Here is a 142,578-nt window from a genome sequence, read left to right as displayed (position 1 = left end):
AATTTCAAAAGCGAACAACTAAGAAAAACTAATTGTGACTTAATATATTCCTTCAATTGTACATAATTTTGATTGGTATAATAACAAATTTAGTTTTAGATGTTTATATATTTTATCATTTTAACCTTGTTTCTAAAAAATTCAGCAAATTTAGCCTCAACGTTTACACAAATGTTGTAGACTAAATTTGTTAAATTAGGAGCAAATTGACGAAATATGTAAGCTTTAAGGTCTAAATTTATTATTATACCAATCAAACTTTGAGCAAAGTGATAGAAAACAATGCTGTGATTAAACTCTAGAAATCGAAGGGATTAAATTGTTCCGAATTTTTTAGTGGACCAATTTGTTCAAATTCAAAATTGAGAGGGACTAGTGATGTCTTTTTACCTTTTATTTGTTATTCGTGTTTTCGTTTGGGTTGTTTTTCAAGAGCTTAAACTCCATGAACAAGGCTTTTTCAGAATCTCAAATCAAATAATTGGATGTCTTTGTCTGCCTGCATCAATCATCATCAACCCAATGGAAAAAACCAAAAAGAAAAAAATATATAATAATTCCAGTATGCATGGAAGAGCGCTTGCTTTCTTCCCACTACCACTCATTCAAAAAAAGAAAAAAAAGAAAAAAAAGCTAAAGTCGAAGTCATGAAAAACAAGACAACGAGGAAACCGAGGGAAGACAAAGACACCCAATAAAGCAAGAAGAGCGTTTAAATTTGGTTAAAATTATACTATTAGTCCCTATACCCTTCACAAATTTAAAATTTAATTTTGTACCTTTATTTTCAAGAATTTTATCCCTCTACTTTTCGATTTCAAATTTTAGTTCTAATTGTTAGCTTTGTTTTTTTTTTGTTAAATTGGTTTATATTATATTTTGAGATTAAAAAAATCATTTAGTAGCAATATAATTAAAAAAAACTGACATGTAACGAATGTGAATTTAATGAATAATTTTACAGTGGTAACAAAAATGTAAGAATTAAATTCTAAATTTGTGAAAACGATATGTACTTAAAGACATATTTTAACCTTTAAATTTTGGTCGGTGTATAGGCTTTCCTTAATTTTATTTTTGTACACTTTAGGTTTAGCCATTTATGTTTACTTAAAATTATGATTAGGTTGTTGAATTTTTAAAATTACTACATGATTATCAATATTATCTATTATTCTATATAAAAGAAGTAATTTTAGGATTAATTTCACTAATAGTTCATAAACCATTGTTTATATTTCGATTTAATCTTTAAACTTCAAAATGTTATAATTGAGTCCTTTTACCTTCCTATCAATCAAGTCTTTCCATCAATCATTCAACAATTTAAGCGCTAAATCCCGATATAAACCTTATGTGAAACCTATTTAAAGCATGTAAATCAAACACTAAACATGTATAAGCCTACCACATCAACAATATAAATAGTGTCGATACTAATTACAAGGATTATTCCTTTTCTTTTAACACGTTGAGTCCGAAGTGTCTAAATTATAATATCTTGAAATTCAGAAACCAGTTTAGAATTTGGGTCATAATTTAAAGACATTAGGTGAAATTAACCCTAATTTTTATGGCTATTTTATAAGCTAAAAAGCAGTTTTTAATTATACACAAACCCTAATGTATAAACCAGATACGAGGAGAGAGGGGGAACCTACATCCTGATAATTACTTACAACCAAACACATATAAACATTGTGATAAAAAGGTTTTTCAAACCCAGTTACTGTCAACTCAACCATTATCAACTCACGAGGCATGGTTAAAAGCGATAACCGGCTTCGGTCTTCGACTAAAAACGCTATGTTTATGTACCGTTTTCTCGTCACCTCCGACGCCGTTTTGTATCCACCTGAAACACAGTATTCCATGTTACAGTTGTGACACAACCTGGCACATATATAATAGATAGGGCACTGAAATCTTCTCAACTCAAAAACCTAAACCATGAAAACGGGCATAAATATAACAGATAAAACGCTGCAAATGAATGACCGAGTTGGTGATTATAGGAAATAAGGCAAGGGAAGTGAAGTGAAGTGAGGCGAGACCATATAGCCTGTGAATTTGGAGCAAGTTTGAAATTGGAAGGTTTGCCTACTTTCTGAAAGAAGCTGGATTTTTAATGCGAGTAATCTTGTAATCAGGGTTGTTTGAACCGAACCAGACCGGCCGGAATACCGATCTGGAAAAGGACATTGGACCGGTTGACCCTGGGAACCAGTATGGACCAGTTGAACTTGTTGGACCAATGAACTAGTAGCTTGATTGGTTCAACTATTGATCCGGTTTTGAAAACCTTGTTTGTAATTCATCAATGCATAATGAACTGACGATTTATCAAGAATAATATACCGTTTGAACCACATTCTTCCCAAAGGCCAAATGATTGTGCATTGATCAACCAAGATGTATATATTTTGAATGAACCTAAAAGTTTTTCTTATGAGGGTATGACAGATGCATTTCGATACCACCTCAATCTCCGATAACAGATGCATGTCTGAATAATAACTTGTAAAATGACTACCGAAAGAAGGATGAAGGACAACAATGAAGCAGAAATACCTTTGTATCCGAGTGTCTGGAAGCGGCATGAGAATTCTGCAACTTCTTCTGACCTTCAGACGAGCAACTTTCGCAAAAGAAGTGATCGAGCCTTTTAGCTTCCTCTGCCGTCATTTCTATACAAGCAGGATGAAACCTGAATCAAAAGTAGCGTGCTGAATATGGCAACTGCTTTTACAGCATACCGGATAAATTGAATACGTTTTATCTACAGAATTCATACACTAAATATATATAAAGGACCTTCAAGATTAGACACAGCTGCTATAACTCTGGAAAACTAAATAAAATTGATCATAGCCGTCTCGTAAAAAATTAGGTGTCCCAAATTTAACATTTATCACACCTGTACAAGAGCTTCTTCATAGGCCTAAAAAGAGGTTTTTAAGAGCTACTTTTTTTTATTGATAATTAAACCATAGCCATAATACTACTAGCATTGTGCAAACTGATTCCTGCTCCTATTTCATGTAACAGCCAAATTGATACCATTCTTATCCAACAAACTAATAAATCGCTTTTACCAGAACTGATAAAGTTGAAACACAGCTAGAAAAAGCATTAAGTGGAGAACCGTTTCGGCATATTCCGAAACGGCTTCATACAATATAATCATCCATAATATCCGACTTATAAAACAATATAAACTAAGGCTTGACCGAAATAGCTACCTCCCCGAGTATCCCAACTTACCAGTCACTGCAACCTTCGCATTGAACCATTAGGTCGTCGGGATTATATGGCATCTCGCATTTGCAGTAACTGAAACAGTACAACAACAAAAGTTGCAGAACACTTTAGCTTCATTGATAAACAAAAATTTCCAGTTCTTTTTTCAAGAAATCTGTCATTTTGATCAATAATGTTTCAATAATTTAAGGAACCTACATGCATTTACACTGAAAAAGTAGTGTATTAAGCAAAGAAACCCTATAAAAAATTGAAATTAATTGATTCTATATATGCAACGCCCAGCTATGAGCAAAATCAACTTCAACAATTTCGCCCCTAAACATAAATTATTCAAAGTATCAATTGAAAAGATCAACTAAAAATTCAACCTAAATACTCAAAATTAACCCAAAAAAAAGGCCCATATGACCTAATTACTCAAAATTATTCACAGAAATTAGCAAAAAATTAACATACACGGCAACGCGATCGGGATTGAAAGAACCGGTGGAAGAATTATATTCAAAACGACAGAAGAAGTCGTCGTTTCCGACGGCGTCAAGCTTGGTATAGCTCTTGAAACTGTGTACCGTACACTTCCCTTCGATGGTATCGGCGCTTTGCACATCGTAATGATCGGATAAAAAAAGCTCCTTAGATCCATGGAACTGTCTTCTCCCTCCGATCGACTCCTCCGGCCGGTAATACCACCTCACGTGCACCTTCACGTTTCCACCACGTGCGTCCGCCTCGATCCGCTCGATTCTCGACACGTACTGCGGTTTTGATTGATCCGCCGGTCGCATCAACACGCAATCCCCCGCTGCCAATCACCAACACAACTCTTAAAGAAGAAAAAAAGAAAGAAAGAAAGAAAAAAAGCACCATAATTTTGGTTCTTTAAGCTTTACCTTTAATGATTTTGTTGATGTGTTTGACTGCATAAGAGTCTAGAGTTCTCCTTGGAGCTTTGGCTTTCACCATGGAAGAACAAAATAAAAAGGCTACTTATTTTCAGAGAAATGCAATACAAAGGCATGCACAAGGACAACAGAGAGATTGTGGACTGACATAAATAAATTAATTTAAAATATATATAAACCTCATTAATTATTTTTGGTTAAATTCTATAACAAGTCCTCGTACTATAATTTGTTTGTGAATTTAGTACCCTTGAAAAATTAATGGATAGTCTAACTTGATATACTTTAGTTGGCGGTATTCTTTGGAAGTCTCTTTAGTTATTGTCGAGGGCAAGTTGGGTCTCGGATCTTTAACGAAAAATATTGTTCCATTTGGGAGTTCTGTATCTTACTCCGAAGAGCATTTCTGTCAATGGTTAGTGTAGATATTACAAACTCACAAGAGAAGTATTAATATTTTAAAAAATTAATTATGCAAAGTGTTCCAGGGTCGAACCATCAACCAAGGTCTCATAAATTATCATCTCTTCTCAATTATTTTTTAAATTCTTCCATCTTTAATTCCTAAGTTTGACTTTTTGGATTGTTTTACTAGTTTTTGACATGGGTAATGGAAAAACTAAAAATACATATTTCGAAAAATAAAAAGATAAAAAATAATCGAATGAGTATAGAGGGACTCAATTTTCCAAAAATGCATAATACAAGGATCTTTTATGAAATTTGACCTTAATATCTTTTCCTTTTGTTGTACTCCATTTATTTATTTTTTTGGCGGGGAGGTGAGGTTCGGTGTTACGCGGGGATTATAGTGAAGTTGTGCTTTGAGGGCTTTTAATCACCGTTGATCTCATTTGAAACAAGGATAAGATTGGGATAATGGTGAAAGTTGGGGGGTTTTTACGGGAAGTAAAAAGGACGGATAATCGAGTGTCCACGTCAGCGGGTGATTGGATTTGGTTTCGCTTCAACTTCTCTTACAAGGTGTTGGAGCTTGCTGTGGTGTGGGAACGAAACGTTTTATGTTACGGGGAACTGAGAGTTCAGATTCGCTGCAACCAGGTCCATTTTTAGTTTTACAAAAGCTGAGTTCCTGCATTCTGTTGTTGCCACGTATACGATTCTAGAAAGATAATTGTTTATGATGCTGCCACGTAAGCTTTGCTTGGAAGCTTGCTGTCTTAAAATGTCAAAACTTATCCGTTCTATTTTCATTTTTCAAGAAAAAAATATTAAAAATTTGGCATCAATAATCCTTTTAATTTTAATAATTTAATCCTTGAACTATATCATTTTTCTATTTTGGAATTTAAAATTTTCATTGTCCCATTTTCATATTCAAGTTATTATTACGAAAGTGAATAGGAGCAATTAAAGATAACTAATCATGGTTTTAATGTTTTTCGTCAACTGTACATAATTTTAATTGATATAATCATAAACTTAGCATTTGATATCTATATATTTTGTGTAAATGTTACGAGTTAAATTTATTAAATCAAGATCAAATTGATAAAATATATAAATATTGAGGACTAAATTTGTTATTATGCCATTAAAATGTATAATTGACAAAAAAATTGACATTATAATTAATTATCTTTAATTTACCCATTTCTTAAATTAGCACAAACTAAATTGCTTTGATATTTTTTTAGAGATTAATTAGCTCAATATTGAAATTAAAAGGAATGAAAGACTTCTTTTACTGAATTTTTTTATAACGAAAATTTGAATCCAATTCCGTTAATCAATTTGAATCAATTTTTATAACCGATTGAATGATTTAATAGAGTTAATCGGTCAATGGTCGAATTTAGCTCGGTCTAAGATCAATTAATGATTTTTTGGAATTTTGGTTATCAGTTACTTCAGTTTAAAATCAGGTAATTAATCAATTAACCGAAATATTTGTTGTTTTCAGGACTTATGTAGTGTTTGATTGTTAACTTTCAAGACTTACGTAATATTTCTAATGTCTTATCTATTGTTTTCACCTCCATTTAAAGTTTTTTTTGAACTATTAAATAAAATAAAATGATCATTAGCAATGTATTTTTATGTGTTTTTATATTAATTTTAACTAAAAAACAAAAATATATAAATTTTGATTAATTCGATTAACCGACCGAATCAATCGAAATACTTCAATTCGATTAACAGTTAAAGATTTTTACATTTCGAGTAATTCGGGCTTGTGCTTGTTCAACCATTTAGAAATCTATTCAAATTCAACTTAAAATCGAGAATTTACTAATTTTACAATTGAAATCATGGTTTTTAATTCGAAACATAATCTTTTAAATACTAATTAAATCATTCAAAATTCATAAAAATAAAATTAATATAGTTAGGTATAGTAAATCAACTACTAATGACAAGCTTGAATATATGGTTTATCAAGTTGTCAACTTAAGTTTCCTGATCCGAAATTCACATAACTTTCGACTTGGTTAACTATTTTTTATTCCGTTTTCACCAGAATACTCATTGTTTCACAAGCTATCATTTGACATATTTTTAAACAAAGTGGCTAAGGTTTTCTTCCTCCCTTTCACTTTGCCCGAAACTTACCATATCTAACTATTTTTGCTTCGTTTTTACACTTCTAACAATTTAAAAACCGACCGTTTGAACACCCCTACTTATCAAACATATTCCAGTATGTTACATCAAGCAAATTATTCAATTGATCAATAAAATTATATTTTAAGAATTTAATTACAGTACATTAAAATTAATATATGAGCATTTAAAAAAAAGATTTAATTTAAACGTTTTAGCTCTTAAGTTGAAATTATGGACAAGATCGTTAAATAAAAATAAATATTATTCATTCAGTGAAGGCCGAAATAAATGAAGGGAGTAATTGTGATTTTAATTTCAAACAAATCAATAAATGAGCAAACCCTAAAAGTCAAATTACACTTTTAATTTCAGTCAAATTAATAAAAATCAATTTTGAGCCGAAAGCGAAAACTAAAACACCGAATGCATCACGCTATTAATTTTCACTTATAAAAGTTTGTTTTTAAGTTAAATTAATCGAAAATAATTAAAACTCAAAATAATTCAAATTTAAAACAAGTAAAAATAAAATGACATGAACATAAAAATTTTAAAATCTAAAATGATTCGAGAAATTAACTTAACCTAAATTAATCTCATCTAAAATCCACTTAAAAATCCTTTGATTTTTAAAATAGATTATTTTTCCATTTTTTTATATGAAAATGACAATTTGGACGTTAATGAAGTAAATACTTTTGGTCATTTTGCATAAAGACAAGTAATATTAAGTATCTGAATTTGGGTTTTTTTTTTTTTTAATTTGGTGTTTGAACGCATTAGTTTTGGAATTTGACGATTTTTTTCAATTTGTTCATTGAATTTAATAAAATTCAAAATGACTAAATTTCGAGACTACTGTGAACCAAATTCAGAGACGAAAGCACTGTCAAAGGGACCTTCTAAAATGAGAAAATTGTAGTTTGTATCCTCGAAAATACATAAAATTGTAAGTTAATACATAGTAAAATTACATTTCTTTCTCCTCAAAATGATAAAATATTAATTTAATCCTTTAAAAATTATAAATATATTAACTAATATAATAGTAAAATTATATTTTAGCTCTTATGAAAATATAAAATTCAATTCTGGCCCTACAAAAAAATATTTCAAGTTTTATCCATGTTCAACGACTAAAGTGGAAAAATTTGTCAAATTAAAAACATTGGATGTATGCAAACTTAAATAATAAACAGAGGACTAGATTGTTTAACATGAAACTATATTATTGAATTTGATAATTAAAGTTTCTAAATATTGCAAGACAATAATAATCAAAACATAGAAACTAGGGATTAAAAAATAAACATTTTCTTGGGATGAATCAAACAAACCCTATACAGAGCCCTAAGTTTAAAGGTACCTTCTTCTTTACCAGGCAAAAATGTGGGCCATAAACCTTTGGCAGCCATTGAAATTCTAACCTCACACAGAAACTAGAAAGGTTAAAATATATCATAAGTCCTTATATTTTTCGTAATTTATAATTTAGTGTCTGTATTTTTATTTCTAAGAATTTAATCTCTTTACTTTTCAGATTTCAAAATCAGATCCAATTGGTAACACTATTAAAATTATTTTGTTAAATTCATATTCATTGTAATGTCATTTTTTTAGTTACATGATTGCCCAAGTGAGAATTTTTTTTATTTGACAAAAGAATATAACAATTTTAACAATTGAACCTGAAATTACAGAGACTAAATTCTAAATTTGTGAAGAGTATAGGGACTTATGGCATATTTTAACCAAACTAGAAAAGTAATGAGGAGACCCCTAATAAAAGTTGCCTAAAAAACTGGTACAAAAGAAAAAAAGAATCCAAACACTAAACAAGCATGAATTCCATATGTAATTTTCAGCAACCCCACAAAAGAAACACACACAAGTAGCATGGTACGTCACACCATGTCACCATCATCATCATCATCCTTGTTTTGCCTTTGATTTGGGATAAATATGTCAATGGCATTGCATCATTCAAAGCTTATATAGGCACTTTTGATGGAGGAGAAGGCTAAGTTATACCAAATGTTGTATAGTTTCATTATTTGTCAGTTGCCGTCAATCGTTTTACGATCGAAATCTTCGAAGCATCTCCGCCGATTTCTTCGAAAACTACTAATGAATTTCGGGTTGGTTTCAACCAGGACCTTGGAACATGGTACCTGAAAAAATAACACATTTTGGAACAGAAGTTTAACATCAATATTTCAAGGGTAAATTACACTATTAGTCACTAAATTATAAGTAAGTTTTCATTTTGATCACCTAAAAAGTTACAAATTGGTCACTAAAGTTTTTTAAATTGTTTTTTAAAAGTTAAAAGTTAGTCACTAAGGACTAAAATCATTATTATGCCAACTAAAAAAGTGCCACTTAATAATCGAGTGACCAAAAAAATAATTTCGAAAACTTTAGTGACCAAATTGTAACTTTTTTAGTTAAGTGACCAAAATGAAAACTTACCCATAGTTTAGTGACTAATGGTGTAGTTTACCCATATTTCAAGATGTTGAATTTTTTAGGGCTTTTACCATTGTTGAGTCGGACCGCCACAACCAAAATGACATTTCGTTTGACGAAATGCGCCGACGTAACTGCATCCACTGCAATTACCATTAACTGATATAGTCCAATATCGGCCTATGCTCTCGCCGTTGATCCATACTTGACCTTTTCCCATGCCACTCATGTCCAATGCTAAGGGATCGTCTCCACCCGGGGCATTGAAAAACGCCTGAAGGTCGAGTTCATAGTTTCTTGCTTGTCAAGGAACATATATATACACACACATACATTCACACGTACACATTTTGCTTACCTTGTACCATGTTAATGGACGTTGTTTCAGAGTTGCCAAGGATCCTCGAGTCCAATCGTTCGACGGGATAGAATTCGGAGAACCGAGATTATCGGCTTCTCCTTTAAGGCCAACCTTGTATGACCATTTCTGCCAAGTTAAGTCCTTTTTTCCTTCATCTAGCCCATGTAAAACAACTGGTCCTTGGACACCTATGTTCCTTGTCTCAAAATGTGGACCGATATTCTATAAACAACAGAACAAACCTGAACATGAAATCGGCAAAACGAAAAAAAGAAAATCAATGAATATATGTTTTTTTATCAGAGAACAAACCGGTAAACCAACTGCTATACTGAGAATAGAAATTTTGTTCTCTCCAGGGTGTAGGTTGATGTTTTTGGTAAAAGAAAACTTCCTTTTTTGTTGAGTCCCAAAAGCCGATCCTGTAAGTTTTCGACAATTTTAGAAGTTTTTAAGCTAATCAGCACCTGAATTCGAAATAATGTACCTGAAAGTTGTCCATTGATGAATACATGAATGCCATGCCCTGCTGTTTGTATACTGAGGGTCAAAGGTGTGCCTTTACGAGGAAACGATTCGGATGAACTTATTCGGACACTGGGAAAATCAACCTAATCAGTAACCGAAATGAACTCGATTCTATTTCAATACATGAGCTACAATACGAACAATCATTCATATACCTGGTTGTATACCAGAGATAATCACTGGTATCTCTTGTGATGTTTAACTGTTCCAATAGACCCTTTACAGTCATCGACGATTCGTCATCCACCGAATGTACATCTTCGTTGAATGTCTCCCACGATTCTATCTTCACATTCGTTGGCACCATTTGGACTCGAGATGCTTCAGTTCCGACCTGCAAAAAGAGAGATCGTATCTAGCTTTATCATCTCATTACATTAACCAAAAACCAAACAATGCAAGACCGAGACACTTACTTTGGCAGTGTTGAAAACAACATTTCGGCAATCTGGAAGGATACTAATGGACCAACGCGGAAGGTTGTAATGTATGTTATTGAATGTCACCTTTGCATTTGACCTCAAATTATAGTTCGAGAGAAATGCAGCACAGCCACCTGACTCGGAAGAGAAAACATGTGCCTAACACATACCAACGAGCTGATTTTCTTGTAAGACTGTAACAAATCATAACATTCAACCAAAGAAGCATAAAACACAGATTTCCGAGCACCTTTTCGTAGCTTCCTAAAATGACGATGTTAGGATCAGAATTAAGCAATGCTTTTTCACACAACTTGATAGCCTTATGGAGTTCTTTCAGATGATCATACTTAGGTTGCCTTATCAAGCCTGTTAAAATTACAATATACCATTAATTACAAATTCGAAACTCCAGGTACACATGTTGTAACGGTGATACTTTCGGGTTAGAACTTTTTACCGTATTCATCGATCGGAGCATCATAGTCATAGCTCGTAGTAATAAAAGGTCCTCCAGCTGTTCTTCCAAAGTTGGTACCTCCATGGTACTACAAAAAAACACATGTTACTCGGATTCGAATGTTAATATAATATATAGACATGTTCTAAAGAATTATATCGTCGTAACTATGTTTGAATATGCGTTAAACACGGTCAAAAGTCCGAGCAATTAATAAATATACCATGTAGTAATTGACAAAGGAGCCACCCTTTTGAATGAATCTGGCAACTGCAAATGCTAAATCCTCCACTGGCCTTTGGTAATTCGGGCCACCAAAATCTGAAAACCTGTACATAAGAAAAAGGGGGACAGCTTGTAAGTGTATGTATGTATGTATGTATGTATGTATGTGTGTGAAATATTACCAGCCAGTCCAAGCCTCAGTCCATAATGTGGGTTTATAAGGTTTGTTTGGAGAGAAATAATCACAATAAAAACCATTGCATGTGTTTATCTGTAACCAAGGATTAAAAAAGAATGAAGCTTTCAAAATACAACATCAATGGCTGATCTGATATGTGTGTGTGTGTGTGTGTGTATGCTTACCACAGGATCTGGGGCATCATATTCCTTGCACATAACCCATGGAACCCCAGTGTTTAGCCCAACAGCCATTTTTGCAGCCCATTTCACATAAGCTTTACCAGCAGGTCCATATAACTTGCTTTCTGGTTCATATTCATTTTCAATCTGCAAACAAACAGTACATGTTGATCAATATCATTCATTCATACATACATACGTACATACATACATACATACATACATACATGCACACATACACACAGACAGATATACACTGACACACACACACACACACACACACACACACACACGCATACATACATATATACATACATACATACATACCTGAGAGAGGATGATGGGGCCACCTTGAGACTCAAACAAGTTTTCATCCTTCATCATTTGAACTATTTTCTGGGTGAATTTTGCCATTGCTTTCTGAAAAAAATTATAAAAATGGACCATAAGAAAATTTGCATTGTTTCATACATACATACATACATACATACATACATACATACATACATACATACATACATACATATTAGCCTTTTACCTTAAAAGGCTCATTATCTGTTCTGAAACTAATTCCAGGAACATATTTCAACCAAACAGGAAAACCCTGGAAAAAAAAATCAATGAGAATATATAGTAAATGAACATTTCATATATAAGATTGAAAATTTAAAAAGAAAAGAAAGTGTGTTCATTTATAAATTACCCAAAGTTCCATTCTCCACAAATATAAGGTCCAATGCGAAGATGAACATATAAACCAGCTTTTTTAACCAATTTGATGAACTGAACCAAATCATATCTCCCTTCAAAATTATACTAAAAACCAAAAAAAAAAATGGAAATTCTTAAGGAAAAAAATAAAAACAGGGACCAGAATAGAAAATTAACTTTTAAAAGAAACAAAAGCTAACATTGCCAGGAGAAGGTTCATGAAGGTTCCAAAAGACATAAGTATCAATAACATCCAAGCCACCATTTTTAGCTTTTTGTATAAGACCTTCCCACATCTACATTAACAAGAAGTTGTTACCAATATCAATATTTTTCCCGAGAAAAATGTGGGATTTTGAGATGAAAATTTTCCGGGAAAATTTTGTTTTTACCTCGGGGGTGCTTCTAGGATAATGTATAGAACCTGAAAAGAGAATTCTTTTTTGACCATCAATTGCAATTGCTTTTCTATCATAAGTAACATTACAATGAACCAGCAGAAGATAAAGAAATAAAATTGTAATGCTTAGAGAAAAACAGTGGGAAATTGAGTTAGCTGCCATTAGAGAAAAACGCTAAGAAATTTTTTTTGAGAGTGATAAAAGAAAAATGAGGTGAAGTGTGGGAAAAGAAATGAATGTGACAAAGGAGGAATTTTTTGTTTATATATATATTATATATAATACAGTGTACTGTCATCACTGCAATACTACACAACAAAAGCCCATTTTTTCTGTTTTTTCAGCTTTGTTCAGGAGATGAAATCAAAAAGATTTTGGGGTTTGAGGATTTTTTTTTCATATATATATTGTATATGTTGAAAACCAATTAGCATATAGCTGGCTCATGAGGTGCCCCATTGACAGAAAAATGGTATTCATGTGGAGGCCATGTTCTAACTTCTACACACCATTTCGGTCAAAATTTTATCAAGAGTCCCTGTTTCTCTATGAAAAATTCTTTAATTTAGTCCTTATATATTAAAAATTTATTCAAATCATCATGTGGTTAAAATTTATTCAAAATCTCAATTTATATAATTACTAAATTATTATTTTTTCTTTCAAAATAATAATTTTATTTTGGTAAACAAAAATAATAATTATTTATTAACTTTATGTCCTTTTCTATAGTTTGAGAAGTCAACATTTATGGTACACAAGCTGTTATCAATTTCTTTTAACTGTTTGTACAGGTATAAATTACCATGAATCACCAAGCAGGGACTTAAATGAATCACTCTTTTTAATAATTTTTTGATAGATGCATTGAAATCTAATTAAATTTAGAATTGAATACTAGACTTTATTTAAAAGATATCGAGAATAAATGATGACAAGGCGGGATGGTTTTCGCCTCACCCCGACCCCAATTCCAATGGCGAAATTAGAAAATTTGTTTAGGGAGAGCCGAAATTAAATTGTATATTTTTATAATAGTAAAAATACAATTTTACTATTTTAATAGTCTATATCTTTATAATTTTTAAAAAATTAAATCAAAATTTTATCATTTTGGGGCAAAATACAATTTTATCATTACTAATTTAAAATTTTATAAATCATAAAGGGTCTGAATAAAAAAATTCATTTTAGGGGGGTCAGAGCCCCTGCTAACCCCCTCGGCTCTACCACTACCCGATCCAACCCTCATTAAATATTATTTTATCTGCCTTTATTCTAGCCTATAAAATCAAAGTTATACCCAATTCCGATCCGACCTAACTAATTAAATAATTAGACTCATCCGACCTACCCAAAACTCGATTTTGCAAAAAGCTCGACCTTATGAAGTCTGAATTTATTTATCATCCTTAATATCAAGATTCTTATTGCTCAATTTCACCAAACCTAATCTTTTCGATATTAGCATTCGTCACCCCAATAAAACTAGCTTTTTACAATTTTTTCCCTCTTGTTATTAATCATGAGATTAAATAAAAGTGGTAAAAAACTATTTTGGTCTCTCTCAATTTCGAAATTGAGCAAATTGATCACTCTAAAAAATAGTAGCAATTTAATTACTTTCAATTTGAAAATGAGCAATTAAGAACAATTAATCACGACATTAATATCTTGAATAATTGTAAATAAATTTGATCGGTATAACAATAAATCTAGATTCTAAACAATTCAACAAATTTAACCTAAATAGTTACACATTCACATAAATGTTGCAAGATAAATTTGTTAGATCATATTACCAAATTGATGAATGTGTCAACTTTGAGGACTAGATTTATTATTATACCAATCAAAATGATATACAATTGACAAAAATATTAACATCGTAATTAATTATTTTAAAATTGACAAGGACTAAATTAAAAGAAATTAGAGAATTCTTTTTACCAATAAAATTCCAATGAATATGTTAAAAAGAAAACTAATAATGGACAGAGAAAAAATGGGGATTTTAGTGCTAATTTAAGGTGGCTTTTTGAAAGAATGGAGTGTTTGGGTGACCCACTTAGAAGTAGCCCCCATGTGGGTGACAATATTACATACCTTCTTGACCTTTATATTTATTTATGCTTTATATGGAATATATTTGGGTTCCATAATTTGTAACTTCAATATTATTTCAAGCCGCCAATCAAGCATTGGCTTGATACAGATAATTTGATAAAAAAAATATTTTAATTTCTTTCAATTTCGATATTGAGTGAATTGATTATTTTTAAAAATAAAATAATTTAATCACCGTCAGTTTGAATGTATTTTTGAAAGTAAGCAACTAATATCATAACGTTAATGTTTTGTCGTTAATTTTATATAAATTTGATTGGTACAATAGAAATTTTAGCTCTCGTAATTTATGCATTACATCAAATTAGGTCATGATTTAACAAATTTAACCCAAAATATTTTTGTAAATGTGTAAATGTTGAGGCTAAATTTGTTGAATTTTTTAAAATTAAGACCAAATTAACAAAATATGTAAACATCGAGGGCTAAATTTGTTATTATACCAATCAAAATTATGCATGATTGATTGAAGATATTATCGTTGTGGTCAATTGACTTTAATAGCTCATTTTCAAATTTGATAGAGATTAAATTACTCCAAAATTTTAGAGAGACTAATTTACTCAATTTTGAAATTGAAAGGGATTGAAGAGGTCTTTTACCCAAATAATTTTGGAATCTTATGTTCGAGTTTCACATTGTATAAATGTATGGATTTTCTTTCAAATTTATTATGGTTATAGTTAATTTGAGTTTAGTCAATTATTGAATTGGTTTTGGGTTTTCTATCAAATTTATTCTGGTTATTTGAGTTTGTTTTACCTTAATTAAATGTATGAGATTTCATCTAATTGGAACAGTTAATACAATTGCAGATTAACAAAAGAGATAAAATAACATTTAGTCCTTAAATTTGACAATTTTTCTCAATTATGTCGGTTAACCTTTTCTTGTCCTTGTTAATCTTGGAATTTGACAAATTTTTTCAATTTGGTCACTAAACTTGAATCCCATCAATGTATGATGATGTAGCACAGAAAATTTTTAATATATATATAATCGTGAAATGTTAAAAATATTATAAATTATAAACAAATTATATTTTTATCAATTTTTAAGCAATAACATAATATATTCTTAAAAGTACCATATCATTACACTTTAACAGAATCTAAATTTCTGGGCGAAATTTTGCTTCATAAAAACATTATCTAAAGCATTGACCACCAGCTTTTAGCTCTATATGATTAAATCAAATTGTGGGTATTTTAATGAAGTATTATTGGTTTGTAAAGCATCTTTCCTTAATATATACATGTATGAATGTATGTATATAAAAGCTCATATATACACCGACTTTTTCTTTTCTAATTCATAAAAATAAAACATTTTTTAGAATTATTCATGTTTTTAAATTAATATATATTAATTAAATTCAACTAATTAAAATAATTCCTCACTAGTTGAAACATTGAAGAGAGAACATTTAAATGGTTACATTACTTTCTAACTACCTGTTAGTTGGGAAATAATAAAAATGAGAGCATATAATTAATTATTTTTTTCATGTAGCTGAGTGAGTTGTAAGTGGAGAACTTTTTCCCACTATTGAAAGGAGTAGGTTGTGATCAAGTCGAGCCGAATTATTTGAATAGTGATAAACTCGAGTCCAAACATCAATTTTTAGGCTTGAACTTAAATCAAGACATAATCAAGTTATTACTTAAGTTCAAGTTCATTCGTAATTAAGCTTTGTTTGTAAGGGTAAAAATATAATTTTATAATATAAAATATATTAAAATAAAAAGCTCGATTAGGTTTGAGTTGAACTCAGTTGATAGCTTGAGCTTGACTAGAAAATTAATGAATCAAATCTGATATTTTTATCGAGATGAATTCAAACAGCTTGCGAACACCAACATTTCATTTTAAATTCCTAAAAAAGAAGAAAATTAATATAGGTCACCTTCAATCTTACATTAATTTGCTAATCAATCGAGTTTTTTGACTCCATAAACCGGATTAACAAAACGACAAACTCTTAATTTCACTTTCCAGAATAATAAAAATTCCACCACCAATAAAAGTGCATCAAATGCAAGCTCGATTATAAAATGGTGATTGATGAACATGGGAGCCATGATCCATATTTCATGATCTCAAAGTCTCAACCACCATAATCCAAAAATTGTAATTGTGTTAATTGACTTCTGTGTGGCTTTTCTACTTTTTCGGGGGGGCCCTCTGAGTTGCCCTTAGCTATACCGTACTGCACAAACATGCAAGTTGTGGGGCTATATTGCAAAAAATAGAAATCTAGGAAAAGAAAAAAGGACATCAATATGTTTTGCCCTTTGAAGATAAAAGTGTCAGATTCCTAAAAGTGTGGGTTGGAAATGGTACCCTGTCGATATTGCCGGTTTTATTTCCATCTCTTGGTGTCGAACTCCACCGTGAACATTTCAATGGAGGATAAGACTTGATGTTCTTTTCTTGATCCTCAAGCAATGTCTGCACCAGATGTACAAAGAGATATTAAAACAAAAAGCGAGTCAAATTCTGGAGAAGCACCGTTGATAACAACTGCGTTTTAACTCGATAACATGTGTTCAGCTTTCTACGAAAGTTTGTCACAAAATGTCGAAAACTTGTAGTAATTGCAAGACATCGATGAATATTCTCGGTCTTTCTAAAGATGGGGTCGGTTTAAGTTATGATACGAACCTGGCTATATAACCTGGTAAAACAAAATTAAGCTTGAAAGCACCTTCTGAGCTTTTTAGAACTTTGCTTTCCGGCATCAGGTGCTTCGGATTTTGGCTGTGAGAATTCTATATTGTTTGATTAGCATATCGAGTTTGTCTATCACGTCTAGCCCTGCCGTGTCCTCTCTTTTGGTTTCAAAACTGCTTCCACCTTCTTGGACTTCAATTTGTGGGTATCGTTGACATTTGTTTCAACATTATCTGAACTTCCAACAACAGGTTTCGGGTCAGTTTTGCAATTCTTGGATTTACGATTTGATCCTTTTGAATTCCTATTGGAGCCTTCCGAGTTTTCTTTCGAAGGAGATGGTTTTGTCTTTTCACCGGCTGGATTTAGCTTTGGCTTCTTATTAGCTTTTCCTTCACCAACTGTGTTTTCCATCTTGGATTTTTTAAACTCTGAATGCTTTCTTGTCCTTTTGTCATCTCTAGATTTCCGTTTTCTGGATTTGTTAGGGAGATCAGATGTGACTTGGCATTTGGTGTGCATTATTCGAATCATCACTAGCATCCTGCTGCTGAGCTTGTAACTTAGCTTTCCTTAGTTTCAACGTCTGCACATTATCTACGGTAAACTCCACAATGGGACGATGCTCGGGGCCAAACATTTCTGCAAACAACCAATGACAATTTAAGATTAGAAACAGAAAAGAAACAATGCCCTTGAGTAAACTTTTTCCCCTTCAATGTTATCGATAAACTGCCCTTCGATGCAGAATGCATGTAATCTAAAAGCAACGGGACATTACCAGGGTTATTGTTAAGAACCCTCAGGGCCCCAAGTGCATGCTGATGCTCCAAAAACTGATCAAAGGCAACCCCACGTGACTGATTTTTAATAACGACTTTTCCCTTCTTCACGGTTTCAAGAACTTAATCTGCACGAGTAATATCAGGGTTATGAAAGTACTCTAAATATGCATAAAATTATTACAAAGAATTATGAGAAATAAACATTTATATTAACAGATTAATAACTTTATCTAACCTGTCATATAACAGGCTTTTGCTTTGTAGCTTGTGAGGTAACTGCATCAATACAAAACTGTTTCAATTCTTTTTTGGTCATGGACTTTAGCAATTTGTATATAACGAATCTGGTCTTCGAAACATGGAAATTTGGAGACTGAAGCTTTGTCATTTTTTTTATCAATGCTACTATTATCACTTCCCTTCTCTCTTTCATTTAGCTGCCCTGCAAAACCACTAGAAATGAGATAGATACCCCATCTGCAAACATAAATATATGTATACTAATGATTACATAAATTGCCACTACAGAAAGGCACCAACTTCACCATATTTCAGGAATATCACTACATATTTGATATATAAAAGTCAACGATAAAAATTTCTACTATGTATCATGTATATAAATATGCATGTGTGTGTCTGTACTCTGTATGTGTACGATACACAGGCAAACACAGACATCACTTGAATATCCAATCAGAGAATTAATCATCATTCAGAAGGTCAATAACTAACACACTATAAGAAAACCATGCATGGCAGAAGAAACTTATTGCATATATGCGATTAACTTGCTAAAACCACTTCAATACTTTTCAAGAAATCTCTAATCTCGTGTCATTATCTTCTGCACTTTGATAACCATAAGAAATATTAGCTTCTTTATTTGATAATCAATATGTTTGATTGATCAATAAAGTTAAGCCAACTCATTTATCTCTAGATAATAATGCCAAAGACTCGGAGGAAAGAAGTTAATAAGCATCCTTGACAAGTAGATGAAATTCAGTTAAGGACAACAAACCATCATCTGAAGCAACAGCAGCATTAGTGCCACCACTGTAAAGTCTCTTTGGTACAGCCCAGTGAACAGCTATGGGTCTTTTGCCAAACATTTTCCCATTGAACTTTTGAATGGCCTGAAAATGAAAAACAACGTAAAAACAGGTAGCCAAAAAAAATCTCTAAATCTTCACCATTTTGGACTAAAGGATAAAAAACAGCAGTACATTTTCTGCATCCTGTTTACATGTGAATTTGACAATAGCAAAACCCTTAGATAACCTGGAAAATAAAGAGGAAAAACCATAACATAAATGAAAAGAAAACAAAAAATTGACAATTTTAAATGATTTTGTATGAAGAGAAGATAACCTTTTTCAGAATTATGCGGAAAAAATACATCCCAGACAAACCCTGCCACTGAAAACATATCCTTTATCTCATTTAATTTAGCCTGCAACAATGTTCAGCAACTACTTTAGATGTCAGTAATAGGGATAATCATATTAGTACACCATTAGCACCAACCAACCTTGAAAGGCAGATTTCTAATAATTAGTTTCCACTTTTGAGTCTTCGCACCCTGGGCCACAAGCACCAGATAAAAATAATTAGATAAAGTATGAAGTTAAAGAATTTCATCACTCATTCATTCATATACAAATAAGTACCGGTTGAATCATGACTGCTTTATCATGTTTACTTTACCTCACCACCCAGCTGGCGTGCCCAAACAATGCCTCCCTGTATCTCTTTTTGGTGTATCTTTGCCACAGCAACATGAGCTGATTTAACACTTGTGAAAAGTACAGCTGAAGCATCCATTTTGCATCCATCTTGTGCAAGACCTAGTAAATTTTGCATTTTATGGTTTGGTATTAATCCTCAGAAAAAGCCTTGGTTTATCAATCAAGTTTCAATCCAATCACCGTGTGTGATATATGTTATAATAAAATACAATGATCGACAACATTGGTAGCACCTAAATAGTGAAACTCAACAGATTTTTGGTCAATGGATAACCAGGTGTGTGTGGAAAGCCATTACGGCAGTGGTGAATACACATGCAAAAGACAAGCACATAATGCATTAGAAGCTACATCAAATACCGCACATCACAACCAGATAGCTTATATCATAAGTTATTTTTCAACTGATAAATATGTCTATAAAGAATATGGAACTATCATTAGAGCTCTTCAAATCTAACATTACTCTATTAATAAGCTTTCATTTTTCTTGTTTCTCATAGGGTAAAAAAGAAGAATTCAGTTAAACGGTACCAAAGAACAACATTTTGACTTACCATGTTGGTCAAGCTCTTCTTTTGGAAGAGGATAAGTTACAGCACAGACCATGCCACTTTCCTTTGCACATCGATGAACAGCTTCGGCCATCTCAGTATTACGAAGACCACCAAATATAACTGTCCTAGTAACCCTTCATAATATTGACAGTAGAATAGAAACGTCATGCCTTAATGTGTCAGAAAGTGAATACTATAATTTTCGATAAAAAACTAAACGTGCATAAAATAACATGTTTCTAATATAATGTGGAAAAATATATGTTTCAAAGATTCATTTCATGAGTAAAATCGGCTGCCAGGAACTAGACAATGGTGTTAGAGGTCCATATCTAATTACAATATTTGATACTACAAAGAATTCAGTACCTCTGCTTTTCTGAACAATTCTCTTTATCCGCTAAATCAGCACAAAGTGCTGCCACTTTTCTAGGTTGCACAGGTTTCTCTGGATTCGCATTCAAAGTATCAAACAAAAAGCAGGAAAGAAAACAAGTAGTTAACAAGAATAACAGAAAAAACTTCGTAAGATGTAACCTAGTTTTGGCATTCTCGAACCATGCCCGTCCACAGTTGAGGTAAAACCATCTGTATCATTCTTTGTCTCCACGGCATCATCTGCGACAGCATATATTAAAGTTAGTAGAACACATACATACAAATCTATAAGCTAGAACTATATAAAAGTATACAAACCTTGGGTTGCTTTCGACCGCATGTTTAACTCCAATTTTCCGACCTCCAACCGATGAACCATTTTTCAGCTCAATAGCTCGCGTGGCATCTTCAGTAGCAGCACTAAAGAAAAAAAATACACCAACCAATACAACGGATAAACACGAAAATTCATCACCGAACCAAGCAAGGCAACCACAACAACAACAACAAATCTAAAATGAACCCCAATTTAACTTAGAACTGAACGAAACCGAAACATGTTCAGTTGACCCTATGAACAGATATTAAAAGAACATATATTATCAGTGTTCTTCCGAGCAAACAATTAATGAAAAAATCTAAATGCTGTGCTTTAAAGTAGTATATATCCTTTCTTTGTAACCATAAAGCAACGCCTGATTGGACCAACATCGCTAAATGTTTCTTCAAGCTAGAATAATATTAAAATTTAAATTTAAAAAAAAAAAAGAACAATAGTATTGAAGCTAATTTTTTCGCAGTATAAGAAAATTTACCTGAGAATTGGTGAAAGAGTACAACAAGTTCGAGACGAAGGCAGTGGAAGGTGAGTGTTCGGATTCGGGCCTCTTTTCGGATCTCAGTTTTCCCCATTGATGACTGCTGAGGAAACGGAGCGAAAATTTGAAACCGGGAACTAAAATCCCCCAAACCTCAGAGCACTTAGATGAAGCGTAGCGGGGTTTAGAAATTGGGTCGGGTCGAATCGGGAAATGAAAATTGGATTTTGTGGACTGGGGCTCCGGTTGGATGGAAAATGGACCCAAAACACACGGCCTGAATTTGGATCATCTAACTGCTTGAAATTTGAATCTTGAACTACTATTAGGATTGTTGAGGATGATGGTCTGCTTCACGATAAGTTTTCGAAGTGTCATTTATTAGGTAGTTGAGTGAATTCTCAATAATCAAAAGTATTGTTCCTTAAAGAAGAATTTTGTTTCCTACGTTCTGTGAAGAGTCATTATACCATGAGCGGTTACCTTGAGAACATGGTTCACAAAGTCGAGAATACCAAAAAATTGACATAATAACATCTTTAACTCTTAATATTTATAGATCGTGTCAATATAGTCATGTTCCTAAAAAAAGTTAGCCCTCAACATTTACACATTGTATAATTCGGTCTTTTTTGTAGTTTTATTTTTATTTATGACATCGAGGATTAATTTTAAAAGATTCATAAAAGATGAAGGTTACTATCTTGGGTTTTGGGTATTTCTATTTTTGTATATTTTCCATCAAATTTAGCTAATTAATTTGTTTTATTTTTAGCTCTTTAAGTGAAAAGATTACAAAGAAAAGCAAAATTAAAAAAAGATCAAATTGCAAAATGTGTAAATGTTGGGGACTAATTTTTTATAATCGAAGCTAAATTGACACAACATATAGATGTTTCTATCAATTTTAAAAACTACCACGTCATCTTCTATTAGCTATTCAACGGTTGGTGACCAATAAAGATAAAGTTGAATAATTAAGTTACTCTTTTATAACTTTTTTATAATTTAATGACTAAAAAATAAATTTAACAAAAGTTAGATGACTAACCAGGCAGTTTACCCATAGAAAAAGTACCAAAATGAAAAGAAGTTACCAAATTAAAGTAATAACTGTTGTTTTATCCAATCATTGATTGACTATACGAAAAGCATACATGCATGGTCAAGTTGCTTGTCTCAGTCTAAGAATTTTGCAGACTTTTTTCTTTCGTGGTGATTAATGTTTTCATTTATTGTGGTTATTGGTTTTCACAAACTCTTTTTAAATATTTATTCTCACCTAACCATATATGGAATAAAAGGTCCCATCACTATGCTACCATGCCCCCCATAATCAAAGATGGGGCTAATTTATGAGTTAATTGCACTAATCATCCCTAAATTATAATCTTTATTTTAATTTAGTCTATAAATTTTAAGGCATTTTAATAATATTTTAAATTATTGATATTATATCGATTTGGTTTTTTATTATTAAAATTGTTATTTAACCGTTAAATAACACGTCAAATCTTATATGACATAATTTAAAATGAAAGTTTTAAAGAAGCAAAAATCTCAAAACTAATATTATTATAATATTCGATGTTCTTTAAAATTTTCATTTAAAATTATGCCACATAAGATATGGTATCTCATTTAACAGTTAAAATAATAATTTTAGTAATGGAAGGACCTTAACATCGATAGTTTAAAGATGTAATTAGAATACTTTGAAGTTTTGAGACCAATTTAAAATAAGGGTCATAGCTTGGGGATATCTGATGCAATTAACTCTAATTTATCAAACATCTTCAGACTCGATCAAAATGTTTTCAAGTTTAAAGATTGATTTAAAATTTAATCATAATTCGGGACATTTGATGTAATTAATCCAAAATTGAATTGTAGATATGATTGTGCCACAAAACCATAAAAGGGTTGAAATGGTACAAAACTGATTTAAAATCCAAAATATTTAAATTTATTGTCATAGATTATAAAAGGAATATTTATGTTTCTATTATTTTTATATTTTAGTCCTTTTGAACTTTTAATTACTTCTAGTTTTTATTCTATTTTTAACAATTGAACAAGTAATCGATCAATTTGACTACTAACTCGATATTTATAACGTTAATTATGGTTAATTAATCCGACTTTAGTTAATTATTCAATTCAACACTTGTAACGATTAATTCTAATGATCCGATGCCGACTTGCATTGAATTTTCCAACCTCTCAATATCATAAAAAACAACTGTACTCCTACTTAAGGAAATTAATGTAAGGGTTGTACCAATGGCAAACACATGGCAAAGAAAAATGTTAAAATATGTTCTAAGTCCTTATATATTTTATATTTTTGAATTTTATTTGTTTATTATTTTTTAAGGTTCTTAGGTTCAATTATTAATATTGTTAAAAGATTTTGACTAAATTCATCGGTTTAACATTTTTAATGAAATTATTACTCATTTTATAGTCATGTAACAAAATTTAACAAAAAGTATTTAAAATATAAAAATTGAACTTACATTTTTAAATATGAAAAAATAAAGTAACTAAATTCCTTGAAAAAAATAGGAGTATTACATTCCAAATATACGAAAAATATAGAAACTTCAAGCACATTTTAACCGATAAAAAAACTACCCTCCCGCTCAAGAGCAAAGATAAAAGGGTAGACGGTGAGCTTGGACCATCCAAAGATGGCAAACATTCTAATTAGATCCTTTAAACTTTAAGAAATTTAAAGTTAAATGAAAAATTGCACATTAGCCCTTTCCAATATTTATGATTCATCTCATACCTCCAAAAGTAATTTTATGACTTCACCTCTATTCCAGTCGTTGCAATTTTCCCTGGAAAATAGAAGGATAAACTACACTCAAGGTCACTAAATTGTTAATAAGTTTACATTCTGGTCACTCAAGTTTAAAAAATTACAAAATCGTTACTAAACTACTTGAAAACTTTCATTTAAGTCACTGGACTACTAAAACTACAGTTAGGGGTGAGCGTTCGATCGAATCGAGTAAAAAAATTTTCTAGTTAATCAAGTTGACGAGTCTTATTTTATCATCCTATCTCGATTTGAATTTTTTCAAATCAGGTCGAGTAAAATGAAATTCGAGTCGAATTGAATCGAGTGAAATTGTTCAAGTTAAATTAAAAAATTAACATGTCAATTTAAAATATTGTTACAATATAATTAATTCCATGTTGGAGCACATAAATTTGAAATCATATATATTTGAAAACTTTTTCAAAGCAAAATAATAATAATAATAAGATACTTTAGTATGATAAAATTGAATCATTAATTAACTTATGTAGGTCCCCAAAATTATTATTTTAGAGTATTTTGAAATTGTTAACTTTCTTTATATATTCTTTAGAAAAAATTTAAAATTTATTTTGAATTTTAAAATTATTTTAAATTTATGAAAATTATTTTGATTATTTTGTATTTTTGTTGAGAAAGAGACCAATTTGCTCATTTTCAAAATTGACAGGGACCAAAGGGGTATTTACACCAATATATTATTTGAATTATTTGAGTTATTCGAATTGTAAAATTCAACTCAATTCAAACTCAAAACTCGAATAACTCGATTCAATTAACTCGAAATTCAAATTTTTTTCTATTTTTTCGAATTAAATCGAGTTTTGCTCACCCTAATTGCAGTTGTAGTGCTTTCTTTATTCAAACCACCTACACTAATCAAAAGTTCTTCCTCCCCTTCTCTTAAACAATTCAGTTTTTTTCATAAAATAACTCTGAATGTCACAAATCTATAAACCAAAATTCAAATAGCTTTCTACTCGTCAATAGATATCGATCCACCATATTGATTGTCGCTTGGAGCTCGCTAACTGAACTTTAAAAAAAAAAAACTTAATAGCCTATTGACTCAAATAAAAACTTTCTAATAGTTCAATAACTTAAATGAAAATTTTCAAATAGTCTAGTAATCATTTTATAAATTTTTTAAGTTAAGTGACTAAAACATAAATTTACTAATAGTTAGAGACATTGGGTGTAATTTACCCCAAAAAAATGCATTGCATGAGGGGGGAAAGGAAAATTTGTGGAATTCAATTTGGGGATTGTTTTCTAATATTGGAAAATATTCCTTCTTTTTTTTTTTTTTTTGCACTAATTGGTAATTAATGCTAGGATATAAAGCGATGTGGTTTCCGTGGACAGGCATTTGTGGGTGGGGACGTTATCGGGTTGCGCAAGTTGCATGGGCGCCTTTAACCCTTTGCCTTTGCCTCCTCACACCAGTTAGGGGTACCAACCATGGTTAAATTTAGATTGATTTAATTTTGATTTTTAAACTTTCAAATAATTTCTTGTTTGATTATTTTAAATTCGAGTTATTTTAAGTTTGAGATATTTTTGTTTATTAGTCATATTCTTTTTATCCAGTCTCTTCAAATATTTTCATTTGGGTTTCACATTCGAGTTTAGATTATTTCGAGTTTTTTTAATTTGAGTTTGATAGTCAATATTAGAGTTTGAATCAATTTAAGTTACTTGCTCGGGTTATTTTCGGATCTAATTCGGCAAATTCGGATGATTAACATTTCATATTCAAATCAAGTTTGGATTGAATTTTGAATCAAGTTTAATTTCATTCCGGTCCTTAAATTTTGTCATCTTAAGTTATAAACGATTAACCCAAGATCTATTTCTATTGTTTTTTAAATAACACATTATATTTTTTAATTTATATATAAATTTCTTTCACTAGCATAATTTTTTTCTTGTATTAAATTATAAATAGGCTTAATTATAAAATTGTCCCTCAAAGTACATCACTTTTCTCGCTTAATAATCTAAAGTAATTTTTTTAATCGGAATTGTTGCACAAAACTATCAATTCCATCTCATTTAACCTAAAATATGTATGACATCCAACAAAAACGTAATTTGTAGTTTACGTAGCACTTTTAACCAATAAAAACTTGAAGCACCTAAATGGAAAAATGGTATAGTTTGAGGGTCGATTTTGCATTTAGTCCTTCCAAAAAAACTTCATGTATTTTATCTTATGACATAATGATAATTTTAGCCCTCAAAGTTTACATTTTTTTAAAATCAAATTGGCCCCTATTTTAGCTAATTTGGCAATTAATCTTAGTCAATTTGTTTTTCTTTAACTAGATGTTGGCTAAAACATTAATTCTTTAATGATGTTGATCTAGTAACCAGCGTGACAGTCCACACATACTTTATGTTAATATGTCACATCGACAAATAATTTAAAATTCATAAATAAATAAAAACAAAAAGTTCATATAAATCCAAAAAAACTTAGCATAAAGTACATGTGGATTATCGTATGGGCTACCATATTTAAAATTTTAATGTTTTGGTCAGTGTTTCTCTTAAAAAAATCAATTTAACTATTTATGAAAGATTGATGGTCAAATTCGACTCTTTTTAAAATATCGAGTGTCAAATTTAACTAAAAAAATAAGGACCAATTTGATAAAAAAAAGGTAAATAAATTTGTTATTAAGCTTTTTTATATTTTCATATATAACTTTCACACAATAAAAAAATTCACAAATAAATAAAAGAAAAAAGAATAACTAATATATTATAAACTTGAAAAAGCCTAACAAAATCGAGCTTGACTTTTAATATTAGAGCCCAAACTCAACCCTCGTTTTAAACAAATCCAACTCTTTTACTTAAACACACTTTCGAGCTTGATAACTTTATCCAAACATATATTCGAATTTAGACCAATAACCCAAGTACCCAACCATTAAACAAATACAGTGTCAACCAAACATTTTATCCATGGGACCCACTCCTTTTGTCACCGCCGCCCACGACCCACCCCTGCGGTGGTCCCGCCCACATTCAAACCAAATCATGCCTTCTCTTCTTTCTCTTCACCATGTTTATGACTTGTTTTTTTAATGGTTGAATAAAAAACAAGTTATTTGCATCATTGGTTGATTATGTAAGCTAAGTTAGGGACCCTAGTCCCAAGGGGAGAATATTTTTTTTTCGTAAATTTGAAAAAAAAAACACTATATATTTAATATAGAGATTATGTTTGCTATACTCTTATTTAAGAGAGAACAATTTTCGATTAAAATCGAGAAAGTTGACTAACTTATTCAATTACTTTAGTTGGTTTTTTTTCAGTTATGAATTCATTTTTGTTGGTTATTTTAATCAATTGTTGGTTTTTGAATTTTAAAATCGCCCGACTGGAAAAAATTGACTTAAATTAATATTTTAATCATTTAAAATATGTTTATAATTTATAAACAAATATAAATTATTTAAGTCCAATAAAGTTGCTTAACCGACCAACCTAAAGTCGGTTAGGTTATGTTGGGTTTTGAGCTCTAATTTGGTCGGATCAATTAAGCCAATTTAACCAAAAAAAAAACGATTGAGAAAATGAATGCTCTCCCTACCCTTACCAATCTCGTGACAACAAGTCTAAGTATAAACTTTGACAAAACTCAACCTCATCAATCTTCATGTCATGTAAAATAGGCCCACATAGTTCTCGTAAGCTCTTGTATGTACCTATGAATTCATTACCTCCCCAATTCTGATGACACTCTACCCCATCACTCCATATTGATTTCAACAGCCTTTTTAATTGACAACCTACCACTCTATCGCCTGCACCTATGGGGCAGACCATTCGTTGGCCAGGACTCGTGCAAAGCGGTCTCTCTCTATAAATATCATCTTCCAACACTAAGGAGACACGAGATCAAGCAAATAGCTATTACTCTGTTCAAGCAGTGCCTCAAAAATTCTTTAGTGGCTCTTCATACAACTCATAGTGTAAACCACCACCATTGCCTACCCCAACACCTTGTATCACTTAATTATCACGATAGTGTTAAAAATGAACAATTAATTTTAGTAGTTCCTATGCTTTAAAACATTTTAATTGAGTTTTCAAAGGTTTAATGTAATATCAATCCGGTCATTTGTCAACCTAGGCATGTCAAGCCTAGGCAAAATCATTGACATTAAGTGGCAGCTTAAATCTAATGTAGAGCGTGTTTAAAATATATAAATCAATATGTAAATACGAGAAAACATTGTCTAAACAACTTGATATGATATGTTAAAAATAAATAAATAACCCTACTAAAGTTTATTGACACTGTCTTTTTTTTCTTTAACACGTCAAGTCTAAAGTTATTCATGTGGTAAGTATACATGTGTATGCAATTCGACCCATGTGTTTTAAATATTCTCGGCGTTTGATTCAAACCAACATTTAACACCTAAATTGACGGCCATGCTCATAGAATGACTAATTGATACAATACCAATACATATACTTGAGGACACAATTATAACATTTAAAGTTTTGTTATATCCTTGACTCGATTTGGACCCAGTTAGACCCTCCATTGGGCCACCTAGGGCCCAATAAGTGGCGTAATTAGTTAGGAGCTTTTGCTTACCTATAAACACCCAATGATCAACATAGTAGGGGGACTCCTCTCCACACAAAATCCCAATACGTTAGGTATTCATCCTGAGTCCCTCTACTTGTCCAGCTCTCGACCCTAGAATGGGTAAACTGGCCTTCCTCGACACCACCACTCTTCTCCTTCTCCAATTCTATTGATACCATATATCAACAAATTTAATGATTAATCTAGATTTTGAACGATAGTTCAAGGACCTTTGGTGGTATTAACCCTTAAATATATGATTTTGAATTAGTCAAGTAATAACAAAAGGAAACTACCATTACATTTATATTTAATTTAGAATTTGATATTATTAAACAAATATTTATAATTTTTTGGTTTAAAATATTACATACGTGCCGGCCCTGGGGATTTTATTGATGGGCCCCTCTTGGATTTATTTATTAAGGTTTGGTGCAAAGATATAATATTAGGTGCTTTTTGAGCCGAATGTTCAGAAATTTGATATTTTTTAATTAAAATTTCGAGTTCAAGTTTTGTGAATAAAAAAAATAGTTTGAAAAAATAGTCCGGTAAGACTCGACTTTAAATTTAATTAAAGTGGTAACGATTTTTTTTTATATTAAGAATCAAAAGAAAAAGCAAGAGAATCTTCTAAGGTCATATGTTTCTCGTGACAAATTTTAATTTTAAGAAAGGGTTAATATACCATTTGGTGTCTATATTTGGTTTTAATGTTCAATTTGGTACTTAAATTTTTTTATCCCAATTTGGTACCTAAGTTAGGTTTCAATATTCAATTTCGTACCAAAACTAAAGATCATGTGATCTAATAAATACTTGACATGTGTACTCTAATAAAAAGAAACATAGTAGCAAAATGAACGTTGAAGTCAAACATTGGTACTTGTATAGGACAAAGAAATTCGTGTATTAAATCGAACATTAAATTCAAACTCAAGTATCAAATTAAACATTTAAACCAAATATAGGTACCAAATAGTGTATTACCCTTCAAGAAATATATATTGTTATGGAATTTCAAGGAAATTGAATATATAATATTATGAAAATAAAAATAATGTATCCATACAAATTGAGTCGAGTGATAAATAATTTGATACCTTTAGAAATATATACTAATCTGAAATTCTAGAAAATACATCATTTTATTATTTGTGAGTTTTATTTGAATAAATAATTTTAATAAAAAATAGGCTATTGGAGTTTAATGAGTTAAAAGGATAATTATAAACTAAAAATATATTAAAAATAAAAAATAAAACAATAATATGCAATATGGATACTATTAGATTTGTAAAATATATAAATATTTTTAACAATATAAAATATTCAAATTAAATAAAATATATTTCATGTTTTAGTATATAGGTAAACAATAAACTAATTTAATTGATAATATTTAGTCATTTTCGTGAGTCTAACTATTATAATACGTGTGTAATGAATAAGCTTTTTCCTCATATTATTCTACCAATAATCAAACGATATCACAATATAATTTTTTTGAAAAATAATCTCTTTTAAGTATAATTTTTTTAACAATCTCATTATCTGCTCTTTTTAACACAATACCTAAAATTACCTACAACTTCTCTCCAACCCATAAATAAGAGGATAATACAGTTTAACACACTCGAACCCACGTCCTCCTATATCAATAACAATGTTAATGCCAATCGAACTAAGACTCAATTGATCTCTTTTAAGTAGAATTTGAATATGAAATTCAAGACACTAAACATCACTTTTTTGAAATATATTATAATTTTTAAAAATTTCATTTATTTTTTAAAAAGTAAATCCATTACTTATCTTAATTAGATGATATTATAGTATTTAAGCAAAGTATTATTTGAACCCACTTGTCCCAAATTCATTCCATTTTTTATGATTTTTAAGCAATGTTTGTTTTATTTTTCTTCATTTATTTTAAAGCATTTATTCTCATTATTAGAGTTTATTTTACTTCTACTAAATGCTCCTTTAATTTCTTAAAATTTTGAAATGGCCACTTGATGCTTTAAATGTCTATGGTAATACATATTTTTATTTAAATATAAAATTTATTTGAAAAAAATAAAACTCTTTTTTACTAAAATTATTATTATATGTTTTGGGTCGAAATTTTTAGATTTATTTTTATATTTCAAAATTAACGATAATAGTTTTAATGGAAAATTGGAATGAAATTTGGGCTTTCCTCTTAATATTATTATTTTGTTTTTGAACAATCTTATTATAAGTTCTAATCATATCACTTTTTTGATGATTGATGATTAAATTATAATTTTAAAATTAGTGATAAAAAGCAATATTTTGTTTTGCCAATTATAGAATTTTATCTATTTTTTATAATAAAATTTTGATATATTTTTAACCACGATTAAGAGTGATTAACGTGAATTTAAAAAAACCTATATTAACACGATGAGTTGAAATGATTTTTTAAATCACGTAAAATTTTAAATCAAATATTTAAATCAACTAAGTATTTTGATTAATTAATGATTTTATTAAAATTATAAAATAAAAGTATGCAAAATTAATATATATTTAGTTGATATTTTCAAAATAATTCAAATATTTGATTAATTGGCATAGACAAAATATATTGAGATAAGTAACATATTTGGGTACTTGGTATAGAGACAAATATTTTATTTATTTAATTGGATAAAATATTTATTCAATTATATTAAAATTAACGATAAAAACATTTATAATTTGTCTTACAAATTATAGAATGTTATAATAGAATTATCCATGGTCAAGTCCGGTCCGGCCCATCTCAAAATATAAAACTTATGTTTTGCTCAAATTTATTTATATTTGTAAACAGTTAACCCAAACACGATTAGATTGTTTCATATATTTTTAATTTTGGTATTCATTATGTTCGTTTATTGTTCAATATTTCAAATTCGTGTCTGCACTTACTATAGTAATATATATTTTATTAAATTTCATTTTTTCAAAGTTTTCTTAAATTTCTACAATAAACAAACAATTTGATATATTTTAATATTTATATTATAATATAGTATATTTAATTTTTATACCGTATAGATTACATAATACATAAACTAAATAAAAAATAACTTATTATAAACTTGAAAACAGATCCGATCAGGCAAACATTGGATTTTAAATATTAAAGCCTTAATCGAGTCATATTTAAATAATTTTAATGTTTATCCAAACTAATTTTTTGGACTTAATATTTTTGCTTAAATCATGAGAAATTTCGGATGGCAAGTTTAATAAATAAGGACTAAATCTAAAATTTAAGCATAGTATAGGGACTAAAACAAAATCTGACCTAATTTCAAATGGTTGGTTCCTCCAGCCAATCAAGTCCTTCCACGTAAGTAACCTTAGATTTTGCTCTTTACAGCTGTACTCTTTTTTTCTCTTTCTCTCACAGTACCTAAGGCATAACGCACACGTCAAAACTTCTCGGGCTCTCTGGACCTGTGGCCAGCCTTTTCTGGGAAGTTTTCCATTTTAGTCCTATCAATCTTTTATTTTTACATACATGCCCCTAACCCCGTCATCTTTGTGTATAAGCTACCATAATTGCATTTTGGTTTGTTTTCTAAGCTAAACATGGCTTTTAATTTAGCTTGTTTTTGAAATTTCTGTATTATATAAGTAGGGTATTTTACACAAATAATACAAAAAAATTAAAAAAATACCAAAATGGTACAAGCATTTTATTATGTACCAAAATGGTACAAACAGTAGTGGAGGCGCTGCCACAGGTGGCACCAATGGTGCCAGTGGCAGAGGTGGCACCAAAGGTGCCACTGCCATAGGCGGCACCCCCCTTTATTCGTATTTTTCTTATTTTTAGATTTTTTTATAAAAATAATATTAAAAATAAAATACCGAAAAAATATGTTTATGAAAAAATAAAATACGAAAAGAAATAAAAAATGAAAATAGTATATTTAATGAAAATAATAAAATTTGAAAAAAAATGCGAACAAATGGCCAAAATAAGGGGTTTTCACTAAATTTATATTAAAAACACACACTAAAATAACACATTTCAATAACCTTAAATCATAAATTTGTCTTTGTAATATATCTAGCCTAAACTTGGTCATAGGATAAGCTACTCGCTCAAGTCTAAATGCCTGCTCAAAATTTGCAGGGTTTCGAATAAAATGATAGGCTCAAAAACGGGTTTCTGCAAAAAACTACCCATTTAAAAAATAAGTTGGGTTTGGCTTGAACATTTAAAGCCTCAAGCCAGACCCGACCTGTTTTGTAGTTATTTATACATATTATATAATATATAACAAATAAAAACTATATCTATAGTAATATATAATATTATAATGTAAATATTAAAATATATTAAAAAATAAACAATATAAATATATTTAAAAAACACAAGTAGACTTGAATGGGTTTGTGTTAGTCATTTACAAATATGTATGGATATTTTTGTGTCCGGCCAAGTTTAAACAAACATAAAATATATTAATTTCATGTTTAAACTTAACTCGACCCATAAAGTCTGGTCTCCAAACCCAATCCATCGTGAACAAATAATTTGTCAAACATTTTATTTTTTATTAAAAAAATAGAACCCCAATATTATTGAGAACTCATTCAAAGCTTTTGAATTTTCACTCACATGTGTTAATTAATTCAATTAAGTTTGAACTTTCTTTCTGCTATTATTTATTTATTTTTCTCCTATGAATTTTGAATGGATATAAAATATACCAACTCAAATTTAATGGCAATATAAATTGGATTAAATTATGAAATGGACCCACATAGCCTATGTATATTAAATTAACTAAATGGTTATATCCTTAGGTCATCAAATATAAAGGAAATAAATATTGCAGCTGAATGGATCATAAATACTAGACATTATCGTTTTTATACATTTGGCAAATAAAATGTTTTTCCTAACCACCAAATTAAAACATTTGTTATATATATATATATATATATATATTTAAGGGTTAATATATTATTTGGCACATAAGTTTACTTTTAATGTTCAAATTGATACTTAAAGTTTTTTTGTCCTGATTTAGTACCTATGTTTGGCTTGAATGTTCAATTTTGGAACCTGGGATTTTTTTTTGTTCCAATTAGGTACATATGTTTTTTTTCTATTAGAGCACACATGTCGAGTATTCATTAGATTGTATGATGACGTTTGGTTTGGGTATCAATTTAAACAGTGAAGCTAAACTTAAGTACTGTATTGGGGAAAAAAAACGTAGTTTCAAATTGAACATTAAAGTCAAACTCATATACCAAATGGTATATTAACCTATATTTAAATTTATTATTATAATTGATATTTTTCTTCATAATTTTGGGGTCCAATTGTTAGAGTATTGGGTTTATTTTGTAAAACTTTATATTATTGAAGAGAAAATAACCTTAACTACGGGATAGGTGATATGACAATGGACTCATCTACCTTAATCACTAGTTGGTTTGATCATTATATTGGGTGTGGAGCAGCTTTAAAATTCATGTATAGCTTCTACTCTTTAGTGGGCCTATAAAATACGAAAGATTAATTGCTGACTAAAGAAAAGAATAAAAAATTTGATTTTAAGAAATATCCCCAAAAGAAGAAGAAAAAAGATGGTCAACGAATTGAAAACAATGAGATAAATTTGTTAACCCTAAATTGTCAGATTCAAGCTGTCCATGAGATAAGTATAGACAATTAAACCGTTTAAAATATGCTTCATGTATATAGCATTTAACACTTGGACTTATGGCTAAACTGACAAGAAAGGCTTAATTGATATAATATTGATACTTTAGAGATTGAATTAAAATGTTTTGATGTTTAGGGATTGATTTAAGATCACAACCATAGTTTCAGGATGTCTAATGCAATTAACCCAATTTTTATATGCATCGATAAAAATCAAAATAAACTTTCAATAAATTTTAAGAAAAATCATCTTAATAAAAATATTTATTTTTAAGAAAAAAAACATTAAGTTAGACTAAACATTATTTCAAATCAGTACAACTTATGAAGATAATAATGCAATAATAGGAAAACCAAAGGGCAAAAGCATAAATAAAGAAAAAGTGGAGCACCATAGAGTTCTAAACTAAACATTAGTTAGAAGAAAAAGACATTGTACATTGATATGGGCACCTGCTGGCTGCTGGTGTGTCTTTAACATTTAAAAATAATAAAAAATTGTAGTAGTTAAATAAAATAAAATAAAATAAAGACCAGAGAATAGAAATATAGAATATGGAGGTTATATTATCTCATATATGGTGGACATTACAGCAGCAGCTAAAAAGAAAAAAAAAACCAGAGAGAGAGAGAGAGAGAGCTTGCTTTCATGGTGGAAAGTGTGAAAGTGATAACAAAAAAAGGGGGGGGTTTGAAAGAGAGAGATAGATAGTGATAAAAATGGAGGTTTAAGGGAAAAGGGAAGGTTTTTTTTTTCATTTAGGTCCACCAACTGGTAGTTTTAAAGATAGAAACTCATTAACCAAAGAAGAAGAAGAAGAATTTGAAAAAAGCAAAAAAGAGAGTTAAAAAAGGTGTTCATTATTTCAAGTCAAGTGTATATATATGTATGTATGTATGTATTGATAGATAAAAGGGAGGTATTGGGTTCTAGTTTATGTGTGAATCTATTACGTAGAGAATATATATATATGATTAGTACAAAAAGAAAGGAGCAAAAACAAAAGGTGATATAAATTCATTCATTTCTCTCTTTTTTCCCTTCTCTATATACCCTTTTGAGCTTGAATTATTATTATTATTATTATTATTATTATTATTATTATTATTATTATTATTATCATTACATTTTATTTGAAGCAACAAGGCACAAACTTGAAACAAGTTGTTATTATTATTGTGTTTTTCAAGGTATCTGCAAAAAAATTGATGAAAAAAGTGAAGTTTTTGAGGGAGATTGTTGTTCTGGGTTAATTGGGATCACCAAGTGTTTGATTTTTGTCTTGAAGAATTCATGTTCCCCCACAACTCTCACAAATGTTGCTGGTTCCAAGGTACTTTTTTTTATTTCATATGTGTTGCATATATAAAATCTGGGTTTGTCTTGTTTCCTTTGTTTCTTGTTTATTTGATCATGTTTCCCTTTGTTTTGGATGTTTTATGGGACATTTTTAAGTTCTGTTTGGTTCATGCATAGAGAATTTAGCTTGAAATTGTTTCTAATGGAAGTCATTTTAATTGCTTGTTTTTCTTTTTGCAGTTCATAGGGGTTAACTATGTAATCGGAGTTGAATTATGGCTACTTATTACACTGGTTCTGATAATCAAAGGGACACCGTTCCGATGATCTATATGAGAGAATCGATGCCTGGTTCGTATGCAGAGTCACCGGTTTTGCAGGGTAATACGATGATGTATATGAATTCCGGGTCGTACTCGGATGCATTTGCTGGGAATTCTCAACAGCAAAACAATTGTATTGGGATGCAGGGTGTGGAAGCATCGGATTCGACTTCGCAACAACACGGAATTATGTCGAATCTCGGTGGATCACATGTTGTGGAACATGATTTTGGTGCTTGGAGGGATGCAAGTAGCATCCTTCACAATGGTCAAAACTTTCAGGGTCCTCAAGGATTGTCCTTAAGACTTGGCACTCAAATTCCCTTTGGTATTCAAATGCCTTCTATCCCTTTTCGGAATCCCGATTCGGATTTGGCCTCGTTCTTGAGTCATAATCCGTCGCTTACTGGAGGCAGGAATGGCTCTTCAAGAGATGAACAACCGAGGAATGCGGGATATCTGCCACATGGCTTTTCTGGTGCTAACCAAGGCACGAATAAAGGGGACTTATACGCGTGTGGAATGTCGAGTATGTCGAGAGCTATTCCTAATTCTAAATATCTCAAGGCAGCACAACAATTGCTTGATGAAGTTGTTAATGTTCCAAAGGCTTTAAAGCAAATTGACGGGGAGAAAAACCGGATGAAGAGTTGCAAAGAGGATGATGAGAGCTCGAAGAATGTGCTTTCGAACCAGAAAGAATCATCGAATAACATTCAAAAGGAGCTTTCACATGCTGAAAGACAAGAACTACAAAGCAAGTTAACCAAGTTATTGTCCATGTTGGATGAGGTAAGAATCAGATCACTTGCTCGTAGGTTTTGCCTGTCTCTTGCCGAGTTAAACACGGTTCTTTCGTGTTTGTCTTCCATTTAAACTGCAATGGTGTAAGAATCCGATGCTTAATACTTGTTGCTGCAGGTTGATAGAAGGTATAAACAATATTATCATCAGATGCAGATCGTAGTGTCATCGTTTGATGCAATAGCAGGGTGTGGAGCCGCTAAGCCTTACACTGCAGTTGCACAACAGACTATATCCCGTCATTTTCGATGCTTGAAAGATACAATTAATGGTCAAATTCAGGCAACACGTAAAAGTCTTGGGGAGCAGGATACTTTAGAAGACGGTAAAGGAGTACGGATTACTCGTCTGCGTTACGTGGAGCAACAGCTAAGGCAACAAAAAGCTCTGCAGCAACTTGGTATGATGCCACAACATGCATGGAGGCCTCAAAGAGGGCTGCCGGAAAGCTCCGTTTCAATACTTCGTGCTTGGCTGTTCGAGCATTTTCTTCATCCGTATGTTTTTAAAATAATACCCCCCTCTGCATTGATGATCCCTATGCCCTTTTGTAACTCGATTGTACTTATTTGCTTCTTTTATTGTCCTCCAGCTACCCAAAAGATTCCGAGAAGATCATGCTAGCAAGACAAACAGGCTTGTCCCGAAGTCAGGTAATCATAAACTAATCATCTTTACTACCATATGACGAAAAAAAAAACTTGAAGTCAGGATGTTATTAAGGTTGTAAAGGTCGAAAAACACCGGATATTTTGTCGAAAAGGCTCTAATGTGCCTGCTTCTCTTTAGAAGTAGCATCATTTTTATATGTTTTGTTATTGTTGCCTTGATGACATGTTTGCACCTGCTCAGGTTTCGAATTGGTTTATAAACGCGAGAGTACGTCTTTGGAAGCCGATGGTCGAGGAGATGTACAAGGAAGAATTTGCAGATTTGGAAATGGACTCTCATTCTTCATCTGAAAATGCAGTCAAAGCAAGGAAAGGCAATACAAGGACCTCTGAGGACATAGGTGAAGATCAGCAACAAAGTGGGAGTTCATCGGCCACGGAGAGATGTAGCGCTGGACAGTTGGTGGATTCCAAATCCAACCATGTCCCTGATGTAGATATTGCAGGAACAATAACCACTACCGTTTTCCAAAATGTCACGCACAGAGAAGCTGAAACCGAGTACGGTTTACTAAGGCTAAGCGAGGTGCAGAGGCCTAATGTGGATAACTCCAATCTCTTCCTCGATGGAATTACTCATTCTGATGGCGTTGGTGATCGGTTTATGAAAGCCACTACCACTTCTTACCATGTGTCGGAATTAGGGAGGTTCGGGAATGCAAGTGGTGTCTCACTCACTTTAGGATTGCAGCATTGTGAGGATGGTAGTATACCTATGTCAGATGTGGGCCATCAAAACTTTGTCGCAATGACTCGAGACAATGACATATACAATCCAGCAGCATCTTCCATAGGACCTGAAACAACAGATAGCGAATACGTAACTCCCGGTAACCGGCAGCACAGGTTCAATTCCTCACATTTGTTACATGATTTTGTAGCGTGAAACGTGCATGATGACTGCAGATTTACATCATTGATCTTCATTATTATGGAAACAAGAAACCGGAGAGCTCGAGCTTGATTCTCGATTCCTCCGAACATTCATCTTGTTTAGCCAAGGTATTGAAAAAGATTAGTCCTCATGAACATGAACAAATATAAAAACAGTTGTAATATAGAAAAACAGAAATTCAATTGGAAGGTCACTATATTTGTAAAGAAACATAATGTATAATTAGTTCCAGTTTGAAATAAATGTAGGAATTGGCTTGTTCTAATCCAGGTAAACTCAACAACTTACTCAACATAGACTGTATGTATGTATGTATGTATGTATGTATGTATGTATGTATGTATGTATGTATGTATGTATGTATGTATGCATGCATGTATGTATGTATGTATGTGTGTGTGTGTGTGTGTGTGTGTGTGTGTGCATACTATGGTTACGAAAAGTGAAAATGACAATTCTTGGGTCCTCTTTTTGTGATTGCCTTCACTTGTGATTGAACTGATGACTGTTGAGGCTTTATTAAAAGATTCAGTCCAAAGAATGATCAAAATTTCCAATTTGTAAAATAAAGCCAGGTACTAACTTTTTGTGATGGCTGCATCCTCTTGAAAATGATTTTAACAAAGTTACAATTTAGTCCTCTACTATTAAATGGATAAATTTAGTCTCTATGCTATTAAAAGAATTAAATAAGGTCTAATTGACATAGAGTTAACATTTATTGTTTAAAAAATTAATTTTTTTAAAATTTTTATGGTTTTGTAAATGAATTTTGTTCTGAAATTAAATTGCAATAAAATAATAATAATTTTCAATACTTTTTTATATACAATAAATGCCAATTCTATTACAACTTGAACTTATTTGATTCTTTTTAATAGTACATTGATTAAATTGATTCATTTGATAATAAAGAGATTCATTTGGTCTAGTCCCTATGATACAGAGACCGCCTAAGTACTTTAACCGTTGTATATATGCATGTGTGTGTCGAGGATCAGACCCTGCATTGAACCCTCAACATGTTTGGTATTATCTTTAGGTGGGATTTACATATTTTGACTCTACCATGAGCTCTGGTGTTTAAAGAATTTGTGGATTCATAAAAGCCTTAGCATCTATTCGAGTGTTTGAGAAGTTCAACAATGCATAATGTTTGTGGTGGAACTTGAATGGTTCAGCTTTTCAGGCACTCGATAAGATATTCTCACTATGTTAACTCAATGTCTTTTGGATTTTTAGCAAAGTCGAGAGAGACAAAACTTTTGTCAGGGCCAATGCAAATGTGTTGAGGGTCTAACATAGGGCTCGATTCTAAAAAAGAAATGCCTTTTTACTGATGGAAGTCCAATTTCGTCAATAGTGTAATCCATTCGGAGTTGCACATCAAGGTTGTTTGAATTGGATCGGACTGGCCAATCGAGGTATCAATATGAAGAGGAGCTTTGAACCGGCTGAATTGGGAATTAATGCAAACCATTGAATCGTGTAAAAATTGAATAGGACAATTAAATTGGATTTTTAATATATATTTTTAATTTTTTTATGAAACTTTTAATGATTTATTTAACTAAACTGGATAGAACGATCGGATCGATGACCCAACTGAACTGACTCAGTCTTGAAAACCTTATCGGACATGAAATATATTTAAAATACCTACATCAAATTGTAAACATTTGGATGCGACTAAGTTAAAATAAATAAAAAAAAAAAATAAACCTCTTAAATTTATTGACTTATGTTTTTTAACCCCTCAAATCTAACACGAATTTACAGATTAATCCACTTGTTTTAACTCTTAAATTGACTACTAGGTTAATGAAATGACATTTATTGATATATTCATATTAATTATTTAATTACTTAATTAAAATGTTTTGAAAATTTAAAATAAAATTAAAATCTAATATGATAATGTAGAGATGTTTGGTGAAATTAACAAATTTCTTGGTCAGAATTTTTTTCCAAGCCTTACTTTTACAAAATTAAAGCAATAAAAATTAGGTCAAATTCTATCATTAATCCATGTACTATTTATAAAATATAATTAATTTAGTCAATGACTCAATTCTAGTCATTTTAGTTTTTTATTTATGAGCCCAAACAGTAATAGTTGAATATTTTATGTCAAATTCTATAATAATTTTCGTAATTATGTAAAAATTGTGAATTTAATCTCTATTTTCCGATTTTATTATTCTTAATTATTATCAAATTTAATTATGATTCAAATGATGGTCATTTGATTAATTGAAATAATTTGATATTTTAAAGGGAAACTACACTAATAGTCACTCAGCTATTAGTAAATTTATTTTTGGTCACCCAACTATGAAAAATTACAAAATAATCATCTAACTATTCAATTTTATCTTTTTTGTCACCAACTAGTTAATGGTATCAACGTTTAAAATTGGCATAATAACAATTTTAACCCTAAACATTTATAAATTATGTCAATTTAATCTTGATTCTAAAAAAGTTAATCCTCAACATTTATATTTGGTCTTCTTCTTACAGTTTTACCGTAGTTTAAAATTTTAGAAGTAAAGGGATTAAAAAGACCAAATCAAAATATATAAACTAAATCTGCAACTTAAATATAGTATAGGGACTAAAACATAAATTTAACTAAAAATTAGGACTTTCTAATTTAGAGCCTTCGTTCTTCAACGACTGCGAACGTCCTAATATTTTTTTCTTATCATTGAAAGTTCTAATAATTGAAGGCTTAAAACCCTAAAGATGATAGCCTAATCACTCTGATTTTGAAATTAGAGCTAAATTGAACACCGCCGATATCAGCAGATCAGCCACTTTAAAAATCTCTTCGTTTTCCCCTAGAAAGAGGAAAAAGAAAAAAGGGAATTTCTTTTTTTTTCCCGAATTTTTGTTATATATTTGGTTCTCATTTAGCCGCCCTTTTCAAAGCTCTAATCATGGCTTTAATCGTTGTTTCACGTCTCGTGTTCGATTCCTTACAAACGCTACGAAAACCCCTCTCTTTTTCTTTATAAAAAGGGGGAAAAAGTTTCGACTTTCATTTTTACTCTTGTTTTTTTTTTTTTTTTTTGGTTTTCTGTTTCTTCTTGTTCTTCGTATTGTTGCTCTCTGGCTTGGCTTGACCCTCGAAATGGCTGCTCAAGAACAGTTATCCGCCATTAAGGTACGGAATAAATGTCCCCAGAGAGCAAAATTGGGTATTTATTTTAACTATGGTTTTAACCTTTTATTTTTTCTTTTGAATGGTAGAGGGCGAAAGTGCTTATGGTAGGGGCAGGAGGGATTGGCTGTGAGCTTCTCAAGACTCTTGCTCTCTCTGGGTTTCAAGATATTCATATTGTAAGTTAATTACTTTTTTTTTTTTTAAATTCTTAAAATTGTTTTTATTTTATTTTAATATTTTTGGTTTTAAAGTCTGTCTAACTGGAGTTACCTTTAGGGTCTCAACAGTCTAATTTTGTTTTTATTTTAGAATTAGGTGATTATAGAAACCACACTATGTCTAGAATGTGCCAATAATTAGTGAGATAATCAACATATAATGTTGTCAGATGATATTCTTGCTGCCTCTGCGGGTGAGGATGCTAGTGGTTTCATTTATTGGAGATTATGGATGTGTGTTTTAGGAAGAATATTAAAATCTGTTTGATATATAATGGATTTTGGTATTTTTTATGCAATTTATTTGTAATGGTGATAACGGAACTCAAGGTGGAATCTATGGTGCTTTGGTGCATACTATAGGACATTGCACATTGTAGCAGCGTAGAGGCCATCATGGAGCTGGTGGTAACTGTTGATACTGAAATGGCAGGAGATACAAAAAAATTAAATTGGTGTGGTAAATGTTGTTGGCGGTAGTATGGTATTGCGCCTTAGGTTGACTTGATTGGTAGTATTGTTACTTTTCATTTTTATTTTTATAGTGGTGTAACTATTTAGGGTTATCTAGGAATGGAGTCGGTTACGATAATATAAAAGTTAGATGGACAGTCTAAGATGGTGGCTGGTGCTGATATCAGTTATTGATGTGTTAGGTTTTAGTTATCTTTGAAGGGGAGCTATCCATTATATAGGTGGTGGTGCTAAGGGTTTCACGTGGTGGTTGTCTTTTTATTAAAAAAATGTTATTCAGTATGTGTCGTGAGGTCAAGTTGATGATGATCATCTGAATGGATGTTTTGTTTTTCTTTTTGTTGTTGGGCAACTAATTTACAGGATTTAGTAACTGGTATAATTATTTTGGAAATTATTTATTAATGCCATTATATTTATCTGCTTGTAGATTGACATGGATACTATAGAAGTCAGCAACCTGAATAGACAATTTTTGTTCCGACAATCCCATGTTGGTCAGTCTAAGGCCAAGGCAAGTACATTTATAGGCATTTTACAGGCATTTTCCCTTGTTTGCTTTAATTGACAATTATAAGTTAATGCTATGTATTTCATCAATATTTTTATCAGGTTGCTAGAGATGCAGTCTTAAGGTTCAGGCCCAACATAAGCATTACACCATACCATGCTAATGTTAAGGAGTCTCGCTTCAATGTTGATTTCTTTAAAGAGTTTGATGTTGTGTTGAATGGGTTGGATAACTTAGATGCAAGGCGCCATGTAAATCGTCTTTGTTTGGCGGCTGATATCCCATTGGTTGAAAGTGGGACAACAGGGTTCTTGGGACAGGTAATTAGGCTTTTACATGTCTTTTAGCTCAATATATACTGGTTCTTCATCTTCTAGCTAGGTTGCGTGTCTGGATTGCTCATTCTCATGTTTCATCTAACTTTTATTAGTTTGTGTATGTATAAGCATACTCAATTGTTTTGTTCTTACATACTGTATAACCAATAATCTGAAATTCTGCTATTTTATGCAAATAATTACTTATTTAAGGAACTCACCTCTGGAACAGGTGACCTGTTCTATCCTATTTAAGTAGCATCTTAAGTTGACGGAGCTTGTTTCTCTTGGTAAGTGCTATTGAAGGCTTCATGAATTTTTTTATCAAATGGGTTCTATATTAATATTAACAATGAAGAGATGTATCTCTGAAATATGTTTAAAAAGCTTATCGTTTTAAGCAATTTAATTTAGAAAAAAAATGAAGCGTTCCCCAGTTCAAGATGTGCTTGTATTTGCTTTTTTTTCTTCTCTATACATGTTTATTAACTGAATCATATAATCACCTTAAGGTCTAAAGGTTGAGGTTTACAAGAAGTCTTGCCTATGTTTGACTGTCAAATTTTTTGGTTATTTGACTTCCCTGAACTTGAACTTTTGTTTTTTCTTTTCTTATCAACTCCTCTCAGTCTCTCACATACTACAAACTTATTGTCTGGTGATACCCCTTTTTCTTGGCTTTAGCGTTACTTTTATGTTATTCATTTGGTTGAATGTTTTATTACGACGATATTGTATGATTATAACTATCCTGAGTGCAGGTTACTGTACATTTGAAAGGAAAAACTGAGTGCTACGAGTGTCAGCCAAAACCTGCCCCAAAGACTTATCCTGTTTGTACAATAACAAGCACTCCATCAAAGGTAATCGTTCATTTGAGGCATTTTCTTTCGGGTGGGAGTAGCGTAGGAGTCTTTTGCTTCTATTGGCTTTGAGCAACCAGCAGTCACTATACTAAAATTATGATGATTAAGGGATAGTTTACCATTGAGGTTGAAAAGTGCTGTGAAAAAAAGCTTTTAAAAAGTGCTTTTGAAAAATTTGATAGTGTTTCCGATTGCTGTCAAAAAGTGCTTTTGAGAAGATAAAATAACTATTTTAGACATGATGTTGTAAAGTAGAAGATTTAATGAGGGGATAAAAAGGTAACTTCATTGAAAAGCACTTTTCCAAAAGCCAAAAGCTAAAAATTTTGGCTTTGGTTAAAATCCAGTTTAAAATCAAGGTTTGGTTTGAAAGGCTACTTGTTTACCAAAATTTTTTGGTTTGAAATCAAGGTTTGGGTTGAAAAGTGATGTACAACCTCAATGGTAAACAAAGCCTAAGTATAGTTGTTGTTGCCAAGAAATTGCTATGCCACAAGTTCTAATCATATTGTTTGAATTGTAGTTTGTTCATTGTATTGTATGGGCAAAGGACCTGCTTTTTGCAAAGTTGTTTGGGGACAAGAATCAGGAAAATGATTTGAATGTGCGCTCTAGTGATACTGCAAACTCGTCTGAACATTCAGAAGATGTATTTGAATGTAGAAAAGACGAAGATATCGAACGATATGGAAGAAGAATATATGATCATGTATTTGGTCATAACATAGAAGTTGCTCTATCTAATGAAGAAACGTGGAAAAACCGTAACAAACCACGGCCTATATATAGTAAAGATGTCCTGCCTGAGAAACAAACTAAAGAGAATGGGAACAAGGAAAAGGGTTGTGCAGCTGATGATGTCTCTGCCATGGTGTCTCTGAGCTTGAAGAATCCTCAGGATATATGGAGCCTTGTAGAAAATTCAAGAGTTTTCCTCGAGGCTTTGAGATTATTTTTCTTGAAGAGAGAAAAGGTCCTTGTTAATCTTTTTCTTTTGAAGAACTGATAGATTATCTCACTCCTACCAAGTTTGACTAATATATATGATCACTTTACAGGATATAGGAAACCTTACTTTCGATAAAGATGATCAGTTGGCCGTGGAATTTGTGACTGCTGCTGCAAATATCCGGGCTTCTTCTTTTGGGATTCCTTTACACAGTCTTTTTGAAGCTAAAGGAATTGCTGGTAATATTGTGCATGCTGTTGCTACAACAAATGCTATCATAGCTGGATTGATCGTGATTGAAGCAATTAAGGTTTTACAAAAGGATAACAACAATTATAGGTTTAGTTCAGTTCCTTTTTTATTTTTTCTCTATTAAAATTGTTTTCTTTTGATTATTTGGAGGTTTTTCCAAATACAAAGTAATTATATAGTTCAGTTTAGGTACCGAGCATATGTTATTGTGTCATTTTTGTACATTGGTTCTAAATTCCAATCTGTTTTGGATGCCTATGCAGGATGACATATTGTCTAGAACATCCTTCAAGAAAGTTGCTTCTAATGCCTGTAGAACCCTATGAACCTAACAGATCTTGCTATGTTTGTTCAGAGGTATATCTAAAACGGTGGTCTGATCGGAATTTCTTTTGTGAATGTTTCAAATGATACTCGCTTACGTTTAATATCTTGAAAACAGACACCAGTATCGCTTGAGGTTAATACTCAACGTTCTAAGTTGCGGGATTTTGTTGAAAAGATTATTAAAGCCAAACTTGGTATGAACTTTCCTCTAATTATGCAAGGGGCAAGCATTCTTTATGAAGTTGGCGAAGATCTTGAAGAGGATATGGTAGCGATTTATGCTGCAAACCTTGAGAAAGTAAAATTCTTCATCTTTGTATTTGAACCAAATTCTTTTTATACTTGGCACAAAAAGTGGTATGATAATTGTGGTTTATTCTTTTAACAGGCATTATCTGAGCTTCCTTCTCCAGTTACTAGTGGGAGTGTTCTTACCGTCGAGGATCTGCAACAGGAGTTCTCATGCAGTATCAATATCAAGCATAGGTTTGTATTTTACCTTGATAACCATAATACTAAAATTGTTAGAAACCTTTTCTATCATGTTCTGGAAGGTTCCTAAAATAGGTGGTGAATGTTGAAATGGCTTCATCAAATAATTATCTTTTTTGCCTATCTTCTTTCGCTAGTGAACTAGTGGAAGTAGTTCTTACATCTTTTGTTCCTGCATTTGTATCGTACTCCCTGCCTTCCTGGTTAAAATATAAAAAATATGTCCATATTTTTGTGCTAAAATAAATTCCATTTTGTGATTACAAGACGGCAAATAAGATTTGTTACTTTGTGTTTTTATCTGGATTGTGGACATTAGTTATATGATTAGACTAGTGATCTTATTGTTAATTATGATGAGTAAAGGGTTGATCACAAAGCTTGATATGGACTTTTCTTTTCCCTTTCTTTTTCTTCGAACTATACCTCTAATTTGCTTTTGTACAAGTGTTGTCCATAGAAGACACATCAATAAATGTATTTTTTATGCTCGCAGGGAAGAATTTGACGAAGAGAAGGAACCTGATGGAATGCTTCTATCCGGATGGGTAGAAGCTCCTGTTGATAAGGATAATAATAAGCCTATTGGAAATGACGAAAGTACATCCAATGCTTTGCCATCAGGGGAGACTCTGGAGGGTGAGAAGGATGATGAAATTCAGGAAACTTCGGAAGTGGTTGAAGCTTTTACAGGGAAGAAAAGAAAATTGTCTGAGGTTTCTGAAGTCACAGCTCCAGATCCTTCAGGCCCTTCTAGTATAAATCAAAATAAACCCAAAAAGCTTGATATTGATGATGAGGCCGATGAACTCATTATATCCGATGATTGGGAATCACTCACCAAGAAGAAAAAGTTGTAACATGTTTTACATCTTCTAGGGACATATCATCTCACCTCTGATTTGATAATTGTTAAGAAGACTAAATGGTGATTCTTTTGGAGGCCGTGTTAGGACAGTCTATAGTTTTTTGCTCGATTAGATGTTACTAACTGTTATGTTGATTCCGTTTTTGTGGTTTACTATTGTGACAAAAATGCCTAGTCATCTAGTTATTATCTTTTAACCAAGGGCTTGTAACTGCAAGTATTCAGATTTTAAAACCAATGTGAAATGAAAATTATTAATGGAACTGCTTCCTCTTGATTATTTGAAACTATGCTCACAGAAACCATGAACTAAGCTAAGGTGTTCTCAGATGGACTCTTTGATGAGCAGAATGAAGGTCAATGTGGTGCAGAACTGAAGAAATAAAGGTTAATGTTATTTTTCTTACATATTGTAAGCCATTTGTTACTTTAAACTGGTATATCTATCTGGTCTGATGTAACTAAATATTGGTACATATCTTAGTTGAGATTAAGAACAATTCTCATTGAATCTTGTGGGGAATTGAAGTTGGAGACTTACATGGCTCACTATGCTCTAATAGCATACAAAATTGCGAGCCGCTATTCTTTCATATGAGGTAATAATTTATACACAATATGAAATGGTGCTGCATGATTGAAACATTAGATATCAGTACACTAATCATACTATACCTTTTGGTGTATATATGTATGTATGTATGTATGTATGTTTTGACTATGAAATTGAATACCCCATACAAGAAACAAGGACAGATTTTGATGGAACAGATGTTACATAGAGAAGGGTGCACATTTTTATGGCTGCCCGAAGGTCTTCTGAAAATGGTAGACTTTACTTTATCCAGCTTATCAAGCCACGGTGTTTGACTGTTTCACCTGCCATCAAGGCTTTGAAATTGTGCAAACACTGCAGTTCCTGAGTGATCATTAATCGCTGGAACGTCTACTGGACCCTCAACCGAACGGTAGTTATCGGTTGGAAGACTGGTGGTGGATGGCACCATGATAGGAGTTTGGGTAGTGGCGGTGTTCAGAGGGTTGGTCTCGTCCTCTGATTTTCTGGCTGTGAATGCTTCCTGCAACTGCAAGGCATATTCCAAGTTCCACAAAACATCTCCCATTGAAGGTCTGTCGACGCCGTATTCTAACAAGCATTTCTCTGCAGCCTCAGCAAACTTCTTCATTGATTCTGGATTGATGGAACCGGCTAGTTGAGGATCAATAACCTTTTCAAGCAAGTCCTTCCTCTTCCATTGCATTGCCCATTCGGCTAAGTTAACCTGCTCTCTCGGCAGTTGTGGGTTAATTGCAGGCCTTGCACACAAGGATTCAAGCAGAACCACCCCAAATGAGTAAACATCTGATTTTTCAGTCAATTGCTGCCTTTTGAAGTACTCGGGATCTAAGTACCCGAAGCTACCTTTCACTGCAGTGCTAACATGATTTTGTCCCATAGGTGTGTCTTTTGACAGACCAAAATCAGCAACCTTGGCAACAAAGGCATCGTCAAGCAAAATATTGGTGGTCTTAACATCACGATGAATGATCCCTTGTGCGGTACCGGTATGAAGATAGTGAAGTCCACGAGCAGCTCCGATGCAAATCTCGAGCCTTTGCTTCCATGATAATGGTGGCAAGTTTTTTCCATACAAGTGATCCCTGAAAGGTCCATTCGACATGTACTCGTAAACCAGGATCATTTCGCTGTTTTCATCACAGTAACCGATCAGTGACACCAAGTGTCTGTGTCTTAACTTTGACAGCATCTGGATTTCTGTTTGGAACTCAGTGATACCTTGTTCTGATTGTGGGTTTCCTCTCTTAACAGCAACTTTAATCCCGTCATCGATTGTACCTAAATAGACATTGCCAAATCCACCGACACCGATTATTTCACTCGAATCGAAGTTCTTGGTTGCTTCTTGTAGCTCTGCTAACGAGAAATATCGGCCTAAGCCACTTGTGTTGAAGTTGCTCTTTTGAGAAGCACTGTTCTTGCTTAAGAAGCTATTATCGCCTGCATGGAGTGGGAGCAACCAAGAAGAGAAACTATTCCTCTTTTGCCAATCTTTGGGTCTCTTCTTCCATTTATAAACCATTGCACCAAGACCGACAAAGGCACCAAACATCATGACGAAACCGATTGTAGCCACCGTGCCCTGGTGAGACATTCCCAACCCTCCCTCTTCTGCACCAAACTCCCCGTCTAAACTACCAACCGAGTTGCTCATTTTCATCACCTCCAAGCCATTAAGAATCGCATTAGCTGCCCCAGTACCTTGATTCAATGGACCGATTTGGATGAGTAGTCCATCGTTGATTAGCGGAGCGTTCACCACAATATCTCTATAGTACGGACGGGCCAACCCGGCGGTAACCGCTGACAAGTCCAATGCAGAAATGGCCATTTTCTCATTGATGTAAACATTGAAATAGAGACTATCGGTTGCCTTACTAATAATGTCACAGAAATGCATCCTAAGCAAATAATCAAATGATTTATCAACATCAAGCTTCCATGAGACATTGAAGTTTGGGAGCTTTATGTTAGCATCGGCCATCTCGATAACAGTCGCATAAACCATTGGCGGTGCAATCAAGCGCGTTATAGTCTTGGAGTAGTGGACCCCGTCCGGTGCAATCGAGGTAGCCTTGGCGAAATTCTTCTGTTCGAGGTAATTATCATCAGGTATCCATATCCTTCCTAGTGTATCATTCCTTGGGGTAATCAAAGGTCCCCCCATGTTAAGCCTATACACAACTTGGTAATTTTGCTCAGTTAAACCGGAAAACTTGTTAACCGGGAAAAGGGCCAACCCTTCGTCATTTACCAAATTATTCGGTACGGAAACAACCTCAATAGCGTTTATAAACGCAAACGAATCCTTCATAGGACTAAACTTGAGATTAAGCGTAGGATCTTTCATATTTATCAAGTACTCCTTTAGGGTTGGTACACTACTATTATTGATCTTGAAGTTATGCAGAAGAACAATTTCGTTCGCAGACACGGAGAACGTCGATTGGTGGAGATCATATTTATCATCTTTCATGGCGTAGAAATGGAGACGAAGCCAATGGTAACCGGGTTGTTTTAAGGTAAATGAATACGTAGCTTCTTCAGGGAAGACCTTGGCACTTTTATATATAGGTGAAGGAACATTATCTGAGCAAGTGATTTGAGAATCACTCTTGGTTTTTAAGTACTCGGAACCGGTTTGAAAAGTTCGTCCCTCGATAAGTTCAGGCTTCGAGTCAGGACCGCAATTGATAAGGAAGTTGTCTTCGGGACTGAACGTACCAGTAGGAGTGCTGGAAGCAATAATAACTACAGGGCAACAAACAAAGATATAAAACAACACCAGGAGGATCGCCATCGATACGGATGATGATGATGGTGATGACAAAATGGAGGATAGAAAAAGATTGGTTTTATGTTTTTTCGGCTTTTTTTCTATCTCCATCCCTCCTGGATGAGAGGGATGTAGTCCGGAAGTGGAACCCAACAAAGTGAAACTAAAGGGTAAATAATGTTATATTATGAAAAATGAAACTAAACTTTGTTGGGTTGGTTTTGCTGTTTTTGTCTTGTGAATTATAATGGCTAAAAGGGATTGACAACAAAATTTGGTGTTTTTGTGTTTTGTCCTAATTATGAGGCAATGTTTGTGGAGAAAGATCCTTTCTTTTTGTTGGCTAACAAAAGCTTTGGACATGGTCAATGGTGGAACCAAATTTTAGAGCTTTTCGTGATGATTAATGCTGCTATTTCTAGACACTTTATACAATGTTATTCAAAGAATGGTTTTGTAGTTAATTTCCATGGTGTTTTTTTTTTTTTAAAAAATTCTCTTACAGGGAGTTGGGTGCCATTATTCGCATCAACTTAGCTCATCCAAGCACCTTTGATTAAAAAAAATTGAACCCAATTTAACAATGAAGATGACATCTTTGAATGAGTTGCATTATCTGTTTTTATCAACATTTATCTAGACAATTTCGATATTAAGCGACTGAGGACAATTAATCCCAATCAATTTGGAAATCGAACAATTAAGGTTAATTAATCAAGACGTTAATATTTTCTTTTGTCAATTGTATATAATTTTAATTGGTATAATAACAATACGTTTTTCAATTTGATCTTGATTTAACAAATTTTATTTGTACCATTTGTGTAAATTTGTGAATGTCGAGATTAAATTTGTTGCATTTTTAAAAATCAGGATCAAATTGATAAAATGTATGAATATCGAGGGCTAAATTTATTATTATACCGATTAAAATTATATACAATTGACGAAAAATATTAACGTGTGATTAATTGTCCTTAATTGCTTACTTTTGAAATTGACAGAGATTTAATTATTCCTTTCTTTAAAAGGACCAATTTGTTCAATATCGTTATTAAGAGAGACTGAAGAGAGAATTTTACCAGTAAAATATTATTACGACTGGTCTAGTATTCCTATTTTTCCTCATATAGTGCTAACACCATGCTCCTGTGTCGGTATTGTCCTTTTTGCAGGCAGACCAATCAATGAGAGAACAACTCTTTTACTGATTTAAGTATGAAAGCATATTAATTTATTTTTGCGTTATGGGAATCCAAAAGTATCCAAGCTCATATCAAAATCTGAAAATGATCGACATAATATCAGAGTTTTAATGTGAAATCCTATACAAGGAGATATTGAATTTGAACTCGTGTGACAGATAGCATGACCTCGACTTGATATAGTGCGAGAGAATGAGTACCTAATTGATCAGCGGGCGGTGATAGATAAATGCCCGTTTCATTATATAAACCACTGTTAACCCTTACAAAATCCATCCATAACAATTAGTACCACTGTAAGTTGCTTGCATTACAATCTATAACAAGGAAACAAGAACGCTACTAAGCAATGAACAATTCACCAGAGACGAACGTTACACCGATTGGATCGACCCACCGTCGTGTTCATCCTCGGCTGAACTACGACAACCCCACAATCAACTTCTAACATTTGCCAATGTTTCTGCATATACTTAGCTTGTAAACAGACCACAGCATCCATTTTCAACACCACTTCCACCATTTTCGAGTCCACCAACCCGAAAACATCCACATCCATTAGATTCTCTCCGTTTTCGACCTGGTCGAACTCATCAACAGGACAAATAACACGCCATTTATCGTCAAACTCGGACACTGAAACCTGAATCTTCTCGTAATGTATTGAAGCATACTTGTTGGGATTCTTTAAAGAGAGAGTTATAAGCCAATTAGTAATGTTAAAAGCAGCAATGGATTCGATACGAATGATTGGAGGGTTGCTTTGTTGATAAGTGAAGTAGAAACCAGTGAAAGCAAGTGAAACGAAGAGAATGATGATTAAGACGGATGTGATTATGAACAGTGGCGGACATGACAGAGATTGTTGTTGTGCTGGTGGTGGTGTTGGATAATTTGCAATAAAAAGTGGTGGTTGGTGTGTGGTTATTAGGTAATTTGGTGCTGGGATTCCTATGGCAACTCTGGTTTGATTCTCCATTGACTGGAAATTCGAGTAGTTTTGGAGATTTTGAGGAATGGAGTGTGAGATTTGATGAAGAAAACCAGAAAAATAAATAGAGAAAAATGGTATTCTTTTTCCCTTTTGACGATAATAAACGTAACGTTTTTGTACTAATAATTAATGTTAATTAGCTTGCAAAAAATTAATGTAATAAGCATATCATTTTTGTCACTAGCTTTAAAATGACGCTATCAGCCAGTTGGATTGGTTAAATCAGAAATTGATCGGCATATTAAATTGTAAAAAGCGATTAAATCGGGTGACTTAAAAATCGGTACAAATTGATTGAACCAAATATTTTTTTAAATTCTTTAATGATTTATTTAATCTAGTTGAACGAACCGATTGGACTAGTAAGCCAATCACTTGACCGGTTTGATCACTGGTCCGAATCTAAAAACCTTGCACTAAATCCATACTTTCAATAGTGGTTGTTGAAACTAAACCGGACTAGTTGGTATAGCAGTCTGAACCAAGGGGTTGAATTGAATTGATTTTTTTATGTATACAGACAATTGAACTGGTTTTTATAAATGGTTAAATATATATTTTTTATTTTTAATAATTTATTTAATTGAAACTGAATCAGTTATCTGATTTTTTCAACCACCGGTCTAATTTTATTTATGCAAATCTTGTTCCTATCTATAACCCTAAACCCTTAAATCAAAAAATAACATTGGTTTAAATACGCCCGAACCTATATCCTTGTAACAGCAAAGATACCAACCGAGCTAAAACTCAATCAACTAAAACCAAAACCATGTATTATTCCTCTAAAACAGGTTTGTTTATTTATTTTATTATTGCATTAATCATCCCAAAGTTTTAAAAATACTTCAAGTCAAATCCATCTAACAACTAAAATTTTATAAAGGAATCGCATTCATGGTAATCTACACATACAAGAGAACTGAAAATTTTTCATATCAAATAAATAATGATTGTATTATGATATACAACATAGCAAAAATGCTAAATGCAATCTCCCATTTAATTTATGATTTTTAGCCGCCAGTTTTGGTTTCTTTCAATTTCATCTCACTAGTTGATTTCTTGAGTCAAATAGTTCTCAAACTAATGCCATAACTATAACAAAAGAGCTCAAGAAAACTTACCATTTGTATGGATGTTAGGGTTTTAAAACAAACAGTAAAATCTTTCACTGCCATTGCAAAGCATCTAAAGCTTGTTGATGAATTTGTTTATCTCCAGCTGCCACTACATTAAAGCCTAGAAGATAACCCAAAAAAGAAAAAAGAAAAAAACTTGATCAGCAATGTTCTAACTAGGGGTGTGCGCATTTGGTTGATTCAGCTTTTATATACCGTGGACTGAATAAACCAAAACTTGATTCAAAGTTCAACTTTCATGGAAAGAAAAAGGAAAAAGTTCGAGAGAAAGGGCGTACTTGTTGCACGTGAAGTTGAAGAAGCTTCCCAATGAAGATGATTGCCTTTCCAGTCAGTAATAGCACCCCCAGCACCTTCTATAACAGGTATAAGTGCAAGGAAATCGTATGGCTGACAAAAAATTTGGTTTGAAAAAATAAAACCCATCAGATTATGTAGTAATGTGCTCTTCAAGATTGGGTTGCGAATGACAGTCCTGGGTCATTTTAACTTTCATTGTACCAAAAGGAAAAGAAGTTCGTACCCGGAGGCCGGACTCAACGACAAGATCCACATAACCGGAAGCCAAGAGGGCATAAGCGTAGCAGTCACAGCCATATAGCGGCACTTTGACCTGTTGAAAACATGAGAAGTCAAAACCAAGTAAGTGAGAACTAGGACAAACATATCCGAGCCCAAAGAAAAGGACCAAATCGAGGATACCGGCTTTTCTTTCATTTTTGAAATTGTTGTATAGGCCAATATGGAAAAACAGGCCAAAAGTACAGAATTCTTCAAAGTTTTTGTTATACTTAGGCTGTTCCCCGTGATTATCTTAAATATTTTTAAATTTTCCAATGCATATTAAGAGAAAAATCCATAGGTTTTAAAGGTCAGGAGAAGCATCAAATAACTATGTCACAGGATAAGTGTACATTCGTGATTTATCTTTATATCAACTAAAGCGGTACATTTAATCAAATACCTTATCTCTAACACGGGCAAATGCCTCATTAGCATCTCCGCTGAACAGATGTGGACTTGTGGTGTACCTAAACACATAAAGAAAAGTAACAAAAAGATAAGAGAGAAAAAGATGGTAAACAGATATAAGCAGGAACTGTATGCATGCATTTATTACTATAGTGGTAAACAGGTATAAGGGAGTCCTTTTTGGAGACTCAGGTTTTGCATGACAAACTCTTATCATATAAAACTAAACAACGAGAAAAACATACAAATATGCTCGTGACAGTTCTGTACAAGCTCGTGTAGCCACTTCTTGTCCATTCAATGTAGTTATCCTTCCACTTATTCCGATCCATCTTTCTCTAAGGACAGGCTGATCAATTATACCAAGAATCTGAAAGAAATAGGAGAGACAAAAAAGTGGGATAATCAGACAGCAATCAAAAGCAAAATTAAGAACTCTTAAGGATGGTATAATTGGATACTATGTTTATTGAATAGGATTAAAAAGAAACAAACAAGTTCAGATGATGAACTCAACATATTCATGCCAACTGGTATAATTAAACTCAATTAATGCACTTAATACAAAGCCAGCTTTATGCAAGCTCAAAAGGCAACACTGCAAGGGGCTTCCACTGCTAAAATGGGGCCTTCAGTTAATGGTGAGCAAGCTAACATTGCTCGAAAAGGTATAATTTTGCCCCATAAATCAAATTTTAAACAACTATTAGCACAAACCACAGAGTACTAAAGAGGGTATATAAGTGAAAACTTACAGGTTTACCTTTCTTCAACAAAGCAATGAGAGTACCAAACACTGGTTTTCCTGGAAAATTGGGTAGCATAAACCAAATTTAACAATGAAACTAATACAATAATTTGAATAAAAATATAGAGAATAAACTAAAATACCAGTTATGAAACTTTTTGTGCCATCTATAGGGTCTAAAACCCAAACATAATCTGCAGATTCCTCTTTACACCTCCATCCTTTTTCTTCTCCATAACTACAGTCATTGAACAATTACAAATAATTCTTAGCAAACAAGAAAATTATATTAAAAAAATGAAACCCAACATTGAAAACAAACAAAAAAAAACCCATTATTACTCACACAGCATGAGAAGGAAAATTCTCCAATATAATCGAAACCATAGATTCTTCAGCAGCTTGATCAGCAATCGTCACTGGACCTATAGAATGAAAAAAATTCAATAAAGTCAACAAATTTTGTACCATTTTTTTCTCAAATTCTTCAATGACTTACTCAAATCTTCTTTATCAAGAATCTCGAATTTCTTCCTAAAGTAACCGCGGATGACTTCGCCAGCGGCATCAGCTAGCTTATTGCCCACTTCCGCAAAACGGTCGAGTTGGGTGTCGTTCAACAACAATGGGTCGATGTGATTAGAGAGTTTGGAGTTGGAAATCATGGATTTTGTTGGGAGAGAAATGGTGGGGGTTTTGAAAGGAGGGAATGAAAGGAAAGGGCTTTTGTTGGGGAAGAGAGGAGGATAGAAAGGAAGGGATTTGGAAGGAAATGAAAGGAAATGGGATTGGGTTTGAGAGAACATTTGGGAGGAAAGAAAGGGATTATAAATAAGAGGGAAAGAGAGACAGGAAGGATTTTTGGCTATGGAGATTTGGTGACGATGACTGTGGACTGAAGAGAAAAAAGAGCTGAGTGACAGTGAGGACTAATGAGGTATCACTTAATAATAAAAGGCTTAATTTCATTATAGGTCCTTAAATTCCGTATCAGTGTCGGAATACTATACTTCAGTAGGAAATCGGAAAAAAAAAAGTCTTTAATTTTTAAAGTGAACAATTAAGAATAATTAAAAGTGAAAAATTAAGAATAATTAAGCACATCATTAATGTTTTTCCTTAAATTTTACATAATTTTGATTGGTACATAATAATAAATTTAGTCATTGATGTTTATATATTTTGTGTAAATATCGACAAGATGTGTATATATTATGGGTAAATTTCGTTAAATTGATATCAAATTGACAAAATGTGTAGATTTTGAGTGCTAAATTTATTATTATACCAGTGAAAATATGTATAATTGATGGAAAATATTAATATTGTGATTAACAAAATCCATCCATAACAAAAATATATATACAAAATTAAGAGTAAACTACCAAAATAGTCACATTTGTTTACCTTAGGTTACATTTTAGTCACTTATATTTGACATGTTACATTTTAGTCACTTAGTTAACATGTTGTAACATTTTAGTTATTGAGTCGTTAATTACCGTTAAGATGACGTGACATGATAAATCGTTATTTCAAACAAAAATTTTAGGTTAAATTATACAATTGGTCCCCATATTTTTTCATTTTGAGCAATTTAGTTTTTATGTTATTTTAACTTTCCTCTTCTTTTTTTCCTTTTTCCATTATCTTGTGTTTCTCTTTCTATTTTTCTTCATTCTCCATCTCTTTTAACGTAATTTTCCTATGTTTTCCATTTGTTAAAACTAGTCCCTATACTTTTATCTTTTAAACATTTTTTATTTCTTTATTTTTTCTTCTTCTTCCCTTTAGTTTTAACAAATGGAAAACATAGAAAACTACATTAAAAGAGATGAAGAAGGAGAAAAATAGAAAAATTTAAGTTGTTAAAAAATAAAAGTATAGGGACCAGTTTTAACAAATGGAAAATATAGAAAAACTACATTAAAAGAGCTAGAGAATCTCACAAAGGAGAAGCAGAAAATACGGGAAAATAAAAAAATTTAAAAAACATGCAAGAAAAAATTAAATTGCTCAAAACGAAAAAAATATGAGAACCAATTATATAATTTAATTTAAAATTTTATTTAAAATAATGATTTAACGTACCATGTCAACTTACCATTAACGAAAATTAACGGTTAAGTAACTAAAATGTTAAAACATGTTAACGTAAGTAACTAAAACGCAACATTTCAAATATCAATGACTAAAATATAAACTAAGTTAAACAAATGACTATTTTGATGGTTTACCTGAAAAACCTAAACCTTCTAACTTTCACGGACAAGTATAATTATTACATTACTATTACAAAAATACACGAGTGATTTAAAAGTAAAGCTACAATAATATTATTATTTTAATTCACCACGGCAATTTCGCTTTTATCTTCTCCCTCAAACACATCTCCTCTTGCTCAACGTACGGCTGTTGAGGCGGTGCGGCGGTGGTGGTTGCGATAGAGGTTTTGGCAGCGTTAGTTGTGGTATGAAATTGCTCCTCCTCCTCCTCATAATTTCTACCTGCTAATTTCTCTTTTGTTTTATCCTTCCTCCCTTTCTTCTCACTTACTCCATCATCTTCAAACTAAACTCGAAAATTAAAAAATAATTTAAAAACCAATAAAAATTACAAATATAATCAATACATTCATAGTTAAATATTCTTATAACTATGACTAGGATCGGATTATTACTATATACAAATGGATAAAATTGATAATTAAAATAAAACTGAACCTAGATCAGAATAAATTCGCATAGAGCTCACACGTGTTATGACTTAAACTAGAATAAATTTATATTGAGAACCCACACATGCAGAGGCGAAAGCCATAATTTTTTTAAAATGATTAAAATTAAATTAATTTTTACGAGAACTAAAATAAAACTTCACCCTTATATTAATTTATATTTTTATGATTTTAAAATAACTAAATTGAACTTCTAACATTTATGAAGTTAAATTATAATTTTGGGTCTAAAGAATAGATTTTCCATTTCGCACACATGGTAATTTATATATAAACATAAATAAAGTGAACTCACACATATAAACACATATTTTAGCAACAATAACGTAAAATCAAATTATTGTAAAGCATAACAGATAAAGAATCGGATAAAACTCACATGGCATATTCACATGATGGAATTGGAGATTTACGTATCACAGCTTATGCATAATGAGACTCGAATCTAAATATTCGATGACACAATTTTTTTGTCTTTATCAATAATGACCTCAATGTATTTTCTTTCTAAAAGAAAGACTTGAATGACTTAATTGGTTATTATTGATTTGATTTTAATAAAAAATATTAAGGTAAATTAAATTATTAATAAATTCATATTTTGATCACTCGACTTTAAAAAATTAAAAAATGATCACTAACTTATACCAAAGTATTTTATTTAAATAAAAAAAGAACATAAATTTTAATAACCCAATAACTTAAATATTATACATGAACGGGAACGGCGAATTACCGAGCTAGTGCTGGAGCTGTTAAAAGACTGAATCTCTTCCTTGCTGGAAACCTCCGGACGCAGTGGCGGCGGTCGATACTGCTGCTGCTGTTGATACTCAGCAGCAACAACACTGATCTGATCACCACCGTGCATAGGTGGGGACTTGGTGGCTACGCCAATGACGTGGATGGGGTTACCATATTCATCGGTCAATTGCACCGGGTTGCCTTGCTCATCAGTGAGTTGAATAGGGTTACCATTTTCATCTGTTAAATCAGCCATTTTCGTAATTATTGACACATCAAAGAAAAAGAGTGTCCACTTATGGCGTATTCAGGGACTTGGGTTGGATGAAATTGATATATATTATATGTATATATACATGCATACATGAAAAGACGGTGGAGAAGAGTAAGTTTCTTTTGTATGAAACTTCGGTGATTTTACAGGTGGCGAGACGTTTGCAAATGAGATGCTTAAGATACAGCCACGTTAGAGAATTAAGGAGACGTGCACCTTAGGTGACGTCGGTGACAATTAACAAATACGAGAATCAATTAGAGAGACATTTGTACGTAAATTATTCGGATAGTCACTCAATGATCGATTGTCCAAATATCTCATATCACTAACTTGAAGGATCGTTTATCCTTAATTATTTAATTGGATTTTTTCTTAAACCATTTGCTATTAAGGGTACATTCCTCTCTAAAATGCTATTTGGATCTCCGTTTAACCAAATTTTAGTGTAGTAAAAGGGAATAGATCGTGCCACACCCTAAAATTTTCACTGCTCAATTTATATCCAGTTGAAAATTCAAAGCTGCAAACGCTTACATATCTTTTTTTTGTTCTTTTTTATTTATTAATAAATTGAATAAAGAAAAGTAAAAGAACACTTTGATGGTTAAATAAAAAATAATAAACATTTTTCTCATTATTTTATAACAAACTAATATACATTATTATCAAAAAGAAATTTTAATTTACCAACTTTTAGATTATTTATTTTAATTTTTAATTATTTTGATTTAAAAATGTTAAAAAATCTTATTTTATATGATAAAATATTGGAAGATACATTTTAATATTTTATTAAATGAATTTATAAATTCACATATTTTTAATAATTTCGTAAAAGTAAAATAAATTTAAAAACTTCTATTATATATTATTTCTAATCTAATGTCCTTAATAGTCATTTTCTATTCTCACCTCACCGCTACAGCTGCGTTCAAATCCAAACACACACCCCACCGTTGTTTTTAATCTCACCGCTACAGTATTGAATCTCACCACTACAATAATTAATCTCACCGTCACTGTTGTTTTTAACATCATCGGAGGTAAACACACTGTCCATCCAAACTAAGCCTCAATCCTTTAATTTTCTGACTCTAAACCTCAAAATTAGTGAATTCCGGTCTTGCTCGACACTGTTTTCCACTTCACTTTCTTTACTCTCGTATATCAACAAATTTATATATTTATAATTTTTTAAAATTAAATTAAATTAAAAATGCCTTTATTTATACCAACCGACGTTTTTATTTAAACTTCAATATTTTTTTTTACATTTCATTTTGGAAAAGAAATATTATACATAATTCACTTTTAATGTATAAATTATATATATATATATATATATATCAAATCCAAACTCTATTATTAATCATTCAAAGAGAAATAAATCTAATTAAAATAAGAAGAAGAAAGTTCAACATTTCAACATAAAATAGTAATATTTAACATTAAACGAACACGATCGCGACATGATTCAATCATAAAATGATATCCCAAACATGCCATGAGTGTCTTTCATTGTACTTTAACATTCATGAAGCATTAAGCTTGCAAACTTAGTATTATATATAATACATTATCTCTCTATATATAGGTTTAATATTGCTAAATACTATATATTATACCTAATTATATATATTGCTTCATTTTCTTCAAGTACACAAATGAAGCATAGGGCAAAGCTTCATTTATACCCATATATATTGCTACATGATGCACCAACATGATTGATTAATTAGGTATAAGCTTGAAAGGAGGCTTCACAAGAGCTGGTGTTGGATCATATCTTCCATAGTCTTTAGTATTTGCTCTAAGCAGCCGTTCATGGATTGCTTCGCCTTCGACACCTTCCTCCTGCGGTCACATAAGCATCGAAATTGATTATTTACGGTTTAATATCTTAAGAGAATTTTTCGGATAAAATCAAGAAGAACTTTCATGTATAAAAACAGAAGAATAAGAGCTTATTTAAAAAATAAGGGTGAAGTACTTAATGGTCTCTCTATTATGAAAATTTTATCTAATTACTTTATCTACTATTAAATAGGTCATTTTAGTAAAAATTAAGAGTTCTCGTGTACCAAAACCGAAGAATAATAGCTTATTTAGTTTAAAAACGCATAACTTAAAAGGTACTTTGTTGTTTCTCTATTATACAAATTTTATCAATTTAATCCATTTACTATTAAATAGATTAATTTAGTCCTCGTAAAAAGAATCAAATAAGAACACATAGTTAACTTTACCATTCAACAACTTAATATCTTTAATAAAGTTTTATAGTTCTACAAATGAAATCTTCATTTTAAAATTGAACTTGCTTAAATCGTAAATATTAATCGTGTTAAAATTTAAGTTTATTTTATTATTTTTAATAGTAGAAAGACTAAATTGATTAGTAACAAGAAAAGAAAACCCTAAGAATGGGGTAGGTCAATATTTGCTTCGTATGTATGTATGTATGCATGTATGAGGGTTACTGTGAAGGTTTTTTTGCAGACCAGGCTAGCTAACATATATGCTGCCATGCCTGGAAGCTGGTTAAGCTTTTTCAAATCAAAGATATACATATACATATACGTATACGTATACGTATACAAAACCTTAAAAGGAAAATGGATAAGAAAAATGCAGTACGAACCTCAAAAGCTGCATCAACTTCCTCAGCCAACATATTGACGAACTTAGATTGGCGACCTGTAAAACCCCAATTTCAGCACAATCTAAATAATAAAAAACCTTCATATATGCTCTCTTAAACATACGAGTATATACATAGAAACCCTTCATTCGATGTTGGAAAAAAAAAAAAGCAAGTTAAACTGAACTACAATTTAAAGGGTTGAATCTGGTCTTCATAATCAACTTTTAAGTTAATGGAGGGGTTATTGATTAATTAACCTTACTGAGCTGCACTTTTATATATAATTTTTTACTTTAAAAAGTTTTAACATTTTCATGGACAACGCGTGCATGGCATGCACCAGAGAGATTAAAAAGCTGCAACCAAAAGACATATAGAAAAAGAACCCACCTGCCATTGAAGTTGATAAAAGAAAAGTTGAAACCAAGAACAAAAGTAGAACAATCTTCTTGAGATTATGCATGTTTTTCAAAGTGGGGTTTTTCTTTTCATTGAAGAGAGAATATATGAAGGAATTTGCAATACAAGGGGATATATTTGTATTGGTATCAACATTATATCTACTAGGAACTAGCCTTAGGGATATGAACCAAGAAATAGATTGTATTTTATTTTGAAGAATGCAATCTTATTGCTTTTTCTCTGGTTTTAGGTTTAAAAATTCAAAAGCAAAAGAAAGAGAAAAAGGTGAAAGAAGATCACTTTTCTTTTGTTGGGGCACTTGGTCTAATGAGTTAGTGGATTATATACTTAATTAAATCAACTGTACTTAGTGTGGAAGTCAGTGGAAATTACTCAAACACCCTTAATTTTTCTCACATTAATTTTTCTCCATACCCAGGGCGAGGATTGATTCTGATTGAACCCTCAACCACTTGTTAAGGTAGGAGAGACCATTGTCATCTCACCTAACTCTCATGATTCGTATTCCTAATTTATTAGCTTTTAATTCTCATCTTTTTAAACATGTTCAATCTTTTATCTCTATTATAATTATCAAAGATGAGAATTCATTTGATGACTTTGTTTAAATTATTATTTACAATTCATCAACAGAGTTCATGGGTCGGGTTGGGTCAAGTTCGAGCTAGGGTTATATATGATATTAATACTATACATAATTGTCCAGGTTTGGTTTAACCTGAAAATGAGTTTTAAATTTTGTCAAAACCCGATAATATTTGTAAATAACTAATACAAACCCATTTAAACCCGCTCATATTTTTTTAATTTAAAATATAAATATTTTTATTTAATATTTAGTAACTATATATATTATTTACTAGCATAATATATATTTTAAAATTCTAAACAGAATTAACTTAATATAATTTTTTAAATTTACATTATAATATAATATATTTAACTTTTCTTTTTGCGTCCGTTTTACCAAACCTAATATTTCAAATCTTTTTGAACCAACCTTCGCACTACTAGCTTGACCCTTCAACAAGCCATTGATGTCAACTATTGATTACTAGGGCTAGAACGGGAAGATGCAAAAATGTGTGACCATTAGGGGAGAATTTTCATGGTCTAAACCCTAGGGACCATGTCAAAAAAGGCTTAATTAGGTTGGTATTTAAATAATATTTTGTGGAAGATTAGTGCTTTCAATTATCCTTAACGACAACGACAACACACCAAATACAACTAAACCAGACAGTGGTGGGGAATAAAGAGAAACAGATAGAAGACGCTGCCTGAATATATATATATATGTAATAATCTCTTCTTCTTTTTTTCTCTAAATAATGTGGGGGTTAGGGCATATCTTCCTTTGAATTAAGTAAACTCCTCATCATGCTAATAATTGATCATTAACCATAACTTTAATCGAACTACATTATTATATTATTATATGTTTGGATTAACATTACAGTAAAAGTATGTGTACATCATCAGCTTAGGGTTCTACTTTAATGGATTCTGAGTATGATGTTACTTACATATATATATATATATATGTATATTCATGATGGTATTTGAGCTTTAACTAAGCACTTAAAAATTGATTCAGATTAGGGTGTAATTAAAAAACCTCGAATAGTTAGGTTTCGATATGCAATAGGGGCATTTTCATAAATAAGAAAAAGTATATATTTAAGTTTTAGGGTGGGATGGATTGGTTTCCATAATCATCATTTTATATTTATTAAAATACTTTTTCTTTTATGTTTATAGCTATTTTTTAAATATATTTTCTTACTTTTTATTGCTAGAATTATGTATATTTGAAGACGGATGAGTCGAGTCTGGTTTGAGTTGAACCGATTGGGTTTTAAATTTTTCGAGTCAATATAGGTTAAATCAGTTTTGGGTTCAGATATTTCAGGTTAGGTTATTACATATTAAGATCATTTCAGATTCTATTGACTTCAAGTTTCAATTATTTCAAATTACTTGTTCCAGTTATTTTTATTCGAGATTATGTTGTGTTCAAGTTGCGCAAACTTGAGTGAATGACTTTTTATGATAAAATAAATCGAGTTAAAATCAAATTTGGAATATGATAGATGTTACTGCATACGACCCTTTATATTAAACTTTGGCCATGGTTTGATCTTTCAAACATGCAATTTTATTTCAAGGGAAAATGGAAAATTTTGGACCAAATTGGACCATATATGACTTTGTGCCCTAAAAAAATTAAAAATGAACCCTAGGACCTGCAAGTGATGACAAAATATCTTTTTGGAGAAGAAAGGTCATCTTTCAATAACTGTTGTAATTAATTAAAATAAAATGTCCAGTGAGATTCATAGTGCATATGTTTGAAAAAGATCACAAAATATTGATGCCAATTCTGCCTTTGACACATTCATCTTCCACCTACCACATACTACCTACGTATGGATATTACAAACATCCCAAAGTCAACATTTATCTTACATCAATACTTAAATTATGATTCCGTTATTTAATTTAACTTTTTTTTTGTAATGGTGTTAAAAAATCAATTGTCATTTGGCGTCAATCAAAATGTGCCACGTGAGATATGACAGTCAATTTTTAAACATCGTTCCAAAAAAAAGGCTGAACTAAATAACAGACTAATAATTTAAATATTAGGGTATGTTTGATTGCCAGTAAAATGTTTTTCGTAAAATAATTTCTGGAAAATATTTTACGGAAAAGTTGTTTTTACATATATTAATATATATTAATAAATTTTTATATTTTAAATTATTTTTACATATATTGCAATGATTTATTTATAATAATACTCAATTATTAAGCTACAATATTAATCATTATAAATTGAAAAAACTAATATCAAATAAATTATTTGTAATTGTGTTAAAAAACAAGTATTGAATAATTAAAAAAGTTCTTGGAAAATCGATAAATGAAGCGTTTTCTACCGGAAATGAAGGAAGGAATGAAGGAGGCGATAGAGAGGAGAGCACGGAAAATGTCTTACGGAAATTGAAAGGGTAAGACATTTTCCCTAAAATGTAACCCATTTTCCCTTGTTTTGGAGTTCATTTTCCAAATGGAAAATGTTTTCCGCCAATCAAACGCTGGAAAGGTTGGAAATGATTTTCCAGAAAATCAAAATAAAAAATATTTAAATACCGAAAGTGAAAAAATAGACATGATTGAACAGTAGCCGAATGCATTTAAGTCTTAAAATTTGGAAAGTAAGGTTTAAAGATTACTAACCTATTGGCTAACATAAGTAGTGTTACGTGGTACGTGATGTCTTTGTTTAACAAATAATAGGTTCTACACAGCTCAACAAAATACATGAGAGATGTGCTAAATTCATGAGTCGGGTCGGGTTAAGTTTGCACCGAGTTGATGTAAAATTTTAGGTTTGAGCTTGGTCTGATCCGAAAAATGGATCTTAAATTCTGTTCAAACTCAACCCATATTAAAAATATTAAACTCAAGCCCGACTCGAATCGATCGTAATATTTTTTTATATGAAAACAAGTTTTAAAAATACAATACATCAAATACACTAAAAATATTAAAATAAATATGTCCCAACAAATTGAAAATACAAAAAAAGAAAAAGTATAGGCATGTGATTCGGGCAGGGCCCAAGCCAATAAACTACTTGGTGTCCGGCCCGTTTAAAAAACGAGCCTTATTTTTTGTCTAAGCCCAGTTTTTAAGTCTATATTATTGTCTAAACTTTTCTACTTTTCAGGCGGACCTTCAAGTCTAAGCGAGCAACCAAAAACTTTGTTATATGTACTAAAATCTAACTTGACCTCGAGTACAACAACGCAATTATTTTAATTAGAAACTTAAAACATCGAAGAGTTTTTCAAAACTTTTAACTCCGACACCTCTTAACTCATCTCTATTTTGGATGCTCAACAAAACAACAAGGAAAGGCTAAAACTATAAAATCTTAAGATAGAGTCTTAAACAGAAACAAATAACAAACAAAATAGCAACTAGTTTTGGGCCAAATTTATTTTGATTTAGAGGGTCAATTAATGAAAAATTAGGGTCCATTTTGTAATTGGTGAGCCCTTTGGAACAATACACAAAAATGCCCATTTCTAGCTTTTCTAGAGACTCTCTTTGGGCTTTAACCACATAAAAGGGATAGCACAAAACTTATTAGATATATAATATTTAAGATTTTACACAAATAAATTGAATCTTAACTCAGTTGGTAACGGTATTGTTATCGGTGCGTGCAGGTACGCTGAAGCGCGTTATCCTCTTACTTAAAGGTTGGAAAGCAGCTATGGATAGTTCTAGGCATCAAAAAATAAAGACTAAGAATCGTGATGCTACACAAAGAAATTAAAAAAAATTATGAATTTTGTCATTTTATTTATTTTTATATTTCATATAAATAAATAAATTTTATATTAAGTAAAAGGAATCATGTTAGTATATAATTTGTATTAAATATTATAATGGTTGTTTTATTTTTCTTTATTATGAGCATAAGAATAAGATTTTTTTTCAGTGGAAGAATAAGAATATTAAATCAATAAGTAATGTAAATATGTATTTGATTGATTTAAAAGGTAAATAGATATGATTTTAACGAAAATTGTTACCAAATTTATTATATAAAATAATAAATTAAGGGATAAAAACTAGAGGGACCAAATACAAAATTTACCCTATTCTTTAAAAAAATATATGGTATTTAAATAAATTTTAGAAATCCAAGGGGCCAAACACAATTATTCCTTTCTCATGCACAATTGGTCGTGACAAATTGTCCTTAATTGCTCTTTTTTTTTTTTTTAAATTGACGGGGATTAAATTATCCCAATTTTTTTGAGTTGAAATTGAGAAGGACGGGAGAGTTCCTTTTACTAATTGTATCAATCAATTTTTTTATCGAGTCATTCTTTTTAAATCATTTAATAGAAATTGAACTTGTTAATTTGATCCAATTATAACAACAATGTTGAGAATGGCATAAACTTTAATATTTTTATATAATAAAATTATAAAACTTATAATTCACAATAAGGTCCCTAATTGACCATGGACCATTCAATCTCTTCACTTAATGAAATGTTTAATATTTAATTAAAAAGTGATTAACACCCACCACCATTCATACTCAACAAATAAGACATCATTCTCAATTAAGACTCTTTTTGTTTTTGTCGTTTTATTAAATAAAATTATTTAATATTAGGTCGACAATGTCTTAGAATATCACTGCCTACCATTCATCACCCACATTAATTAATTAATTAATTAATTAATTAATATTGTTTAATACACCTTTAAAACAAAAACCAAACATTACAAGACACCTTTTTCATCGGATCACGTACAAAAACATGGTTGGCCACGTGCTTTTAGATTCTATATAAATCAAATTTCACCTTAAATTTAGCTGCTTTTTCTAAATCAAATGCAGATTTATTTTTAATGGCCGTTCTTGTTAATATAGGAGTACATGGATTTAAGTGTGTTGAAGTGCATTATCCTCCTATTTATAGGTTGGGGTTCTAAGCATTGTGTCGAAAATGAAACAGATATGATCGGAACATATAGTGAGATTCTTCGAAAAAAAATTAAACTATAACAAAATTGATGTTTAAACTTCAAATTTGAAAATGCTATAATTTATATTTTAAAGTGTCATTAGGGATTCTATGAAAGTTCGGATTTGATGTAAAGGAAATTTAAAGCGTGTGGATCAAATTTTAAATAAATGCTGTATCTATTGTATCAATGGCTAGGGGTGACTGGTGAGTTCGATTCAGTTTAGCCGGGTTTTTGAATTTCTCAAATCATCCTTGTTAATTCGATTCTCGATCTTTTTTCATACTAATTTTGGGATTTGAATTTTTGCACTTGTTTTGACAACATAAAATCTTTTATGACTTTTGGATATTTATTTCAGTAATGTTTCAAAACAAGTTAATAAATATTTCTAAAAGAATTATTTTCAAGTAAGTAAAAATCAATAACTTTTATATGGTATTTTTTAAAAAATTTATATAATATTTTCAAGTTATTTTAACTATTTTAAATTTATTTATTACGTTATGTAAAAATTAAAATTAATTATAAATTAAATAAAAATATCTTGGTATTCAATATTTATACTACATGTAATGCTTTTGATTGAGTTTATGTCGCTCATTAATCAAGTCCCAACTTAGTTGTGAATTTGCTAAAACTCATTTATTTTATAAAGAAATAAATATTATTTTACAAAGCAATAAATTTATTCCATAATTGGGTAAATATACCATGGAAGCTCTTGGACTATGAGTCAGATTGCATTTTACCCCCTCTATTAAAAAAATGGACAAATTAGTACTTGTATATTAAATTAAAGAGCAAACTAGTTCTTCTGTTTAAAATTCCATCCGTTTCTATTGTTAAAAATTGGTCCATGCGTGTCGGCATGAGGTATATGTGGCACGCCACATAACATTATCGGGTCAGCCATGACAATTTTTAACATTATAAATGGATAAATTTTGTAACAAAATAATGTCCAATTTACTCTTTAATCTAACTTACAAGGACTAATCTGCCCATTTCATAAAACAAATTATCATACGCTAAATTATCACCACAAGATGTTCTATGATATGTACGAAAGCATAAATACCATTTTGATGACATTAATATAATATTTTAAATTTTCTAAAAATAAGACATTAATATAAGATTAATAGCTATTTGATGTGTCCATATCTTCACTCCAATATTGTATGATTTGAATGTCTTTAATTTTTTTTTTAATTTAGATAACCTTCAATGTAATTTTGATTATTTTTAACATAAATATTTTTTTTAGTCATTTATGTAATTAATTAAATTTGGCACCAGTCGATTGAGCCTTGATTCAATTTATATCAATATTGTTGTCAGTGCAGGAGGATGTAGGTTCGAGTACGTTTAAGCTCGTTATCCTCCTATTTAAGAGTTGGGGAGGGATTATGGATAGTTCTAGGCATTGCATCAAAAAGAGCAGATACGATAGTAAAAATAGAATTTCACCATTTTAATAACATATACCTTTATACTTTTTAAAGGATTAAATCAAATTTTTATCATTTTTAGGTGAGGCCAATGTGCAATTTTCCATTTTAGGAGGCCAGTCCTCGCCACCCCTCATTTCACCCCTGAATACGAACCTATAACAAGATTAATATTCAAAACGACACCACGACTTTCCATAATTTTAATATACTTTAAAACTTTTTCCTAGTCAAGCTTTTAGTGAAATATAATTTTGTGTGGAAAAAAAAGTAAATAAAAGAATGGGATTCCTTTGTTTTATGGTGCTCCTTTTTACTTTTTATTTTTAAAATATTCTTTTGAAAAAGCTAAATATTGTTGGATATTTTTGAAAAGAAAAGAAATATTTTAAGAAATTACTTTTTTTATAATTTCTAAATTACTTATAATCTCCAAAATATCTAAAATAAATGATATTACGTATTTAAGCACATTTAAACTCACGTCTTGTATGAAACTGTAATAACAATGATGTCAATTGAATTAATTTAACTTTAATTTTCTTCAATTTATTTTTTGAAATTTACATAGTGGTCCTCGATCATCCATCTTATATCAATCAATATTCTAGTAAACATGGTCGAATGCAAAAGGGCAGGCAAGGCATTGGCCCCCTTCAAAAATAGAAATTACATACCAGTCATTTAAAATATCATTGAAGTCTAAATTTATATATGATAAAACTGTAATTTGGCCTTCTATAACGAAAAAAGATGTTTAGTTTTCGTAAAAAAATGATGAAATCATAAGTAATACATGATAAAATTATATTTTGACCTCTCAAAACTTAGAATACAATTCCGACCTCTCCTAATTTTTATTTTATTTTTATAGATTTGCCTTGCTAATAAATTTCTACCCTTTCTTTTTATTTTAAATTATCAGGACTAGATATTAACTTAATCAAGATCGTTGTTGTTACTTAATCAAATGACTTAACATTGATCTAATTAAATCGAATAGGACTAGATTTGAGTTTTTATATTTGCTTATATATAATAGTTGTGAAATTAATCGATTTAGTTATGAAAATCATAATCGATAACCAACCGTAAAAAATTATTTTAGCCTCCTACAAAAAACATTGCAACTATCGTAACTGAATTCATCGAATCAATTAAATAAAAAATTATTGGTTAAGTTAGTTTGAACCGACTTTTACTCCCTCTTAAGGGGCAAATACAAGGCCAGGCAAGGGTCTCAAAATTGGAAAATTGAAATTATAATCTTTTATGAAATCACGCTTAGGTCCCCAAAATTGAAAAAAAAATCTAATTAATATTTTCAAAAATTATAAATTATAAATTAATATATGATAAAATCTATATTTAACATCTCGAAATCTTGTAATTTAAATTTTAGCCTCCTAAATTTTTTTTAGATTTGCTCATTCTCAGTCTTAAGTTCATTCTCGGAGGATCCTTGCTCTCTCCCAATATATATAAGTTGTTTAGTCTCCTCGTAAATAATGAAATTATAAGATAATATATAATCGAATTAAATTTTAAAATCTAAACAATTGTATAATTCGATTTCGACCCCTAAAAATAACCATTTATCGTAATTATTGGATAATAACATAACCCGTAATCACAAATTAATTAAAGTTATGATGTAAAGTTGGTGGCATGATTTGAATTGTGATCCAAATTAACTCCTAATTAATCCTATGTCACCCACTTTAATTTTTAAGACAACTTGACACAAGCGTGCTTATGTCATTTTCAAAGGGCTTCTTAGAACTTTTCTAAAATTAATCAAATAAATTAATATATTTTCATTTGTTTTGTTTTAATTATTGATTGCGTCTACAACAATCTATACCTTTAAAATTAATTAATTAGTGTCACAAGTGCTTACGGAACTATGATTAACAACACTACATTATGTGACTAAAAATCATGCCCAAAGGGTCTTTAGCATTTATTTTTAATTTCATGTAAGAAAATTTTGGGTCAATTTTTATTACGTGACTAAAAATTATGGAACTGTTGGTAGCGTTGTCAGTACTAAAATGGTAGAATTATGCTTGGTTCATGGATTAAGAGTGGGAAGTTTGATCATGTCATGTGTCGAGATCTTAGAATGAAGTTGTGTTAAATTTTTAATTTAATCAAGAGTGGGTCTTTAGCATTTATTTTTAATTTAATGTTAGAAAATCTGGGTTAAATTTTGTTATGCGACTAGAAATTATCGAACTATGATAATGCGCTGCTGGTTGAATCTCTTTTGGCTGGTAATGCTACCAGTACTAAAATGGTGGAATTGCACTTGATTCATGGAATGATGCATCAAGAGTGGGAAATTCGATTACGTTAGCTAAAATGGCCACTCGACTTGCTAGTTTACAATTGTTTGTTGCTCCTCCAGAGACAACAGTAAAGGACATTATGTTAGAGGATTATAATAAAGCCTTGGTAAAGAGGCTCGTGAATATTTTTCAAAATTTCATGCGGTAAACAAAAAATATTTAAATTATAGAATGGGGACTAAATCACAACTTATGTATAGTACGAGATTAATACTGTAATTTTTACCAAACAAATTTAATTGTTATTATTTGGATAATAACTTAAATTTCAAAATTTGAAAATATATATGACTAAAATCGAACAAATTTAAGTCTAGGGACTAATGTGTAATTTATACATAGCATAAGGAAAAAATTTGGTATTAAAAGTAAAAAAATGCTCAATTGTTTTGTTTTGTTTTCAATTTCCTCACGTGGAAATGCAAAAAGTTATGGGAATCTAAAGAAAATGAGAGCCTCTAGTTTATTTCTCCATTTTTAAATATTTAAAAAAAAAATCAGAGGTTATTTCATGGAGCCCATTTGCCAAATTTTGGTTTTTTTTTAATTTTTATTATTTAATTAAATTCATTGGCTTCAATTCCCAATAAAAACATCACAGTTTTTAGAACAGGCAAACCTTGGAAAAATTAATATTCAATGCTAGCTCTTAATTTTTGGGTTAATTCCACCAATTGTCCTCAAACTATCAGCCACATTCTAAATTGATCTCTAAACTCTGAAACATTCTAATTGAGTTCAATAAAATCTTTTCTTTAGCTTAGCAATCTATTTTAGCGTTAAATGTCAATTTAGATTGGATGTTTGTCAAATTATCGCCTAAATTATAAATTGATCCCTATATTTCTAATAATTTTAATTATGTTCTCAAAGTGTTAATATAGCATCAGCCTACCTATCAGTATAGGTGCTAAATATTGGTTTGGATTTGATGTGCCCACAAACTATCATCTAAATTTTAAATTGCTCCATAAATTTCAAAATATTCTGATTGACTCCTCGAGGTATCGATATTGTATAAATTAGGGGTTCCTTTTTCAATCTAGCCATTAAAAGTTATTTTGAATCTAATATAAAGTATATTCAAAACATAGTCTCCGGCTTTTAATACATAAACTAATAGCAACCTAATTGACGTAATACTGATAGTGTAAAAAAATTACAATTTAGACCATAATTTTAAGGATGTTCAGTGAAATTAACCCCTTTTTCTTGTTTAGGTATCTTCTCACGTGATTGAGCAACATCTAGTCATCTACCGAAGACATTGTTGTCCCCTGCACGTGCAATTGAGTTTCAAAAGTTCTAGCTTTTGCAAGAACCACCTCCCACTACTACAAAATCATGCCCCTTTTTTTTTTTCATTTATTTTTATTTTTTTAACTTTAATTCCATGACAGCTTTTACTTATATTTTGATTTATAAATATATATTTGATCAGCTTTTTAATTTGCTGTTTTTCTCTCTTTTATACACCTTTTTTAGTGTTCCAATTTGATGGGATGATCTCAATACACAATCACAACAAAAAATAATTAAATTCAACTTAATGCCAAAATTTTAGAATTAAAATTAAAATTTTGATTAAAATGCTAAAATCCGAAGTTTATATTTATTAAATATCATCTTTAAAAATAATTATATGAAATAAATTAAAATTTGAGTTTTTTTTAAACATAAATCTCAGTATATGTTCTTATCATATATGCTTTTTTTTTATATATATAATGCGTAGAACTACCCATAGTTCTTCCCTAACCCTTAAATAGGAGGATAATGCATTTCATCATACTCGTACCCACGTCTTCCTGCACTGGCAACAATCCCAATATCGATCGAGCGAAGATCTTAATCAGCAAAATTCGATGTTGGTTTTTTTTTTTTTGTACTTTCATGGTATGATACAAAAGTTTAAAGGAATTTAATGATTAAAATTTGAAAGTGTGGAACCAAATAGAGATATTATCTCATTGCTAAGTAATTGTCTAATTGAGATTCCATCTAATTAATTTACAATCACGAGTTCATTAACTGTTGAACTACTCACAAAAAAACAAAGGAGTCACCATCCGGTTTTGCTCAGCTCCCAAATTAATTCAATTTTGATTTTGATTATAGTTGATTGATATATGTTTTATTTGTATTTATTAGAGATCGTGTGGCTCGAATTTCATCATTTGTTTAAAAAATAAATATAGTGGTAAAATAAGAAAATCTATGGGGGCGTAGGCACAAATTGAGTCCAGTCCATATAGAACTATACTTCAACTTAAATAGGTCGAAACTCCTCTTGTATTATTCGTTTTTCAACATTAGTGAATTTACTCTCCCCTGCCCATGGTTTTTTTCCTCGAAAGGGTTTCTATTTAAAATTTGTGTGTTCTTAATTTTCTTTTCTTATTACTTTAAATTTTTAATTCAAATCAAAATTCATATATATACATATAATTATTTAGCATTTGAAGACAATAAATAAAACAAAAGAAAGCAAAAAGGTTTGACAAAGCCAAGAATTATGACCTGTTTCATATTTCATAAAATTAAGTCTCAACAAAAGAACAAAAGTTGAAATTGAAAACAACTCATTCATAAGCCACAACAAAGCTCACTTTACATATTTCTTTTATTATATATTAAAATAATCAAAATTATGACCTAATCAAATTAAGTATTTTTAAAATAATCAACTTATTCTAAATTCGAATAGAATTAATATTTATTATTTAAAAATATCATTTAATTACAATTTAACAGAGTTAATGGTTTTTAAGTCTTTATGGTTTTATAAATAAAATCTTTTATATGGAATTAAACTATAATTGAAAAAAAATTTCAAGACATTTTTATACAATAGATATTAATTACTATGTTATAATTTGAATTTATGTTATTCTTTTTAACCGTAGAGAGATTAATTTAATGCAATCTCTATAATACAAAGACTTTCCAATTACTTTAACCTTGGATTATATCCAGATCCGTATTTATAATGATTGTTCAATTTCACCATATCCCTTAAGGTCGTGGGATCAATTCGCAAGCCATGCTTGTATGATAGTTTAAGTGGGTGTATAAAAAATTAAAGGTAGATATAATTATAATTTTAAAAATGAAAATTAAAAAAAAAACTAAAACCTCAAAGTACATTAATAATATTTTGCTTTGCATTGGATAGGTTATACAAATTAAACCCCAATAAGCACAATTCCCCTACTACTAATAATCATTGAAAATACTCTAAAAACCAAACCCCAAAAAAACATTAAAACTCCTCCACTTTAACCCCCTTTGATCAGATATATGTATATATATATCAATAAGCTCATGAAGATCAATACTGAAACATGTTATTATCTGCAGAAGCCATGATAGGTTGATTCAAGTAAGCCAAATTGAAAGGGTTAATAAAGCTATGATCAACCATCTCATTGAAACCAATCGTTGCAACATTAAAACCACCACAATCACCACCACCGTCAGCACCACCAATATTGTTATTGCATCCATTTAAGGAATCAATGATATCATTGAGGGACTGTAACCTGTGACTAAGCTCGTTGGCTTGAGCTCTAAGCACCGAGTTCTCAGCCTCCACGTTCAAGTAACGCTGTGTGGTGATGCTCACCGTTGTTAAAATCTGGTGATTTTCATTTTGTAGCTGGGAAACTTGTGCCATGAGATCATCTAAATGCTTTTGTTTCCTCATCCTTGACCGCCTTGCTGATTCCCTGTTGGATATCATTCTTTTCCTCTTCCTTTCGTTCATTAATGCTTGTAAATCTTCATCGGAGCCTGAGTTTGTGACCATGGTTGATGAACCTGATGATGTTCCACTTGAGGAAGCCATGGAAAGTTGTAGATAAAAGATGAATAATATGCAGATTAGTAGAATATTATAGTAGTTGAATTTATTTATTTATTTATTTATTATATAGAGAGAGATAGAAAACTTGAAAGAAAAAAAAGGCTAGAAAATCATGAAACGTAGTACAACCAGTAAAGGAAAACAACTGAGAAAGATTGAACGAGTTGGGTCCTTCGAATGAATGTAGAATTGATCATAAACCCAGAAAAGAAGATTTCACTGAGAATTGGAGACATGAATCTCAAACATCAAGAACAGAAGATTGAGCATGAAGATGTTAGAAAAACAAAAACTTGGAAATTTATATAAAAAGAAAACTTTGAGAATGGTCGGTTGAGGCAATATCAAGAACCCCAAGCAGGCAGCTTTTTTGAGCTGAGAAAAGAAAGGATTTCTTATGACGGGTAATGGATTTTGAACTCAAAGAAGAGAAACCCAGAATTTGGCTTTTGGATTAAAGAGGAAAAGAAGAAGAAAATATGAAAAGGGAGTGATGAGGAAGGGAAGGAAAAGTAGAAGAGTTAATTGAATGAATGGAGGGTTGATTTATAGATGAAAAAATGAATTAAAATATTAGGAGAAATTAAAAAAAAAAAATCTAAGATTAACAAATAAATGGGTTTTGGAATCTGAATTAAAAGTAATGGAAAAAGCTGATGGGGACATGTGAGGTGAGGGGAAGAGAGAGAGAGAAAGAAAAGGCTCCACAACTGGGCACATCCAGCTGGGAATCAACTATCTTAATTTTACTTGGTGTAAATTTCATTTCTTTACTGAAAACTGTCAAATGCGAACCTACACATTACAGAGGGTGGAATTTTGGGGTTATTGGTGCTGTCTGTGCAGTGTTAAAAGTATAATATTGAAGGGGCTAGGGTTGGTAGAATTTTTTAAATGTTGTAGGCAATTAAACTTTTAATGTGATTCAAATTCTAACATATTATTTTAAAAAAATATATTTAATATTTATTAGTATAATATATTTAGTATTTATTAGCTTATAAATCGGTTTTTTTACAACATTAGAAAATACACCCATTTGATATTAGAACTCATAACACTTTTGGAGAATTTTGTGTTTACGTTTCGAGGGTTATTTGTTTTTTGGGTTTTAGGGTTTAGTTTTTATCACTATTTTTGTACTCTTCGTTCTTTTGCTATTATAATAAAATTATATTTACCGGTAATTTTTTATCCTCTTTGGAAGGGTTTTTTCATGTTTAATTTGTGTATTCAATTTCTCAATTTTTTCCACTATTTTTACTTGTCCGTTGCTTAATTCGATCCCAACATTAACAATTTAAAGTATTGTTCTTGTGTCGAGGATTTTCCCTAATTTTTGCGGATCCAAATTACTATGGCTGTCTGCTTTTTTTTTTTTTTACTTTAACATGTCGAATCTAAATTATTCGTGTGATAGATACCACGTGTTTACAATTTGATATATGTATTTTAAACATGAATGCCATTATTTGAAATTGATATTTCATGCCTATATCGTCAGCTAGGATAATAAAAGAACATGATGGATGTAATATTTAATACTGTGAGGAGTTAATTAGAACATTTTAAAATTTAATGACCAATTTAAAATATAAATGAAGTATGGGGACGTTAGGTAAATAAATTTTAAAATACATGGTTACGTGAGTATCTATCACATAATCAATTTAAATCTAATCATTAAAATCTAGAAAGATTGTTTTTTTTCTAAATGTCAAAACTAAATTGTTAATTCATATATTTAAAATATGATTTATGTTATATTTAATTTAGGAATGACAAAAAATTCCGAATTCAATAGGTTTCGATCCCATCCGATAGGGTTAAGTTTTTTTTAAATCGAATTTCGAGACGAATCGAGTAAATTTAATTTTTATTGGATTTAAAAAAACTAGCCCGTCCTGTCTTGCCCCAGGATAATTACCAACACCTTTTTATATATAATAATTAAATATACGAGGATAAAATTTATATTGATATTTTTTTTACATATTTATACTCGAAAAAAAAATTAATAGCATCATTAAAATTAATTAAAAATAAAAAATATTATTCCATTTTGATAAAAAAAACATTTAAAAACTTAAAAACGGCGGTATATCGGGTTAGTTTAGGTTGGATTGGGTATAGGTTTGATTTTTTTCAACCGAATTCAAGGCAAATAAATTAATGTTTAATTTTGGATTGGATCGAGGTCGGCTTATGTTAGTGAGAAGGCAAAAAACCGCCTCGTCTCAACCCACCTCATTGCCATCTCTAATTCTACCTAAATTTAACTTTCAAATTTAAGATTAATCAATTGAAAATTTGATTGCTACGGTTTTCATGATTAAAGTACTTGAGAGGTCCCTGTATTAAAGGGACCGAATCAAATTAGTTTAGATATTATTAAATGGATCAATTTAGTCATTATATTGTTAAAAAGAATCAAACAAGTCCAAAATGCAACAGAGTTAACAATTATTGTATAAAAATGTATTGAAAATTATTAATATTTAATTGCGTTCAATCTCAAACAAAAATTTTCATTTACAATACCATCAAAACATTAAAAATATTAACTTTGCTAAACGATAAATGATAATTTTTAAACATAAAATGTTAACTCAATTCCAATTTAACTTTATTTAAACATTTTTAATAACACGTGAATTAAATTGATCTATTTAATAATTAAAAGACTAATTTAATCAAATTTGTATAATAGAGGTCAATAAATAATTAATTTACTATTTATGTTTCATTTTCTATTTTCTATTTTCGTTACTTTTTTGTCTTATTTTTAAGGTTTTAAAAGGTAAAATTACATTAATTCACAAAAAAAGAGCAAAATCAAAATCGATTTAGTAAAATATTTTGATTTTTTTATTTTCAGTTAAATCTGTTATTAAGGCCAAATTAGTTATATAAACAAAAGTTAGTGGATAGAGAGAAAAGACGGCGATAGTTAATTTAGAGGTTGACATCATCACCGATTTAAACAAAATAGAAAAAATTTAGGTTTTGGACCAAACAACAATAAAATAGATTAAGTTAATCGGTTATTAAAATTTATAATTAAAAATATCAATTTAATTAACTTTAATATATACTACTCTATTTATTTTAAATATATATTTTTGAAACAATTTTAAATATATTTATAACATATAGTAAGCGTAATATAACACATAAATAAATATTATAATATTTATAATATATATTTGAAGTTGGTTAACTTAGGGCCCTTTTTGGATGGACGTTTACTTTCAGTGCGATGCGTTTAGTTTTTTTTTTTATGTCTAATGCTATAACATCTAATCTCACCACTACCGTTATTTTTACACTAGCCACAAATGAGCTGCACATCCAAAGAGGCCCTAAATTCAATAGAACCAACCATCCTTAAATCGGTATGAAACTATTAATTTTATCTAATTTTATTTACGACTTCCAATAAGAATATGCCATATGTCATGTTTTTATTAATTGGTATTGCATTTTAAGGTATAATAATATGAAATTGATAATTTATATATGGACAAAATAATTTTAAATATATAATTTTAGGACTAATTTTGTATTTAAACCTTAAAAATTATAACCAAATTATCCCCGGAACATTGATTTTCTAGAAAACCTTCCAAATTTTGGATAAAGATATATCTATTAAAATCTTTAGTGATTGTGATTTAATTATATAACTTAAATATTAATTAAAATAATATTATTTTTGCATAACTTAAAACTTTATTTACAGATAAGTTTTAGTGACCGATTTTTCTTTGTTATCCATAATTTTAACTTTTAAATGTCAAATCAATCTATAATTTCATTATTTATAATTTCCATAATTTTCAACGGTTAGACCGTCAATTTAAATGTCGGAAAAGTAATTGAATTATTACCAATGTAAGAGGATGTGGATTTAAGTGTACTAAAATATATTATTCTTTTATTTATAGATTGAGAAGGGGTTACGGGTAATTCTAAACATTGTATTAAAACGATTTTACATATAATTAAACTCGAATACGAAACTATTAATTTAAAAGGAAAAATAAACAAAACTTTGAATTTGAATATTGGTTGTTTATTTTCTAGAAAATACAATTGAAAAAGTTTGTGCTAATTATGAAAATAACGAAAATCTTAAAAGCTTTTGAGTATATTTAAAATTAATTTAATTATACCAACGTATGTTGAATGGAGTGTTAAAAGTAATTTTATGTTTTTAATTACAATTTCGAGTTTAAATTTTGTAAATGAAAAAATAGTACTAGTAGAATTTTATCACCGTTTAAAGATTCAATTCGACTCGACTCTAGATTTAATCGATAATATTATTATCGAATACTAGATTATCAGAAACAAATAAAATATATTAAAACATGCGTATGAAACCAATTGTTTTTTAGACAGTAACCTTCGCCCTCAAAAAATAGCAAATATGTTCTTTTAGACCCTTTGAAATTTATGAAATTATAATTAAGTATAATAGTAAAATTGGATTTTAGACCCTAAAAAATTTAGGACTCATCTCTTGCCCTCCCAGAATAATTTCTTGGCTTCGTCCCTGTGAAGGGGAAGGGGTGGATAGCAACAAATCCAGTATTGCTCCACACTTGGCGTTTCTATTTTTGGCATTTTTTTTTATCATAATAAATTTATTTTTTTAGCTAAAAAGGGTCACAAAGAAAAACAAAATAACAGAAAGACCAAATTACACACTGTGTAAATGTTGAGAATTAATTTTTTTAGAATCAAGATTAAATTGACACGAGGTATAAATGTTAAGAATTAAAGTTGATATTATACTAATTTCAAAAGCTACCACGTTTGTTTTTCATTAGCTATTTAACTACTAATGACAAAAAATTGAATAATTAGGTGATTATTTTGTAATTTTTTATAATTGAATAATAATAATAAAAACCCTCATCAACAACTAAGTAACTATCGACATAATTTATCCTTTCTTAAAATTAATCGTTTCATTTGGAAAAAGTTTATTTGAAATCAATCGTGGTGTTTAGGTTTTGCTATCCTACCTTTTCGAATAAGAAATTAGTTTTTTTAATAATCTCATTATGAGTTCTGATTATATTTGTTCTTTTTGACACAATGTCTAAAATTACTTATAGTTTCTCCTCAACCCATAAATAGAAAAATAATATGCTTCAACGCACTACAACCTACATCCTCTTGCATTGATAACCATGCCCATACGAACCATAACAATCAAGTTAAAGACTCGATCGGGGAATAAGAAATTAGTTTAAAATTGGGGATTAGTGGACTAATACTAGTTATTAGCTTTAAAGCTAGCAGCCAAAGCAGCAAGTAAAATTAGAAACGTAATATGTTTAATCACTGAATTTGAGTTAAAGTGGATGGTGCTTAGTGCTTGACTTTAGCAGTAATTTCCATAATATTCTAAAAGTCCAAGATTTAATGATGTCTTATAATTTTTTTTTAATTTTTTTAATTTAAAAACATCATTATCAATAATTTAAATAATTATGTTATGTGTTACATAAAAAGTAATTAGGTCAAAACATATTGTTGCTTCTGTCTATGTTTTTATAAAATTTGAAAGGTAAAAATATAATTTTTTTTTTATTTTTTCAATTTAATGTATTAGTCCCACTAGCAATTTTCATTTAAATTTACCAACGAGGCTTTGTCTCGTTGGAGCGAAGTCAGAAATTTTTTTCAATGGGTCGAAATTAAATTGTAATTTTTATTATAGTAAAAATGTAATTTCACTATTTTAATAACCTCTATCTTTATTATTTTTAAAGGATTAAATCAATTTTTTATCATTTTTAGGAGGAATCAAAGTGTAATTTTATATTTACTAATTTAAAATTTTAAAAATTTTAAAAAACTTAAATAAAAAAAATCATTTTAGGGGGGTCAGGCCCTACCAACCCCCCTAGCTACGACCTTGTTGGTTCAATGGTGTTACTTTGAAAATTTTGAGGTTTTATGTTCTAAGTCCCACTTTTATGTAAATTCAAGGGTAGAGGGAGGGGTAAGTAGCGACCTTGGCCCCCCAGAAATGAAAATTTTCCTATAATATAAGTTTAGGAAATCATAAGTTGATATAATGGTAAAATTACACTTTGCCCCTCAATTTTTCTTATTCGTTTTTATCCTTCCTAAAACAATTTCTTAGCTTCACCCCTGAGTAATTGTGCTGATACTCCATACTTATTTTGGTTAGTTACTTAGTTTTCTTAACTTAGTTATTCAGTTCATTTTGCCACTCATACGAAAACAATCTAATCAACATGTAAATAGAAAAATAGAAATAATATCAATAATTGAACTGCGATTTTTAAATAGAAAAATGTGAGAATTTAATTTTTAAATTTAAAGACTAAATCGTAAATTTTATCAAACTACATGTTTTAACTAGCAAAATTACTTATATAAAAGTTTTTAAATAAAATTAAATGTCATTTTCTTCATTGGCTGTTTTGAGTTAACTTCGTGATGAAGAAAAAGAAAACAAGAGGAGTGGGTAAGGCCGCCCAAATAGGAAAAAATGAAACAGCTGCATCTTTCATGTCCAAATACTCTGTTTTTAGACAAATTTGGGTCAGTTTCTTAAATATTTATTTATTATTTTTTCCTTTCCAGTGTACACGAAAAAAGTTATCTAAAAATTGAACTTGAAATGACTTAAATCCGCACGACGCTTTCTATTTTGTTTTGTCAATACACCATTTACTTGCTCGACTTTTAAATATTTTTTCGATGCGTAGATTATATTAGTAGTCATTTAATTATTATCAAATTTTATTTTTGGTCATTCAATTATGAAAAGTTACAAAATGGTCATTCAAATATTTAACTTTGCATTTTTCTGTCACCAACTGAATTGCCATATTAGTAATTGTAACTGTCAATTTAATATTGATTCTAAGAATTGACACACTCGATATTTATACATTGTGTAATTTGATTACTTTTTGCAGTTTTGCTTTTCTTTGTGACATTTTACCTAAAAAGCTAAAGAAAAGCAGAACTGCAAAAAATAACCAAATTACAAATGTCTAAATATTGAGAGTTATTTTTTTTTAGAATCAAGATTAAATTGACATAATTTGTAAATGTTGAGGGTTAAATTGCTATTATGTCAGTTCTAATAGCCCATCGGTGACCAAAAAAGACAAATTTGAATAGTTGAGTGTCCAAAAAATAAAGTTACTAATAGTTATATGACTACTAGTGCAATTTACCTTAGTAAATTATGGAATACCATAGTATGAGTGAAAAAAAAAAACTACCTTAAAAATGGACGAGACTTCTAGAAGATTTTAGGGTGGGTTTAGGTGGGCAATGTGTTTACCTGCGATTAATGTAAAAATAATAATGGTGGTGAGATTAGATATTATAGCGTGAGACGAAAAATAAACTAAACACACTGCATTACACCTCACCGCCCATCCAAACCCACCATTAGTGTCTTAAATTCAAGTATCACATTTTACATTTATTTTAGTTTAAATTAGTTTTTTCATAGATATTATATAAAAAGATAAAATCACCATTATAATAATTATTTATTATTTTTAATAATTTTTCTAAATATCCTTTTTTTTTTAAATTCGTATCTGATTAGTTCGTGATAGCAATAAATTATACTATATATTTTTTAACATTAATTTCATTATAAGTTCTCCTGCACCGATAACAATGTCGATACTGATCGAGCTAAGACTCAATCCGCTATATTCTATTCTATTCTATTTATTATAAACATGCTAACAATATGTGTTTTCAATATTTAGTGACAAAATGTCCACTTATTGTCTTAATGCAATGAAACTAATAGAGCTATATATTTAAAACATATATCTAGCAACTTTTGACCAGAAAAAAAGTGTTTTATTCAATAAAATAAAAGCCTTTTAAACCATATTTTTCATGTACAGAATATTTTATAAAATATGAAATAATGAGTAAGCTTTTTCAATGTGTGAAAATTTTGTCCCAATAAATGGTATTTTGACCAAAATTAAATAATATATCCATATTATTAATTTAATTAAATAATGGGCTTATTTTATTTGGGTACCAATACATTAGCTGCCTTTTGTATTCCAATTTATGGCCCACAATAATATCTGTCATTGGTCCATCAACTTTGGATTTGGGCCTGTAATGATTAAGTTTAAGAATGATGAAATTGTTATGAGACCCTTGTACTAGGAGTAATATTACATATTGCCTCTTTGCTTAAAAATAAATAAATTAGAGGTCTTATATGTTGGATCAAATAGTTAATTTGTCTTTTTTGTTAAAATTTCAACTATTTTTGCTGTTAAAAACTAGCGTGATTGAAATTAGTCATAAAAAATACCTTCAAAATAATAATATTTACCTTGTACCTTAGTGGTCCCTCTATTATAGGGGCCTGATCAAATTGGTCCATCTCTTGTTAAATAGATCAATTTAATTCTTATGCTATTAAAAGAATCAAATAATGTCAAATTGGAATAGAGCTAACATTTATTGTTTAGAAAATAACTGAGTTAATTTTTTTTTAAATTTATAGGTCTGTAAATTAAATATTTTATTTGGAGTTGAACTACAATTGGGAAAAAGTTTTAAGATGTTTTAATGCAGCAAATGTTAACTCCGTTATAATTTTATCCATTTAAGAATAAAAGGACTTAATTTGATCCATTCTCTATAATACAGGGACCTTTTAGGTATTTTAACCAGTAATTATGTCAGCTACTTGTTTCGTAATTAATGTCTAAATATCTGTAAATTTTGACTTTTTCATTAATTTCATAATATTAATGCTGTGCTGTAAATGTTTGGTGAACTGAAACTTCTTAATTTCTTACCTACAAGCTAACAACTTATACATTTATTATTATATTATTATTTAAAATATTATTGTTTCTTGATTGAATCTAATGCAGGAGAACGTGGGTGGGTTTGAGTACGCTGAAGAGCATTACCCTCTTATTTAATGGTTGGGGAGGAGCTATAAGTTGTGCTAAGCATTATATCAAAAAGAGCTGATATAATACGAATCTATAATGAGATTAATGTTCAAAAAAATATTATTCTTTTTATCGAATTTGGTGGAAATTACATGAAAATCTAGAATTTAGGTAGTGAAATTAGGCAAGAGAGCTAATCATCAGAATTTTCATTGCAAGGATTTATATTACTTGAAGTCTTTTTGTTTTCAGATACAACTTTTAATAAATATCTGAATTTATATTAATTGAAGATTTTTATTTTTCTCCTTTATTGTTGTTCGGAATATATTGTTACGGTGTAAAATGAGTATGCGACAAAAGATGTCAGATGATAAGATCAAGTTAATGAGTTGAACCTATTTACTCGAGTTTAGTGGTCTAGTTCTCTTTTGTGCTCATTTTGTCTTGTGTTTTTTTCGTTTTAATGAATTTTGTTTTTCCATAAAGAATTTCTTTTTTTGGCATAATGTCAAATTTAGTGTTCAACGTTTACATATTTTGTTAATTTAACTTTTTTTTTAGTTAAATTTGCTCATCAACCTTTCAAAACGAGTTAATTTATTTTTTTAATGAAAATAATACTCAAATAATTTACAAATAATAAACAAATTTCTTAAATATTTAAATTCAGTTAATTAAAAGAACATATAACTAAAACAATGCCATCACTAATAAGCTACACTCTAATGGGAGGGCTTTGCGTTTGTTTGAGTTGAACCGGATTGGTCAGTCAGATCAATTGAATTGAGAATTGATCTGGATATCAATTCGAGAAGAGATTTTGAATTAATTGACCAGTTAAACCGGATAATAACTAATTGAATTGAATAAATAAATCAAAAACATTGAGATTTTAATATTTTTATAAAAAATTTAATAATTTATTTAATTAAACTTGCTCGACCAATTCAAATACCGATCCGATTCTGAAAAACTTTGTAGGGTTAGCTGCATGTTGCTTAGCGATGAAGGGAATTTGTGCCAACTTTTCTGGGTTTTGAAAATTATAAAGAAAAAAAAAAAGTTGTGTGTATATATAAAGTAGATTCATTAATGTGTTTAAAAGTACAGGCCGGATCAAAATAGAGACTTTTCAAATTCGGGCGGAGCCGACAGTTGCCGGTGGCCCCAGCCCAGTATAATAAAAGTGAAAGTTTTATATACAGGGCTAATATACCTTTTAGTCCTTAAAATTGATAATTAGATTCATTTTGATATTTGTATTTTTTGTCATTTTGATCCTTAAATTTGAATTTCATCAAATTTGATGACATGACACAGTCACAAAGCATCGCACTATCAAACTTTAGGTAAACTACTACACCTAAGGTTGCTAAACTAGTAGTAAGTTTATGTTTTGATTATTAAATTATTTGAAAGTTTTCGTTCAAACCACTAAATTTTTTAAATTTTTTTTAAGTCACCAAGCAATTAAATTTTCTTTTAATAAAGTTTGATTAGTAAGCTCTAAGGGACAATCCGATGATGGGTATGTTGGATCAGAGCTGATGGTTAATGTCAGAGATCGGAGAAGAAAATTGTCTGGATTTTTAGTTTGTGGATTCGTGATGTTCAAAGTTGTTTTATTAAAAAAACCTTATTTATAGAAAGGAAAGGAGAGCTTTCTATTGGTGCATACGGTACAAACAGAGAAGGTCACACAAACAACAATTTTAACAACCCAATGATTTAAATGGAAACAGTCGAATAATTGAATGATCATTTTGTAACTTTTTTAAGTTGAGTGGCCAAAATGTAAATTATTAATAGTTTAATAATTTTAGGTGTAATTTACCCTAATGTACATATAATTGCTGGTGTGGTGTGGTGTGGAGTGTGGACCATTAGAAGCATGGTGACTCGTTATGGTATGTTTACATCAAAATGTAAGAAAAATAATAGACTGATCACTGAGTCACTGATCCGACTCATTGACCCTTTTGGGTGCTGAGTACAGCTACTAAATTATGCTTTCTGCTCCATTTGGCCTTTTCTGCAGCGATTCTGTTTGTCGTCAGTAAAACTTTTTCTTCTTTGTCGTTTCCCAATCCTCTCTATGTAACTTTTCTTTTTCACTTTAGCGACGATTTGTCAATGGTCAACCACTGCCACCATTGTAAAATAATACAAAGAGAAAAAGTTAAAATTCTGAACTTTTTTTCGAAATATAATTTTTTAATTTATGAAAAAAATATTTTTATAATGTATTCATTATATAAAATAAAAATATATCACAAAGTTAAAAGGTATATTTTCAAAAATATTTACACATCCAAAATAAAATTTTAAAAATTATATAAAAACCAAATTTTAAATATTAATTTTGTAATATATAATTTATATAAAATATAAATAATTCAATATATATAAATTTAAAAATAAAAAATTTTGATTGATTAATGTAGTTTAACACTCGATTAATCGAAATTACTTATGTCACGTGGTGTCATGTGATTGAGCCATGTCATTGTTGATTGATGGTGATATAAGGATGAAGCCAGAAGTTTATCTCTAGGGCACAATTAAATTTTAAAATTTTATGTTAGAGTTGTGTGAGTCAAATTTCTGTATTCATTTGAATTTGACATGATAAATTTTCTTCTCCTCTACCGTGATTTTTTCTCCGAAAGGGTTTTCATGTAAAATTCAGTGTGTTCTATTTTCTCTCTTTGTTGCGATTCATTGCCATCATTGATGTTCAATTTTCATGTTTTTAAAGGGTCAATGTAAAATTTTATCTATTTATGTACTTGTTTTTATTTTTAAATTTTAAAGGTATTAAACTGATTTTTTTCATTGTTTTGAAGGTCCAAGTATATTTTTACCGTTAAATTAACTTATAATTTTAAAAACTTAAGGGAACTAAAATGATAAATTGACATTTTAAGGGGACTAGGGCCAAAGCCCTTGCTTGCTCCCATGGCGGTACCTGGTCAAAATGTCTAGAATTACCTATAACTCTTCCCCAACCCATAAATAAGAGGATAATATGTTTCAGTACACTCAAACCAACATCTTATTATATTAGCAATAATGCCTATAACAATCGAGCTAAGACTCAACTTCATTTAAACCACCACATGTTCAATTATTTTAATATTTAATATTTTATTTTTTATTATTCAGAAATTGTGAGATGCGTCACTCTTTAAGTCATGTAATTTCTAGGGTCAAATAATTTTTTTCTTATAACGTGATTGTATATATATATTTGTCAAAGCATGGTTAAGTTGAATAATTAATAGCGTTGAATTTGTTGACAACTTGCATATATTTGTGACGAAATAGTATGAGTGGTGATGAAAAAGCTTTTTTTAGAATATAAAAAAGCTTTCACGAACCACTAAAATGAAATATTAATTAATTGATTTTTAATAATTAATTCATTTTTTTATATAGATTAATGGATTGATTTTGATAGTATTTTATTTCGTACATAAATGGATAAATTATGTACTTAATTTGTGATTGAGATTTCCAATTTTGTAATTTTATTACAAGTTTTAAATATTTAATTATCGGTAACCACATGTCACATGGTGTTTTAAATAGAACTATGTAGACTAATTAAACTTGAAAAAATGTTCTAAAATGATATAGACCTAAAATTATTTAATTCGAAAAATTTAACTAGTAAAATAAATTATTCAAACCCGAAAATCCAGAACAACCCAGAATTAAAATGACATTGTTGATACAAAGATATGGTTCATTTGAAAGGTCGAGAAATGTACATTCGTCATAGATGTTCAATAATGGAGGTGCATGAAGGGATTGGAAGAAGGAAAAAGTGAAAAGGAGACATTTTATGATCTCGACTGATCGTAACTTAGATATCTATTATCAGTAATAATGATTAATTTTTTTGTCTTTTAAGTGTTTTACGTATTTTTAAGGAATTGAAAATAAAAATAGAGGAAAAAGTGTAGAACAGTAAAAAATGCCTTCATTAAAAAAATAAAAAGTCAAAAGAGAGAAAGTTACCATTTGGAACCATATTATTAAAAACAGACCACGTGCCAAAATAAAAAAAAACCCGCATTTACTGCAAATTCACCGCCAATAAAATCATTACGCAATTATAATTACAATTTACGTTTTTCACAAAATTACATTACACTGCCACTGCCAGCTCAGCAATTGACAATTCCCTTATATCGTTGTAATATTCACCTACCGCCGGCAGATTCCTCGTTTCCTTACACTCCATCCCTAACTTATCGCCACGTGTCCATCATAAGTTCTCCTGGGACCCACGCTACCCAATCAACCCCTATATAAGCTTGCTTCATTTCATCTGTGGACTTTCTCTTTCTCGAAAAAAAAAAACAATTCTCTCTCTCTCTCTCTGGGAATTTCTAATTTATATTTTATTTTACAACAAAAATTCTTTTTTTTAAAACAAAATTAATATATTTTCCGTTACAGTCTCGAAAATCGGTCAAAATTCTCGTCAGAAGCATTTATGACCGTCGGATCAAGCTCGTGATCTGTGACGACGACATTATTTTTTCTACTGGTTTTTTTTCAAGGTATTATTGCTCCATTTTTTTTTAATTTTATTTTCGTTCGTTCGTTCAGTAATAGAGGCGAAATTCAAAGCACCTGAAATTTTGGATTTGATTTTACGTTTTAGTCGCTTGCTGATTGTAATGCGGGTTTGGATTAGGTGCGCGCGGCTAAAATTTTCCCTGTTATTGAAATTGTGGATCTGAAAATCAGATCATTGGCGGCGGATCCTTGATTCTTCGTGTGGAAGCGTAGATGTCGGGGCCACTCGATCGATTCGCTAGACCTTGTGAGTTATCTTCTGTTTATTGAGCTGATTTTTATTAATTCTAGGGTTTCACTTTGGCTTCTGTTTGGTTAGTTGGAAAATTTCTGTAGTGTAGATGAATTATACTCGATTTAGCAAAAGAGGAAAGGATTCGGTCTTGTTCGGTGTAGTTTTCTTTAATTATTAGTACATATTGTGTATATTTATTTATGTGAGTTCTTATTTTGGTAATTGTTTTTGGCATGCTTTGTTTATTTTATTTTTTTAGGGATTCTGTAATTTTCAGAAATAAAAAATATATATGAAAACGAGAAGAAAACAAATTAGGATTTGATTTTTTGTTTTTTTTCCTCTTTATTATTTTCTTTCCCTGAAAGAGCTAATAACAATACTCGTCTATAATGATGCAGGCTTTGAGGGGTTTTCAGGTAGTGATGAGAGAAGAGAGAGGAAATCTGATTTTGAGAACTCCGAGGATGAAAGACGCACTAAAATTGGATCATTGAAGAAGAAAGCAATAAATGCATCTACTAGATTTAAGCATTCTCTCAAAAAGAAGAGTAGTAGAAGGAAAAGTGATGGCCGTGTTAGCTCTGTATCCATTGAAGATGTTCGTGATGTTGAGGAGCTACAGGCTGTTGATCAATTTCGACAAGCACTGATTATGGACGAACTGCTTCCTGAAAAACATGATGACTATCACATGATGTTGAGGTGCTTTCCTTTCCCCAAATATAGTAGTGTTAACTGTTGGATGTTTCTTTTTGAAAACTACAAAGCAAGTTTTATTACTTCTGTTCTCTTGTCTTGGCAGCAGTCTACAGCTTAGTTTTGAACATTCTATGTACAGTATATAGTAATTTCCACAATGAATTGTGAATGGTATGCTTCATGGCTCACTTGTTCAAATGTTTTATGTGAATTTGGTTTGGGTCAATAGGGAAACCAGGAAGAAAAATTGTGATTCTATTCTTCATGCTCTATGTTTTGTTTACCCAACTCATAGATTTATTTTCTGCTTGCTGATGTGATATCTCCTTTTCTTATTGCTTGAAGCCTTCTGCATCATTCTGCCCCCTTCCTCTTGTTTACTAGCCTTGCCAACTTTGAGTACTAGGACAAGTAATATAGCCTTATTTTTATGTAGGTTCCTGAAAGCAAGGAAGTTTGATATAGAGAAGGCTAAGCACATGTGGGCAGATATGCTCCAATGGAGGAAAGAGTTTGGTGCCGACACTATCACGGAGGTAATTATTGTTAACAAATTGCCCGGAATATTATCTTTAGTAATCCATGTTCTTTACTGAATTTATCATTTATCTTTCAGGATTTTGAGTTCAACGAGTTGAATGAGGTTCTAAGGTATTACCCTCATGGTCATCATGGTGTTGATAAGGAGGGAAGACCTGTGTATATTGAAAGGTTGGGAAAAGTTGATCCCAACAAACTCATGCAAGTTACCACTATGGACCGATATGTAAAATACCATGTCCGTGAGTTTGAGAAGGCCTTCACTGTGAAGTTTCCTGCATGTACAATTGCTGCAAAAAGACACATAGATTCAAGCACAACAATTTTAGATGTGCTTGGTGTGGTATGTTTCATTCAAACACTTGATCCCATGTTAATGCCTGAACATTTTGCTGCTTAATAGTAGCTAGCTGCTGATCGTTTTCTTTTATCTATGTATTAGGGCTTTAAGAATTTTACCAAGTCTGCAAGGGACCTGATTATGCGACTACAAAAGATTGACGGTGACAATTACCCTGAGGTCTGTAGTTGCATTGTACTTGCATATGAATTATGAACTCATGCTTGCTTGTAGCAAAAACCTTGTATCTTATATTGAGCTGGAATTTTGCTTCGTGGTCTTATCATTTTTGCAGACTCTTCATCAAATGTTTATCATCAATGCTGGACCTGGGTTTAGGCTGCTTTGGAACACCGTGAAGACGTTTCTAGACCCCAAGACAACTTCCAAGATACATGTATGTTAATACTTTTCTGCATTTTTTGACTTCTTATTCCATTTATTTGATGGTGATTTATAATTATATGCCTATATGTTTTTGAGTGTCCTTAGGTTCTTGGAAACAAATACCAGAACAAATTGCTTGAGATTATTGATGCCAGGTAAATAGGTTTAGAATTTTCATGACATGATATTTTGTTATCTTGATCTTTATTTTCTTCTTTTTGCAATCTACTTTACATAATCATTTGTCTCCTTCCGAAAAGTGTATGTATTCTTCTACAATGTTCCACTTCACGGTTGCCTCTATGTTTTAAAGCTTATGGCAATATTTAAAATCCTTTCAGCGAGTTGCCAGAATTTCTGGGTGGTAGCTGTACATGTGCAGATCAGGGAGGTTGCCTTCGCTCCGATAAGGGGCCTTGGAAAAATCCAGAAATCGTGAAGGTTATAAACTATCCTTGGCATTTAATTAATATTGCTATTGCTTTTAGTTTCAAGCGCTTCAACAGTGTACTTGTTTCTAATGAACTAACACTTTGCTATACGTATTTTTATCTCAGATGGTTGTTAACGGCGAGGCACGATGTGCTAGACAAGTTGTAAAAGTTTTAAGTAGTGAAGGGAAAGTTATTGCTTATGCTAAGCCACAGTTTCCAATGGTATATGATCTCCCTAACTTTCAGTGGTAGTTGTCTATTCCTCCTTTGTGGTAATATATTTTGCATTATCTGATTGCTTTATGTGCGGTATGATGCAGTTAAGAGGTAGTGATACTTCTACTGCAGAATCTGGATCTGAAGCTGAAGATATTGCATCACCAAAAGCAATGAAGAGTTATTCTTCACTCCGGCTGACTCCTGTTCGTGAAGAAGTGGGTTTTTTTCCCAACCTTTTAATCTTTCACCGTGACTAATTGTATTTACTCTAAATATTCTTTAAATCATCTTTTTGCTCTTTTTAGAGTTCCTTTTTTCCTTTTGTTTGATTGTTAATTAACAATATGACCTATGAGTATATTACTTCTTATAGGGTTGTACGACCTATGAGTTTCATGATTCCAGATGAGTCCTTATAAGGTCATACACCCAACACTAATATCAAAAACATTCTTGGCAATGTTGCTAATCCTTGTGTTTGCAAATTATGCAGGCTAAGGTCATTGGTAAAACAAGCTATGCCGGTAGCTTCAAAGGCTATGATGAGTATGTTCCCATGGTTGACAAAGCTGTTGACTCGAGTTGGATGAAACAAACTTCCCTTCAGAGGTTGTCTGCTTCCAAAGGTTAACAAATATAAATCTTGTATACTTCGTCATCTTTTAGATGCTTCATTTCTTCTTAAAAGATTACTTAAACCTTTTATTAAGAAAATAAAATGCTGTTTTGCACTACAGATACGTTAAAGTTGCCTGAAACTCCCAAGACCCCAGAAGGAATTGTATCTCAGATTTTGTTGACTATTTTGTCTTTCTTCATGATGATTTACACTATCCTCCACACGGCAGCACGCCGTATAACTAAAAAGCTTCCTGACACAGTTTCTGATCATTGTCAAAATGTTACTAAACTTACCTCTGATGCGACTCAACAAGCTGAGTCTCGTCCACCGTCTCCGATCCCTCCTTTTACACAGGCTGATCTTTTATCCTCTGTTCTCAAAAGATTGGGTGAACTTGAGGAGAAAGTTAATATACTACAAGCAAAGCCATCTGAGATGCCTTACGAGAAAGAGGAATTGTTGAATGCTGCCGTATGTCGTGTTGATGCCCTAGAAGCAGAGCTGATTGCTACCAAGCAGGTACCATTGACGCTTGTAATTTTATCATTTATTTTGCAAAATGTTGTCCACATTTCTATTACCTTTCAGGTGGTTAGACTTCTAGTGCCAGAGTTAGAAATGTCTGAACCTTGATACTTTATTTATTGAATTTGTTTACATGGCTCCATAATGCATTAAAAGCTATCTTCATTAAAGTATCTCCACTGCTAACAGTCTTACATTGGTAAAAGTACCATGGAAGCTCCTGTACTAGGAGTCAGATTGTATTTTGCTTTTTCTACTAAAAAAATAGACAAATTAGTCCGTGTATGTTGATCAAAGAGCATATTGGTAATTTTTGTTAAAAATTTCATCTACTTGTATTGTTAAAAGTTGACGTGGCTGATGGATTAATCAAACAGTAATATGTGGTGTGCCAATTATACCTCATGTTGACGTATGGAGACCAATTTTTAACAGTAAAAATGGATAAAATTTTTAACAAAATGATCATTTTGCTCTTTGATCTAATGTATTGTGAGTAATTTACCCATTATATAGGGACCTCCATTTTACTTATATTGCGTTACATTCTACGTTAGTGCAACCTTGGTAATAAATCTTCTCCAGAAGTTGGATTTATTACCCGTACTTGATGTAGGCATTTAACGAATAAAAAAAAAGACCTCAAGGCTTTTAGGCTTACCGACCCTCCACGCACTCAATTTCCAGAATCCTTTACGGGATAACTTTATTGTCAACTGACTAATCCCTTATTTTGTCATGTTTTGGAGCCTTCTAGGCTTTCTGTATGTTCTTGCTTTCATTTTCTTACGTGCTGCATTTAACAGGCACTTTACAATGCTTTGATGAGACATGAAGAATTGCTTGCTGAAATTGACCGTCAAGAGAAAGCCAATTTTCTGAAACTGCAGGTGCATCACCATTTCGTCTATGTTCCTATCATGTTTACATACTTTTTGATGGTTACCTTCGATGTTCTTTTACCATGTTACGGTCGTGACTTACACTACATTCCTTTTATTCAGAAAAAGAAGTTTTGCTGGTGATGCTTTTGCTGCTGATGGAGAGCTTACAAAAACCACTAATCTATCGTCAATCTGTTTCCACTTCACTGGTTATATCGATCTTGTGGAGGTTATACGTCTTTAACCAACGTATTTGCCATTCCGAGTACAAATCATTCTGCACAGAAATGCACAAAAACTGTAATCGAACTCTGTTAACTTATTTAAATTCCCTTCTTTTTTTTTTCAGTTTAATGTTTGATTTGCTGCACTTCTTAAATATTAAGGTTGTTTCGTATGATGCTTTGGGACTTTGTTGTCGAAAAGTTTGGTTTGCTGAGTTATATAAAACTTTGATATCACAATTTTCGAACTAAGCTTCGAATTGCCTACTGGCTTTAGGCATGGTAACTTGGTTTTAACCCAGAATTTTGGCCTATATCCTCAATTTGATTTGATCATAAAAAATTAAAAATATTAATTCGTATAACCTGAAATAGAATTTATCAAAACCTAACTTGAATCCAAAATGATTGGAGTTTGAAGTGACCAGAATCGAAAATGGTTTGAATTGTGTAATAGCAACTTAAAAATATTTGCTTCAAACTCGAATGGTCTAAATTCAATATAAATGATTTGAAATCTACTTACCTAAAGTGAAGAAACTTATATTTACAGAGAACCTTTCATGGCAAACATTGCTGGTGTTAGGTTATAAATATTTCCTGTTCTTTTCTTCACTCTTATTACCATAAATATAGAATATGCATATATGCATATACATATGCATATATGTATATAAAACTTTTGCACATTACAACTAGGACTTTGACCAAGACAACAATTTTCTCTAAATTTTGAGGCAAAATAACTGTTGAAAAAACATATACATATACATATACTCAACAATTTAATCAAAATACCAAACTCCCAAGGTTTTGTAGTCATGGAAACTGAATAATTTACTAATAGTAAGGAATATATATTCATCTGTGGGGCTGAATATATAACCACGCCACCGACATCTTCGGATCGGTTACAGTTTTTACCAGCGGAATGGGTTCTGCAATCACATTCCAAGGAAATGAAATGTGAGAAGTATATAAAAATATATGACTTGAAGTTTGCATGGTTTCTTATCAACTTACAAATCTCTTTTTCTTTTTGTTTTTCTTGTCAATGTAGGTCTGAAGTTCCTGTTGTTTATCACGAGCTTCCTCAAATGCCTGCATAAGCAAAAGAAAGTGGAAATAAGTAATGAAATTTCGGATTCGTATGTATGTGCGTATGTATGTATGCATGTATGTATGTATGTATGTATGTATGTATGTATGTATGTATGTATGTATGTATGTATGTATGTATGTATGTATGTACCTTCTTAGCTGCAGATATCTCTTCTTCAAGGGTACAAACCCTGCTTAAAGCAGCATTCAACAACTCCTCTTTCTCGGGCGGCATAGTTGCCGGCTGCCCCATAAGAACACTTACCTTGGATTCCAAGTCAGCCATACGTTCCATCATGGAATAGTAATCAGCGTAAGTGATTGGTGGTGCTAACGGAGGGGCATTACCCGAGATCATCGGGTTAGCATAGTAAACTTGACCACCACTGTACATAGTTGGTTCGGCTAATTTCCTCGGCATGTTGCGGGACAGGCGAAGCATAGTCATGATTCCCATAACTAATGCCATGATTCCTCCGAAAACATTGTTGCCCATTCCTGTAGTAACAACCTTCCCATCATCCTTCATATGGTAACTATCTGCAAGTTATAAACAAGTAAGATGGTAATTTGACATTATAGGACTGTTTCGGATTAGCAAATATATATATATACCTTTCAATATGGCAAAACTTTCATCTGCCATCAATTTAGGCCAGCAAGCATCAATACCCTTGTCAACCATCGGAATAACTTTGTCATAAGTAAAGGTATCCCGGGACTCGTTCTTAATCGGAGACTACAAATACATAAAGAAATGCATCATGAAACATGAATGCAATGCATTTTCAGACATGGCATGATAAGGAGTGCCACTTACTTCGGCAACAGGTGATAAAGGTGTGTTTTCGGCAATCCTTTCACCCGTGCCTGTAGCTGTTTCCACGTTGAATGAGTGACTCATCTTCGGTTTTGCAACATCAAATGTAAAGAAAAAAAAGTTAGGCATTGATGATTGAAAATCGAAATTTCCTTTTCCTAGTAGTGAAAATACCTCTAGGCATGCTTTGTCGTCGACCCCAGACGTGTTCCTCCTCATGCACTTGGCCTCACCATTTTGAACCCTCTGCTTATGCAGTGAAGTTATACATATGTTAGACACGTATTCATATACCATACTCATCCTATTCGAGATAATATAGCCAATACCTTCAATATTTCGAGATCATTCCATGGACCCTTATCGGACAACATGCAACCACCTTTGTTGGAACAAGTACAATTACCACCCAAAAACTCCGGTAGTTCACTGTTTAAAAACCGCAACCAAACAAATATTTACATATATATATATATATATAGAGAGAGAGAGAGAGAGAGACTGAAACACATATATACTTATTAAGAGATACTCACTTAGCATCAATTACTTCAAGCAATTTGCTCTGGTATTTGTTACCCAAAACCTGATGAAAAGTATATACCATAAAGTTGTGTTAGCAACATTATGTATTGAGAACTGAATTCGGTTGATTCATACTTACATGGATTTTTGCAGTGGTCTTCGGGTCGAGGAAAGATTTAACCGTGCCCCATAAGAGCCTAAATCCCGAGCCGGCATTGATGATAAACATCCGGTTCAGAGTCTGCAAAAACATTGGTAAGCCATTTAATTAAGCTTCATCATGACTTAAAAAAAATGTTTCATGACCATATGAAGTAATGACTACCTCGGGATAATTGTCACCATCGATCTTTTGAAGTCGTTGAAGGAGATCCCGTGCAGCCTTGTTGAAGCTTTTAAGCCCCTGCAAAGTTTGTTTACGGCGTATTAGAACACTGCAAAAGAAGCAGGATTCGAAAAAACCGAGCAACAAAATCTTACGTACCACTCCTTCAACATCCAATATGGTTGTGCTTTGATCAATGTGTTTTTTGGCTACAATTGATGCAGCAGGGAATTTAATGGCAAAGGTCTTCTCGAACTCTTTTACGTGGTACTTTAAATAACGGTCGATTGTTGTTACTTGAGTCAGCTTATTAGCATCGACTTGACCAAGTCTTTCAATATAAACAGGTCGTCCGTCTTTATCGACTCCATGATATCCTTGTGGATAGCACTTAACCACCTCATCATATTCCTTGAATTCAAATTCCTTTACAAAGAAGAAACATAAGATTAGACATTTGCATCAATAGCTTGTGCAACAAGAAAGCAGCCTTGCATCTGGTTTACCTCCATGATCATGTCGGCTCCGAATTCTTTCCTCCATTGAAGCATATCAGCCCACATTTGCTTTGCTTTCTCGATTTCGAATTTCCTTGCCCTTAGAAACCTTAGCATCATATGATGATCATCATGTTTGGCGGGTAATAGTTCATCTAAGACGAGTGCTTGGCGGAATGCATCGACAGCTTGTAACTCTTCGGCATCGAGGTTGTCTTCTATGCTAACGATGGACATAACTCTGCTATGTCTCCTGGATTTCTTTTTAATGGAATGTCTGAACTTGCTTGAGGCATTGATTGCCTTTTTCTTAAGTGACCCAAGCCTTGTTTTCCTCTCATCCTCAGAGTTGTCTATATCAGACTTTTCATGACCTGCAAACATGACATTCAAAATATGTATCGTTCGAACTCGGGACTTAACTCAATTTATTCATCAACCACCCTTGATATAATTAGATAGTAATTTAGGGATTAGAATTTTGACATTTACAACCCCTTTCTCCTATTTCAACCATAACCAATGTTTCATATATAGCTTTTCGTAAATCCAATATTCGAATCTCAACATTTACAACCCAACCCTTTCTCCTATTTCAACCATAACTAATGTGTTATATTCATATTTTAATAAGTCCAACATTCGAATCTCAACATTTACAAGAACCCCTTTCTCTTATTTCAACCAAAACCAATGTTTGATACACAACTTTCGTAAGTCTAAGATTCGAATATCAACATTTCCAACAACCCTTTTCTCCTATTTCAACCATAAACCAATGCTTTCATACACATCTAAATCTAACATTAACGTTCATGAATCTCATAAATGATCTCAAAAAAGCTGCATTTTGGTTACACAAAAACTCACCCATTTTAGAAGACAAGGTATCAGCCATGGTTACAAATTTTGGGAATGTCTTTCAGCTCCTACTTCAAACACAACTTGTGCAAATGTGTTCAAATATATAACCTGGCCAATTATACCTATAAATCACATAAAAAAACAACTAAAAATTAAGCCATTGAAGCCAAAAGAAAAATGCCAGAGCGTTGCCATGTTTGAACACATGAACATTAATGATCATAAAGCACAAGAAGTATATAAACAAATGCCTTATGCAGGATCAAAACAAATTGCATACCATATGAAAGGAGGCTGAAGAGCAATAGAGAAAGGGAGAGGTGTATATAATCACCGAATAACTGCCCCCTTGGAATTTGTCTATAAAACACAAACTGGATTGATAATGACATTTTTAGATTTTATTTTCTTTTTTGGAAGATTAGATTCTTATTAACGTTTACTAATCTTGACTAAGTCTAAAAATAAACATAAAATTTGTTGTTGTGTTTAGTTGTGCCCTTTATGTATGCTACACCATTAAAAACATTTTGATACTTTAAAGCTCGAGTTTTTCTTAAAAAAAATCAATATATACACTATTTTACATGCATATTTAAACGAAATTAAAAATATCCAAATTAAAGAGATACTCGAAAATCATGAACATAACCAAGTTGACTTTTGCCTGAGTGCTTCTCCACTAATAATTGCTCATTTTTGTTTTCTTTTTAGCTGGCGAAGGAGCATTATTTTTCATTAATTTTTAATTATGTACTTAGAAAAGCTCTAATTTAATCAATCTGACTAGCACTAAGATACTACATGTCAGCCATGTCTCCAATACTTTGATCTCAATTTTTTTTTTCATATATATATATATATATATCTAACAATATTTAATAATGTCATTGTGGATTTATTATATCATTTTATAGCTGAATAAATATTGAAAATAGTGTTTACATGTATATAATAAATATATTATATCTAACCATATTTAATAATATTATTTTGGGTTTATTATATTATTTTTAAAGGTGCATAAATATTGAAAATTGAAAAACCATAGAATTGCTAAAACATAGACAATTGACTACTTGATAGCATTTAACCTCTAAAGTTAAAATGACTCTTTTATAGGTATTATTATCAATTCAGGAGGACGTGGGTTTGAGTGTGCTGAAGTGCATTATCCTCTTATTTATGAGTTGAGGAGGGGCTATAGATAGTTTTAGGCATTATGCTAAAAAAGAACAGGTGATAAGAACATATAATGAGATTGTTTATTAATCAAATTTGGTTTATCATTTCTATACTAGTGGGACTTATCATCTTATTAAGGAAAATGAATTTTATCAAGGGGTAATGATTTATTTTGTAACGACCCGAAAGTCAATGAAGTCGGAAACGGTGGTTTCAGAATACTGTTTCCTATGATAGGATCAGTGAATATTACTTATTAATATTTGCGAGGACATTACAATATTATATTGAAATTTGGTCTAATAATTTTAATTATTGAAAAGTTAGACAAGATACAAGTGTATCAGTTCTAAAGCCGATGGCTTTGGAAATTGAGGTATCGGGACCTCGTTTCCCTAAACCGGACTCGTAAACATTTAATAAAAATATTTGTAGAGTTATATTAGAAGTGAATTAAATTTTTAGTTACGTAATTTTGAAGAAAGAGTGTTTAATTAAAATAAAGGGACTAAATCAAATAAGTGAAAAAAGTAAGAATTAATACCAAATTAAAAGGTGAATTTTGTATTTTTGGAACCATTGGTGTTAGGCCCAACTAATAAAGGGATTATATTGCTAAATTATAATAAATTTAGGGACTGGTTTTCAAGGTATTTCGTTATGCTGGAAAAATGTAGATGAGTGACTAATTTTTTTTGAGTAATTTAGCTACTTTATGTTGTAATTGTTGTTTGTATTAATCCCTAGTGACTTAGATATTTTAAATCTAAATTAACATGGTGTTAATCAATAAATTGCCAAGGTTTGGGGGGACTATTTGAGAGTTGTATATGTACGATTAGCTGGGAATTTGGTTAAGGAGGTGGATAAAAATAGTCTTTGCTAGCATTTATCTTTAAGGAGTTGGGTGTTACAAAATTAAAATAGCATGGTTAAAACTGTAAATTTTGGTGATTAAGGGACTGCCTATAGATTCGATTAGCTGATATTTAATTCAAGAAAAAAAAATACTAAGAAGGGTTAATTGCCGGTGTTTAAATATTCTTGGTGGTTGGATTAATTAATTAAACTAAATTATTATTTTAGATCAAGATTGGGTATTAACCGTGGAAAAAAAAGATTGCCGAGTAGTCATCTCCGAATCTTAGCCCTGTTGTATTTTGGTAAGTTCGTAGTCTTTGAACTCGAACTCTATTGATTTAATTTAAGTACTTAATTATTACTTTGATATTTTAATTATATTTACATATATGCAAATGAATAAATTATGAGATGAGAAATTGTGTATTATATATATCTATGAAATGTGACATTATGAAATGAATCAATAAGTAATTAGATTTAAATCGATGGTATGGGAATGTTATATATGGAGATGTAATGTCGAATGATGAGATTGAAGTTGAATAATGTTGGTTAATGTATGGAGTTAAATAAAATCTCGTGTTTACATGCTAGGTAAGTTCGTAGTCTTGAAACTCGAACGTCATTTACTTAATTTAATCAGTTAATTGTTAATTATTATTTAAGTATGTTTTTATTTGTGTTTGGTTAAGCTCTGTTGAATGGATATTGACATAATCATAAATAGATAGAATGTGACATTATGAAATAAATTAATGAATGATTAATAGATAATTGAAGTGAATATGATAGAGAATTGAAGTGAATGTGATATTGAGTTATGAAATGTGATTTTATGGACTTGCAAATGAGTAAATGATATTGTCGGTTCATCCGACTAGCACTGGGCACAATCATCGTTGGTTAATCTAACTAGAGCTGGACTCACTATTTATATCGTCGGTTTATCCGACTAGCGCTGGGCACAAATATTGTTATACATTTATTTAATATATACAAGAGTAGGGTTATAGTTATTCACTCACGATCGAGATCAATTTTAGCCTAAAATCTCTACACTAAAACATTTTATAGCTTAAGTAAAGTGGTGGAGAGCTACCTAGATTCTTCTATAGTCTTTCTTAGGCACCAAAGGGTTTGTCTCTTGCACCTTTTGGATGCCCCCACTGCACGATATTATTTGGGTCGTACTCTATGTGAGCTTGGTAGCTACTTTGACCTTATTGTATGAACTTAACTCAACTGGTGGCTGAAATAGACTTTTAAGATGTAGGATCTCGAATGAAAAATTGGGTTAATTAAGTGTTTGATAGGTTGTGACTATTTTATTAGAAAATTGAACATCTTATACGATACATTTTAAAGGGTCAAGATATTTTTCCAAACTCGAAAATTCATTCGATTTCGAATTTGAATAGATTTATTTGTCAACTTTATACTTTTTATTTTTATACATTTTACAAATTATATCATTTTAATACATGCACGTAATTGAATCTTTACCGATCTAATCTATGAACACTTCTCAATTGAATTTTTATACTCTTTTTCCTTAAAGATTTATCACGTTTATATGATGATATTTGACAATTTCGTCCTTTTATGTGAGGGTGACCCCAATGAGGTCCCTTCACGTTAACCAAAAGAATGTGTTGATGGGCTTGGATATGCATGGCCCACGATGTGCCTTAATGTAGAAAAAATTCGAAAAATCGAAAATTCGAATTAATTTTTAAAAATACGAATCCAATAGAAATCTATATTTTATTTATTTCAAATAATTTTAATTTTTATATTTAAAATAGTAAAAATAACTTAAAAATATTATATAAAATTTTCTAAAGAGGTTATATAAATGTTTTTTATTATACAAGTTGCTGACTTTGAAATTTTACCGAATTTAATGATCGGTCTATTTTGAAATTTCATCTCTCTATTTTATGAAAAAAAAACTAATTATTCCATCTATTTTTATTTTGGTAAGATTTGGTCATCGTACAATACGAAAATATTAAAAATTTGTCCAACTGAGTAATAGTGTTAAACTTTGACGGTAAATTGTTAACCTGAAAATAAGGGCGAAGCCAAGAATTTCGTGTTAGTATGTTGAGATGAAAAAGAAAAAGGAAATTAGAGAGAAAAACTAAAAATTCTATGTTATTGTATGTTAAGTTGAAATAATAATTTTCAAGGGAGTTAAATATAAAATTGTACCATTTAATCGGATGCCTACCCTTAACTTAAAATCAACAATTCAATCATTTATATGTAAGTATACAACAAAATAAATTTTTTGAACGTTAATTTCATTATTCTTATCATATATGTTCTTTTTAATACAATGCCTAGAACTACCCATAACTCCTCTCCAGCCCTTAATAGGAGGATAATGCGCTTCAGCGCACTTGAACTCACGTCCTCCTACACTGACAATAATATCGATACCAATAAAGTTAAGACTCAATCCGCACATATTTATAAAAAATTAACTAACTTCCAAAAATCATATCTAATGGATGATAAGATACCAACTTTTCAATTTTTATAAAATTAAAGGATATAAATATTCTGGGTTTTATTTTTATTTTATTGGTAGTGTTGATTATGTTATATGCCCAACATTGTCAAAGTAATGAAAGCTACGTTTATTGGTAATGATGGCATACCAAATCAAAAGGACATCAATGACCATATCAACCTCAAACATTTTAAATATATATATATATATATATATATATATATATATATATTTTCTCAATATGAATTTTAGCTCACAATTTTCATTTTTTGAATTTAGTTTATTTATTTTCAAAATTAAAAGTTAAATTTTCGACACCATTAAAATTTTAAAATTATACTGTCATATTCAGATTCATTACGATATCTTTTTTAACTGACTATCAAGTGAGTTTTTTTTTTTTAAATGTAACTTTACGAATTTCACAAATTGATTTAAACAATATTATTAGTGAACCTAGACAAAGTTAATTATTACAACACAAATAGACAAAGGCCGGTTAAGATGGGCGGTGGGGTACAATGCGTTTAGTTTACTGTTTGTCTCACACTACAATACCGTTACAACATCTAATTTCATTGTCACCTAAGGGTGTGCAAATTTCGGGTATAACAAATTTAATTGACTGAACCGAATTAATTCGGTTAATCGGCCGGTTAACCGAATTAATTTGGTCGGGGTTGGTTAATAATTTTTTGGAAGTTCGGTTAACGGTTAATTCGGTTAATTTTTTTATATGTTTTATACTTGTTTTAACCAAAAAATAAAAAAATATAAATTTCGGTTAACCGATCAAATTAACTGAAAATGTTCGGTTCGGTTAATTTTTTTTTAAAAAATTTTAGTTCGGTTAACATTTAAGTGTTTAAAAAGTTTGGTTAATTCGGTTAATACTAGTTCGGGTCGGTTAACCGATTGAACATCTCTACTATTACCGTTGTTTTTACACTAACCGTATGTAAACGCACTACTCATCCAAACCAACCCTGATAATTGAAAATCCAAAATAAGTCCGGTAACCGAACAAAAATTCGCATATAATGAGACTATAAAACCTACATAGATAATCGCATATAATAGTTTTGAATTTGAGTACTCAAAATTCATTTCAAAAAATTTTACCAACAAATCAGGACTAATTTGCAAAAAGGAAAAATAATTTTAAAAGCATTGGCAACAATCTGAGTAAAATTCTTAAAAAGTTTTTTTTTCTTTTTTTGAATGAAAAATTATTAGGTGAATTTTCTTATAAATGGAATTATTTAATTTATGTATGTCAAGCAAAATACAAAATCATTTAAAAGATGGTGAGTTGGACGGCTGAGGTTGCATTTCCCTGATTGATCTTTGATTGATGGACTTGGGAGTAATTAAGACGTTCAAGCAATTCTCTATCCGAAACTAATGGTCTAATTCTCATTTTAGTCCATTTACTGTTCACAAATCAGGGATTTAGTCCTATTAATGTAGTTGGACATAATTTAATAGCTTTGTTTTTATAACATTATTAATTAGTTTAAATAGTTAGCATAGTTAATTATTCCAGTTAAAGCACTCATGTGGGTTTATCAAAATCACGAATTCCAATTTATTTTGTCTTGTTGGAAAATATACTACTGCAAAATAAACTCGTTAGTATTGACTGAAAAATAAACTAAGATTAAATAAATAAAATATTATTGTGTCGTGGAAGAATCACTGCATTAGAAACGAATTCGCCTTGATTGGTGTAGTTGTATAGTGGACGTCGTCCCCCAAGGTTAACACGGTTCTTCGATATTTGTACACTCGGATAAGGAAAGTAGAACTCAATTGGTATTACTTTTTTGAAATAATCTAAAAATAGAATTAATCAAAAAAATTATACTAGGATCAATCCCCAGTAAAATTCAGAGGGATCACAGACGGTCCCACTTAAAACCTAAACTCATAGACATAATTTCTTCTAATGCAATTCTTCTAATGCAATTTAAGAAAAAATCTAAAGTTTTAGAAAGAATGAAAGAGAGTCTAGAGAGAATAGAAGAAGCTTCGCTTTTCAGTTGGGTGTAAAATGAATGAAAAATGACTCCTGTTTATAGGATTTTGGAACGGCCAAAATATAATTCAACAGGGGCAAAATGGTAATATTTTCATGTAACGGCCAAAAAAATATTTAATATTTTTGTAATCGTAAAAAACAAATTGTAACAGTTAGAAATAATGGTTTGTAACTGCTCAAATAAATCTGCATTACTAATATGCCTTACGTATCCAAGCCCCAACGTCATTATCACTCTACCACCAACATCGTTTTTCATTAATCGATCGTACACCACAAAAAAAAAAAACTATTTCCTTACTACTCTTGTTTCCCAGCTCAGGTTATTAGAGACAACTTCGAAAATCCTTAAATCTAGCCTTTTAACCCAAAATTAATCTTCAATTTTCATTATTGATTATCGGATCGATCATCAAATGAATTCAAGGCTTATTTTTCACCAAGCAACTCGATATTTTTATAAACTTATTTTAATTAGAGTAGTTAGATATGTTAACTGTTTGAACTAACTACTGATGTAAAGGATCAAATTATGTTAAATTAAAGTAAAAAGACAAAATATAATACTCTAGTATAGTAGAGGGACCAAAATCAAATTTTAACCCTAAAAGATAAAAGAACTCTTTTGAACATTGACGGTATCTAAAGCAATCACTACCAAGTGGATGATCAAGATTGCTACAAAGTAACCAATGTATGCACGACACGTGCCGTATAATAATTGGTGGTTATAGATTTTCCCGCCTTTGGGTCGTAAATAACTAAATATTCCCTTTTTCTTTTCTTTCCTTTGCTTTTACTCTTTTTGGATTAGCCATTTCGTACGTTCATGGGTCGCATCTAAAAGGGAGGAAATTACCTTTTTGCCCTCACCGTGTGTGAGTTTTAAAAAAAAATAAAAATGAAATGATTAAATACATTTAAAAAACTTAAAATGTTATTTTATTTTATTTTAATTGGATTAGTAAATTGTTAGTTGATAAATTGAAAAATTACGTGTTTAAATTTAGTGATAAATTTTAAAATTACACATAAACTTTGATTTTATGTGTAATTTGATACATGAATTTTAATTTTGTGCAATTATATACATGAAATTTTGATTATGGTTCAAATGTATACATGAAACTTTATATTTGTTTCGACCATACACATTTTAAAAAATAAATGCATCAATTTATTTTCATATTAAATAAATATAATTATTTGTATATGTAATATATAAGTATAAAATGATATTATATCAATAATTGTGTTAATAATTTGTGAGAAATAGACTAAATCAAAATTTCATTTATAAATTTACACAAATTCAAAGTTTATGTATAAAATTATATATTAGAGTAAAGTTCATGTATAATTTTGAGATTTATCCCCAAAATTTAAATCTTGAATTTTTAGGTTAATTACTCAAATTAGGATTGCTCGGTTGAACCTTTTAAACTGTCATATAATGGTCAAATATTTGCATGTCAACATTCACCTAAGTCAAATAAGATTGCAGTAAAAATTAAGTCAATCTTGATCGTTTAAAATAAAACACATGATAACCGAATAAGATATCACTTGAAAATAAAAGAAAAACATAATTTAGCCTTTATTTAACATCTTTAGGGTTCAATATTTATTAAAGTATGTCGATTAAGTTTTAATTCGATTGACATGTATATTGTTATCAATGTAAGAGGACGTGGGTTCGAGTGTCTTTGAAGTGTATTATACTCCTATTTATCTATAATAAAACCTATAATTATTTAATTTTTAATTTTATAAATATAACATTTAATATTATTTAAATATTTTATTTTTAATAAAATATATTTATTCCAAATGTAATTTTTTTAAAAGCTTGACATTTTCAACTTTGTTGAAAATTCAGTACTAATTAAAATTCAACATCATTATCAAACATTTTAAAAAATTAAACATTAAAATTTAAAATATATATTTACAAAATTTTTCAATTAAATAAAAATTCAAGACATATTCTTAAAATTTTTTAAAATTATTATATAAATAAAAATATATTTTCTTTAAAAAAAGAGCCTAACTTTTTAAATTCATTAATAATAAATAATAAATTAAAGAAAAGGAAATAACTTAAGTATTTTTATTAGTCATAAATAGTAAAAAAAAAAAAAGCCTTGGCGCTTGGCGGCACTCCGCGTCTCGTCAACAAAGCAATTTTTGTATTTTTCTTAGCGTCTTTTTCATTTATTTTAATTTTAAATTAAAATTTAAAAAAAAAAAAAAAAAACTCTCTTTCTTCTACCTACTAAATACTGATTCTCCACTCAACTACCATTTTTATTTTTATTTTCAAAAACTCCCCTAAAAAAGAAACCCTAATTTCTCTGTTTCTTTTTATTTTATTTATATAAGTAGAAGAAGAAGTGGAACCTTTCCCGGTTGCTGATAGTAGATTTCGTGCTTCCGTCTCCGATCGGTCGGTAATTTGTTGGCATTTCTCATTTTTTTAAAATATGTTTTTGGATTTTTTTAGTTTATTTTTTTATTGAAATGTTTCGTAACTGGATTAGACTTGAGAGAGCTGGTTTGATTTGCCTGGTTCCATGAATGTTTTGTAAAAAAAAAAAGAGTGAAATGTTTGGTAGAGGTGAGATTATCGATGAGTTTGATTTTTTTTTTAAAATTCTTTAACCTGTGAATTTGCTATGGAAAATCTCATCTAGTGCTGTCATTATTTGTTAAAAGTATATAGGAATTTTCTGCTTTTGTTTTTCTTGAAAAATATTTGTTCTATGTGTTTATTTTTAAATTATTATTTTAGTTTTCTGTCTCTCACATGCAGTGATAGTTCGAATCTGTTTTGCTCTGATATATATATATATATATCTTGAATATGAATTTTGTGCATTATTTTATTATACGTGTTAGATTAACTTTTTTTTTTTAAAGAGAAGTAAATAGAAAAATGAGCGGTTAAAGTTGATGTTCTTTGGTGATTTTAGTGACCCTTGTGACTGTTGTTTAAATAGGTTTTGACAATGATCAAAGAGTCGTTTACAATTTTTTTTTTTTGACTCTTAGTCTTGTTTCTGATATAGGTTTTACCGCACAAAGTCGGCTGTGCGGTTTAATTTGGAAGCCTACTTTGTTGATTTTCTGTTTTTGTTTTTAGTTCGATTATGTCTGCTGATACCATGATGAGCATTCCTAATGGAAACAGCAATGGAAATGGCAATGTCCAACCTGAGCCACGGCGAACTTACCAGACCGTTGTGGCTGCGACTAAAGATTGGGGTATTGGTAAGGATGGGAAGTTGCCTTGGAAGTTGCCTTCTGATCTCAAATTCTTCAAAGATGTCACTCTGACTACATCAGACTCTGGGAAAAAGAATGCAGTCATAATGGGTAGAAAAACATGGGAAAGTATTCCCCTACAATATCGGCCTCTTCCAGGTCGTCTTAATGTTGTTCTGACTCGTTCTGGAAGTTTTGATATTGCAACCGCTGAGAATGTTGTTATATGTGGAAGCATGACATCTGCTTTGGAATTATTAGCTGCTTCTCCTTATTGTCTTTCAATCGAGAAAGTGTTTGTAATAGGTGGTGGCCAGATATTTAGGTGCAGAGCATACATTTTAATTGTTTGCTAGATCTCTTAATTCATTCTTTTCCTCCCGTCTTTTCTTATATGCACTACCTTTTTGATGCAGGGAATCCCTTAACGCAGCTGGATGTGATGCTATTCATATTACAGAAATTGAGACGAGCATTGAATGTGACACTTTTATGCCTGCCATTGATTCGTCTGTATTCCAGCCTTGGTACTCGTCATTTCCTGTGGTGGAAAACAACATTCGGTATTGCTTCACAACGTATGTTCGTGTGAGAACCTCTGCAGTTGAGCATTTCAGCCAGGACTGCGATCAGGTCCTTGATAATAAACTAGATTCCTCTAAGTTTGAGATTCAGAATTTCTCTTTCCTGCCCAAGATGATTTTTGAGAAACATGAGGAGTACTTGTACCTAAATATGATTCAAGATATCATATCTGAGGGTAATCTGAAGGGTGACAGGACCGGGACCGGTACTTTATCAAAGTTTGGTTGCCAGGTAATCTGTAACTCTAAGTTAAAGTCCTGTCTGTCTTGCTTGTGGAAATTGGTTTCCAGTGATCCTTTTTTGGGTTTGTGATTGCTGATTAACATACTTATTCTGTACTATCGACAGATGCGATTCAACCTGCGAAAGACTTTTCCGCTTCTGACAACTAAGGCATGTATATTGCTATTATTAGGTTTATGTAATGATTACATACTTGAATTGTAATGGAGCTAGGCCTTCTGTATATTATTTTCAGTATTGATCAAACAGATAAATTGATTTGCATTAGTATCGATTTGTCTCCAGAAAGTATTCTGGCGGGGTGTTGTTGAAGAGCTGCTCTGGTTCATCAGTGGCTCAACCAATGCCAAGGTAATAATTTCTTGAACAACATGCTCCATTTACTTTGCTAGACTTACTTTATGCTTCTATAAATAAAGGTAGAGCTACTATTCTCCAATTTTTCCCCTTGATATTTTATTAGTTTCTCATAGAGGTCGTTTTAGGCTTTTAGTATTTTCTATGGGCCTTAAATATTTTTATTTCCTATTCCAAAAATGCATTGATCATATTTTCATCAATAACAGGTCCTTCAAGAAAAGGGCATTCATATATGGGACGGTAATGCGTCCAGGGAGTTTCTTGACAGGTATCATTAGACTCTTTTGCTATCAATTTCTACTGTTTTTCCTATTGTTACTAACTTCTGAATCGCCAATCTCAGTATCGGGTTGACTGATAGGGAGGAGGGTGACTTGGGACCTGTGTATGGGTTCCAATGGAGACATTTTGGTGCCAGGTTGGTGGATTTCATCTTTCCTATTCTTGGCTGGCGATTCATATTTCTGCTACGGTGTTACTTCATTTGTTTTGTATTTGATCTTTTCCAGGTATACTGACATGCATGCTGACTACACCGGACAAGGATTTGATCAGTTGTTGGATGTAATTGACAAGATTAAGAATAATCCAAATGATAGAAGGATTATACTCTCAGCCTGGAATCCTTCTGATCTCAAACTGATGGCACTTCCACCTTGCCACATGTTTGCTCAGGTTAGTATTGAGTTGTGATTTTTTTTTGTCTCTGCTTTCTTTGTACTTAAATTAAGCCTTGTCCAATATGAATGTTTTCAGTTCTATGTAGCAAATGGGGAGTTATCATGTCAAATGTATCAGCGCTCTTGTGACATGGGCTTGGGTGTGCCATTTAATATTGCCTCTTATGCTCTTCTGACTTGCATGATTGCTCACGTTTGTGGTATGATGTTGCCATTGAAACTGATACTACATGCCACAATTGTATGATTGTAAAAACCTATCTTAATTTTTTTCTTCTATCAGATCTTGTTCCAGGTGATTTCGTCCACGTGCTTGGTGATACTCATGTTTATAGCACTCATGTCAGGCCCCTGCAAGAGCAGCTTCAGAAACTGCCAAAGCCTTTTCCGGTGAGTATAGTGTGAGGCATTTCTAGTTCACCACCTCATTCCTTGTAGAGCACTTTCTTACCATATTGAAATGCAGATTTTGAAGATCAATCCCGAGAAAAACAATATAGATTCCTTTGTGGCTTCTGATTTCAAACTCATAGGCTATGATCCTCACAAGAAAATAGAGATGACAATGGCTGTATAGAGCTCTATTTTAGGTTCTGTAAACCCAGAGTCTCCAGTGGAATTTTGGACAGCATCTTCTCAGTTTTAAGGTAAACTTATGATTTTGATTACACTATATTAAGTCGGTGTGCATCCTTTTCAGTTTCCATGTAGATGCTCTGTTTTTAGCTACTTGTTTCGACCAAACACATTGTTTTGATAATGCTTACGTATAGTTTTTAGCAGTGTGGGCCATACGTGCTGCTAAAATGTGTTTTGCAAATAATTTCATTCGATTCCATCGCAGCATTTGACTTGCACAAAAATGAACAATTTTTTTCTGCGAGACTGAATGTTTTTGTTGTGCAATATTTTCAGGGCCAGTTACTGGAGGCTTATGGTGATGTAATGACTTATACCGATAGCAAAATAAAAAAAAAGGAGCTTTGCTAGTTGGATACAATTTGAAGATGATATGTAGCGAGAATCCTTTAGTTCCACATCGTTGTTGGGTGGTTCTAAGGTGATTTAGGATACTGTATTTTCTTGTCCTGCAAGTTTATGTTTTATCATTTTTTTTGAGGTTTCATGTCACATGAACCAATCACTTTCTCTGAATTTGCCTTAACACATTCTTGAAATAGACTCTGGGATTTGAAAGACCAAAATGAAAGTGCTTTATTATTTATTTTTTTGGTGCATTATTCGAATCAATTTCTATAAACAGGTTTAAATTAGTCTTTTTAGCTAAAGTATCATGAAAGCCCTTGTTCTATGAGTCGGATTGCATTATCCCTCCTTATTCAAAGTTTTTGTAAGCTAGATTAAGAGTAAACTAGTCCTTTTGTTAGAAAATCAATTCATTTTTATTGTTAAAAGTAGGTTTATGTATGTCAGCATGAGGTGGTATGTAACTGTCTGGTTATTTTATCAACCGTGTTAGTTTTTAACAGAAAAGATTAATTTGCTCTTTGATATAATGTATAGGGATTACTTTGTTCATTTCTTGAATAGAGTAAAATGCAATTTGACTCTTAATACAAGAGCCTCTATGATACTTTTACCGTCTATTTACGATTTATCACTTACTTGAAGTTCATCTTCTTCCTTTACCTTTTGTTGGAGGAAGTCAATTAGGCGTTTCAATGCAGCTTCAGGATCCGCATTCTTAAGTAACTGCTCACCAACTTCTGCAGGTGTCACTGATGTTTTAGCCAACAGCTCTCTGGTTATGGACATAAGAGAGTGATGATCATTTACCCCAAGGTAATTAACTGCCAATGTGTCGAAACCACTAGGGCTGCAGTACGACATATGGATATGAACATCCATCCGACCCGGCCGTAATAGAGCCGGGTCTAACCGGTCTTTATGGTTCGTTGTGAACACTATGATCCTCTCGTCTCCACAGCTTGACCAAAGTCCGTCGATGAAATTCAGCAATCCAGATAGTGTCACCTATGGAAAACAGAAACATAAAAGGTTAATCTAAGAATTTTTAAGAAATTAGAAAAAAAATTTTGGTCATTAACTTGTTAATGGTAATAGTTTTAAAATTATCGTAATAACAACTTTTAATTCTTAAACATTTATAGATTCTGTCAGTTTAGTCTTTATTCTAAAAATGTTTAACTTTCAATATTTATGTATTGTGTAATTTGTTTTTTTTCATTAAAGGTTTATTTTAAATGAATGAGAAAGGATGAAAATTATAATTTTGAGTTTTGAGTGTTTTCATTTTTTGGGTATATTTTAATTAAATTTAGTTGATAAATTTGTTTTTAGTTTTTAGGTGAAAGGTTCATAAAAAAGAGCCAAAATTGTAAAAAATAAATTTAAATTATGTCAATGTTGAGAGTTAATTTTTTCAAAATTAATATTAAATTGATACAATGTATAAATGTATAAATGTTGAGGTTAAAAACTACCATTTCAACCGGTAATTTAAAAAGCTTACTTGGCTTGATCTCTTTGGCTTGATAGCAACATTGGGTTGTGGCTCGGTTTGCCGATCATGCAACTCAAGGCCGCAATCGATATCCTCGACTACGAGTATCGATTGGTTTCCAGTTGCGATGAGTACTCTCCGAAGATCAGAGTTTGTATGAATATCAGTGAGTTCCAAGTCATAAATGTCGAAGTTGAGATAATTTGCCATCGCGGCAATCAAACTCGATTTGCCGGTACCAGGAGGGCCATACAACAAATACCCTCGTTTCCATGCCTTCCCTACTCTCCTGTAATAATCTTTCCTCTTCACAAACCTCTCAAGGTCTTCCATTATCGTTGCTTTGAGCTCAGTATTCATTGCCAGTGTTCCGAAATTCGCAGGGTGATCGAGTTTGATCGGTTGCCATGTTTCAGCTCCACCAACGTATCTTCTCATATGATCATTACCCAAAGTATGTAGCTTCAATGTCTTTTTCTCTTCCATTAAACGCTTAGATTCTTTCAACACGAAAGGCAAATACGAATCCAAAACCTTCTCCTTATGTTTCTTATGGAAACTAAGCTCGAAAGATCGTTTTTCGGACCGAACATTCGAAGACTGACCTTGAAACACAACGTTTTTCGACTCAACTTGTCTTGTAACTTGTCTCCATTTGAACTTCACCCCATCAAAAACATCAACAGTTTCTTGGTTTTTGGCCATGGAAACAACAATCTTAGTCTCCTTTTCACCCATGCTTACCTTACAAAGCTTCATGGAAGAACAGGTTTTGGTACCTAAATAAATTTCAGCAGCTCTATATATCTGATTTCTCGTTAAACCGTCGAATTCTTCGATGATTAAAGTTATCTGAAAGGAAAAAGATTTGAAAAACTTACTTATGTTGTTGAAGATATAAGCTTTAAGTTCATATGGTAATAGGTTACGAGCTACTGTTTGAATAACCATGGCTGAAGCAGCAAATGAAGCTACTGTTGACATAACTGTTTGGGCTGAGGGTATGTTGTTTTTGGCAAACATGTTTGGTGGGTGTTTTTTTCTTCTTCTTGGTTTTGCCTCTATCAATGGCTTTCTTGTAGCTGCCATGGATTTAAGATTTAAAAGCAGATTGTGTGATGACAAAAACAAGAGTTTCGATTTTGGTAATAATTTTGTAGGAAGGCTGTCTTTCGATTCTCCCCAAGTTCATGCTTTTGTATGTATTTGGGGTTGAATAGATTTGAATACATTTGGCACTTGTTCTCCTCTTGCCATATGCAAACAAATGAAATTCATGTTTGAATCCATTTTAGTTTCATGGAGTCACAAAATTTAGGTTAGATTCTGGATTTTGTTATTTATTATATTCATTTAATCCTTACAATTTAATTTCACATAAATTTATCAATTTCATTAGTTAATCTAAATAAAAATAAAAACAAAATATTTAAAATTTTTATTTTTGTCTCATATCAAAATGTGAGATTCACATGTGTTATCATGCTATTGATTATTAGTGCCATGTTATCATATTTTAAGAATTTTAGTTGGTTTCCTAAAAAAAATCAAGCTAACTTACGATTTCCAAATTTAAGTATTAGATCGGTCTCAAAGAAAAATTTAGTTACCAAATAAATATAAATATACCCGAGAGTTAATATACAAAGTTTAATCTCTCCAACTAGAGTTGTCCATGGGCTGGGCTCTAACAAAATTGTAGACTTGATTGATACTCGAAAAATGGGCCTAAATTTTTGTTCAAGCCCAACACGGATAAAAATGCTAAAACCCAAACCCGATCCGTATTAATTTTTTTATATTTTTTATATAAAAAATTTTAAAAATATAATACACCAAATGCACTAAAAATATTAAAATAAATGTTTCCCAACAAATTAAAAATAGTATTTATATTTAAATAACACTAAGTGCAACTTAATAAGCAAATACATCTAAAATAGTAGTAAAATTAATAATAGAACAAATGTTATACAATATCCAAATATTAACAATAAAATAGTAGCAAAACAATGGCAAAAAGTGAGAAAACAACAACAAAACAACAAGGTTTTTTTTTTATGGTAAATTTGGATTGGGTTGGGCCTGGGACAAAAAACCCTTACTTGAGGCTCGACCCATTTTTTAAGCGGGTCTTTTTTTGCCTAAGCCCAACTTTCAGACCTATTTTTTGGACGAACTTTTGGGCCGGGTGGGCCGACACATGAACAACTCTATGACTCCAACCCCAAAGTAATAACACTTATTCAAAGATGTTTAAGTTCACTCAAACTTATAACCTTCAATAAATTTTAACAATATCAATATCAACTAAGCTAACACTTGATCAGCATTAAAATTTGAATTTTAGATACACTTAATATTACTTTTTAAAAATAACTACATTAACTTAATATATATAATATACATCTGAATAACTATAAATATTATAAAATATAAAACAATTAATAATTAAAATATCTCCAAATCTAAATCAAAATAAATTTCAACCTTCTTGGTCAATAAAATAACTATGTTAACATATTGACATTTATGGGTTTCCATGTAGTCAAAGACATCCTCTTTAAACCTACGAAATAAATCATCTACAATGTCTTCACCCAAATGATTGTCCAAACTAGATTCACCAACTGCTTTGATGTCATTAGCAATCATTGTTGCCCTTCTTGTCTTGTCCAACACCTGTTTGGTGTCGGCTTTTTTAATGTAATCGTCCCAATCCATGTTGAAAACCTCCATGGTTTGTAGCTTGAAAGATCCTTCAGCTTCTATCATGCTTTTAATTTCTTCTTTACTTAGCTGCATAATATGGCAAATCAAATTATGCAAAATTTTCTTCCTTAATCAATCCCTAAATCGAATTTTAGAATAAATTTATTTAATCTTTAAATTATTAGTATTATATCAATCTCGTCATTCTGTTATCTTAACCATCAATTCAGGCGTTAAATATTAGTTTAAATATGACAATAGAGAGTATGTAAAACAGTGAACTAAATTGTAAACACGAGTGTAACTATCGTATGAATAACTTAGAATTTGCATGTTAAAAAACTGTTTAAATATATTGTATGTCATATTGGAGCAAACATTAGTGTCTAAATGTCTTGAAAACCCAATTTAAAATCCGAATCACAATTTCAACATGTATGGCACAATTTTGATCAAGAATTAAAATTTATCTCTAAATTTTAAAATGTTTTAATTGAGTTATCAAATTATTAGTATCATATCAATCACGTCAATTTATTAGTCTAACAGTCAATTTAAGTATTAAATATTAGTATTAACTCGATTGGCATGAGTATTGTTAATATAGGAGGAGTTAAGTTTGAAGTGCCTTGAAGAAGAGGAGAAGAGTAATCTTTCTATCTCATTTTGGTATTTTGATAGAATTTTGTAAGTAATTTTGATTTAAACTTGACACTAATTTAAATCCCAAAGTTTTAATTGAATTCATATCTCATCTTACCAGTTTCACCCGTAACTCGATTTTTCAGAGAGAAGGAAAATGAGAACTCTATAGGATCAGGTCGGAACCCAACGAGCTTAGGTTATTTTGCTTACCCAGATTTTAACTTGATTTTATGATTTCTATCCTGATCCTACTCCAAACCCAATTCTAGAATTAGATGGTAACTCGACAACTTGTGTTATTTTGCCATCCCTATTCTAGTGCATTTTCAGATTGATAATTAACTTCAACCATATTTCATGCCCATGAAAGAGTGTATGTATGTATGTATATGTATGTATGTATGTATGTACCTACCTTGGAGATCCACATGATGGCATAAGAAGAATGAACAAAGTGCAAGCTATTAGGAGGAAAAAGTCTGCCATAGAAAGACCCAGCAACACCCGTAACGAAACATTTGTTTTTGCCTTTCTCTATCTTCACTCTCTCGTAAAAGCAACACAACAAGTGCTTAAAAATGGCGTTGAAATCATTCCCAGGAAGATCATTCAAGAATGCTTGTAGACATGGCGGTGGATGCTTCAACTTTCGGCATGTTTCGTCGATGATGTCTATGATTTCAGACACCACTAAAAAGAGCATTGGGTCCAGCTGAGCAACCCAAATCCGCAAAGTTCAACCGCTCTTTAGCACCAGGCAGCATTGCATTGTAAAGCTCTGTTATGGTTTCCTCGTTCAACTCTAAATTTAATCGAAACCCAATGTGGAAAAAAGATTGAAATGAAATACGAGATAGTGAAAGATAGTGAGAGAAATAGCGTATGTATATTTGATCAGAAGAACTATTGCCGTAGCTATATTTTCCCACTCCACCATTCGTGTGTAGAACTTGATCTCTAGTTTCTTTTCACTCTTTGATTGTTTTAGATTTGATGTACTTTCATTGTATTTATAGACATTATTATCTACCTATATTTATTTGAACAATAACAATCCCGAGGATTTGAAAAAAGTCGGGAGGAAAAGAAAAATCCGCATTTAGGGTTCTTTTGGATGGCAAAAAGAGTTGTGTTTCAAAGCAAAAAATCCTCCCGTTGAAGGTAGAGGTTGTCTTTGGATCGCACTAGTGAGGTGAGATTCAATTGACCATAATTTTTTAACTGAGACTAAAAGGTCCGATGGAGTATATTTAGACGTGATATTAATACATTTTATACTCATAAACAGCTCGAGATATAAGCAAAAGAATGACTCGGTTTTTAATAACAAGGGCTGGAAGGGTTTGGAGGCTTTGTTCCTTTGTAAAATGAGATCCATGTTCTGGATCAATGCCTTGGAAGGCCATGAATCGATTAAAGAAGCATGCTGGTGGATCTGTCCTCTCTTTTGTGACTTGGGTGCCTCGATTTCTCGGTACAGAGGTAGTATGTCTTGGACTCCTCCAGCTTCGAATTCGTTTAAATTCCTTGTCTCATGGCAAACCGGGACCGTCTGGCCGTGGAGGTGTTTTAAGGGATGCTTCAGGCAACTTAAAGTGTCTCTTCTCTGGCCCTTTAGGTGTTCTATATATGCTCTAATAGTGCCGAACTCCATGCAATTTTCTCCCAATGGTCTCGATGCATGTCTTTGGTGATTGAGTCTGAATCAATATAAGAATATGGTCGACCTTGGAAACTATGGAGGATCTTTAATGAGATTGATCATTCCATCGGTGACATTAACAGTGTTTCTTTTAATCATGTATAGCTGATTCCCTTGCTAAACTTGGTGTTAACTCTTTGTGGCTTGGTTGTAGCTTCTTGCACCTTTGTACTTTTTCCTTTTATTAATAAAATCAAATTTGCTTAGCAAATATATATATAATTTTAAATAAACTATTGTGAATAAATTTTAAATTGTTCAACGTTAAAATAAAATTTCAATTATTTTTATTATTAAACTAAAATTCATTAATTGAGTAATTTTATTAAATTAAATATTGATTGATTTTGTCTATTAATTTTTATATTTACATTGAATTGAGTTTTTTCAAGAATGAAATATTGGTGAGCCCATATTTTTCCTTTAAAAGTTCTAAAATTAATTATTCAATATTTTTATTGAAATAAAATATTGGTTAATTTTACTATCAATAAAATTCAAGTACTTATTAAAGTAAAAATTAATTGATTTTATTAAATTAAAATGGACTAAATTTTCTAATGTTTGAAATTTTGAATTTTTTTAAATTCAGATATTCGACATAGATTTGAATAGTAATAATCGGATAATCAACTTGACACAAATTTTTTTTTTGAAAAGAGATCAGCTGATACTATTAAATAAAAGGAGAAGGAAACACCTGTTACAGACTTAAAAACAATAAAATGAAAAGTCAAAAAATGAATGGCCACCCAAACAACACAAATTAGTTTACACTAAATTGATATTTTCTGTTGTTGAGTAATTTGTCTCATATCTTATTAATGAGAACATTCAAATATTTATATATAATACCACTGTCCATGACATTACTCTACTGTACATGACTTGATCTCACTATTCCTAAGACTGACCCTTTGAGCGGACCTCGGACATGCTGGGCACGTGCTCCATTCTGGGTTGCCTACCAGAACACGTGGTCTCCATCCTGCGAGCTCCTTAGGTCACATTCACCAATAAATTGATTATGACTAAATTAAAAACAAAACAAAACAAAATCAATTTCTTCAATTTTCAATGATGAAATCACATTCACCAATCAAACATTTTTTGATTGAATTAAAAAAAACATTAAATTACTTAAAAATCGATTCCCATTAATCATATCCATCAATCAGTCCATCTTTGAAAAACCTTCAAATACATTATATATCCTTCTTTATCAATGACATAACTACATTAACAAATTGACCATTATGTGTTCCCATGTAGTCAAAGACATCTTCTTTAAACCTACGAAACAAGTCATCCATGATGTCTTCACCAAAATGACTGCCCAAAATAGGTTCACCAACTGCTCTAATGTCTTTTGCAATCATTGTTGCTCTTGTTGTCTTGTCCACCACCTGCTTGGTGTCGGCTTTTTTAATGTAATCGTCCCAATCCACGTTGAAAACCTCCATGTTCTGCAGCTTGAAAGATCCTTCAGCTTCTATCACACTTTTGATTTCTTCTGTACTTGCTGCATAATATGGCAAATTGAATGATCCCAATTTTTCTTCCTCGATCAACCCCTGCATGCACCATAAAACATATTTCGAGAGGTTTAATTTTTGTGGATCCGACATGAAAGATATTTCATTGGTATAAAATCACTCTTGCAAACACACTATAGGGGTAAAGTCAGAAAATATTTTTGAGGGGTAAATTTTAGTTATATTTTTTATATTTTTATAATTTTTTGAAGGAATAAATCAAAATTTTGATATTTAGGGATGAAGTGTAATTTTAAAATGTATTTAAAAGATTAAAATTGAAAATTTTCATTTTATGGAGGTAGGGCTCCTACTACCACCTCCACATTAGGCACCACTCCTATGATTTGAACCCAGATGATTTTCGAAAAAAAATGAATACTCAACCAATAGACTACAAATTTAGGATTGAAAAAAAAAACTTTTAAGTCCTTATTGCATAATATGGCAAATCGAAAGATGACAATTTATCTTCCTCAATTAAGCCTTGTATGCACCATTGTTAATGGATTATGATAAAGGGTGAGTAGATATATAGTAGTATAAGTTTATTTATTTAATATTTTATTATACTTAATAAGAAGAAATTATTTTATGGACCTTTCCGACCACATTATTCATGGTCACTTTTCAATTATTTAATTACATTTTAGTAATTTTTTCTACTTCACTAACACATAATTTTAGTAATTTTTTTACTTTGAACCCCGAACCCTTAAACTCGAACCCTAAACTTGATCCTCGAACTTGAACCCCGAACCCTGAACATTGAACTTAGGGTTCGGGGTTCGCGGTTCGGGTTCAATGTTTAGGATTCGATGCTACGGTTCGGGATTCATGGTTTAGGTTCGGGTCTAGGGTTCATGGTTCGGGGTTCTGAATTTGGAGTTCAAGGTTCAATGTTCAGGATTCGGGGTTTAGAGTAAATAAATTACTAAAATTATGTGTTAATGACATAGAAAAAATTGTTGAAACATTATTAAATAATTGGATAGGGATCATGTTTGATGTGGTGGGAAAGATCCACAAAATAATTTCTCGGTGTGAAGGGTCCATAAAATAATTTCATCCCATTAAGACACTTGCCAACTCCTAACCTTACTTATAAAATCTAAAAAACTCCACTTATGCATTACGTGATTATCTTTTTTTTTATGATAAGATAGACACGTATTGATATGAAGTTGCTGTCAACATCAATTATGCAATTGGCTGTATACTTCCATTAAAAAGATATGACGTTGGTGTCAATATAAATATGCAACTGGTGTTATTATTTATCTAAACACAATTTGAATAAAATAAAATTTATTTCATAACATATCAAATTTAAATTTTCATGCAGCAGAAGCAGATACATGTTTTAGACATATATATATAGTTCATGCCATATTAAAATTAACATTTAAAATCTAAACTAACGATTAAATTGATAGAAAAATGTAATTGATACAAGACTTGCGCTTTGAAGATTCATTTAAAATATTTTAAAAGTTGAGATTAATTTAAAATTTAGGTCATAATTGATGATGCGTGATGAAATTAACCGAATAAATGAATGAATAAATTATGGTACCTCTGCGACCATGTCATGTAGTTTCAATCCAACAAATTCCCAGATGGTAAGGGGATCATTGCTCTTGATGCTGCCCATGGTGGTTAAAAGCATGCGACCATTGGGGACAATCTCACCGGCTCGACACCTTAGAAACAATGTGAAATCTCTTTTGAATTGATCCAAGTATGCTTCAAACACTGCATGAGGGCTTGTTTTGGCTACACAAATGTTGTCCTTGTTCAATGCTGTTCCTGCTTTGGTAACCAACTCCTTTGGTGCCTACAAAATCAATGAGTTGATTACTAAGTATATATTATACAATTTATATTTAAGATTCGTAATTCTTCCACCCAACAATATCACGCTGACCCAAATCCGATCATGAATTACAAAAAAAACTCTTTTAACACTAACCCGTTTGCCCTAAAAGTTTACATTTTTTTCTTTATACTAAGATTTTATTTAAACCCGACACCGACACAAACCTCGACAAAACTCGACAAGTTGAGGTTACTTTGTCATCCTGATTCTGGTGCATTTTCAGATTGATAATTAACTTCAACGATATTCCATGCCTAAGTACTTATGTATGTATATGTGTAATGTACCTTGGAGATCCACATAATGGCATAAGAAGAATGAACAAAGTGCAAGCTATTAGGAGGAAAAAGCCTGCCATAGAAAGACCCAGCAACTCCCGCAACGAAGCATTTGTTTATAGCAAACTTGTTGCCTTTCTCTATCTCCAATCTGTCGTAAAAGCTCGGCAACAAGTACTTAAAAATGGCGTTGAAATCATTACCAGGAAGATCATTCAAGAATGCTTGTAAACATGGCGGTGGATGCTTCAACCTTCGGCAAGTTTCGTCAATGGTGTCTATGATTTCAGACACCACTAAAAGAGAATTGGGTCCAGCCGAACAACCCAAATCTGCAACCTTCAAGCAATCTGCACCAGGCAGCATCGCACTGCAAAGCTCTGTTATGGTTTCTTCAAGCATTGGCTTCACCATTGATATCACTGTCCCCTGAAACCCAAGAACAAAAAGGATAAAGTGTATATATATATATCAAAGAAACTCACTAAGACCTCAGGTTCAAGTCATGTGGACGTAGGAAAAACAGTGTTGGAAGAGCTTGTCTTCTGAGATCCAATAAGACTAGAAGACCGGGGAGAAGGGAGGAGCAGGCAAGGGACCCCCTCAATTAAAAATTGCTGCTTTAGACCTCCTAAATTTCATAAAATCCTAAGTTAATATATAGGTACATTATAGTTTGGCCCCAAAAAATATTAGAATTTTGATTTAGTCCTTTTGAAAACATAAATATATAAGCCAAAACAATTATGAAATTAGATTTTCCTTCTAATTTTTAGCATTTTTAGTTAGATTTAAATTTTTTGAGGAGAAAAAAGCTAAAAATCAAGAGAAAAAAATCTAATTTGTCATTCTCTTATTGAAAATGAATAGGAATGATGTGGAATTACAGTTTCAAACAATCCCTTCTCTATAACTTAATCTTGATCCCCTTTAAAAAAATTCTAGCTTTGCCCCTGATACCGGATAATAAGAGAAAAATAAAAATGATGAAAATAAACTCTAGTCATGTCAATTCTCAATACAACTAGTTCAATACTATTCTCCGGACGGGTACCTCGACCAGTTTCCAATCTTGTCCATCTCAAACATCATTGAGCAAAAAGATTAAATTTTATTTTAAAGAGCCCTAACCCTTACAAACTCCCTTAAAGTTCGATCTGAACTTTGAACTTTAAATTTAATCAAAATGTAATATAACTACCAAATATCAAAAGATATATATATATATATATATATATATATATATATATATATATATATATATATATATAAAGAATGAAAATAAAACATGAGATTAGAGAGAAAGTAACTTGAAGAGAAGAATTTTTGACATAGCTATATTCGCCCACTCCTCCATTCATGTGAAGAACTTGCTCTACCTTCATTGCTATACTTTGAAAAAAAAATGGAAAACTAATTAAGGCTCTTAGTTAACTCCAATTTCTTTTTTACTTTGGTTGTCTTAAGCTGAATACATTTTCATTGTATTTATAGGCACTAATCAACATCTAGGACCATCATTTAATGCTCACCCTTTTTTTTTTTTAAATATATATTTTTAGCTTATGGTAATAGGACCTCAGCCTAGCAGGGAATATGGGAGTCAAATTATAAATGCATGCTCACCCTTTGAATTCAAAATTTTTATGCCAATTCTCTCAAAACAAAATTTTAGGTGATGTCATCATACATTGATGGAATCCAATTCATATTATGTTCCAAGATTAATATGGACAAAAAGAATTCAGGGATCAAATTGAAAAGAGCTATCAAGTTCAGGAATTAAATATTATTTTTATCTCATTAAAAGGAGATGGTTGAAAAGGAATAAAAAAATATACAAGGACAAAGTTAGCCCAAAGAGTGTACATCTGATGTCAATTTCGCTTTGATTCGTTTTATTTTTTTAGCAATTTGGCTCTCAATCTTTCATTTTGAGCAGAACTGTTATGATTTTTAATAGAAATGATGGCTCGACTGTTAAGAGTTTGACAATGCTAATATGATAACATGCATGGTTGTCCATATGTATTTCAGCAAATCTTTGTCACGTGTAATACTTTAATTGGTTGATGGAAATTTATTTAACAGAGATAAACGGTTGGACTAAAAATATTAACGAAATGAAAGTTTAGCTACCGCTTTAATAAAAAAAATGTTTAGGTGCTTAAATGAAAGAACGTTTTAGTCTGAGGGTCAATTTTTTATTTAAGCCAAAAATATATAGAAAGATATTTTATTTTATTAAAAAAGTGTCCCTTCGTTGATGAAATACAAATGGGTTATACCACATAAACTCCATCAAACTTGCCATTTAAATCACGACAAGTTGTTTCAAAATAAAAGATGAGTGGCGAAATTACTTTAAAATATAAAGAGTTAAGATCAAGTTAACAAAACGTATAAAATTTGAGAGTTAATTTTTCATAAACGCCAATTTTTTTTTGAATAATTTCATTATAGTTTTTGATTATATATGTTCATTTTGACACAATACTCAGAATTACCCATAACTCGTAAATAGGAGGATAATGCGCTTCAGTGCACTCGAACCCATGTCTCTTGCATTGGCAGCAATTAAAATATTTGAATCCTACTCGTGGAATTAAAATATTTTCCTGTAGTGAATCAAATATTAGCCTTTGTTATTGTTGTTATTATTTTGCTTTAGAAACTAGATATAATGTCAAATTTAGCCCTTAATATTTATGTTTTGTCAACTTGGACCTTATTTCTTTTTATGAAAATATTGACTAAAATGTTAAAATTTTAAGCATCTCAACTAGCATGATAATCCACATGTATTTCATGCTAATGATTTTAAAGTATTATGAACTTTTTATAATTATTTTTGAATTTTGATTTATTTTATTTCTATAAATTTTAAATTATTTGTTGATGTGTCGTATAAGATGAATAGTTTCATGTCGATATGAAGTGCATGTGAACTGCCACACCAACTTTATTAAAAATAATAATGTTTTAGTCATTATTTTCATTAAAATAAAAGCAAATTGGTACTTTTTGAAAGGTTAATGACCAAATTTAGCTAAAAAAGTAATAGCAAATTAACAAAAAATGTAAATATTGAGGGTAACATTTATCATTATACCTAGAAATTAAACCATATTCACTAAAATCAATTACATTTTATCGTAGATGGAATCAAATGTCCTTTAAAAAGGCTTACTTCAGGGAGAGAATTTCATATTTAAACCTTGTAGATGACATTTTTAGGAAAACAGGCACGAACCCTGAAATAATTCATCTTAATGAATCATAAAACAAACATAAAGATAATTCCATCGACCCTCTTTCAATTCCAAATAAATTAAATTTGTTTGTGCATGTTGTAGGGGACCTTTCCCATTTATTTTTATGAACACAAGTTGCATGTGATTACATTTTTATAAGTCCTATATGTATGTCAAAGTGTTCACATACATTCTTCAAAATAATAACACCAACAACAAATATTATTAAAAATATCAACATGGACCGTCATTAGTGAAACCCTAGCTAAATACACCTTGGGTTTAATTTAATTTAAATATATATGGATTTCATCACTACCCTTATGTCACATATAGTTGGACATAGTGTATAAAGATAGCTACAAAATCTTATTTAAATGTACTTCGATTAGTTTTTCTAACTTGCATGAATAAATAATTTAATTAATTTTAACTCTAGAATGCTAATTATTTGATGGATAAACTACTGAAATAGTCACTTTTATTTACTTTAGGTTACATTTTAGTCATTTATGCTTGAAATGTTGCGTTGTTATCGTGTTATAACATTTTAGTCACCGAGCCATTAATTACCGTTAATAATGTAATGGTAAGCTGACGTGGCACGTTAAATCATTATTTCAAACGAAAATTTTAGGTTAAATTCTACAATTGGTCCCTATATTTTTTCATTTTGAACAATTTATTTTTTTTCCTTTTATATTCTTTTAACTTTCCTTTTTTTTTTTTTACTTTCCATTCGCTTCTCCCTCTGTTTTCCTCCCTTCTTCATTTCTTTTAACGTATTTTTTCTATGTTTTCCATTTGTTAAACTAGCCCACAAGCTCGCCTCACTCAAAAAATAAATTGTTCAAAAAAATCAAAGTATAGGAACCAGTTTTAACAAATGGAAAACATAGAAAAACTACGTTAAAAGAAATGGAGAAGAGAGGAAGAAGCAGAAGAGAATGAAAAAAAAAGTTAAAAAAAATTCTCAAAAGGAAAAAATATGGGGATTAACGTGCCACGTCAGCTTACCGTTACACCATTAACATCAATTAACGGCTTAGTGACTAAAATGTTACAACGTGATAACGTAAGTGACTAAAATGTAACTTGAGGTAAACAAAAGTGATTATTTTGATAGTTTACCCTTATTTGATTTAAGGTTTAATATACCACATTATTATATGATTTCAACAACCTACATTTTGTCTATGACTAACTGACCTTAATTAATTATGTACTTAGTTTTTCAATCTGTCGTACTCAAATGATTCGATACATATATATATATATATACAATCATATTTCATTGCTTGTGATTGGTTATATTTAATATCATCATCCTTGTTTATCAATGTAAAATATATTGAGGGTTATAATCTCATGTATCTCCTGAATTTATGGAAATAATATATAAATTTTATTCATAATAAATAGGTTAAAATATATTATAGGACGTTGTACTCTTCACAAATTTAGAATTTAATCCTTATACTTTTATTTTCAAGAATTTAGTTACTCAACTTTTCAGATTTCAAAGTTCGGTACAATTGTTAACACTTTTTTTGTTAAATTTGTTGGCGTGACATTTAAAAAAACTCACTTGGTAGCAAAATATTAAAAATATCGTTGTAATGAAATTAAATTTAACAAAATAATTTAAATAGTGTTAACAATTGAACCTAAATTCTTAAAAATAAAAGTAAATGAACTAAATTCCAAATTTACAAAGAGTGCAGGGAGTTACAGCATATTTTAATCTAATAAATAAATGGATATTTGTTGAAGTGAGGTCGACTCCATTAAAGGGGTTTTATCTCCAAACTCTGAGTTTTTGAAGAGGCAATGGGTTCATAGAGTGAAGACATCTTGTTGGGTGCAATTATTAACATCCCGTTGCATTACCAGCCCAAAAGAATATTAGGAAGTGTGAATATTAGGTGGGATGGATCCATATTTGTCCAACACTTTTGCTCAGGCGGTTAAATGTTAATTCTAAAAGATTTTGAGTTAAATTTTCTGATATCCTCAAACTATGGACTAAATATTAAATTAACCCTTAAATTTTAAAATTTTTAATTGAATCCCCAATGTGGCAATATCATATCAATCAGATCCTTCTATTAGCCTAACTATTAGCTTGAATGTTGATATAAGGATTAATTTTAAAACATGTAGATATATATAAGGATTCCAATGTTCACTGCAAGGCAGAAATAACCAAGCCTACAACCAACAATAAAATAATGATGGTCTGGTTAAGCCTATAGCAATGTGTACTTACAATATGGATAAATTGGATTTGATGTTAAAAAAAAAAAGAAGAAGAGAAATAGTCCTCTAAGAATAAGCAAAACTTGATTCGATTTGAAAAAATAAAAATAAAAATCGAATTTTGAGTTAATCGAATTGAGTTATTCAAATTATTCGAGTCAAGTTTCGAGTTCGAGTCGAGTTGAATTTCACAATTTGAATAACTCGAATAATTTGAATAACATATTGGTGTAAATACCCTTTTGGTCACTATCAATTTTGAAAATAAGTAAATTGGTCTCTCTCAAAAAAATTACAAAAAATTCAAAATATTTATAAAAATTTCAAAATTTATATTTTAAAAATTCTAAAAATATATAAAAATAATATTTTAAAAAATTCCTCCAAAAAATTTTAAATAATAATTTTGGGACCTAATTAATGATTCAAATTTATCATACTCAAGTATCTTATTTTTTATTATTTTGCTTTAAAAAATTTCAAATATATATGGCTTCAAATTTATGTGCTCTAACATAAAAATAGTCATACTGTAACAATATTTTTATTTCACATTTTTAATTTTTTAATTAAACTCGAATAATTTTACTTGATTCGACTCAAATTTCATTTCACTCTACTCAATTAAAAAAAAATTCAAATTGAGTTAGGATTATAAAATAGGACTCGTGAATTCGATTAACTCGAAATTTTTTCACTCGATTCGATTGAACACTCACCCCTATAGTCCTCCTAAATTTTATTGACATTTTTTTTTGACTCATTATATCCAAGTTGTCCGTGCGGTTAAGGGTGAAACCAAAAACTTTTCTTGCAAATTACAACTTTACCATTATATTAACTTAAAATTTTATAATTTCTAGATTGCCCAAACTATAAGTTCATCATTTTTGGAGAGCCAAAACCCTTACTTCCCCCCCCCCCCCGGCCACCCCCTCTCTTACGACGCAACCTTTCCGTGTGAATTTCACAATTTGAATAACTCGAATAATTTGAATAACATATTGGTGTAAATACCCTTTTGGTCACTATCAATTTTGAAAATAAGTAAATTGGTCTCTCTCAAAAAAAATTACAAAAAAAATTCAAAATATTTATAAAAATTTCAAAATTTATATTTTTAAAAAATTCTAAAAATATATAAAAATAATATTTTAAAAATTCCTCCAAAAAATTTTAAATAATAATTTTGGGACCTAATTAATGATTCAAATTTATCATACTCAAGTATCTTATTTTTTATTATTTTGCTTTAAAAAATTTCAAATATATATGGCTTCAAATTTATGTGCTCTAACATAAAAATAGTCATCAGTAACAATATTTTTATTTCACATTTTAATTTTTAATTAAACTCGAATAATTTTACTTGATTCGACTCAAATTTCATTTCACTCTACTCAATTAAAAAAAAATTCAAATTGAGTTAGGATTATAAAATAGGACTCGTGAATTCGATTAACTCGAAATTTTTTCACTCGATTCGATTGAACACTCACCCCTATAGTCCTCCTAAATTTTATTGACATTTTTTTTTGACTCATTATATCCAAGTTGTCCGTGCGGTTAAGGGTGAAACCAAAAACTTTTCTTGCAAATTACAACTTTACCATTATATTAACTTAAAATTTTATAATTTCTAGATTGACCAAACTATAAGTTCATCATTTTTGGAGAGCCAAACCCCCCCCCCCGGCCACCCCCTCTCTTACGACGCAACCTTTCCGTGTGATAAGGACATACGTATTTACAATTTTATCCATATATTTTAAATATGATCTATCATATCCAAATTTATATTTAACACCTAAATTAATAGCTAGGTTGTAGAATTAACGAAAGATTTTAACAACCAAAAATCTTTGTCATGTTGTGGTGTTAGATGCTTTTCTTTATTTTCTTCAACCCTAAAATGAAAAATAAACAAATAAAAGGCTTAATCAATCTTATAAAATTAGGTTGGTGGTTGAATTGATTAAACCATTAATTTTCGACTCAATCAATTCAAATTAAATATAAAAATAATCATAAAATAATAGAAAAATATTAAGAAATTACAAATAAGTTCAGTCGATTTAACCATCAAATTTTTTTGTCTCAATTTCTGATTTTTTTTATCAGTTCACAACAATTTACTCTACATCTAATTTCATGCTACCGATTTGTTTTATCTATTCTCGATCCAACCAATTTACTACCTCTTTCTTTCCTAAGTGCTATCATTTCATATTTCAACAAACCAACCAAAACACTTTTTTTTTTTTCTCAACAACCAAGTTTAGCAACCCAATTTGAGTTTAAAAAGAAATTTGAAATAATAGACTTACCTTTGAAATTTGAAGAAAATTATAACAAAAAAAACCTTTCTTTTTAAGTAATCCCCTTCCCTGATCCACCTTGCCACCCCTCACCACCACTTTTTCCGGCCCCACCTCACCAGCACCCTCCATTCCTTTGTCCCTTCTCTTTTTTTTTTGAGTGGGTGTTGCCAGTTCTTTCCTCTCCTTCTAATGTTGCGGCCTTCATCAGCCGGCCCCTCAAATGAGCCTTTTAAAGTTCAAAATTTAAGGTTCAAGTTTCGATTAATGGTGTAGGTTTAGACCAAGAATCTCTATGGGTTATTCAGATCATGAGGTTAAGATCTTTATCTCTAGGCTTAATTCTTCTCTCACTCGTTTTCTTAACGTACACCACTGATCTTTGCTTCTAATTAAGGTGAATATGTACTTTTTAATCATAACTGTGCTCGTGACGCTCCTATCGTGTTTCCTCTCTATGTGTGATCCACATGTGTACAGATGGTATTGTTGGCTTCGACTCTAGGATTCAAGTCCTCGTCTATTCAACCTCCACACTTTTTCTCTAGTAGTGGGCCTATGAACTTATACCAGTTGTGTTGATTTTTTTGTAAAATCCACTTTGTATGAAGCTTGTTATATATAAAAAAAATTTCCCATAGATATAAGCCAACAGAGAGCTGAAACTTGTCTGCATGTTGCTTAGATTCTAATTCTCCAAGTTGGGGGAGACAACAATATGGTTGTTATCCAAATCCCATAAACTAAAATTAAAAAGGAAAAAAAACATTGTTGGGACTTAGAATTTATGCCTAAACCCAACACTCGAGTGAGTTAAACCCAGCTGTCTACCTTTTCTTTCTTTCTTCTTTTACATCCTCAAATTGTGACTTTTATTTTAAAGTAGCCCATAAACTTCAAAATATTCTAATTACATATCTAAATTATCCAGTTTATATCAATTAAGTCATTTCATTACTAAAATCATTAATTTAATTGTTAAATAACACATCATAGTGTAATTTAAAATGAAAATTTTAAAGGAAAATTAATATAGTAAAAGTAGATGTAGTAAAATTATTGGTTTTGAGGTTTTCGAAGCTATTACAAAAGTTTTATCCTCACACTCTTTTTTTTTCAGTTTTACTATAATTTTTAGTTTTTACGGTTAAAAGTTATGTGGCAATGTTTTACTTTTCTTTAATTTTTTTACTTTTAAATTATATCACCTAAAATTTGACGTGTCATTTATGGTTAAATTAAAAATTTTAATAATGAAAGGACCTAATTGATATAACTTTAATAATTTGGGGTGTAATTAAGATATTATTAAAATTTGGAAACCAATTTAGAATATGAATTATAGTCTGGGGTGTTTAATATAATTAACTCCTTTTTAAAAAAATTTCCTATTTTTCCTATTTTTTAATTTGGGTTTCAATTAATTTTAATTCAATCCGATTTGATCATAAAGAATCACTAATTGAAATCTAAAATTACTTGAATAAATAGTTGAAATTATCTAACTCTGAAGTAACCCAAACTCTAAATCATCTCATTCTATCCCATAATGATTTGATGTTAAAAAATTCGAACATTAAATAATAACGGCTCACATGTAAAATCGAATTAAATGAAATTCTTCCGAAAAATTTTAAACTTATTTTGTTATGATCTAAATTAACTCCCCAAGTTACATACAAAGGCCATGAGGCACCACTACTGCTTACTTACGATTCCATTTTCTGTATTGGGAAAAGGATACAATTTTCAAAGAACAAAAATTTGGAATACATTCCCAAACCATGATGACATTATCAGCATATACTAAGACTTTTTAGTGGGTAACACAGTTGTAAAATTATTCTCATCTTCATAAAATCTCATTTTCACCCCCAAATATCTTCCATCTAAAAAGTATAATTCAAGACTAATAGTAAAATTTAATAAAATACAATGACTAAATTCACAATTTATACAAAGTACGGAGGCTAATAAAAATTTGACTTTTTTAGCTTACAACTGTAATTACAATTACAAGGAATACATAACTATAATCAACAACAAGCATTACAAAGCACAATTATACTAATAATATGAATATATTTGGAGTCAAATTAGAATAGTTTTGGATATGGTAAATTATCTTCAAGTAAGTTTATGTTCTGATCACTTAATTTTAAAAGGTTACAAAATGGCCATTGAAGTATTCTAAATTTTGCATTTAGGTCATTGAACTTTTCAAAGTTATTTAGAAAAAAATTCAGCTAGCGAACTTTAAGTGACGATTCAACAATCGATCTGGTGAATTAGCACTCATTGACGAGTAGAAAGACATACCTTAGATCCATGTCAATCTGACGGTCAATATTAGAGATCGAAAAAGAAAGTTGTTTGGATTTTGGTTTGCAGATTCATGGCGTCTAAAGTTATTTGATGAAAAAAATTAAATTGTAAAAGAAAAAGGAAACGAGAGTTTTTTACTAGAGTAGACAGTGCGAATAGAGAAAGCTAAAATTGTCTAATGACTTAAATAAAAAAAATTAATAACTTTTTAAAATTGAAGGATCAAAATGTAAACTTATTAATAATTTAGTCAGATAGAAAAACCATATGTTAATTAAACCATGTACATAAGAACATACAAAATCATACAAATTTATAAGAAAAAAGAACTATACTTTTTTATTCACTCTAAATCTTTCCAAGTCACCGAGTACTCTTCTTCCCTTAGTAGCTTCTTTTGCCTAGCAATGAAAGCCTCAACCGTGTTCCGAAACTGCTCGTTACTCATTCCGTCTTCGGCACATGATCTCGTCGTCGATTTCTCTTCCGAACCGCAGCATTTAACGTACTTTTCGGACCCCAACCTCCGAAGTTGGCTGCAATGTTTATCGCTTTTCGTCTTCTTCATATTCTCCGATTGCGTCCTACGTAAATTCTTTGGACCATGCACGTCGAGACGAACTATTCTTTTCTCGTCGGCCACCACTACGCTTTTCTTTTCGGTTACGTACGGATGGGTCGCGTGGCTTTTCTCGACAAACTTTTCGTAAAGGTCGGTTGTCGTCAAATCGTGAGACGAAAACTTTCCGGCTTTTACGAAGAGAGTGATGATGATGATGTTCCCGACGACGAAAACGAAACGAGGACTCACGAGAGTGACCGATAACCCACGGAAATACTCGCCGGAGTTTTTGACGGCAACCGGGAGATGAGTTGTTGTAAACCGGAAGATCACCACGAGAAGAACAAAAACCTCGACGAATCTCAGCAAATTTGCTGTGTTGTATAACTGATGATGCTTCAACATCGCATTTTTCTTCTCCAATTTAATATCAAATGCATCCATAATTTACAGTAAAAAAAGCAAACAAATCGATGGAAAAAACTGGGTTTTCTTTGAATTTTCTGGGTTTACAACAAAAGAGAAGTGAGGATATATGGATTATAAGATTTTAATCTGCTGTTTTGTTCAATGGTTTAGGAATATATTAAGGGTACTTGCTTGAAATGTGAAGGGAGTGCTATATAGAGAATTGAGGATAAAAGGAATATCAACTTTTTTATTTTAATGTTTTTTATATTCCTTTTTTTAAAGGAAAACTTTATATTCCTTCAATTTACTATTTCATTGAAAATTATGTTAGCCTTATTGATCTAACTTAGAATAAATCTGAAAAATATCTCTTCCAACATCTCAATCTTACTCTCAATCAAAATTCTTACATAAGATTAATTTTTTTTATATATAATTATACCAAATATATATATATATATATATACAATTTTGAGATTTAGGGTGAGTTTGGATGGGCGGTGCATTTACTTACGGTTAGTGTAAAAATGGCAGTGGCGGTGAGATTAGATACTGTAGCGACACTGTAGCGTGAGACAAAAAGTAAGCCAAACGCACCGCACCGCACCGCACCCAACCCTTATTTATTAAGTTAAATATTTATCTTTTAATTTGATACCGTCTTAATTCACAATTTAGTTCATGAAGTATATTTATTTTGGAATTTTTAAAAAAAAATTGTCTTAATTTGATACTTAAAGTATTAATTTTCTCTATGTTAATGGACGTAAAAAAATTGTAAATATTATAATTAAGAATATTTAAAATAAAAAAATATTAAATTTAAATTAAACAAATAGAAAATTATAAATCAAATATTTAAATATTAAATTTTAACTTTGACCAGTTGTTGACTAGCGTTATCGATTGTTGACCTCCATTGGCCGGTCATATGGCTCTATTAGAACATGTCATGTATCTTTTTTTTTTTTTAGTATTATATATTATATTGATTAAAAATATAATAAAATTATAAAATATATATTTATTATTTTTAAACATTCTTTTAATTATATTATTAATTTCAAGTAATTGCTTTTCGTCTATGTAATTTTTAATAGTTTTATGTTTTTTTTAGATAATATATGTTTTTGAATTTTCATATATATTTTTATATTTTTTAATGTGTATATACGTTTAATAAAAGAAATTTTTATTTATTTACGGAAAGACAACACATAACGTTTTGTGATTGATTATAAGAATTTTTTTTAACGTTGGCTAAAAATTAGAGTAAAAAATAAATATATTTTAAGAATTAAATGGTAGGATATAATAGTAATTAACATTATTAAAGAAAAGAACGAGTGACTTTATTTCTGTTTTAATAAAATTGTATAATATTTAATAAAATTTATTTTCTTCTCATTGAAAAAAAAGAGTTAGCCACGTGGTATTCAATAAGATTCCAACACCAATTCCTTCCTCACTAAGCCTTTGCCACGTAAGCTCTACTTTTTTATTTTTCCTTTTTTAACCTTTGTTTACTGTCGTTGCGTTAGGGTTGGGGTGATTTTATAGTAGTATCGATAAGCCTGAAAGAATGTATTTGGAGACCTAAAGTGCGTTTAGCTTATTTTTTGTCTCACGCTACAGTATCTAATCTTACCGCCACCGCTGTTTTTACACTAACCGCAGATAAACGCACCGCCCATCCAAACTCACCCTAAATTTACAAGAATATCTTATTCTCATGACATTTGAGTAAAGCATAAAGGAAAGTTGATGAAACAGGAAATGATTCTTAGATTAGTAGCTGCCCATTATTATTAAAATAAATAAATCCCCACTTGGAGGACGAAATTAAAAATGATTGGGGTTTTAGGGGAAAGAGAGAATATAGCATTGATCTCTGGGCTCCATTTGCTCCTTTATTTTAGGGTTTATCCATTTCAACACCTTTCCACCGTAAATCCATCTTCTTCTTCTGGCCAAAAAGGAAAACAAATTATGCTCTTTATTCATAAAATTAAAATAATAAATTATTTGTAAGTTATGTATTAGGGATATAACTAAAATATAAATCTTTCACTTTTCTTACTTGTAAAGGCTTGAGGGCAACAACAACAAAAAACCCATTCATGTTTTAGGGTTAATTGCATGATATGTCTCCATGTATTTGAAATTTTATAATATTTTAATTAATTTTTAAAAATATTATTAATTGGATTCTTTTAGTAGTTTAGTCTTTTGAGTTGGATAATAGTAACGTAGAGTATATTTAGAACATATGGATTAAACCGTAAATATATGTATCAAATGTGGACAATTTCAATTTTATGTGTTAAAAAAGAAAATATGTTATATTCAAGTCGCCCTTGAAAAATGAGCAAAGTCATAAAATTGCTTCAAAGGGATCAGGAATAAATAATAGATTTGGGGAGCAAAATGTAATAGGTACACGTATTTTTGCTCGAAATGGGCCTAAATTTTTTGTCCAAGCTCGGCCTGGATAAAAATGTTAAAACTCGAGCCCGAACTAGTCCGACCGTATTAAAAATATTTTATATTATTATTTTTATATAAAAACAAATTTTAAAAAACATAATATATCAAATACAATAAAAATATTAAAATAAATATTTCCCAACAAATTGAAAATAAACTAAAAATTTTATTTATACTTAAATAACATTAAAATAAATGCAACTTAGCAGACAAATACCTCTAAAATAGTAACAAAATTCACAATAAAACAAGAGTTATACAATATCCAAACAATAACAACAAGATAGTAGCAATATAATAGCGAAACGACACCAAAACAGTACCAAAAAGCAACCGTTTTTCTTTTGCAAATTTGGGTCAGGCTTGAGCAAAAAAAAAACTTATCCGATGCCAAGCCCGTTTAGAGAACGAGCCTCATTTTTTTACCCAAATCCTCCTACTTTTTGAGCTGACCTTCAAGCCGAGATCTAACTTTAGATCCAAACTGACATTTAACACTACTAATATTTTAAAGATTCAGAAAATAAAAATCTAATTTAAATCTGGATAATTTAAACTCTTTTTCTTGATAATTTTTAAAGGGAACAGTGATGGAATAAATGAAGTAGGAGCTGATTCAAGAACACGAGAGCAAGAATCAAGTTAAGATAAAATAATAATGGGAATTATGCCATTGGTATGGTTACATGCCAACACTCTCAAATCAAACATACGTTGGATTCCTAGATTATTGAGTTGGAATCCCACTATTTTTCTTCTTTCTTTTTGGTGCTTTTAATTTTTTTACAAATAAAATACTTCTTGGGGGGATCTTTTAAGTGTTCTTCCTTTGTTCTTGTCAACAATTCAAACCTACGAGCAATTTTTTTGGTTAAATAATTTCCCCCTTTTGATTTGCATAGATTGATGAACGTATTCAATCTGGTACCTGGATCAAATAATATCATGTATTTCGATGAGTGTTTGACTCACGTGATTTAGTAAAAAAAACATAAATACTTAATTAGGACAAAAAAATAATTCAGGACAAAAGAGAATTAAAACATTGCTAGAGTTTGTGCGATCTGAATCCTGTCACTTGTTGAAGAAATAACTACAGTGGCAAATGAATAGGAGTAGAATCTGTATAGAATTACAATTATTCTATTTGATATTGATTAGAATAGGGTTTTTCAACCTTTAAATAGATGTAACCGAAACTCCTCTTGTATCATTCAGTTATCAACATTAGTGAATTTCTCCTCCTCTGCCTGTGATTTTTCCCCGAAAAGGTTTCCACATACAATATTTGTGTTTTATTTTTCCTTTTCTTATTACTTTGCGATTGTTTTTTTTACCATTATCAACGTCTATTATAACAAACATCGATTAAAAAATTGAAATAACATTATTTCATTGGGTTGACTTTATCATATTACATTAAAGATCTTATCATGTTGAAATGGGATTACATTTAACACCCTTTTAATCAAGTTAAAAAATCCAAATAATTTAATTAGATCTTAAGAGATTGTTGATTAGATATCATTATCTTAATCAAACTTAATTAAGTGTTGATTTAAGTAATATTATCTTGTTATTTTTGGGTCATTGACCAAACCTTTTTCACCTGTCATGGACTATTACCAAATCACCATTAATGGATCCTTTTTCATTTATACTTGATAAACTTAACAACATATATTATTAGTATACCATTTCAATCTTTTACCTAAATAGATAATAATTTGCCAATTGAGTCTTAGTTCGATTGGAATGGGCATTGTTGCCAGGACGTGGGCTCAAGGAGCTAAAACGCATTATCCTCCTACTTATGGTTTGATTTATGGTTTGGGGAGGTACTATAAGTAGTTCTAAGCATTTTGTTCATTCTACTGAATAAAAGGGCAAATTATTTTTTGTACTTTGGATAAAGAGTAAGTTGGTCCTTTTCTATGGCACACCACATGTAAATTTCTAATTTTTAATGGTAAAAATATATTATATTTTTAATAGAAAGAACCAATTTGATCTTTGATCTAATACGTACAAGGACTAATTTGCCAATTTTTTAAATAAATGGGGCAATATGCATGGGCAGAGCCAGGGGGCTGACAAGGGCCCCGACCCCTACTAAAATGGAAAATTTCACCTTTAGTCTTTTTATAATTTAAAAAATTTAAATTAGCATATTACACTTTGGCCCCCCCAAAATGAGAAAAATTGATTTAATCTTTTAAAAACTATAAAGATAGAGGCTATTAAAATGATGAAATTTCACTTTTTGCTATCATAAAAATATATAACTTTATTTCGGCCCCCCTCAAAAAATTTTGTAGCTCTGCCCTTTGTAATATGCAATCTAGCTAACTCTTAATACAAGAGCTTCCATGATACTTTTACAAAATTTTGACTCAATTGCAAGGTTGAGGTAGTGAGAATTGTGAGATCTTATGTTATGAGTCTTGCCCTCTATTAAAATGTGGATTCTCCTTCGTATTTACTATAGGGTTTTTTTATACAATTGAGGGAAGGGAACGGGGTTGCTTGGGATCGCCAGTTTTTATGCCTACAATATACTACTTTTGCCACTAGATTAAAAGATTATTGGCTACATATTTACTATAATTAGTTAATTAATTAATTTGAATTGAATTAATTGTTGAACTAATTATTCGAGTCAAATCAAATTTGGACTACAATATCAAATCAAATTATAGAACAAGATTTGATAATAAGTAGTAGTCAACAAATTGGAATTCATTTAGTAACCGGTTTTTTTTCTTCCATTTGAATTCAATTCAATAATTCTTTTAGTTGCTTTGATAGGTGCAATTGTTGTGGCTCGCCGGTAATAAATCTTTCTAACTAGGAATAGCAAGCAATCAAAATTAAACATTTTTCTGCTTTTCTATTTTATCGCATCTATTTTCTTTGAATTCTATTTGAATTTGTTTATTCGATATATCTCCAATAGATCTTTTTTTGTTATGTTCTAGTCAACCAAATGATATGTAATAATGAATCGAAATTGATAAGGAGTTTATCAATGATGCTCGAACATATACTTGTTTTGAGTGCTTATTTATTTTCTATCAAGATTTATATGGATTGATCACAAATCGAAATATGATTAGAACCTTTATGTGTATTGAATTTATCTTGAATGCGGTTTATATAAATTTTGTAACATTCTCTGATTTTTTTATAATCCGCTATTAAAAGAATTTTTTTTTTGCACTTTGTATTGGTCTAACAGTGAATTAAATCTCCATGCATGTGATTATCACCATTCCTATAAAAATAAATTGAGTGAATATTTTTCCACATTTCCAAACTACATGAGTGTTAGAATATGATTTTTCATATAATTTCTTTACAAAATTAAATATATCCAATTTTTAAGGTGAAAAACCAATTATTATTTTGCTTAATTTAACCTTCAACTTTAAACATTTTCAATCATATTTTAATCACAAACTCACCCTTGAAACTCTTGATATCAACAAATTTTACTAATTAATATTTATATAAAAAGAGAGAGAGGGCAAGATAATATTTTACTAAAATCCACAATTTGGGGTAAAAGATATCATCAATAAAGTACTTAATGGTGAAAGCTAAACTCAATTTAAAGTTCGGATAACTTTTTCTTTTACCCATGAAAAGTAGGAGTGATATTAGTTCGATTTAGTCAAGTTTTTCTAAATTGTAATTATAATTTAATTCAATTTGATTTTCGATTTTTCATATTAATTTTAATTTTGACAAAACAAAATTTTTTACAAATTATGAATATTATTTGACAAGAGTTTAATTTTTTCATAAGTATTTGTAAAAACAATACTTTTCAATAAATTTTAAATATAAAAGGTTTCTTTTACATCATAAAATTTAAAATTAATTATATTTTCAATAAAAATAAAATTTAATTCAATTATGAGTAATTAAAAATTTTAACATTTTATTTTATAAATCGTTCGATTTAGGTCAATTTTTAATTTTTCTTACTTGTTGATAAAATTACTGTAATTACATATAAATATAAATTGGGCTTTCAGTGAAATATCTTACAAAAATCACTTTTTGGGCCTGCTGAAAAGTCCTTTGTTTCCCCAAAAGCGGATGAGAACCGACACCGTTTCAAGAAAAAGAAAAACGGCGTCGTACCAAATCTAGGGCAAGCAACCCCCCTTATAGTTAAAAAGCTCTCATTTTTCAACCAAATCCAAACCCTAAACTGCGCCTCTCCCAATTTCTTCATCACTTTGAGGTTTGAGCAGATCGGATGGTACGTTCATCCAATTATCTTCTTCTCGTCTTTATTCAATCTAAATACATTCTTTTTTCTAATTTTTTTTGTGTTCTTTTTGTAGGCACCAAAGAAAGATAAGGCCCCTCCACCTTCTTCCAAGCCAGCAAAGTCTGGTGGTGGCAAGCAAAAGAAGAAGGTCATTTATCCTTTAAAATTCATTTAATGGGGTTTGATTTTTATGCTTTTTAGAGTTATATATAAACCGGGTTTCCTTTATTTTTAACAGAAGTGGAGCAAGGGAAAGCAAAAGGAGAAGGTGAACAACATGGTGTTGTTTGACCAGGCTACTTATGATAAGCTTTTATCTGAGGCTCCTAAATATAAGCTCATCACTCCCTCAATTTTGTCTGATCGTATGAGGGTAACTTTTCAAATTTACCTCTTTTATGTTTTTTTTTGGTTATGTGCTTTCCCTGTTTGCGTGTAGATTTTTTTTTTGCTGTATATATGATTTTTGTTTGACCATTGTTTGTGTTTTTGCGTTTTTTTCTGGAGATAGGGATATTTGGTAGTATTTTTTAGCTTTGAATTTGAATTTGTGGTATATGGTTACCATATATAATTTACTTGCTGCTTGGATGGATGAAATTTGGGTCCCTTGTTTGAGGCTGAATAGTAGGGTCAGTGTTGTCAAGGCATGTACCTAGGTGCGTCTGTGCCTTTGCAGCATTCAACAAAAATGCCTCAGACCTTTCCAGGCAAGGCCCATTTAATGAGGCGTACACGCCTTGTGTGCCTCGGTGCTCTTTTTTGTAAGGCAGTAGACTTAGATAAACCTGGATGATTGAACTTTTTACTAATAAGAAAGGGATAATGTCAAACTCAATAAGAGTTCCCCAACAATTATTGACCATAAGGAAATCATGTACGGTGGCCAATAAGAAATTGCATATTTTGTAGATAAACTTGATTGGCCAATATATTATATATACACAGCCTTGCAAAAACTTACGTGTATCCTTAGTCCGATACTTGATTGCACCATTAAGACAATCCAGTGAGGGGATTTGTCCAGAGGATATAACAGACTGTATTGTCCAAAAATAAGGCTTATAGTTAGGATGTTGGTCCTCGGCTAGATTGCTGTTTTTATATACGTCCGCTTGTGAAAGCCAGCATTCTGTTATTACGTCTAATATGTTTTTTCATACGCATTTGCAGATTAATGGATCCCTTGCTAGGAAGGCTATAAGGGAATTGATGGCAAGAGGATCGATTCGTTTGGTGTCTGCCCATTCAAGCCAGCAGATTTACACTAGGGCAACCAACACCTAGATGTTTTGTTATAGTTTTGCTTAAATTAGTTCTATGTAGTATTTGCCTTTCTTGACTTTCTGTGAACGATTTTTCCTTTTGCTAAAGACCTCCATCTATAATGTGTGAGCTACAGTTTCTTGTTGTTCTGGTTTAATGGATAATTTTTTGTTCCTCAAAATGAGATTGATATGTGGTTTATTTTGTTCAATCGCATATTGGATTGTCATACATATATGTGTGTATGTGTGTTAAAGTTTTATGGATATTTGGTGATGAAATTACCAAATGTATAGCAATTTGACTCTGGCTTGAGATGCCAGGAATGGGTTTTGGTTTGTTTTGAAACAGGTGTAGCCCAAATGTATATGAGTACCTAAACTATGCAACTTCTTCTAGGTACTTAAAATTTCTCCTATTGAAATAAAGTTTTTATTTTCAGTGTTAAAATAAACCCTCATTCTTTGTCATTTAAACGTATTCCCATTTTCAATATTAAGATTTCAAAATAGGAAAGGAAAAAATGACAAAAGAAAGCCACAGTTGCTCCATTTTGAGGCTATGACAAGTTTTTATGGGGTTTTAATTTCACTTTTTATGGGGTTTTTGATTTCACTCATGATGAAGGAAGAAGATGAAGTAAGGGGAGTGATAGGGATGGGGAGAATTGTTTTTTCTTTTTCTTTTTTTTTTTTAAATTTAATTTTTTATTGAAACTTAGTTTTAAATATTTTATTTAATTAAAAATGATGTGTCATAATTTGATTGATTAAAAAAATTATGAGGAGTTAACAGCTGGTATGTAAAGTGGTAACAAAATAAAACTTTAGGTCCTACTTTTACCCCAAAAAGTTTTAGGTACCTAAATGGGAAATTTGCATAGTTTGAGTACTATTTTGCATATAAGCCTTTTCCTTAGCCCATGATATAGTTGCCCTGCTATTCTGCTCAAGCCTAGCTGAGCAAAAGTTACGGGACATAAAACAAAAAAGTATATATGCTTATTTTATTTTGTTATGCATAATAATACTGTATATATAAAAAAGTAAATATACGACAAATAATAAATAAAAGGTCACTCCATTTCGGCAAAAGATTCACGCCCAAGTTCTATAGCTTTGGGTCCATCATCCCGATCATGATTTTTCTACTCCCAGAAAGAAAGGTAGAAGAGATTCAAACCCCCAACACTGTGATTCGTAACTATGTGCTTTAATCCTCTGAGCTACAAGCCCCACCTCGTTTCTATTGGATCTGTTTCCAGTAGTATCCTAAAAAACAGAACCTTTCCTCTCCCCAGCCATTTCAGGTTAAGAAGATGTGGTAGTTAGACTTGGTAATTGTGCATTTTGTGTTGGATCAATTTGAATTGAATCTATGTAGATTTGAAGTTTTTTGGGTTAGTTTTGTTTGAATTAGTTCAAGTTTGGGTCAATTTACGATTGTGGGTCATTTCAGTTTCGTGTTAGTTTATGTTCGAATTTGAAGATTTGATTTTTGGGGAGGTTTATTACATGTTTGGATTATTTCTAGTTGTGTTCACTTTAAGTTTGTGCCAATTTCGATTTAGGTTGTTTGGTTTTGGGTTGTTGATATTTTTAAAATGTTAATATATTATTTGATATTTGAGTTTGCTTTTTATATTTAATTTGGTACTTGAGAGTGTGCTTTTTTGTTAATTTGGTACTCAAGTTTGACTTTAGTGTTCACTTTGGTACTGAATTTTTTTCAAATTGATACTTGACTTTTCTTCTGCTCTAGTTAAGTACCCAAATTTGGCTTCAATATTCAATTTGATATATATCTCAACTAAGTACCTATGTTTTT

General features: G+C 30.8%; 16 protein-coding genes, 1 long non-coding RNA gene and 2 pseudogenes across 25 annotated transcripts; 6 read left to right on the top strand and 13 right to left on the bottom strand.

Moving 5' to 3' along the window:
- Positions 1-1,553: 1,553 nt before the first annotated feature.
- LOC105795336 (chromatin remodeling protein SHL) lies at positions 1,554-4,323 on the bottom strand. Its single transcript, XM_012624918.2, has 5 exons — positions 4,155-4,323; positions 3,721-4,066; positions 3,265-3,333; positions 2,572-2,707; positions 1,554-1,855 (listed from the first exon to the last, which is right to left on the bottom strand). The coding sequence occupies exons 1-5, from the start codon at positions 4,225-4,227 to the stop codon at positions 1,829-1,831; spliced, it is 651 nt and encodes a 216-aa protein (XP_012480372.1). The 5' UTR covers positions 4,228-4,323; the 3' UTR covers positions 1,554-1,828.
- A 4,039-nt stretch (positions 4,324-8,362) lies between these two features.
- Positions 8,363-13,018, bottom strand: LOC105795335 (beta-galactosidase 5). The gene is made up of 17 exons (XM_012624917.2): positions 12,663-13,018; positions 12,471-12,566; positions 12,263-12,375; positions 12,098-12,164; positions 11,887-11,979; positions 11,563-11,706; positions 11,382-11,470; positions 11,198-11,303; positions 10,975-11,062; positions 10,765-10,883; positions 10,509-10,673; positions 10,248-10,426; positions 10,052-10,161; positions 9,877-9,986; positions 9,562-9,786; positions 9,275-9,477; positions 8,363-8,905 (listed from the first exon to the last, which is right to left on the bottom strand). Exons 1-17 carry the CDS (start codon positions 12,831-12,833, stop codon positions 8,785-8,787), a joined length of 2,199 nt encoding a protein of 732 aa, XP_012480371.1. The 5' UTR covers positions 12,834-13,018; the 3' UTR covers positions 8,363-8,784.
- A 3,801-nt stretch (positions 13,019-16,819) lies between these two features.
- On the bottom strand, positions 16,820-22,254 carry LOC105796041 (uncharacterized; annotated as a pseudogene).
- Positions 22,255-35,484: 13,230 nt separating this feature from the next.
- LOC105795334 (BEL1-like homeodomain protein 7) lies at positions 35,485-39,171 on the top strand. The gene is made up of 6 exons (XM_012624915.2): positions 35,485-35,767; positions 36,105-36,247; positions 36,454-37,328; positions 37,458-37,837; positions 37,933-37,993; positions 38,193-39,171. The coding sequence occupies exons 3-6, from the start codon at positions 36,489-36,491 to the stop codon at positions 38,895-38,897; spliced, it is 1,986 nt and encodes a 661-aa protein (XP_012480369.2). The 5' UTR covers positions 35,485-35,767; positions 36,105-36,247; positions 36,454-36,488; the 3' UTR covers positions 38,898-39,171.
- Positions 39,172-41,587: 2,416 nt separating this feature from the next.
- On the top strand, positions 41,588-47,612 carry LOC105795333 (SUMO-activating enzyme subunit 2). Its single transcript, XM_012624914.2, has 11 exons — positions 41,588-42,075; positions 42,162-42,251; positions 43,198-43,281; positions 43,380-43,598; positions 44,357-44,458; positions 44,985-45,434; positions 45,520-45,749; positions 45,926-46,019; positions 46,105-46,287; positions 46,378-46,475; positions 46,978-47,612. The coding sequence occupies exons 1-11, from the start codon at positions 42,043-42,045 to the stop codon at positions 47,339-47,341; spliced, it is 1,947 nt and encodes a 648-aa protein (XP_012480368.1). The 5' UTR covers positions 41,588-42,042; the 3' UTR covers positions 47,342-47,612.
- Positions 47,613-48,224: 612 nt separating this feature from the next.
- Positions 48,225-50,816, bottom strand: LOC105795332 (probable receptor-like protein kinase At4g39110). The gene has a single exon (XM_012624913.2). It carries the CDS (start codon positions 50,814-50,816, stop codon positions 48,225-48,227), a length of 2,592 nt encoding a protein of 863 aa, XP_012480367.1.
- Positions 50,817-52,105: 1,289 nt separating this feature from the next.
- On the bottom strand, positions 52,106-56,688 carry LOC105795327 (bifunctional phosphatase IMPL2, chloroplastic). 3 transcript variants are annotated; one of them, XM_012624906.2, is made up of 10 exons: positions 56,266-56,688; positions 56,113-56,191; positions 55,910-56,004; positions 55,774-55,823; positions 55,264-55,388; positions 55,011-55,077; positions 54,570-54,659; positions 54,325-54,436; positions 54,032-54,146; positions 52,106-52,595 (listed from the first exon to the last, which is right to left on the bottom strand). In XM_012624906.2, exons 1-9 carry the CDS (start codon positions 56,570-56,572, stop codon positions 54,076-54,078), a joined length of 996 nt encoding a protein of 331 aa, XP_012480360.1. In that variant the 5' UTR covers positions 56,573-56,688; the 3' UTR covers positions 52,106-52,595; positions 54,032-54,075. The 3 variants fall into 3 exon arrangements, with proteins under 3 accessions (XP_012480360.1, XP_012480361.1, XP_012480359.1); XM_012624907.2 differs by having other exon boundaries at positions 52,106-52,490; XM_012624905.1 differs by lacking the exon at positions 52,106-52,595 and having other exon boundaries at positions 53,817-54,146.
- Positions 56,689-57,919: 1,231 nt separating this feature from the next.
- LOC105795329 (late embryogenesis abundant protein) lies at positions 57,920-59,579 on the bottom strand. Its single transcript, XM_012624909.2, has 2 exons — positions 59,240-59,579; positions 57,920-58,337 (listed from the first exon to the last, which is right to left on the bottom strand). Exons 1-2 carry the CDS (start codon positions 59,501-59,503, stop codon positions 58,116-58,118), a joined length of 486 nt encoding a protein of 161 aa, XP_012480363.1. The 5' UTR covers positions 59,504-59,579; the 3' UTR covers positions 57,920-58,115.
- Positions 59,580-60,944: 1,365 nt separating this feature from the next.
- Positions 60,945-62,740, bottom strand: LOC105795330 (hypothetical protein). Its single transcript, XM_012624910.2, has 3 exons — positions 62,559-62,740; positions 62,166-62,221; positions 60,945-61,378 (listed from the first exon to the last, which is right to left on the bottom strand). Exons 1-3 carry the CDS (start codon positions 62,629-62,631, stop codon positions 61,256-61,258), a joined length of 252 nt encoding a protein of 83 aa, XP_012480364.1. The 5' UTR covers positions 62,632-62,740; the 3' UTR covers positions 60,945-61,255.
- Positions 62,741-75,074: 12,334 nt separating this feature from the next.
- LOC105795328 (bZIP transcription factor 11-like) lies at positions 75,075-76,355 on the bottom strand. The gene has a single exon (XM_012624908.2). It carries the CDS (start codon positions 75,803-75,805, stop codon positions 75,290-75,292), a length of 516 nt encoding a protein of 171 aa, XP_012480362.1. The 5' UTR covers positions 75,806-76,355; the 3' UTR covers positions 75,075-75,289.
- A 12,775-nt stretch (positions 76,356-89,130) lies between these two features.
- Positions 89,131-94,652, top strand: LOC105795325 (phosphatidylinositol/phosphatidylcholine transfer protein SFH8). 2 transcript variants are annotated; one of them, XM_052628722.1, is made up of 15 exons: positions 89,131-89,348; positions 89,486-89,614; positions 90,004-90,307; positions 90,741-90,840; positions 90,921-91,187; positions 91,287-91,364; positions 91,480-91,581; positions 91,677-91,726; positions 91,913-92,012; positions 92,129-92,227; positions 92,326-92,439; positions 92,718-92,850; positions 92,962-93,365; positions 94,178-94,261; positions 94,376-94,652. In XM_052628722.1, exons 2-15 carry the CDS (start codon positions 89,581-89,583, stop codon positions 94,394-94,396), a joined length of 1,890 nt encoding a protein of 629 aa, XP_052484682.1. In that variant the 5' UTR covers positions 89,131-89,348; positions 89,486-89,580; the 3' UTR covers positions 94,397-94,652. The 2 variants fall into 2 exon arrangements, with proteins under 2 accessions (XP_052484682.1, XP_012480356.2); XM_012624902.2 differs by having other exon boundaries at positions 89,453-89,614.
- Positions 94,584-98,762, bottom strand: LOC105795326 (phosphatidylinositol/phosphatidylcholine transfer protein SFH3). Of its 2 annotated transcripts, XM_012624903.2 has the most exons (13): positions 98,618-98,759; positions 97,757-98,121; positions 97,410-97,676; positions 97,251-97,328; positions 97,065-97,166; positions 96,937-96,986; positions 96,730-96,829; positions 96,575-96,646; positions 96,401-96,484; positions 96,196-96,319; positions 95,732-96,120; positions 95,503-95,580; positions 94,584-95,417 (listed from the first exon to the last, which is right to left on the bottom strand). In XM_012624903.2, exons 1-13 carry the CDS (start codon positions 98,643-98,645, stop codon positions 95,400-95,402), a joined length of 1,755 nt encoding a protein of 584 aa, XP_012480357.1. In that variant the 5' UTR covers positions 98,646-98,759; the 3' UTR covers positions 94,584-95,399. The 2 variants fall into 2 exon arrangements, with proteins under 2 accessions (XP_012480357.1, XP_052484683.1); XM_052628723.1 differs by having other exon boundaries at positions 97,251-97,676; positions 98,618-98,762.
- Positions 96,906-97,737, top strand: LOC128039872 (uncharacterized). The gene is made up of 3 exons (XR_008194629.1): positions 96,906-97,180; positions 97,284-97,494; positions 97,598-97,737. It is a non-coding gene; the product is annotated as an uncharacterized LOC128039872 (long non-coding RNA).
- Positions 98,763-107,507: 8,745 nt separating the features above from the next.
- Positions 107,508-111,576, top strand: LOC105795321 (bifunctional dihydrofolate reductase-thymidylate synthase). Of its 4 annotated transcripts, none has more exons than XM_012624893.2 (12): positions 107,509-107,665; positions 108,362-108,808; positions 108,900-109,299; positions 109,417-109,461; positions 109,597-109,662; positions 109,878-109,939; positions 110,015-110,089; positions 110,181-110,346; positions 110,428-110,551; positions 110,635-110,741; positions 110,818-110,998; positions 111,267-111,576. In XM_012624893.2, the coding sequence occupies exons 2-11, from the start codon at positions 108,369-108,371 to the stop codon at positions 110,926-110,928; spliced, it is 1,596 nt and encodes a 531-aa protein (XP_012480347.1). In that variant the 5' UTR covers positions 107,509-107,665; positions 108,362-108,368; the 3' UTR covers positions 110,929-110,998; positions 111,267-111,576. The 4 variants fall into 4 exon arrangements, with proteins under 4 accessions (XP_052484681.1, XP_012480347.1, XP_012480346.1 ...); XM_012624892.2 differs by having other exon boundaries at positions 108,288-108,808; XM_012624895.2 differs by having other exon boundaries at positions 107,521-107,669.
- A 383-nt stretch (positions 111,577-111,959) lies between these two features.
- On the bottom strand, positions 111,960-113,859 carry LOC105795322 (protein HYPER-SENSITIVITY-RELATED 4). The gene is made up of 2 exons (XM_012624898.2): positions 112,846-113,859; positions 111,960-112,346 (listed from the first exon to the last, which is right to left on the bottom strand). Exons 1-2 carry the CDS (start codon positions 113,857-113,859, stop codon positions 111,960-111,962), a joined length of 1,401 nt encoding a protein of 466 aa, XP_012480352.2.
- A 1,239-nt stretch (positions 113,860-115,098) lies between these two features.
- LOC105796040 (probable jasmonic acid carboxyl methyltransferase 1) lies at positions 115,099-118,882 on the bottom strand (annotated as a pseudogene).
- Positions 118,883-119,031: 149 nt separating this feature from the next.
- Positions 119,032-123,053, bottom strand: LOC105795323 (probable jasmonic acid carboxyl methyltransferase 2). Of its 2 annotated transcripts, none has more exons than XM_012624899.2 (4): positions 122,898-123,053; positions 121,597-122,016; positions 121,007-121,267; positions 119,032-119,469 (listed from the first exon to the last, which is right to left on the bottom strand). In XM_012624899.2, the coding sequence occupies exons 1-4, from the start codon at positions 122,970-122,972 to the stop codon at positions 119,101-119,103; spliced, it is 1,125 nt and encodes a 374-aa protein (XP_012480353.1). In that variant the 5' UTR covers positions 122,973-123,053; the 3' UTR covers positions 119,032-119,100. The 2 variants fall into 2 exon arrangements, with proteins under 2 accessions (XP_012480353.1, XP_012480354.1); XM_012624900.2 differs by having other exon boundaries at positions 121,597-122,218; positions 122,898-123,039.
- Positions 123,054-132,086: 9,033 nt separating this feature from the next.
- Positions 132,087-132,749, bottom strand: LOC105795324 (uncharacterized). Its single transcript, XM_012624901.2, has one exon. It carries the CDS (start codon positions 132,747-132,749, stop codon positions 132,087-132,089), a length of 663 nt encoding a protein of 220 aa, XP_012480355.1.
- Positions 132,750-139,334: 6,585 nt separating this feature from the next.
- On the top strand, positions 139,335-140,932 carry LOC105795319 (40S ribosomal protein S25-4). Its single transcript, XM_012624891.2, has 4 exons — positions 139,335-139,473; positions 139,559-139,633; positions 139,724-139,858; positions 140,659-140,932. Exons 1-4 carry the CDS (start codon positions 139,471-139,473, stop codon positions 140,770-140,772), a joined length of 327 nt encoding a protein of 108 aa, XP_012480345.1. The 5' UTR covers positions 139,335-139,470; the 3' UTR covers positions 140,773-140,932.
- Positions 140,933-142,578: the final 1,646 nt, after the last annotated feature.

Source organism: Gossypium raimondii, chromosome 3 (genome assembly GCF_025698545.1).
Source record: "Gossypium raimondii isolate GPD5lz chromosome 3, ASM2569854v1, whole genome shotgun sequence".
In the NCBI taxonomy this organism is placed as follows: Eukaryota; Viridiplantae; Streptophyta; class Magnoliopsida; order Malvales; family Malvaceae; genus Gossypium; species Gossypium raimondii.
The sequence above is the reverse complement of the archived record's forward strand: the minus strand, read 5'-3'. Positions and strand labels throughout refer to the sequence as shown.

Coding starts and splice junctions, on each gene's coding strand:
- LOC105795336 (XM_012624918.2), bottom strand. CDS start 4,227: ATGGTGAAAGCCAAAGCTCCAAGGAGAACTCTAGACTCTTATGCAGTC. Junction 3,334..3,720: donor AATCCCGATCGCGTTGCCGT/GTATGTTAATTT, acceptor GTACTGTTTCAG/TTACTGCAAATGCGAGATGC. Junction 2,708..3,264: donor TGCGAAGGTTGCAGTGACTG/GTAAGTTGGGAT, acceptor CTTTTGATTCAG/GTTTCATCCTGCTTGTATAG.
- LOC105795335 (XM_012624917.2), bottom strand. CDS start 12,833: ATGGCAGCTAACTCAATTTCCCACTGTTTTTCTCTAAGCATTACAATT. Junction 10,884..10,974: donor TGCTCCGATCGATGAATACG/GTAAAAAGTTCT, acceptor TAATTTTAACAG/GCTTGATAAGGCAACCTAAG. Junction 10,162..10,247: donor TATCTCTGGTATACAACCAG/GTATATGAATGA, acceptor TGATTTTCCCAG/TGTCCGAATAAGTTCATCCG.
- LOC105795334 (XM_012624915.2), top strand. CDS start 36,489: ATGGCTACTTATTACACTGGTTCTGATAATCAAAGGGACACCGTTCCG. Junction 37,838..37,932: donor TTCGAGCATTTTCTTCATCC/GTATGTTTTTAA, acceptor ATTGTCCTCCAG/CTACCCAAAAGATTCCGAGA. Junction 37,994..38,192: donor CAGGCTTGTCCCGAAGTCAG/GTAATCATAAAC, acceptor GCACCTGCTCAG/GTTTCGAATTGGTTTATAAA.
- LOC105795333 (XM_012624914.2), top strand. CDS start 42,043: ATGGCTGCTCAAGAACAGTTATCCGCCATTAAG. Junction 42,076..42,161: donor AACAGTTATCCGCCATTAAG/GTACGGAATAAA, acceptor TTTGAATGGTAG/AGGGCGAAAGTGCTTATGGT. Junction 43,282..43,379: donor TTGGTCAGTCTAAGGCCAAG/GCAAGTACATTT, acceptor TATTTTTATCAG/GTTGCTAGAGATGCAGTCTT.
- LOC105795332 (XM_012624913.2), bottom strand. CDS start 50,816: ATGGAGATAGAAAAAAAGCCGAAAAAACATAAAACCAATCTTTTTCTA.
- LOC105795327 (XM_012624906.2), bottom strand. CDS start 56,572: ATGTTCTCTCAAACCCAATCCCATTTCCTTTCATTTCCTTCCAAATCC. Junction 55,824..55,909: donor CACAAAAAGTTTCATAACTG/GTATTTTAGTTT, acceptor CCAATTTTCCAG/GAAAACCAGTGTTTGGTACT. Junction 54,147..54,324: donor TTCAACTTCACGTGCAACAA/GTACGCCCTTTC, acceptor GTTATCTTCTAG/GCTTTAATGTAGTGGCAGCT.
- LOC105795329 (XM_012624909.2), bottom strand. CDS start 59,503: ATGGCTGATTTAACAGATGAAAATGGTAACCCTATTCAACTCACTGAT. Junction 58,338..59,239: donor ACAGCTCCAGCACTAGCTCG/GTAATTCGCCGT, acceptor TTTCGAGTTTAG/TTTGAAGATGATGGAGTAAG.
- LOC105795330 (XM_012624910.2), bottom strand. CDS start 62,631: ATGCATAATCTCAAGAAGATTGTTCTACTTTTGTTCTTGGTTTCAACT. Junction 62,222..62,558: donor TTTATCAACTTCAATGGCAG/GTGGGTTCTTTT, acceptor GGGGTTTTACAG/GTCGCCAATCTAAGTTCGTC. Junction 61,379..62,165: donor AAGTTGATGCAGCTTTTGAG/GTTCGTACTGCA, acceptor ATGTGACCGCAG/GAGGAAGGTGTCGAAGGCGA.
- LOC105795328 (XM_012624908.2), bottom strand. CDS start 75,805: ATGGCTTCCTCAAGTGGAACATCATCAGGTTCATCAACCATGGTCACA.
- LOC105795325 (XM_052628722.1), top strand. CDS start 89,581: ATGTCGGGGCCACTCGATCGATTCGCTAGACCTT. Junction 89,615..90,003: donor CGATCGATTCGCTAGACCTT/GTGAGTTATCTT, acceptor ATAATGATGCAG/GCTTTGAGGGGTTTTCAGGT. Junction 93,366..94,177: donor AGCTGATTGCTACCAAGCAG/GTACCATTGACG, acceptor TGCATTTAACAG/GCACTTTACAATGCTTTGAT.
- LOC105795326 (XM_052628723.1), bottom strand. CDS start 98,645: ATGGCTGATACCTTGTCTTCTAAAATGG. Junction 96,647..96,729: donor ATGATCTCGAAATATTGAAG/GTATTGGCTATA, acceptor CTGCATAAGCAG/AGGGTTCAAAATGGTGAGGC. Junction 95,581..95,731: donor AGATATCTGCAGCTAAGAAG/GTACATACATAC, acceptor TTGCTTATGCAG/GCATTTGAGGAAGCTCGTGA.
- LOC105795321 (XM_012624893.2), top strand. CDS start 108,369: ATGTCTGCTGATACCATGATGAGCATTCCTAATGGAAACAGCAATGGA. Junction 110,347..110,427: donor CTTGCCACATGTTTGCTCAG/GTTAGTATTGAG, acceptor GAATGTTTTCAG/TTCTATGTAGCAAATGGGGA. Junction 110,552..110,634: donor CATGATTGCTCACGTTTGTG/GTATGATGTTGC, acceptor TTCTTCTATCAG/ATCTTGTTCCAGGTGATTTC.
- LOC105795322 (XM_012624898.2), bottom strand. CDS start 113,859: ATGTTTGCCAAAAACAACATACCCTCAGCCCAAACAGTTATGTCAACA. Junction 112,347..112,845: donor AGCCAAAGAGATCAAGCCAA/GTAAGCTTTTTA, acceptor TGTTTTCCATAG/GTGACACTATCTGGATTGCT.
- LOC105795323 (XM_012624899.2), bottom strand. CDS start 122,972: ATGAAGGTAGAGCAAGTTCTTCACATGAATGGAGGAGTGGGCGAATAT. Junction 122,017..122,897: donor TCAAAAATTCTTCTCTTCAA/GTTACTTTCTCT, acceptor CTTGGGTTTCAG/GGGACAGTGATATCAATGGT. Junction 119,470..121,006: donor TACATGACATGGTCGCAGAG/GTACCATAATTT, acceptor TGGTGCATGCAG/GGGTTGATCGAGGAAGAAAA.
- LOC105795324 (XM_012624901.2), bottom strand. CDS start 132,749: ATGGATGCATTTGATATTAAATTGGAGAAGAAAAATGCGATGTTGAAG.
- LOC105795319 (XM_012624891.2), top strand. Junction 139,634..139,723: donor GTGGCAAGCAAAAGAAGAAG/GTCATTTATCCT, acceptor TATTTTTAACAG/AAGTGGAGCAAGGGAAAGCA. Junction 139,859..140,658: donor TTTTGTCTGATCGTATGAGG/GTAACTTTTCAA, acceptor ACGCATTTGCAG/ATTAATGGATCCCTTGCTAG.